At 56.1% G+C, this 135854-nt stretch overlaps 11 protein-coding genes across 16 annotated transcripts; 6 read left to right on the top strand and 5 right to left on the bottom strand.

The window, feature by feature from the left end:
- Positions 1-24065: 24065 nt before the first annotated feature.
- HRH2 (histamine receptor H2) lies at positions 24066-31394 on the top strand. The gene is made up of 3 exons (XM_065644231.1): positions 24066-25198; positions 28615-28776; positions 30675-31394. The coding sequence occupies exons 1-2, from the start codon at positions 24096-24098 to the stop codon at positions 28631-28633; spliced, it is 1122 nt and encodes a 373-aa protein (XP_065500303.1). The 5' UTR covers positions 24066-24095; the 3' UTR covers positions 28634-28776; positions 30675-31394.
- Positions 31395-62208: 30814 nt separating this feature from the next.
- CPLX2 (complexin 2) lies at positions 62209-63353 on the top strand. Its single transcript, XM_065644361.1, has 3 exons — positions 62209-62239; positions 62719-62894; positions 63022-63353. The coding sequence occupies exons 1-3, from the start codon at positions 62209-62211 to the stop codon at positions 63217-63219; spliced, it is 405 nt and encodes a 134-aa protein (XP_065500433.1). The 3' UTR covers positions 63220-63353.
- A 2321-nt stretch (positions 63354-65674) lies between these two features.
- Positions 65675-69509, bottom strand: THOC3 (THO complex subunit 3). Its single transcript, XM_065643958.1, has 6 exons — positions 69296-69509; positions 68689-68845; positions 67414-67618; positions 66911-67072; positions 66720-66820; positions 65675-66390 (listed from the first exon to the last, which is right to left on the bottom strand). Exons 1-6 carry the CDS (start codon positions 69476-69478, stop codon positions 66227-66229), a joined length of 972 nt encoding a protein of 323 aa, XP_065500030.1. The 5' UTR covers positions 69479-69509; the 3' UTR covers positions 65675-66226.
- A 6-nt stretch (positions 69510-69515) lies between these two features.
- SIMC1 (SUMO interacting motifs containing 1) lies at positions 69516-77629 on the top strand. Of its 3 annotated transcripts, none has more exons than XM_065643956.1 (10): positions 69516-69724; positions 71359-72111; positions 72308-72528; positions 73132-73201; positions 73646-73791; positions 74234-74413; positions 74829-74957; positions 75907-76063; positions 76145-76229; positions 77175-77629. In XM_065643956.1, the coding sequence occupies exons 1-10, from the start codon at positions 69629-69631 to the stop codon at positions 77393-77395; spliced, it is 2058 nt and encodes a 685-aa protein (XP_065500028.1). In that variant the 5' UTR covers positions 69516-69628; the 3' UTR covers positions 77396-77629. The 3 variants fall into 3 exon arrangements, with proteins under 3 accessions (XP_065500028.1, XP_065500027.1, XP_065500029.1); XM_065643955.1 differs by having other exon boundaries at positions 73132-73258; XM_065643957.1 differs by lacking the exon at positions 74234-74413 and having other exon boundaries at positions 73132-73258.
- A 1140-nt stretch (positions 77630-78769) lies between these two features.
- KIAA1191 (KIAA1191 ortholog) lies at positions 78770-86642 on the bottom strand. 2 transcript variants are annotated; one of them, XM_065644009.1, is made up of 7 exons: positions 86449-86642; positions 86180-86370; positions 84752-84878; positions 83270-83394; positions 81524-81630; positions 81071-81207; positions 78770-80623 (listed from the first exon to the last, which is right to left on the bottom strand). In XM_065644009.1, exons 1-7 carry the CDS (start codon positions 86474-86476, stop codon positions 80415-80417), a joined length of 924 nt encoding a protein of 307 aa, XP_065500081.1. In that variant the 5' UTR covers positions 86477-86642; the 3' UTR covers positions 78770-80414. The 2 variants fall into 2 exon arrangements, with proteins under 2 accessions (XP_065500081.1, XP_065500082.1); XM_065644010.1 differs by lacking the exon at positions 86180-86370.
- Positions 86643-87432: 790 nt separating this feature from the next.
- On the top strand, positions 87433-90194 carry ARL10 (ADP ribosylation factor like GTPase 10). Of its 2 annotated transcripts, XM_065644270.1 has the most exons (4): positions 87433-87642; positions 88218-88380; positions 88595-88770; positions 89182-89441. In XM_065644270.1, exons 1-4 carry the CDS (start codon positions 87460-87462, stop codon positions 89356-89358), a joined length of 699 nt encoding a protein of 232 aa, XP_065500342.1. In that variant the 5' UTR covers positions 87433-87459; the 3' UTR covers positions 89359-89441. The 2 variants fall into 2 exon arrangements, with proteins under 2 accessions (XP_065500342.1, XP_065500341.1); XM_065644269.1 differs by having other exon boundaries at positions 88218-88770; positions 89182-90194.
- Positions 90195-90499: 305 nt separating this feature from the next.
- NOP16 (NOP16 nucleolar protein) lies at positions 90500-93282 on the bottom strand. Its single transcript, XM_065644206.1, has 5 exons — positions 93131-93282; positions 92833-92947; positions 92090-92159; positions 91199-91305; positions 90500-90934 (listed from the first exon to the last, which is right to left on the bottom strand). Exons 1-5 carry the CDS (start codon positions 93235-93237, stop codon positions 90791-90793), a joined length of 543 nt encoding a protein of 180 aa, XP_065500278.1. The 5' UTR covers positions 93238-93282; the 3' UTR covers positions 90500-90790.
- Positions 93283-93359: 77 nt separating this feature from the next.
- HIGD2A (HIG1 hypoxia inducible domain family member 2A) lies at positions 93360-94068 on the top strand. The gene is made up of 2 exons (XM_065644260.1): positions 93360-93561; positions 93729-94068. The coding sequence occupies exons 1-2, from the start codon at positions 93360-93362 to the stop codon at positions 93893-93895; spliced, it is 369 nt and encodes a 122-aa protein (XP_065500332.1). The 3' UTR covers positions 93896-94068.
- A 755-nt stretch (positions 94069-94823) lies between these two features.
- CLTB (clathrin light chain B) lies at positions 94824-102879 on the bottom strand. Of its 2 annotated transcripts, XM_065644066.1 has the most exons (6): positions 102580-102879; positions 100884-100930; positions 99237-99354; positions 98853-98964; positions 98374-98427; positions 94824-97898 (listed from the first exon to the last, which is right to left on the bottom strand). In XM_065644066.1, the coding sequence occupies exons 1-6, from the start codon at positions 102761-102763 to the stop codon at positions 97727-97729; spliced, it is 687 nt and encodes a 228-aa protein (XP_065500138.1). In that variant the 5' UTR covers positions 102764-102879; the 3' UTR covers positions 94824-97726. The 2 variants fall into 2 exon arrangements, with proteins under 2 accessions (XP_065500138.1, XP_065500139.1); XM_065644067.1 differs by lacking the exon at positions 98374-98427 and having other exon boundaries at positions 102580-102876.
- A 136-nt stretch (positions 102880-103015) lies between these two features.
- FAF2 (Fas associated factor family member 2) lies at positions 103016-119545 on the top strand. Its single transcript, XM_065644423.1, has 11 exons — positions 103016-103680; positions 110949-111017; positions 111453-111587; positions 112298-112374; positions 113527-113665; positions 115030-115115; positions 115194-115285; positions 116688-116865; positions 117781-117952; positions 118161-118304; positions 118774-119545. Exons 1-11 carry the CDS (start codon positions 103618-103620, stop codon positions 118954-118956), a joined length of 1338 nt encoding a protein of 445 aa, XP_065500495.1. The 5' UTR covers positions 103016-103617; the 3' UTR covers positions 118957-119545.
- A 2473-nt stretch (positions 119546-122018) lies between these two features.
- Positions 122019-129715, bottom strand: RNF44 (ring finger protein 44). Its single transcript, XM_065643910.1, is given in 12 exon segments — positions 122019-123450; positions 123701-123800; positions 123911-124032; positions 124160-124247; positions 124405-124529; positions 124621-124782; positions 124986-125162; positions 125332-125499; positions 126014-126230; positions 126620-126800; positions 129291-129528; positions 129530-129715. Coding segments are annotated over 12 exon segments (1827 nt in total). The 3' UTR covers positions 122019-123387.
- Positions 129716-135854: the final 6139 nt, after the last annotated feature.

Here is a 135854-nt window from a genome sequence, read left to right as displayed (position 1 = left end):
GTTTTTCCAGACTAGTACAGGACAAACTACCTTCTCGGTTTCACGGCAGGCACGGCATGAAGTCAGGGCATTTTAGACCTCTCCACGCTCCTGGGGACAAGAACCAAATGTCACAAAGTCCTCCTGCTTGCCAAATTCAGGCAGAGGCTGCCAGAAAGAAGCTGCTTAAACATCTTAGCCAGAACCTGCACACTTATTTCCCCAGCACAGGCAGGGTTTGGGATGTAGAGGATTAGCAGTGAGCTCTGCACCTCCTCGAGCAGCCGGGAGCCGCAGCCCTCAGCACAGGATGGTGACGGCACGGCTTACAAGAAGCTTTCCGAATAGATCCCGCCTCTTCCAGGCACTGATGCACAGTGTTTGATGAGCTCCGTGTTACCAAAAAACACCACTGTCCAAGAGTGGTTGGGAAGGGATATCAGGAATAACGAGCGCTCATTCCATTACATTCAGTAGTGTCACCACCAGCACACAATGTGCCAGGAGTTCGGTCATTTTCAAGGAATGTTTTTGCTTCGAGTCCCAAAGGAGGAATTCAGTTTTCCTGAAGTAACCCCCAATGCTCCCAGCCCTGCTGCTGCAGAGAAAGGCTTATCCCATGTTAGTCCTAGATATGATTGAATCCCTGCCCAAAAGGACTGTCCTCCTGGATGGACAGCCATCTTCCTTCTCTTTGCAAATATCCTTCAGACCTTCAGAAACGCACACGCCATTCGAAATCACTCGCACCCCAGGGAGGTGTTGAAACTGAAATAACAGTGTGCGCTCACAGCCAGCCCAGTTCAGTCCCGCACCAAGCCATCGCCCCCTGCGCTGCTCCGTACACACAGGGCTGGGCGAGCTCAGCCCCGGGGTTATTCTGCCTCCAGCACAGACCAGTAGCATTGCTTAGATAAAGAGAATGAAAGCAGGTTCCCCAGCCCACCTTCCTCACCTCTAATATCCAGCAATATCACGACTGCGGCTCACCAGCCTCACACCTACATCGCACTGCAGTTTATTACCACCGAGGCCTCCAGGTGCTCGTCTCACCCTCCTCTACTCCCCCCACCCTCAGCACACGCCTGCAAACACTGCAGCAAACACCGTGGCCCATGCTCGAGAGCTTGTTTTGTATGTGCATTGCACTGTTTCCCTCCCCCAGACATTATCTGGAGGGAGACTGCACCCCTCAGCTCAACGTACACAGAACAAATCCCGGCTTGGCAGTCACTGTCCAGGGCTGCGGGAAGGACAGTTTGTTTTACTTTTCCCAGCTGTAGATACTTGTTTTATTTCCATAACAGGTTTCGATAAGGACATCTCTTAAAAAGCTCTCTCTCCCACAAAAATCCAGCCTGCTCCTTGCTTTTATCTCTGTAAAAAGGAAACAAGATCTACTAACACAATCACTGTGCTTACTTGCTTTTAAGTCAACAAAATAAGGGGTCATATGCCTGCACACAACGCCAGGGCTATGCAAGAGCCTTTTCCAAGTCATCTGCTCGGATGCTTTGTTCCAAAGTATGTTCAGTTTGATTTTTTTTTTTTGTGGGGGCTTAGAGTAAAGATGTTTTCAAAATATCCCCGTAAATCTCTGTGAAAGAAGGTTGCACAGCAGGTTGTTCAGATGCGTTACAGGAAATGTAATCGAAGGTGTAGGAGAAAAGAGCCAGAATTAGGATCCTCAAGCCAAGAAGCAGCGGAGCCCCGCAGTATCTCTGCCTCAGCCCCTACAAAGGCTTTACAACCCACCTTGCTCGATGATGCGGTGAACGGTGTTTTCCATGACACTGCTGTAGGAGCCCGGGTAATTCTGCTGCTCAGACCAGCTCACGTACATAAGAAACTCAGCATCTGTAAACAGAGGATCGTGATGAGAAATACAGCACACAGTGCTTCAGGGCAAGGGCTGGAGCATCACGGCATGTTTCTGCTGATGTGACCCCCAGACGTGGACTGGGGGGACCGTTTGGTTCCTGTGCCCAGGCCCCGCAGTGGCAGATAGCTGAGGAATAGATATTGAACAGTGATGGGCCCCTGAGCTCCTGCCCTGTGCCTTCATGGTCAGGATCTTTAACCAATTAAAAAAAAAAGGCAGCTTAAAAACCTCATGTGCCACAAGACAGTTAAGTCTTGACATGCAAGTGTTTCCTGCTATAGGAAGTACTCAAGGTTTAAAAAAAATTTTAAAAACCCCACCAACCCACAAAGCAAACTACAGCAAAGCTTTCTTTTTTTTTTTTAACATGGATTCCTTCAAACCCTTTCATGACAGTTTCTTTTGCCCATATATTTGAGGAAACAACTTGCTGAATCTCTCACAGACAGGAGAGGTCCCAGTAGCAAGGGCAAATAGCTCTTCAGAGCTGCATTTTCATTCTACCTCTGGTCTATCAAACTCCCAAATTAGGGCTCATTCCCAGCAACGCACCAGCAAAGACAAATGCACTTCAACCCAGCCAAGGCAGAAGCAGACGGCTGCCCTGAGAAATCTCTGCCATACCCATGGCAAAAAAAGCCAAGAGGAAAATGTGATTTTGCAGCTGGGACTCTTGACTGTGTCCCAAAGTAGCATTAATCCACCTCACCTTCCTCAACATCACCAGGAAATAGCTGCAAAGAAGGGGTGGAGGAGGAAAGAGAACCACTTATGAAGCATCAGCTGCAGTCTAATTAGAGCTATTAGCAAGCTCTTAGTGGTGTTTATTAGCCTTTACCCAACATCGCTGAATGAAGCAATCCTGACATCAGCCTTCTGGCTTGGAAAGCTGTGCTCCAACCCCAGCTAGAGGAAGAGAAGTGTTTAGAAAGGTCAATCTAGTTATAATCACAGCTGCAGCTCTCCTAGCCAGCTCTGAGCTTGGTTTGAGCTCATAGAAACCAAAGACCTGGATAAGGGGACCCACCCTGCACGACAGAGGAATAAGATCTTGGAATCAGAGGAAGTCCATCATGGTATTTCTTTGAGCTAGAGCCCTCCTGCTTTGAGTTATAGCTATTGAATCATTTTGAGTTGATGGCATCATGCTGCCTTTTCTCTCTTCTGAGAACCGTGAATTGCCAACCGTCTGCCCCAGCGATGCGGCAAGAGGCACTTGGATGACAAGGCAACAAGCCCTGAGCCTGGCTCAGGACAAGCTGGCCATGGGTTGAGCGGGATTAAAATAAGATTTACATCTTCTGATGCACAAAACATTCATCACTGGCTGCTCTTGGATGTCTTCAGCCTGCGAACAGTTTGTCTAACATGAGGTGTTTCTTAAACATGTCATGCCTTCCAAAGGACATGCAGCCGAAAGCCGCCTGCCTCAAGCAGGGCTAATCTCCCTGGAGTCACTTACAGTGACATATTTCAAGGGTGTTTATCATACAGAAAGGACGTTTAAAAATATACAAATGTATGTTATAAATCACAGCTTCTGCTGGGAAAGAGCAGGAGGAAGAAACCTGTATGATTTAACAAACTCTTAGAAATAACTCAATGTGGAGAAAATTTACAGGGAAGGAATCTTAGCTATGGATTTTCCACAGCTAGTCATGGTTAGTACAGCAGGACCAAAACCCACACAAGCAGGATACCACAATAAATTAAAGCACTTGGCAAAATCACAACAACTTTAACCAAAGGAAACACTTAACTCCTGTGTATCTTTCTCAAGCACATACATTGTCCCGCAAGATCTTCCCTGTCTCTGTGCTGGACGCTCTGCCTTGCTTTTGTGGTCTAGCTACCACCGTCCACAATCTGCACAACAATTTCCTTTTCAGATAAGCATAAGTAGGTGTCTGCCATCTCAATGGTCTGCCTGAGGAAACCCCACAGAAAGTCTTGACTCCAAGGGCTGAGTGCCAGATCAGTACCTGAAAATCTGATCAGTCCTCTGAGCTCTGACTCACCCCCAGAATGTGCAACAACTGACTGCTGCAGTCACAAGGTTTTGAAAGACAACTATATATCTTTCAAAGTTCGTGGTTATGAAGAATTGCAATTGCTTCATTGCAGGAAGGTGTTGGTGGAAGCCACCTTTGGGACCTGGCTGATGTGACCACCAACTCTGCAGGCTGTTGGCTGAATCATGCCTTAGCTGCCAAAATCAGCAGAACTTGCGACGTTCGCAGCGCATTCTCCCCTCTTGAGGAGCAAAGGCTGTACTCCATGAAGGTGTTGCTGCAATCACAGCCACCTACAAGCAGCAGCAGCAGCAGCTCTTTTGGAAAACAAAATGTGGTGAAAAGAAACTTTAATTTCATCCTGGTTACAGCACAGACACATGGCTTCCAAAAAACAGTCATGTTCAAAAGAGAAAGCCTGCATCCAAGCTTTGCTCTCACCATCAGCATTTTCTTGCACATCCTTCAGCCTCCCAGGTGCTGTTTGTTACATGTCAGGCCACAGCGGTGGAAGGTGGATCCAGCTTGGTGGCTTATGCTTGCCAAGCAGCCCTGTCATTCAGCACAGAGCCTGTGGGAGGGAGAAGCTGCTACCACACCCGCGACCCATGGCCCTTCTGCTGATCCATCCCAAACATCTTGAAGGGGAGACGATGCCACATTTCCCCTCTCCAGGACTGAACATCCCAGAGATGCCAGGGTGTGTGAGCCACCGGGAAGGAGGGTGAGTTGTCCACAATGAAATCGTGTCCCCCCACACCCTGGGTACCACCGCGGAGGGGTCAGACCACCTCATCCTGCCCAGCCCTGGGCACAGCAGCTCCCTTCCCACCACCGCTGCAGCCCTGTGCGAACCACCCTGCCCTGCAAGGAAACGCTGCTTGGTCTCCGGGATGCCTGCAGGTGATGATGTGAAATGTGAATAAAGAAAGCAGTTTGTGCAGAAAAGTAATGATCCCTTTGGGATCTTCCCAGTTTATATGAAATTACACCAAGCAGCTACAAAGGAGGAGTGCTCAGCAGAGAAGGGAGGCGGATAATCTGCTGGTGTAAAGCCCCGCAGCTCCCAGAAGCAGTAAACGACGTAAAGCAGAGTTGGCATTTGAGGATGCATATGATCTCCTAGTTTGTGTATGTCAGGACATCTGCTACTACAACCTCATAGAGCTAAAACTACCTCTGTCTTCACCTGTGGTTGCTGACAAGTGTAGTGTAGAGTAACGCACTGAGCTGAACCTCACGCAGGGGATTCCACTCCTTCATGCCAATTTATAGCCAATTCAGGATTTCAGCAACTGTTATTTATCACCAGGGCTCCCTGCTAACCGTTACCACATCAGTGAGGAGTTATTCAAAATGAGTTTCCAAATTAGTGACTCTGCATTCATTTCTTTTATGTTCATTTCAGTTTATGAGGAATGTCGGCAAATCACAGGATCCCACTCAGGGTAAATTACCTGGGGATTTTACGCATGACCGCTCTGCTGAGCTGCAAAGGCAGCATGGCAGCAAGCTCGTCATGCTGCTCGCAGTGCCTAAGGCACCAGGGAGAAGGAGCCCAACCACTTCCAGAGGATGATCAAGTTGGAAAGATGCTTAAAACTTCCTGTAAGCATGGATGAGGCTTCCATGTGCAAAGTAGAGCATGCCCAGACTGTGCACCCAACTCCTGCAGGTAATTCCCTTCTCCCCAAATTTATTGTTACTGAATGAGAGAGGAAACAAGAGTCTCCTCTCTTTCTGCCTGATTTTATTCTCTGAGGCAAGAGCTTTTCTCCCTGGCAGAAAGCAAACTAGGGCTTGTTCTGTTTAGAAGCGAAGAAACAGCAGGTCTTGACTCCATGGATTTCTGGCAACAGTTATGCCTTGGAAAAACAGTTGTGTTGGCAGCAAAGTGAAAGATTCCTGCTTGCTGGAGCAGCCTTTGGCCCCTGTGGATGTTTCTCCTGATCCCAGGCAGACGAAGCACATCTCCTACCCCGTGGTGCTCCAGCGATCTCTGCTCCAGGATCACTGTGCCAAGTCAGACCAGCCTCGGCAATGGGGTGAGAGTCAAAGCCACCGGTTCCCACAAGGAGGGAACAGGAGTTTGTGCAGGCGGCAGAGTCAAAGATGCCAAGGGATGTCACTTCTCTTTGCAGAGGTGGAGAAACAGGAGGGCCAGGGGGGTGACGCTGAGGACCGGCTGCTCCGTCACATCACAGTAGCACCGGTCACAGGTTTCTCGGGGTGCAGCTTGGCAGTGGTGGTCCCATGCAACAGTGCGGGGGTATTTTTAAGCTGAGGTCTGAAGGATAAAGGCTGCCTGGTGAAATAAAGCAGAGGCACAAGGCAGAAAGACCAGAACTAGAAGGTTGCTCTGGGTCACTGTCCACAGTTCAACCCTAGCAAGCAATTAAGAACCACAATACCCACTGGCTCAGTCCTCCGTATCCCCCCACCCAGGTAGGGGAGAGAAGTGAAAGGGAAGGGAGAAGCTCCTGGGCTGAGATAAAAACAGCTTACTAAGGCAATAAAATAATAATATAATACTACTAATAAGATAATAACATATATAAAATAAATCATACTCAGTGTAATCCCTCAGGAAACTCCAGTCACACTGAACAGCCAGTCCTGGGAAGGAAAGCACCCTGGTCCCGAACAGCCGATCCCGGTGAGAGAACAGAAAGGCAAAAGGCAGAAGGGCCCCAAACCAACTGCAAAATGTCAGAACAGCAAAAGGCCAAACTAACCAAAGTAACCCAACTAACGGAATGGAACTCCTGAATGGAACTGTCCAATTATATACAAAGCATGACACTAATGGTATGGAATATTTTTATTGATCAACATAGACGTCAGTCAATGCCTGTCCCATCTATGCCCCCCTTCCTAGCTGCCTTGCATCTGCAGATAGAAAGCCCAGAAAGACCTTGGTTTCCCTAACAACCACTAAGATATCAGTAAGTTCTTACATTCTTTACATGCCGATTCAAAAGCAGAGCTAGCCACTGGAAGAAAAATGTTAACTTTGTCCCAGACAAAAGCAATATTATCTCATTATTTTTATACCAAATACAAAACAAAGACCGTGCTAGCTAAGAAGAAGAAAAGTTTGTAACTGTGTGGAAAATTAAATCAATTTCAGTTAAACCATCACAGTGATATAGGCCAAAATAAAACCATCCCTGGCCAGGCCTGAAGCTGTAGAAGAGCCGCAGGCATGGGACATGAGAGTGAAGAAGCAGCTGTTTGCTTTTCTTCCAAAGTTGTCTTCTGGCTGGCGTCTGGGATCCAGTTTATCCCATGCAGATCCCTCCATTGCAGTAAGGATGGGTTTATCCCCCAGTACAGGAATGACAAGTGTCTCACCCTTCACGAGCCACCAGCCAGGAGCTAGCGAGCAGCTGGTCCAAGCACTGCACAGCAGGGAACGAGCAGCCGCCCTGTGACAGCTGTCGTGACAGCTGGTGGGACAGCTCTGGCTGCAGGACAGTGCGGCTGGAGGAGATCTGCAGCCCTGGTCCTTCCCAGGGCATCAGGGCCAGGAGAGACAACAGTGAACTGAGTAGGGCACAACTCCAAATGTCAGGGCTGGCATTCCCAAACCTGTGGTGGCGTTTGGACAAAAGCTTTGGCTTTTCTCTTCTCTTCTCCTCTTCTTCTGTCTCTTCTTTTTTTTTTCCTTTCCTTTTTTAGACATACGGCCAAATAAAACAGTGCTGTCCCACTGCCTTCAGCCTTGCATTACCCTTCCTCCCCTAATGAATCTTCCGTGACCCATAAGCCCCGAATCCTGCACAAGTCTCATGCTCTCTTGCTGCCTTACAAGACAGCCACAGCTGATTTCCATGGTAAATTTCCCAGCTTGGAAACAAAGCAGCACAAGGAAGGGCAGGTGATGTTTCTTTCTGTTCAGCTATTCAGTTAACAGCAGGGATAAGCTTGTGGAGGGACAGGACGAGAACAGCCACCAAGCCACAGCTCCGAACATCACTCAGTACATGGTGGTGCCCCAGAAACAGGAGAGCAACTAGATAAAAATAAACTGCTGGGACTATTTCTCATCTTGATCCCAGGGAGCGAGGAAATTTCTCCCTTGTGGTCCTTCTTGCACCCCCCTGCTGCTGCTTACCTCCCCGCAACCCCATCCCACCACCAGCCCTCCTGATGAACTCTGCCACGTACCTGTCCCTAAGCATAAAACCAGCTGGGCAGTGAGTCTGGGGACTTGTACACAGAGATGGCTGCAAGTTTCCTATAGCGTTCTTGCACCTTTGATCTCTAGAACACGTATTTCAAGCCCAGAATGGGCTTTTGAGCTGGCCAAGGAAATAACTACATAAAAGGACAGAGATAGCTGATAAAGAATGGGGTAAAAGGATTGTGCTGCAAAGGAAAAAGGCAGCCTACCCCTATGTCTTGAAACGCCCAAGACATAAAGGGAGAACTGGCAAAGGTCAGGCTGAATTGGCTCTTGCAGAAGATGGCAAGAAAATAACAAGGGGAGTTTTAGCTGTAGCATTAGAGGAAAGGAAGGAAAGAAGAAATGGAGCTGCTGTACAGAGAGGATGGGGTATAGATTAAAGTTAGTCTGTGTGTGATCCAAAACTAATGCCTCCTCTTTCTAATGTCCTATCAGTGTGCAGAGGGCACGGGGATAACAGGAACAAGGAGATGGATGTGGAAATGTCACATCCCTCCAGATCACAAGTCAGAGAGCAGTGAGCTCAGGTCACGGGCACGGCTGGTTTCTATCCCCCAGCACTGTACACCCAACATTGAAACCAGCCCATGGAAATGTTCACCAAGCACAGGGAAAGGAGAACAGAAAACACAGCACCTTGACCTAAGAGGGCAAAAAATGCCATTCCACCAACTGCAAACCATTCAAGTTGTCCCATGCTACACGCCAGGCACAGAGCAAAGTCCAAGGGAAGGGGGACTCAGAGCTTCGGAGTCTATCAGCCTGTTTTCCACTCCCCCAAGGGTGCCAGACAGCCTGAAACCACTTGCAGATAAGATATTGCCTCTGTAAATGGGAGGAATTGAGATCTAATCTACCTCAAGTGCATTAAAGTGTTTGCTGGAGCACCATGCCACTAAGTCCCCAGTAGCCCAGGGGGACAGGGACCAGCTCAGCACCAGCGCTGGGCTTCTGGGCTGGCAGGGCTATGGCAGGGGCTGGGCCAGGCAGGGACAGGCTTTTATGGATTATCTCAGCACCAAAACAGGACTGGGCTCACAGCATTCACGAGTCTGAAATGTCCCAGGTAAATGGCGATCCACAAGCAAGAGTCTTCAGGCATCGCTGTGGAAGTATCCCAGCATCATGACTCGGGACCAGTTTTCGTGCCAGCCAAAAATAAATCTCATTCCCTTCAGTTCCTGCCCGCCTGCAGCATACATGTGAGTGCTAATTCTCCTTCCCATAACTGAAAGGCTCAACTTGCAATCTGATTTCTAGACATTTCGAGGAAAACCCCCCAGCTCTGCTAGCAGAAAGTCGAGACTGCGACATGCCTAATCAGCTATGCTAATCTAATGCTGCCACGCAGAGCCACTGCACGCAGCTTCCATCACTAACAGGCTCTGGCTGCACAGCCCAGCAGCAGCCTCGGTTTGTTTATTTGGAGTGATTTACCTCTGAATTTCTCACCCTCCTTCCAAGAAGCCGGCACCCCCAAAACTCAAATCACCGCATTGCACCTACCAGTGCCTCTCCAGGCTTCGCTGACCGGGAAGCAGGCTGGGTCCGGGGGGGCTCGGCTTGTAGAGGGCCACAGGCGAGTACTGGAACAACCACAGCACTAATTCAATTTCTACCCATTTTCCCTTTTGCCTTCACTTCATTATAGATTATTATTTTTTAAACTGAAGCAAACAGAGTCGATCCTGCTTCCAACTGAATTGCCCATGGGCTGGCTCCTCTTCTCCAGCCAGCAGACACGAACTCTACAGCAAGCTCCTTTTCAACGGACCTGCACTCTCCAGGAAGCAACGCTTTGTTTGGGGATGGTCCCTCGTCTTTTATGGAAAGCAGCATTTAATTTCCAGTTAGTGGCTATTTCATGCAGCTTTTCAACTAGAGGAGAAATGGCATCCATGTATAGACTTAAAAGAGAGTCATTCCCAGCTTGAATTGGGGAAAAAGTTGAGATGTCAACATATTTTGCAAGTGAGGCATCCAGAGCAATGACAGAAAGGGTCATTTCACTTCCATTTCCAGCCTTTTCTACAGCCCAATCTACTTGTTATGCTGCAGATGAGCACAAATTTCTAAATAAGTTGTTTCGAAGCAAAAACCAAACCATTCTTCTTTGAAAAGTGTCAATGCGAGACTTCACAAAGATTTCTAAATATAGATACTTCAAAAGAACAAGTGCAATAAGGAGACTGGTCAAAACGTATCCTTCTCTCTGCATGCTGGCAGCTTTGAAGAACCAGTGTTTTCTGATAAAAAGATGCTAAACTGAAATGTTCCTTGGGCAGGTCCTTGAGCTGCAGCACGGCGGCTCATCCCGGTGCAGGGGGCTGTGCCGGTCCCGTTCCAGCACCGAGCAGAGGAGCCACTGGGTGCAGGATGACAACCGGACAACCTTCCCAAGGACCACCATGGCTCTCTTCCACTTTCTTCACCAACTGCCTCATAGTTTGGGGTCCCGCTGTGGGGTGCACGTAGCTGGAGACAAGAGGATGCAGATGCTGGGCTGGGCTGCAGGACCCCTCACATCTCCACAGCAATTGCCCCATCCCTTGTATAACATAAACTCAGTGGGGCTTTCCAAAAGACAGCAAATCAAAGATCTGATCCCATCGCCTCTTGCATGGCTGAAAAGGTCACTTTGGGCCCCCCCAAGCCCCTGCCTCCCCTCGGATGCCCCGCGCTGCGCCGGTGAGAGCCCTGCAAGCAGGGGATCAGCGCCCGGGCAGCAATCGGCAACGGGGACAGTCCTGCCTTTCCTGAGCAAGCCCAGTTGAATTTCGCTAAAAGATTTTCAATCATTTTTGTAATGATTTGAGCTGTTCTGGAGCACTCTCTGCAGACTTGAGCCGGGTTTCGGGGGGAGCATGCCCTTCTGAGAGAACGGTTTCCTATTTTTGTCGGCACATTGAACATAGCCTCTAAATTAAAATCTTCTGTTTCAAGTCTATTTTGATCAACTCCACTTCCTTCGGTTTAAAAGATACAATAAGAATAGATGAGCTCTTACAAATTAAAAGCCTCTCTTGCTTAACAAATTGTCTCTTTGCAATAATTAATTGTCTGGAGAGAGATTCAAGCCCTATGTTTTTGGCCTTATTCCAGGCTCTGTAATGGGGGGGGGGGGGCCGGAAAGAAGTATATTTGGGAATTTGTTGCCTCACCACACTGGCTCTCACACTTCCCGTACAAGGCAGGACAGGTCTGATGAGTCCACCTAGGGCGAGCCGGTCCTTGGAGCAGCAGCATCTGCTCTCCTCCACCAGCTCGGCTGTCATCAAGTGCCTGTCACAAGTCTCAGCGTTGTGTTTAGCAGGGGGAGGCTCCGGGCACATTTCACCACCTGCTATCATTTTTTTTTCATAGTTGATTATTATTAGACAGCAGGTCTTTCATTTCAAGCCACTATGGCCGTTCCCACGCTGATGGTTCCCAGAATCACACAGAATCACAGAATGTTAGGGATTAGAAGGGACCTCAAAAGATCATCTAGTCCAATCCCCCTACCACAACAGGAACACCCAGATGAGGTTACACGGGAAGGCGTCCAGGTGGGTTTTGAATGTCTCCAGAGAAGGAGAATCCACAACCTCCCTGGGCAGCCTGTTCCAGTGTTCCGTCAGCCTCACCGAGAAGAAGTTTCTTCTCAAATTTAAGTGGAACCTCTTGTGTTCCAGCTTGAACCCATTATTACCCCTTGTCTTACTGTTGGTTGTCACCAAGAAGAGCCTGGCTCCATCCTCATGACACTCACCCTTTATATATTTATAAACATTAATGAGGTCACCCCTCAGTCTCTTCCAAGCTAAAGAGACCCAGCTCCCTCAGCCTTTCAAGCTCATGGTATATGGAAGATGTGAAAGCAACGCACAGGTGCTGGGGCGGCTGCTGCTAGTGATGCCTCTTGCCAGGTGCTCCAACTCTGTGCTGACTTTGGGACTTTGTCCAAGCTAAACTTTCTTAAGAAATTCCTTCCAGTGCGTGACTAGCCTTAGGATAAGTAAGTCAGAATTAATTTTAGTTTTCGCAGTCTAAGCCCTTGGCCGCTACTTCTCCTCTCAGGGGTAGGGAGTTCCTATTCTCCTTCCCTGTGGCAAAACTGGAAATATATGCAGGTTATGATATCTGCTCCTTAAAAATACCATTGGTCTTCTCTCAGAGGACATACCCTTCAGGCCTCTGTTTTGTGTGCTTCTCAGCCTTGGAGCTTTTCAGCCAGGAAAGTCTCCATAAAGAGGAAAGTCATAGCTGGCTTTGCCTGCCCTGGTAGATGCTCCAGGTCCTCCTGCACACAGGAGACAAATGGGGAGGCTGGTGTGAGCCAGGATCAAGCCTGGGACTGTGAGAAGCCCCACCTGCAGCAGAGGACACTCACATTGTGGGTCAGGGCAGAAAGATCTCCTACTTCTTTACCCCCTCCCACATGCAGCTGCAGCACCATTGCAAGCCAGGGAGCAGCATCCCAGAGCTGCAGCCCTCATTCCTACAAAGACATCTGCGGTGGGATGTGAGATGAAGGTCGCAGCAGTTTGGCACAGAGGAACAGCACGTTGTAGAGAGGGTGTCACAGCCTCTGTCCTGTCTGAGCTTGCCCACACTTGCTGCAAGGAGCCATCGGAGAAGTGATGCTGCTCCATCCCCGGGTGGCCCTCACCGTCAGGGTCTGCGTGCAGAGACCTGCTGGTGCATCCACACCAGTGACCAGTTCCTCACCTCATGCTGGGAGCAGCTCAGCACCACATTGGCTTCACGCTCCCCCTGCATCCCTTGGTCCTTGCACGGCGTCCCCGTGCCCCGTCTGCCCGTGCAGGCAGGGCGTCGCGGGTCCCAGCGCGGGGCCAAGCAGGGTGTGAGCTGGCAGCAGCAGCCGGCAGCCTGCCTGGGCAATGCCTGCGGCCAGGTCCGTGCACCAAGTTCCGTGCTCTTTGCCAGCCCCACGGCGGTCCCGCTGCAGGGGAGCATTTTGCTAATCCTCTCATTCCTGTCCCATGCCCAGCAGCACAACCTCCTGCCAGCTTTGCAGGGCAATGCTTCGGAAGCACCTGGGACTCGAGCAGGCAATCCTGTCCTGCAAAGTGACAGGGAAGGAGATTTCTTCCAGCCCTGAGAGGTCCTAAACCACCCAAACAGCCTCAGAGCGGGCACTTGCATACACAGACCAGACTTCACTGGCCCCAAGCTGAAACCAGGCAGCTCATTCCCACGGGAGTTGGCTGATCTTCCTGACAGAGGGCCCAAAAATGCTGGGAGGGGTCTGAGTGGGGCTGCAGCCCAGAGCATCCCATCCTCCCACACCGATCCTGGACCAAGAGCAACCTGCAGCTCAGCCTCCTCCACCCCCAGAGAGGGCAACGGCTTTGCACAGCCCCAAATTAACCTGCTGCCACAAGATATCACCCAGGCCATGATCTCAGCACTGTTCGGAAGAGGATTAAATATTTATCTGGAAAACAAGGACATGCACAATTGCATTTGGCAGGATTAGTGCTAAAGCCTATAAAAGACCCACTCATCAGAGCCGGAGCAGGTCGCTGCCTTCGTGGGGATGCCTCATGCATGCCGGCGGGTGGGTGCACCCTGTGCCAACGCTTCTGCTCCCCCCACAGCCTTGTGGTCTGTCGGGGAATGACTGTCACCTCCTCCATGGACTTCAGCCTTTCCTTTTTCTCTATACAGAAGAAAAACCCTGTGCTGGAGTCATACAAACTGCTCCCTCCTCAGCACAGTTTAATTTATGAGCAGTTGTATTCACGTGAATTGCAGACCTTCCTTGGCCTTTGGACACCCTGAAATACACGTGAGCCTTCGGCTGCCTGAAGGATGCTTCACAGCAGCACGAAGCCAGCCAGCATCCTCCAGTCCTCGACAGAGCTTGGAGAGCTTTGTATAACACAAACAGACCAGCAACCTGGAAATAAACCTCTAACATCCTCTCTCTTCACTAAGAGAAGCTTAAGAAATATATTACAGACTGTTTCTATAGTCTGACACTATATCACAGCAGATGGGATCCTGCTAAGCCTCCTTGAGATCAGCATTGCAGCAACCAAGGGGGTGGAAAAGGCCCGAGCATCCTTTTGTTCTCCAGTACATGTATCCCAGTACAGGAAAGGTACCTTTGGACAGAGATATTCTTGGCATAGCCAGGTTTTTTTGGCATGCCAAAAACATATACGCAAGCAGGATGTTGCTCTGGAGCTCAGGCACAGCCCAGCAAGTGTCCGGCACCCTGGGGAGCTGCCCGCTCTGAGGCAGGAGCAGTTCCCTGAACAGCCGTCCGGCCCCACAGCAGACTCACCGTGACGGTTTCACGTGTCCTTTCCTTGTAATACTTATTTCCCACAAGTATGCTCTTGCTTACATAGGTGCTGGCAGGGAATATCAGAGATTTCTGTCATAACTTACCATTTTGTCCAGGACAGGCTTTAACTGGAAAGTATTTGTTTTAAAAAGAAAACAATCAAGGAGGCCTCTGTCTGTAATTTCCACTATGTATGTAATTCACTGGAAATCAGTGTTTGGATAATTTAAGCAAGCTACTGGCCTCTCCCATCTAGCTAAGAGCAGCAGTCTGTGACAGATCAGGACCTTTGTATGCCTCTTTAGTTTTGATTTTTCCAGAGTAAACAACTCAGCACAAGTCCCATTTCGCTAACCCAGGATCTTCTGCCAGAGTTCACATAAATGTCTCTGAAACCCAGCAGGACACCCCGCCGGCTCCTCTCAGCCTGCACTGCCCAAGGAGCTGCTCCGCACCCAGATGCTTTGTTTTCTAGGTATTTTCTACTCCTCTTCCCACTCCTCCTTTGGCTTTTCCCAACGCAGCCCAGGCTGGGGAGAGCAGCTCAGAGCTGCATCTCTCAGCCCTTCTCAGAGCTGAGCTGCCATATGTGGTCTCCCAGGTTGGCTGCCACCTTCCAGGCACAACCCCACCATCTGAGGCTTTTCAGGAGCTCCCGTGTTTGCCAAATCTCACATCCCTGTTCCTGGAGTCCCAGACTTTCCCTAGCTTCTCTTGTACTTTCCCAACTCCCAGCATTGCTGTAGCCTTTAATAACTGGTGCTTTCCACTCACACACAGAGGATGCTGGAAGACCTCTCCTGGCCATTTTCTGCCCCATTACTCACTCTGCAGCTCAGCACAGCCCACCTGGAGAACATCCCAGTTTCTGAGTGTCTCTGGTAGCTGCCTGCTCCATGCAGCCTGGCCAAGGTGGCCACAATGCCCCAGCGCACATGGTGGGTCAGTTGTCAGGTCTGATGTGTCTCAAGTGCCTCCTTCCTTTTCAGAGTTTGCCGCTACTGATGTTTTCCATCCACAGCCTCTGCAGGTATTACAGCTGCCAATGCCCACATTGCTTCTGCAGATGCATAGTGCACAGCAGCCCATGCCAGCAGGAATGTCCCTTCACAGCTCCTTTCAGCTCTAGGTTCGGCTACTTCCCTGCACCTCAGCACATGATCCACACAGATTGTACTTCTCACATCTCCAGTGCCATGTTCTCCAATCAACTCAGATCTAGCACACCAGCCCATACAGCCCCTCAGAAGCCTCATTGTCACCCAGCCATTGCACAAGGTTGGATTTCGAGGATCTCCTGTGCTCAGGGGGTTGCAGAAATGGTGGGTTTCTCCATGACCCAGACGCCCCTGCAAGCCCGAGGCAGCTCCATCACTGCACCCCAGCACCCTGCACGCAGTGTCCTTCTGCAGAGCTGGGACTGAGGGATCCAGCACAGCAGCCCAATCCCAGCCACCAGCTGGTCTCTGGCTGCTGAGGCGGGGCTGGGGGTAAGGATGCTGGTCCCAGCTGCTGGGGGAGGCAGCGTAGAGGCAACAGTGCAGTCATTCCTCTCTGCTCGCTGCCTGCGGGGGCTGATGAAGCCAGGTGAGAGTTTGGAACCTCAAAGCTCCCCAGAGGCACTGGAACGATGGAGCACACTGAACCCAGATCCTGTGCCATGGGGCTCCCCTGCCCCCCAGGCAGCAGGGACCTTTTATTGGGAGGGATTAAGGCAAGGGGGCTGGAGAGGGGATTCTGCCCCAATAACCAGAGCCCTTTATCCATACATGGCGCTTCCCACCCTGAGCCTTCCAGACAAAAGATTCCTCCTAGAGCAGAGCCAAGTGAGGGGCCCTGGAATAAATCAATGCTCCAGCGACTTTAGCTGACGCAAACATTCTTGAGCAGATTTAAATCTTGTTTTGCAGGAGGGATCCCTCCGCGGCCACACGCTGCACACACCAGCCACTTGAGAAGCTCCCAGCAGCCAGCCCATGGCTCTGCTACCCAGATACATCACAGGGAAAACTCCACAGCTCCAGCAGATCATAAGCTTATTAAAGACAGATGTGTGCTTTGGTCTGTAGAGATAAACACATCAAAGGCATTTTGGTCTGTGTGTCTGTGCTGTCAGTATCCCCATTTGGCAGAGATGGAGGCTGGGATGTGCTCTCCACTCCCAGTGCAGGGCACTGGGGGAGCTCAGCCTGGCTGGGGGAGCGGCAGGATCCATCCCCTTCCAGCCTGGGGAGCCCAGGGCCACATCCAGACTGTAATGAGCCAGTCCCTGTCTGTTTGCTCGGGGGGCTCCGAAGTGGCTGGTGGCAACTGAAGCACCTCACTCGCAGTGCATTGCTGCCAGTGCTCCCTCCCTGGGCCATGGCGGGTGGCCAAGCTTCACTGGAGCTCTGCTGACAAACTGGGACCTGCTCAGCTCAAGAGGGATAGATAAAAAGGGAAACGGGTCCTTGTACAGCTGGCCCGACAGTCGCTATTTGCACAGTGCTTTGAAACCCACAGACAAAACATTTGAGAGACACGAAAGGCTGTCACTGCCTGTTTGTCATTCACTGCGGTTCCTCCCTGCCATCACAAATACAGGGGACAATTTTCAGTAGTGGCGAGTGCGGCCTTGCGGGAAAAACGCCCAGCCCAGAGCATCCCTTCCACCGACCCAGAGAACACTGACCCTCTCCCCACCACGGCACAGAAGCCCCAGCATGTTGCCATGGGCTGCCTTGAGTTGCACAAGGAGCAAATTTGCATCCCAGCATTGACTGGGCTCCGGTTTCCTCCTCCTGCTTTCCAGCTACACCCCCTTTTTCCTTCTCTCTCTCCAACACAACACAAGAGCCTCTATCCTCCCTGTGGCCTCTGAGCCACCTCAGTGGCCCAGCTCCATGCTCAGCTGTGTTTGCTCTCGGGAGCCGGACACAGATGGCAGAGCCAGGTTTGTGCTGGGCACAAATGATGGCATCAGGCCTCCCATCAGCGGGCAAGTGTGTGCCTGCAGCAGAGAGCCACTCGGGAAGGAGGCTTTGCACATGGGAAGCAAGGAGCAAGGGCCCTGAAACCTTGACATTAAAGAAAGGTGATGGCAGGACGCAAGGAAGCGGCAGTGGGACGCAGCCAGCATCCCACACCTCTCTCTGTGCCTGGCACGGCTCGGCAGAGCCCGACACACTGCGTGCCTGGAGTACGGCTCACTTTCAGCATTTCAAATTTGCCGGATGATAACCTCAGTGTCTGAGTTCACAGGTCTGATCCCACCCACTTGTGGTCTGACTCATGTTGCAGTCACCGCACTGCCTGGATATTGGTACACGGAGAGGGAGGGAGGGAGGAGAGCAGAGGAGGCAGCCGCCGCTCGCAGCACACACTTCTGCCTTCACAAACTGAGCCGCGCGCACCGGGGAAAAGTTGGAGGCAGCGCAGCCACCGAGGGCTCCCACCTGCTCAGGGGCTCTGAGAAAGCAGCACCTTTCCCAGGTAAAGCTTTTGCCTTACTTTTTCCTTGGTTGTTACACTGGTAAACCACTTTCTAGGGGAGATCTCAGAGGGGATGGTGGGTCCTCACTGAGATTGGGGTGTGCTAAGCACCCTGCAACAGGCCACCCATGTCAGAGCAAAAGGGTACCTCTCATTGGACTCTTGTGTCACCATCATCATCCTGCTGTGCCTGGAGCAGAAGCCAGTTTGGTGACTTTTGCTGGTGGGGACCATGGGAGCCAAGAACATCGGGGCAGAGGGTGGAGTGTGCCCAGGGCACAGACAGAGCCCTGCCCTGCCCAAGCATCTGCAGGGCTGAAGTGTCTCTGCCCAACCAGCCTCCCCACAAGGTTTGCTGCTAAGCAAGCTTCTTGCACTGAGCTGCCCGAGCCTTTTCTCTGAGCACCCCAACCCTCCACCCAACACCCCAGCAGTTGGTGGCACCTGCCGAGCAGGGGTTGCCCCATCCAGGGGCACGGTTGGCTCTGTGGGGCAGGGTTCCCCCTGGGCTGGGTACCCCCAAGCTGGGCTGTAGCACTGTCACAGGAGGGGTGGGGAGTCCCCAGGGGTACGCAGTGCCCACTGACCCCCAGCTGGAACAGGCTTCAGCAGGAGCCTGAGCACTGGGACTTCTGCTGGGAACTTGTGCAGCTCCAAGCGCGCCCCTGAGCCCAGCAACTCTGTTTTCACTTTTGCCTTTCCCGGACACCTTCTGCAAAGCAAACTTTCAAAATACTGACTGCTCTGATGGTTTCCACTTACCTCTTCAGATTTTCTGCTTCAGGGGTCCCAAATTCCCTCTTACCCACAGAGCCCTTCTCCTTCCAGGGAGCAGGATAAAGGGCTGGTGGCCGTGATGGGAATTGTGTCCTGCCTGCCCCAGCCCCTCTGCTCATGCCGGAGCTGTAATTGCTGCCGTGTATCAATCAGCGTCCAGGCTGGGATAGGACACAGAGGGCACCAGGCTTCAGAGGAGACCAAGGAACAGGGACAAAAGCATCTGGCGATGCAGCCAGGCAGGACCACAGTGTCCTCCCACAGCCCCAGGGAAGTTGCAAAGGAGCTCTGCGAAAGTGAGACTGCAGCTGTGTGCGCCTGTGAGATGAGCTGTGTCTACCCACCAGAATGAGGGCACGGGGCACCTTGGGTGGGTGAGCACCCACAACAGCCCCACTCCTGGGAGCAGAGGGGAGATGAGCGAGTGCAAGGAAGAAATGGAAACAAGGGAGCAAGAGCTCCAGCCATGGGGCTCACCAGGCGCAGGGGCAGAGGCGTGCTGGGGGATGCTATGGGGTGCAGCACCGCGTGGGGAGGAGCACAGCCCTGCCAGATAGGCTGCTCATAAACTAGAAACAAACCCACAACCTCACCAAAGCCCTCCACCGACAACAGGGCAGGCTGGCTTCCGCACCACTCTCACATTTGTCCCCTCTCACGTTGTCTTCAAGCCCCAGCTCTGGCCAATTTGTTCTTGTCCCGCTGTGAGGCAGGCTTATGGCTCTGGCAGAGGATCAAAACAGCCCTTTGCCAGGGTCCCTGCAGCTCCCGGCCCTGCCCATTGCCCACCATCAAACCTCAAACATCCTCTTTCAGACCAGAAGAAATCCCCACCTTCCTGCCCATCTCACAGCCAAGGCTGAAGTACCTCTCACAGCGTGCCCAGATGTTTAATCTCTGGAAGCACTTGAACATAATTTCAGAAGAAGCCGTGACGCTCTGCTGTAAGCTCTGCAGGGCCAGGGAATTTGCTTTGCTCCTAAGTGACTTCTGCCAGCACTTTGCTCGGAAACAAGCTAACACAGGAGAAAGTGACATTTCAGGTCTGCCTGAAAGCGGAGCTGCCCTGTGCCCAGGATGGAGCTAAAATGCTTTATGCAGAGCTTCTCCTGAGCCCCCAGCCATCCCTGTTGATGCCCCTTTGGGTAGCGGGAAATTTTTCCCAAGACAGGCTGCCACGTTCAGGTGCTCACTAAGTGCTCCTTTCTGCCCATGTACCCATTCGTGGTGCAGCGTACCAAGGCTTTTAACAGATTTTAAACAAACAAATTGTGCCAGAAGTAGGAGGACATAAATGAAGAGCAGCAAATGTATTACCTACGCTGCCGGAGCAGGTGCTGCATCCCATTAGTCTTCCTGCAAAAGTGCACAAAGTGCTAGAATTAACGATGCTGAAGGAAAGGATGCTGAAAGATGGGGAGGAGGAATAAAAGGGTAAAATGCAACAAAAATTTCCTATGGATAAACCACAGCCCCCTCCCCAGAGGAGATAATTGCCATTTCAAATGAGAACACAGTGGATCAAATGTAACGTGTACTGCAACAGAGCAAAAAATATCTATTCAGGCAGGAATTAGTAGGAGAATTGTAAGGAGGCTAACCGGGAGGCAATAGTACATTACAGTGGAAGGATTCCTTAATGCTCCAGAGAAGGCTATTAATAGAATTCCTTAACGATCAGCCTAGAGATAAATTTTATTTAATGGTTTTCATTAGTGATCTTGGCTCAGAAAACGGGAGTTTCTCTAAGAAAAATGTAGTAGTGAGAAACTTGGGAGCTGTTTTGAACTGGACAATAGTCTAAGTACTACAGGAGAAGAACCAGAGGATCCAAAGATCAACAGAAACACAATAGGCTGGCACAAGTTCATACACTTAGGAACTAACAGCAAAAATTGCTACTCTAAGCAGCTGAAAGCACCATAGGAAAAATATCCAGCTTTCAGGGAACCCTGGAACGACTACAACAAACAAACGTGACCTGACAAGTCTTCACAGCAGAGATAGTGTCCACCAGAGCATCAGGGCTGCTGGAAAAGGCACTAGAAAGATGACCCTGAAGCGATGCTCTACTCCGGTCCCTCACTGTCAGGAGGGTGATTTTGAAGCAGGAACAGGTCCAGGCTGTGATAATGAGGATAATCAGGTAAACGTAAAAGCTGCCAGGTGAGACACGGCTGGAAGGGTATCATTTATACAGGCTATTGCTAGAAAGGCTGCCATGGGAAACAGCTGCTCCACTCGTACATAAAGGAGGAAAGGAACTCGCTCTGCCAAAGCACAACAGGAACAGAGGACACAGGACCTGGTATTAAATGTGGCTTTGAGCGACCTGGGCAGAAAACCAGGGACAATGCTCCAGGAGAGAGCTCAGCGCATCGCCCCAGGGACCGCACTCTGACAGCAGCGGGCTGACCCCACAGCCCCTCATCTACACCAGCCCTCCAGCTCGCTTTTCCTGCAAAGCCATGGCTGGAGGCTGTGACCACCCAGGGGAATGTTTCCATGAGATAATTTGACTGAAGGATAGGGGAAACTCTCTCACACCCCCACCACAGTTACTGTCGCAACATCCTGCATCTGAGCTGCCGGGCAGCAGGTCCTGCCCCATCCCACGAACAAAATCCCAAGGGTCTGCAAGCAACCAAGCCCTGCAGCCCACATGTGCAGGGAGAGTGCCAGTGCCCTGGCTTTGGGAGCTGCCAAGAGCCCAGCTCTACCTGGGCTCCTCTGCAGGGATGGGGACACCTCTGGCCCCTTTGTTTGGGAGTCCCTGCTCCTTCCTTCCACAGCTCAGCCCAGTGGCTTCATATCTCACTTGGAAATACTTTCTATTCCCTGCCTGAGGACAAAAAAAAAAAAGTCCACTTCTTGCCCACTTCTTGCTTTGAGATAATTAGAAAAAGCAGCGAGAAACAAAACTAAGTTAGGCCAGGTCTGCACAGGAGTCTGCCCCACGGCTCTGCCTGCACCACGGCAGATGCTGAGGGCATCGGTGTGCCCAGAGCTGGGACCAAACCGGAGTTGGGACCAACAGCTGAGCCCGAGCTGAGCCCCGGCAGAGCCCACGTGAGCTGCAGGTTGCCGATGTGTGATGAAGCAGCCACGTAGGAGGCTGCAATCCACCCACGGCGTTTTCTAAGTGTGCTACTCCCCCTATAATTTATCCTCCCAGTTCCACATTTTGGGAGCAATGAAAAAACATCCCTTTCACTTGGAAATACCCTTCTGTGAGAACAAGGTGTTCCCGTCATTGCCGTCAGTGGGCATGCAGCGCTCGGCTTGTTCCACGCTCCTTTTGTGCACGAACAAAGAGCTTTCCATGGCAAGAATCTGCACTGCAGCAGGAGGTGAGAAACCACTTGACATGCTGCCGCCACAGCTGAAAGCATTGCATCCCTCTCCCAACAGCCTTAACCCCAGCACCCAAATTCAGAGGACCCCCTATATGGCAATAAGTTTGCTAAGCTCAGCAGAAGGTTGATGAACAGCAGAAGTAATGAACAAGCCAGTTCATCAGTTGTCGTTCACTTCCAAATCCTTCAGAAGCAGCAGGGCTGCAGGTATCATCTCTAATCTCACCGGTCCAATCCCCATCTCTCCATACAGCTCCTGGCAATCAGTGGTTATTTACTCATGCAGTCACCTTGGTATACTGCCTCCCTTAGCCCCCATGCCTTTAACCTTGAATCAAAGACATCAGTCATCTGGAGAGTATTTCAGCGTGCTCCGCATCATCATCTTATTCTTGCAGTGCAAGTTCAACTTTCAGATCTCACCTCTGCCCTCTGCCAAGGCTGGACCTTTTCCTTTCCTGGAGTTTATTCTGTTTGCTCCATCTCTGCAGCGAGTTGCACCCTGAGGACAATCAGCTCTACCTTCTCACACAAGCCTGTGCACCACCAGGGAGGGTTTCACTGCTGCTCCAAGGGCTGCGAGAGCCTGCAGAGCTGGGTCCTGCATCACCTGTGGGGACTAGCACAGCTGTCCCCCAGCAGCACATCTGGGAGGACGGGGAAACCCATCACCTCACTTGGGAAACGCATGGGGGACACCAGAGCTGCAGCACAGGCAACTCCATAGGGGTCCCAGCACAAGCCATTGGGCTCCTCAGCCTGGTCCCAGCCCCCTCTCCCTCTTGCCTCTGCAGTGCCTCAGTTTCCCTTTAGGTGCCTTCCCAACACAGCCATTGCTTGCAATCACACAGGAACCAAGGCCTCTTTGAATCTAGTATCAGCATGGTCCTGGAGATCACCATAATCAGCAGCTAAAAGTTCTTTGGGAGGTTACGCAGGTTTGCTGTCTTGTTTCTGCCCTTGCAAAATACAGCTTTTTGCTATTTACATCCAGACAGAAAATAGTCATAAAATCTAAGCCTACAAGGGATGTTCTCCACTCTGTGTTCCTGTCCCACAGCAGGAGCAGCTCCATCCAAACCCTCCCTGAAAATCAAACCTCCATGCTGCCCTTCAGCTGCTAGGAACCAAACTGATGAAACTGCCAGAGCCCTTTCCAGCCACCTCCTCCCCAGGACACGGCACCACCGACAAACAGGTTGCTCGTTCCTCCCAGGGACCTGAGCAGAACGAGGATTTCCTCTCCAGGCTGCAGGAGCCAGCACGGTTGCTGGCAGCAGGGACCAACACAAGCACGGGCCGCTGCAAAGTGCAGATACAAAGGCAAAGTTTAATGAGAATTACGGCTACAGCGGAACTTCAGAAATTCTGTAGTGGTGACTAGTTTTGCTAGATTACGTGAGAAAGCAGCATGCTTTTGTTAGGAAAACTCCTCCCAGTCCTCATTTCTATTGAGCCTGCAGGAACTCGCTGCCTCCAAAAATCCCTGCCCTTCTCTCAACATCCCTATGTGGTCACCCCTGGGACTGGAGGAGGCTGGCTGGCAGGCACACGTGTGTCTGGCTGCCAAGAGACTTTCTAATTCAGGTTTAAGTGGGCTGGAGCATCCAGGGAGGTGCAGATGTCCCATTTCTAGAGGGCTTTGAGAGGCAGCTCAGAGGACCTTTGCCCGCTGCAGCTCTGAATTGGTGCTTTCTTCACAGGTTGTCCTCAGGAGGTGGCAAAACTCCGTCCCTGCTGAAGCACTGCTGACTGCCGTCATCAACCAAACACATAGAGCACATGGGACCCCCTGGGACCTGACCCCATGGTCACTCAGAGGAAAGAAGACAAGAGAGGAAAAGGGAGCAGTTGAGACCCATCAGCAGCTGCCGTGGGGGAATCAGCTCCAGCACCAAATGCCCGGATGGGGCCAACGGGCACAAGCAAGTCACAGGGCCACATCTCTCCCTAGACCACGTCATTCCCAGCATACAAGGCTGAACACATGAAGTGACTCTGCAGTGTTCTCCAAGGTCACTGTACGCCCAAGGTAGCTTTGGAAAGGGCTCTAGGGCTGCCTGGTAGAGGCTCACTCCGAGTAGCTTTGAAGCTGGTGAGAGCAGGACTTCTCCATCCATGCGACTGCATTATGGATCCGTGTTACAACCATACAGCCTCTCAAGAAAGGATGGACTTCCCGTTGCAGCTGCTGGTCGGGTCCTGCCTCGCCATCCTCATCGTGATCACTCTCTGCGGTAACATCATCGTCTGCCTGGCCGTCACCCTTGACCGCCGGCTCCGCAGCTTGACAAACTGCATCATCGTCTCCTTGGCCATCACCGACCTGCTGCTGGGCCTCCTGGTGCTGCCATTCTCCGCCTTCTATGAACTCGCCAAAGAGTGGCCCTTTGGCAGCACTTTGTGCAACATCTACACCAGCCTGGACGTCATGCTGTGCACGGCTTCCATCCTCAACCTCTTCATGATCAGCCTGGATCGCTACTTTGCTGTAACCACTCCGCTCCGCTACAGCCAGCTGGTCACTTCCTCCCGGGTGGCTGTGGGTCTGGTTGTTATTTGGACTGTTTCACTGATGGTCTCCTTCCTACCCATCCACCTGGGCTGGAACACCAACGGGACAGCAGTGCAAAACACAGCCCCCAACTGCAACAAGGAGTGCACGCTGGAGGTGAACCCTGTGTACGGGCTAGTGGACGCCTTGCTCACCTTCTACATCCCTTTGGTCATCATGTGCATCACCTACTACCAGATACTCAAGATAGCGAGGGAGCAAGCCAAAAGGATAAACCACACATGGTGCAGCAGCAGCAACGCTCCCATGCCACCCATGGTGAAGGAGCACAAAGCCACCATGACGCTGGCGGTGGTGTTGGGAGCATTCATTGTGTGCTGGTTCCCCTATTTCACAGTGTTCACATACCGGGGGATGTGGGGGGACAGCAGGGTGAAAGGCACACCCATGTCCATTGTCCTCTGGCTGGGCTATGCCAACTCAGCCCTGAACCCCATCCTCTACGGGACACTCAACAGGGATTTTCGGGAGGCGTACCAGCACTTGCTGCGCTGCTGGAGGACTGGGGGTCCCAGGAGCTCCTGCCTCCCTCCCCTCCAGAAGGCCCAGTCCAGGGGCAGGAGCTGCAGACAGGGCCAGGGCAGGCAGGAGGGTAAACCCCTGAAACTGGAAATGAGGAACGGGAAGGAGACCTTGCTGATCGACGGAGCCCTCAAGAGGTAAGAGTCTTCTTACATGTGGGGCTTTGATGGTAGGTGCATCCCCAGAAAGAAAGGCAGAGGTGGGGACCCTACATTGTCCATGAACTTCTAAGCAACAAGCCAATGCCCCAGCAGATCCTTGCCCAGACAACTCCTACTCTTAGCAGCCGCTCAGAAATTCATCAGCACCAGCAAAGACCCAGGTCATGTCCCTCCACGCTGGCACCACAGGTCCAGCTACTTCAGCTTCACATAGGGCTGGTCACCCCAGCAATCGCCACCTGATCCACAGGGAGCACAAAACCCCCCTGGCTTTGCTAGGTAAGGGTAATGGGGACAGTTTCGCCAGCAGAATTTGCTGTACGGCATGGGGGCTGCTCCCAAAAACCAGCCGTGTCCCACTCTCCGGTGGCAGGCAGCCAGCAAAGCCTGGGCACACAGCAGAGCTGCACGGGGCTTGGGGAAGGTGACCGCCCACCACGGGGGGGCAACAGGGTGTTAGCACTGGGGCACAGAGTGGGGACACCCGCAGTCAGGCTGCGAGTCCATGCAGGAGCCAAGATCTGGGTCCGCAACTCCTTGCAGAGCAGCTCAGCAGTTTCCCTTCCTGGCCAAGCCACACACCCTCAGCATTTCGGCTGTCAGTCTGCATCAGCCACCAAAAAGTTCCTTTCCCATCTCTGGAATGGAGCAGGAATAGCCAAAATTAGGTCAGCCAATGTTTTCAAAACCACGAATATCCATTTAAAGTTAGAGCCAAAAATTCCTTCAGCATTACCCAAGCATGTCACAGGGATCAGGCCCCTCGAGAGGGTGCGGGTGCAGCCAGGGAGCAGGACGGGTGCCAGGCGGGCGAGTTCTGTGCCAGGCTGTGGTACCAGTTCCCTCCCTGGCCATCCATGTCCCCACAGGGCTGGGCCACCCACACCCCACCTCACTCAGGGGCATTCACCCGCCTGAGCAGAAGGAGAACGGAGAAGCATGCTGCCTGCCACAGCGCACATTGCTGCTCCCAAGACTTTAACCCAACTTCTCGGCAGCGCCTGATAAGCAGCCCAGAAACTTTCCATCCGTAGATAAGGAGTGCTTTGATTGCCCGTTCCCAGCGTGCCAGCAAAGGAGCCGCGCTCGTGCTCTCCTGTGGCACGTGCCCTTGATCCTGTCCCAGAAACAGTCTCAAGCCACCAAAAGGAGAACGTTGAGAGGTGAACCAGAGGGCAGAACCATCCAAAAGGCTCAGCCAGCATCAGGCCTCCCCTGGGGCTCACATGTGGCTTTACCCAAGGCAGAGGGACAGCTTGGGGTGGGGGAGTCTGCCCCAGGAGATACAGAGGGATGAAAGAGTGCAAATACAAGACCGCAGCTTCCGAGGAACTAACAGAGTGCAAAGGTATAACATCTGGTAAACGTAGTTGCAGGTGTATATAAAAATATATTAAGAGCATGGGTCCGGTGTGGTTGACATACTTCTGCAGATATACAGACTAAGAGCGAGCTGTGCTGTTTACTCACGCGAAAGTGCAGCTCCTGGGCAAACTGGGAGCTCACACACCAGGGCTCTGCAGCTGGCTGGGGAGAGCTGGCGGTGGGGAACGGGCTGGCAGGACTTCCTTGTGCAACTGAAAGGGAGAAGAGAGAGAAAAAAAAAAAAAAAAAAATTTCTCCAAGTGCTGCCTTACCATAAGGGAAGAAAAATGGGTTTCTGTTCCCCAGGCAGAGGACAAGGTCACTGATTTCATGGATTTCCTGGTTTTCCCAGAGGGCCTGATCCTGCTACACAAGTTGCACTCAAAGCCTACACCAGGGTCAGTGGCACCCAGGGGACCTCTGTCCCCAAACTCTCAGCACATGGGTGCCTGGTGCCAGCAGGACTTGACAAAAGTCCCAGCACAGGGAGCCAGCACGTGGCTCCAGACTGTCCTCAGCCCTGCGGGGTGAAGCTCCTCCACAGATAAAATGAGTCTCCCAGCTGGATTTGCTCCCAAACATGCAGGAGGTTGAAGGGAAGAGGGCAAGTGGCAGCCACTGCTAAACAGTGCAGATCCACATCGGACACAGGAACTGTGGGGAAGCAAGAGAAGAAAACTCAAGCACTGGAAAAATCTTGACCTTTCTAAATACATATCTCCTTCCCACCCTACATAGCACCACCACTCTGGTTTCTGCTCACAATCAGATAAAAGTTGCTCAAGCACCAAATGATCGGTTACTACTTTTACTTTTTCTGCTTCTCATCTTATCTTGCTGACTTGCACAAAAATGATGCACCAAGGATCACGCAGGGGCACTTCCAGCCCTTTTTTCTATAGTCAGACATAGAAACATCTGCTGTTGGCAGACGATCTGGATCAACTAACAGCACACAAGGCAGGTGGGCAGAGGATTTACCTGAACACCAAAAGCCTGGCAGGCAATTTCACCCCAAGCATGAACAGAGCTCTTTCTTCTCCCCCCACCTCCCTTCTGCAGTCATCCCAGTTGTCTGTCCGGGACAGAACAGGAAAAGACCAACAGGAATCACTCCGCAAAATCATAACTCCAAAAATAAGAAGGATGACAGCGCAGAAGAGTTCTGCTCAGAGCAGCTCCGTGGGGTTATACAGGGGAAAGCACAACTGGCAGTGTTTTGAACCGCTGCCCTTAATAACAATGTTCTTTCCTGTTATGAGGCATAGACAAAAGACCAGCAAACAAGAGTGGGAACACTGGAGAACTGCAGCCGGTCTCAGGGGTGCAAGGAGAAGGAAGAGCAGGTCAGAGTCATCGCTGCTTTGGAAATCAAAAGGCCATGGTAGCACTGCAGCCATTAGAGGGCTGGAGGCATTTCCATGGGTGAGGACCAGGTAGGATGGAGTGCACAGGGTCAAGCAGGGATGCAAGGGAAGACAGCTGCTTCTTTTTCCCCCACCAGGCACCAAAGAAATTCACTTCACACAAAATCAGTAAAGGAAAACACTACTTGTACACACAACACCTGATGGACCTCAGGAACCTGCCTCACTGCAGTGGGACAGGACTCTGAAGCGGAGATGCTGAGCACTAGGGACGACTGCAGGTTGTGAGACCAGTGCCTGAGCTCCAGGGAGATTAAAAGCCCGAGAAAAGGAGCATCCAATACTAACGGGGAGCTGTCAGGCAGAAAACGCTGGGGCTGAACGAGTGGCTCTGGATCACCCTATCGCACACATCAGCTGCACTGAAGGCAGCTTGGGGCACAAGATAGAGGCAGAGAGAAGCCATTTCCCACAGGAAAGGATCACTGTCCCCATCACCACGTGCCTGCCCCGGCTGCCGGCCTCAAGGGGCAGATGCCAAGCAAGCAGTACCTTGTGCTCCACAAAGCAAAGCCCGGCCCAACCAGGCTGGCACTAGCCAACTGATCTCTTCTTTTTCCTCTCTTTTCTTCCTGTTATGTTAAATTTAACCCTTTCCAGCACTGGAGCTTTCCCATGACTCCCAGCCAGCCGACTGCCCGATGACCCACATCTCCCAGCCTTCAACTCCTGGCTGCCCTCTTCCAAAATCCTGTGAGGTTGAAAGGACAACACTCAATTTTCCTCAGGGAGAACCTCAACGGCAGAGGCGAGGGCTGCAGGGTGAGTATGGGGCTGAGGTCGCCGCGTGCAAATGAGAGGAGGAGGCAGCTCTCACTCCTGCTGCACCCATTGCGTTTTCCCTGGTCTGGCTGTGCCATCCCAATGCTACTTGGTGCAGAGGGCAATACCATCAGAGGTGCATCCTCACTTCTCTCTCCAGCACCATTTTCTGTCCAAACCCAGCCCCAAGCGCAGGGGAGGTGCACAAAGCTGTGCACCCCCCGGCTGCCCTGGAGATGTGGGCTTACACAACTGCCCTGCGATGCCCTGGAAGGTGCCTGCATCCTGCCTGTCCCTCCACATGCTGCAGAGATAGCTGCATTCAGATTGTGGATTTCCAGCACACTTCATTTTCATGCAAGCCTACATCAGCTCCGCATAAATTGCAAACAGCTTTTGTGGGGATGCTGACAGGGCTCTTGGGGTGAGAGGCTGATGCTGCACCAGGCATTGCCACTCTCTCTCGCAGTGGTGCTGGGCTGGAGGACATGGCTGCCATGCAAGGGGATGCCTCTCAGCTCCAGAGAGCCGCTTTGTGCAGCCCTTCCCAAAAAGAGCCAGGCAAGGTCACCCTGACCTCCACATGCTTTCCCTCCAACGCTGCATGCTGATAACCCAGGCTCTCCCATATTGACTGTGCCCTGGGAGGGGAAATATGGTCACCCTTGTGCTGGAAGCTAGGTACACTCGTCCCTGCTGCACACTGAGCACTGCTAACCTTAGCCAAGGTCATGGTGATGGTGAGAGCCAGTGCTGCCTGCACACGCAGCTGGGGGGGGGCTGGGGCTGCTGCAGGAGAGCACAGGGCTCCCCAACCTGGGGCACAGCATCTGCACCTCTCAGAGAGGCTCCCCGTGAATCACTCTGGAAACACCATCGCCTGTTAACAGAAGGAGAACCAGAGGCTTGGAGAGCATGGTGGCAAGAGCAGGCTAGGGTGGTCCCTGTGACCTGGGCTGCAAGCCCCTCGATGTCACCTACCAAGGCACAAGCGTCACTCAGCAAGAGGTCGCGGTGCAGGGGCTGCTCCCTGGAGTAGCATTGCCACAGTCCCCGTGCTGCCCTGTGGGAGGGAGCAGCGTGAAACCCCGAGCCTGGCAGGCACAACAGCTCACAGAGAACCTCCCTGGGGCAGACATGGTGCTCACCCCAGGCAGAGTCACCTCTGCTGCTGTCATTGCCCGACAGCAGGGGCAGAGAGGGGACACCAATTCCAGCTCTTTTGTTTCGTGCTTTCCCTCTCTGTGCTGCACGTATCTTCTGAAACACAATTAGTTTCTGTGAGGTAAAGGCAAAATACCAGCCATCCCCTCAGAGCCTGCTAATCTAATCAGCAGAATGAAGCAAAATCACTCTGGGGGAGAGGTTTGCAGATCTGAGGTCCTGGTGCAGCCACAGATTTCCTCCCTGTGCCATGGGGGTGGCGACAGGAAATGTCACCTCACGCAAGGCACCTCCTGAAAGAGTCCCGGACCCCATGCAGTGGCAGGGAGAGGGGCCATGGGAGAACCAGCACCCAGAAGCAGATCACCGCTGACCCCAGGACATCTACTTTTATCAAGTGATCTGCAGAGGTGAAAACCCTACCACTGCTGGCTGGTGCAAGCAGATGGGAAGAGTAAACATAGAAAGCCACAAAGCAAAGTGATATTACTCAGACGGATGTTGCATGATGGGTCCTGGAGCGATGTGAGCCTGCTCAGCTCTGCCCAAATGTCAGTACTCAGCATACAGCCACAATCTGCTGAGATCATCCTCACAGCATCACACCACAGTCCTGCCCGGGCACAGCAGGTGCTTAATGCAGCATCCCTTATGCTAGAGAGCAGGAAAGGGGGGGAAGATGGACCCACCTGCACCCTGCAAAGCCACTGAACCTCATCTCTGTTCCCCTGCAGGATTCCTGCTCTGGCACGTGGCATTTGCTCCATCCCTAAACACTGTTGGACAGGCCTTTGCCTGCCCAGGTTTCTTCCCAGGAGGGTGGTATGTTTGAAGAGCCCTCAGAAGAGCTGCAGAAGAGCCTCCCCGCTGCCCCATTGGGGCTGTGACACCTCCAGCATCGAGCCTTGCACTGGCACGCTGTGGTGCCTGAGGAGCTGGGTCAAGAACCAGCATGTGGCCCCAGCAGCAGGGCTGGGATGGGGGGGCCCTCCCCAGGTCCTGGGCGGCAGGTCAGGCTGAGAAGACATGAGGTGGGAGGAAAAGGGGCTGCAGTCAAGGTCTTGGGGCCACACAGACAAGTCTAGGATGGAGAAGGGGAGCATAGGCGCTACCCTCCCTGGTGCCTTGTCCAAGGGACATGTCCATCCCTGAGAGGGGCCAGGGGTCCTGGCAGAGGGCTGGGTGATGCAGCAGGAGCCTCAGCACAGCAGATGTCAGCAGCACTGAGCGCTGGATGGCCATGCACAGGACGTTCAGTCCTGCAGCATCCACACCAGGGCAAGACTGCCTCCCACACTGGGGAGGTTTTGGTGTCATCAGGGCTGTCCCTGTTTCACACCCCCTGTCCCAGCCCCGCTGCAAGGAAAGGCCTGGAGCCTACTGGGCCATGAGGAGATACTGAGCAGCCAGGGTTTGTCCCTAGGCTCTACCCTCCCCAGCAGCTCAACACTGAGATGGCCAAACCAGGATGTTTCTGCACTAAGCCAGTGCGCAAGTCATCAACAGTATAAAAATCTATTTAACACAGAGGGAAAAACGAGATGATTGATTTATTTGGGTGTGCTCTGTCCTGGGAAGAGCCTCTCTGTCCCGTCCCAATCCCTCCACTGGTACAGACCCTGAACACGCACAGCACAAGCCCCTTGGACATGGGTTGTAACCACCACGGGCAGGGTTGGCACCACCCCACAGAGCCCTTGCCTTGTGAGACCAGCTAGACAATCCCCCTCTGATCCCTGCGCTGGTGGGAAGAATGGGGCAGCAGACAGTGACAACCAGGTAGGACAGGAACCAACAAGGATCCCTTGTCGTGCTGCGGTGCAAGCATTTTCCTCCTGGAGTAAGTATGAGCCACATCACCCCTGGGCACAGCGGGGCACAGCCAAACCCCTGTTTGCAGGATCCTCCTGCAAAGAGAGGGTGCTGAGCCCCCAGACCAGATGGTTTCGGGTATACAAGGGCTCTGTCCTGGCAGGGGGAATGGGTGAGGGCAGAGCTCAGCCTCAGGTGTCCCTCCAGCTGCTCTGGAACACTCCTACCCCGAACTTCGGGGGTCTCCCGGCAGCTGGGGGTGCCTGGAAGGGGCTCCCTGCACGGGGCCAGGCCGGGCTGACTGACACCCATTCGGGGAGTGTCAGGACCCAGAGGAGCAGGGGACACTCGGGGGAGCCCGGGACGGTGCTCCCGCTCTGCCGGGCCCCGCGCCCCCCAGCTCGGGTCCCCCGGGGCGCAGGGGCCGGCGCGGCGGCAGCGCAGACCCGGAGCTCCCCCTGCTTGCTGCCGGGGACAGACCTGCCCGCCCGGCCCCCCCCACTCCACGGCGCTTCCCCCACCATCACAGCGGGCTCGGTGCCACAAACACCCGGGGCTCGGGCGGGGCTCCCATCCGAGCCGGCACACCGGACCCCGCTGGGCTCTGCAGTGTCCCCCCCGCCACCCCCAGAGCCACCACGGCATTCGTTTGAGCAGCCACCACTTACATCTCTCTGGATTTTGCCCTTCCACGAGTGGTTGCAAAGAGCAAATGGCTTCTAGGGAGCACAGAGGGCTGAGGTGGGGGGCGGTTGGGCTGCAGCCCCAGAACCCTCCCAGCCCCCGGTGCTACCCAGTCCACCCCAGCCCGGGCAGCACTGAGCCCCACCAAAGCACCAGCGAGCAGGGAGAGACCTGCAGCAAAGTGATACCCTCGCAGGCAATGTCCCTTCCCCAGTCCTCCCTCACGTGGCTTGGGGATAGGGAGCTACAAGACCCCCAGGCTGAGCACCCCAAAGTAAAACGGGAAATTACCTCATCAGCACCTTCCTTTGCAAAGAGGCAGGAAATGAGTCCACGCAGCTGAGCACACAGAGCATTCTTCTTCTCCAAACAAACCAGAGAGAAGCAGGCCTTGATCGCCTGTAGCATCCACACTTCATTCCAGCTCAGGGAGGAAGAACTGGCAAACATGCACCCAAACCCCTGCCACCTATGATAACAATTAGAGACTTATCTAATTGCAAAAATAATTGCAATTGAAGTGTTTAATTACCATACTAAGCAGGAAGAGCCGCTTCCGACTGTTCCAGTAGCACTCCCAATCTATCAAACAAGGTTTGGGGCTTGTTTGGGTGCTGGTTTTTTTTTTTTTATTATTACATTGCAGCCCCAGGGGATGAAGAGATTTGCTAATTAGGGTCTTGGAGAACAGCTACCAATTCACAAACACTTGCTTTTAATTTCAATACTAACAAGGCTGGAAGGGGGAGAAGTCCAAAATGCAGAACATCTGTGGCAGTTACTGTCTGCAGTGCTGCTGCCCCCAGCCCCTTGCCGGGCTGGCAGAGATCTGACACTGCTCGGTGCATGGACCATGGGGAGGGGTTGGCTCAGTGCAAGCACAGGCAGGGTGAAGCTGCTGCTCCGGGTCACTGCTGTCACCGCAGCTGCCATACAAGCTAATCTCAGCATCGATCACCTACCTAATCCCCCTGGGGACCTTCGACCACAGTGGCTTTCTTATTGATGGGCTAATCTGGGTCCTGCGGCAGCAGCGCCAGCTCCAGGGGTGCAGCAGCAGGAGCTTCTCCAGGTGACATTTGGTTTTGTTCTCCCCTAAACTGACGACAAAAGAGAATTTAATTCTCTCTCCAAGCAGTAATTCTGGGAGGCAAGAGAAACTGCTTAGGAAGCTCCTAACCAACATCTGCTCTCTCAGATAGGAAATATCTCCCTGTGAGTGGTAGGAGTACAGACAGGGACGGCTGCCAAGTGCACGGGGACACCCCCCTCCCCCTGTCCCTGAGGTGGGACACAGGAGCCCACACTTCCCTGATACATGGGACCCCATCCTCACCCTGCTCCAGCAGCTGGGATCCGCAGTGCTTGCCTGGGCTTCTCCCACCAAACCACCTCCCCTGTCCTTGCGCAGCTCTGGGTAGGGTCCAAAAACACGCAGAGAGGAGACATGGGGAAAAGGAGTCACACGCGGGAGGCAGAAGCAGCCGCAGGGCATCCAGGCGTCCCCTCCTGGAGGAGCACAGCTGAGAAGCGGTGGCTGCCATGGGCCGAAGGCAAAGGAGCGTTTTATTTCTTTTAGATAAAAGAGAAACATCAGTAGAATGGGGGAAAAAAAGAGTGTTTGGTCTTTTTTAAGGCTGTCATGTGATTAAACACAGAGGAGATAGAAAGGTAGCAAACAGCCCCAAGCAGTCAAAAAATGAGAAACTTTGTATTAGAAATCTCAAGATTTGATTTTCTGGAATAAAATGCATTTTGAGGTCATATACCCAACAGTTTTGGCTGGGTATTCAAGCCTCTGGAAAGGTTTGGGGATCCATTGCCTCTCCCCAGACCTAAAATTGACATTTCCATGCCAAACCATCTTGAAAACAAGGAGAAGCACTTCCAGCCTGAAGGAGACGACCATGGGGACAGCATCATGCGGCGCCGAGGTGCCCTCCTGGCCTGACCCAAGCCCTTCTCACCCAGCTTTTCCCCGCCAGCCGTGAATACCAAGGCCGGCGGTGCGGGAAGCACCAGGCCAGGCTGACCCCGGCCAACGCCGGATGGTGGCCATGGGACCAGAGAGAGGACAAAGCCACTAGAGGGCACAAGTATGACAGAAACATGTCCCCACATCGAGGGACCTCTGAGTCCCCCAGGGCAACAGTCCAAGAGGTCCCCAAAGCCCCCCATCACCCCTCATCTCCAGAAAGTCCACCCTTAGCTAAGGTCCTGCGGGCCCCAGGGATTCACTGTCCCCCAGGCACTGGGGTGTTACTGCTGCATCTGCAGCTGCCTGTGCTGCATAACATAGACGTGTCCTTCTGTCCAGCCACGGACACCCAGTGTCCTGGCCTTGCTGGGAGAGCATCATCCCGGACAGCCCAAGACCCGCAGCCGGGGTGGTGGCTGCCCGTGTTGCACCTCCAGCTTGCTGCCCTCCAGCTCAGGGGCTGCACAGCCCCACAACACCCACCCAGCACCAGCCTGACCCTGCACACCAGCCAGCATTTTCTCATACCCAGAAAATGGGCTGAAAGGGACTCCCAGACTCTCTCTCCCACCAACAATGCACTTTCTCCCGGTGACCTGAGACCCCACCACACAGGGTTTGCTGCGGAGAGCCAGGCGCCTCCGGCCAGGCGGCGAGATGCAGGTCCTGCCAGGGAGCCATCTGGCCGTCGCCAAGGGCAGCATCCAGTGTCCTTTTGTTCTTTTCTTCTCCTTTCTCCCCCAGAGCATCCTTCAGGCAGGCGCTCCCCTCCCCGTGCCTGCAGCCAGCACCAGTTTCATTAAGGCTCTATCCCCAAACCGAACAGCATTTATCAGAGAGATCGATGCCAGAGGCAACTTGGCTGGACCAGATGCCCCCATGCCCCCCTGAGAAAACAGATGTTGCAACAGCCATAGTCCCAGTGTGCCACACACCCTCACACACACGTGTACACGCTGCCCGTGTGGGTTTGCTGTCCTCAATGCAGGATGAGGTGCTGGGTCACAGGCTACCATCTCCTGGGCAGTATTCCTGCTCCCAGCCTGATGGGCACCCTGAGGACTAACACCCCGCAGGCGTCTGAGCCGCTCTCAGCACCGGGGCTGCCCTGTGACAGCCCAGCCACCCGCCCGGGCAGGGCTGGCAGGGCGCTGCACCCCGCTGGTGTTTGCACAGCTGCCGGATCTGTTCTCCCTGCTTCCAGCTCCTGCTCCAGTGACAGCAGCACATCTCGTCCGCGCCAGCAGGAACTCAGAGGCACCGGAGGCAGAGGCAGCAATGCCTTCCGACCCCAGGCACGCAGGGAGCTGATGCTGATTAAATGCAGCGCCAGCACTGATAATTAATTTCTCAGAGGAGAATTACTCAGGAAAGCTCCAGAGCGAATGTTCTTCCTTCCACACAACCATCGTGTCTACTTGGGCTTTTAAAAAAAGTAACAGCAAAGGGGGAGGAAAGAGCATCCCCTGATGAACACCCACAGCCATGCTCTGTCTGGGCTCGGGGTCCTGCCGGGGTCGGGATCTCTGTGAGGGTCTGTTCCCTGGGGCCATGCAGATGCAGGCAGGGTGAGAGGACACGCTGGCACTGCCCATGTCCCAGGGGTCAGGAGACCCTCAGTGCTGACCATGGGCTTTGACCGAACTCCTTCCAGGGGCTCCTTGTGCCCCTAATGTCAGGGGGACCCCATTCTCCTCTGAGACCTGCTGGGAGCTCCCAGGGATCTGCAGGGAGGGCATCCTCCTGCCCTCTCCCTGGGCACTGCCCACTGTCCATGGGGTGGGTGACAGATGCGGCTGCCCCCACCCCATATCTGTGGGGCTTGGACCCCGTCCCCTCCAGCCCCTATCTCCCGCAGCAGCACGCAGTGTGTCTCGCCATAGCATGGCTCCCTCCCACCACTGGCATAAGGCCACGCTGGATGCAAATTCAGAGCAAGAAGCCCCTGCAGACAGCACTATTACGCAGGGCTCTCCATCTCTTTTGCTTAATGGGAGGCATTTTTCTGTTTCATTTCCCTTACCCTTGGAGCTGAAACCGCCTTTCTGCAGCAAAACGCGCCAAGCCTAAGAAATCCTTCTCCCTTTCCAGCTCACAAACTCCCCTCCCTCCTCTGCCAGCAGAAATGCCCAGCCCACAGCCCTCTCCTTCCCCAGGGTATGTCGTGTTGCTGGAGGGACAAATGGTCCTCATCCCGTTGTCCTCCTGCTGGCACCACATCCCCAGCCTTCACCCACTCTGGGCTGCATTTGAGTCGTTCCCCCTCATTCCCCGGGCTGAGATGCGCAGGCATCCCACAGGAGAGCCGGACACCCCGTGTCCCCCGAGCCCTGGTTTTGTTCTCTCCATATATAGATCTCGCAGATATTTGCAAGTATCACAGAAAGCAAAGCATGCCCTCAGCTCACCTCCCCCATCCCTCCCCAAGGGCCCTTTGCTCGCTTGGCCTGCTTCAAGGTTGAGCTAAGTCCACCATTCGTTATTGGGTAATTAAGCTCTTAATTAAGAGGCTGGTTTCCCCTCAGAACCCTGCCAGCATCTCTTGGTCCCTTCAGCAGCTGCTCAAGGATGGGGGGATGCTGTGGGTGTGGGGGAGCGTTCCCCACCCCGGGATGGCTCCGAGGTGCTTCTCCCACCTCCTCTGCGCTCTGTCCCTGCCAGCCCGGCTCCGAGGCACCGTGACCCAGCCTGCAGGCTGGAGCCTGCTCCAAAAAGTTGCCTGGGGCACAAGTGAGGCTAACATTTATCTGGGCTCAGCGTGATACTCGAAGAGTCAGAGGCAAACAGGGGTGAGACATTCCCACCATGAGTGATGCTTAAGCCTAAAAACTCCAAGAGTAGAAAACATCTCAGCTTCTGAGTCTGGAAAAAAAATCAATATTCAAGAAAATCCTGCCTAAATAAAAAAAATCTCCGAGCAACTTTCACTGCCAGCAGGCCCCCTCTGCCCCCTTCTCCCCATTTTGGGACTGAGCAGGGAAAGGAGGCAGCAGTGCCATGCCCTGAGCTGGCTGGACCATGGGGGACAATATGGGGACCCTGCCCCAGGCTCCCCACCAGCCTCCAAACCACAGAGAACCGCAAGAAACCAGCCGTGATGTGATGAGCCGCTGTCCTCGGCACGATGGCAGGGGCTGCCCTGCAGCGCTCCGGCTTTTGTGCATTCATCACATGTCGGTTCCCCTTAACTGTGAAGAGAGGGTTTTCCTCCCCCCATGGCAGAGCCGCCGTCCCGCTCCCAGCGGGCTGGGGACACGGGGGGTTGGCACCAAACGGTCCCCATCCCGCTGCCGGACTGGGGTGGCTGGGTGGGGAGAGAAGAGAGTTTGGCTAATCCAAGTGGAAGCCAATTGTGTTTCATTGAGGTTTTATCTCTGCAACTGGCAACACTCTCCTCCAGGAGATTTAGTGGGAATTTGTCTGGTCCCTGCCAAGAAGGCTGGTTTTTTAGAGAAAGCACATTTTGCATCAAAGTTGAAATTCGAATCCCTTTTCCTCCATTCCCAGAGTATACTTATGAGGCTCCAGATATTCCTCGGTGCATTGTGGTTTGCGGGAAGCCCCCAGCCTGCCCCCCGACACCATGGCAGGAGCAGGGACCAGGTCAAAGAGCCAGCTGAACTTTTCCTTATTATTTTCCCCTTTGGTTAAACTGTTGCTGGTGGGTGGGGGGCCAGGGCCAGGCAGGTCAGCTTCAGGCAGGGAAGGAGCTGCTGCGCGTACATGGCTCCAGGGCTGGTGAGCCCCCTCCCAGAGCTTTCCCAACCGGGGACTGCTCCCCTCCATCCCAGCCCTGCTGCAGTTTATGCACACCCTGGCCACCCCCGAGCCCCTCCATCCCCTAAACCAGCTGCACTCTGGTGTCTGCAGGCACATCCTGAATGGGGTTGGCAGCAAATTGAACGTGTTTGGGTTTTTTTTTTTTTTCCTAAAGATGCTCTGGTTCTCCCTCCCTTAGCAAGGTTTCAGCAGGTTGCAAGCACAGCCGTGCCAGGAGGTGAACCAGCCCAGCCTGGAGCCTGCACCCCTGGGCAGAGGTGGGCAAGGGGGGGGGCACAAGGTGGTGGCACCTACAGGAGTGGGGAGGGGGCAACACAGGACGCAGCCTTCTCTCAGCCCAACCCTCTGGGATGTAAACCCCCCCGGTTTGCTACAGGCAAGCCAGGAGCAGGGAGCAGGTGGGGAGCTCCTTCCTCCCCCTCAACAGCCCATCTCAATGCGTCAGGACAGGCCCAGCATCTGCAGTCACTGGAAAATCACGCTCCATTTCCAAAAGGGAAAGCAAAGTGTAAATCTCTCTCTCAGACACACATTTGTTCCTCTGCAGCAAGAAAAGTGGTGAAAGCTTTAATTTCTGAGCTGGAAGGGAGAGACAATGATACATCAGCAGCACCCCAGGCACAGAGGAAGAAAACATCAATTCTGGGATTACACTAGTGGCCATCAAGATTTCTCCCTCCCTGGCTGTAACCCAGAAATACTGCAGGTTTCCTTGCCGGCCGCGCAGCTCTTACCTCTCTGCTGTGTTTAGGGAAAATTCGGATGCCTTCATGGTGATGAGAACGGTTATCGCGCGAGTGTTTGCCCAGAAGTGCTTGGATGAGGGGGAGGCAGTGATTCCCCCCTCCAGCTGGATTTTGCATTCAGAGCTGACCAGCCACAGCACTCGGCTCTCCCTAGAGGTTCCCTTCATAAGAGGGAGCAAATTCCACTTATCTATTGAGGGGAGATTTGCATTTTAAATATCCCAACTCTAAATGTCACCTAGTTTGATCCCCTAAGCTGAACAAATGCACCAGAGCTGGGAGGGGACTGGGGGCGGCTCGCCAGTGCAGACCGCTGGGAAGAAAGGAAAAACCCAAGGTTAGGAGCGTGCACAGCTGTTTAATCTGGGCTGAGGTTGAGAGTGGGGGCAAACTCAGCAGTGACCTTCCCCCTGTTCCAACCTCTGTCAGGCAGGACACGAGGGAACAGGTATTGGATGCTTCAGCCATTAAGAATTAGGGATTTCGTGTTTGAGATTTTGTTTACACAATAAGACTTAAATGATTGCTGCATGGAGTGTAGGTGGATTCTCCCCGATGCCTGCAGAGGGATTAGTGCCTATAAGGCAGCCAGAATGAGCTAAAAATTGGAGAGATCAAAGTGCAGAAAGAGGAATCCCACGTTCTCAGTGATGGGAGGGGAGGAGAAAAAGAGGCCGGTGGTCAAGACTGAGGTTATTGTGGCTGCCGAACCCGAAGAGCCCAGGGAAAGGCACAGGCTGTTCCTCACCCTGCAGCTGCAGGGATGCCAGGAGGCATCTCGGGAAGCACCAGACCCTGGGTGTTTTCTATCCTCTCCTGGGGCTGCAAAACCTCCTTGCCCAGTCCCCAGGAGAGGGATGACCCCAGTCCTTCCTGAGCTCCCCGCTGCCATGGGCTGTCTCTGGAAAGCACGGCAGAAGAGGGGTGTCCAGCGCAGACCCCTCGCTGCAGCGCTGGGGCAAGGGGGAATCTCAGCACCATGCCCTGCAGGGAGGGGGCCCTGATCCCGTTGCACCTACTGAGTCCCCCATGACTGAAGTGACACTGCCCTGTGTCAGCCCATGCCACACAAGAAGGGGACACACTCGCCTGAGCTCAGGGGGGCTCTGCAGAATCCCCAGCCCCACCACACCCAGCTGAGCAAATGAGCCTTCTCCTCTTCATCCTATTAAACCATGAGCTGATTCAATTAGAACAGGGCACTGACCCTCTTCTCCAGAAGGCAAATGGGATGAATGTTTAAGGCATGAGGTTTTTTATCCCCTGTGAGCCTCGTTAACCACTCCAGCTCCCCTGCACACAGGGCGCTGCCTCCTGCCAGCTCCCTCCCTGCCACACATGGCAGCTGACTGCACCTGGGGCAGGTAAATTTACCCAGGGTGGGAACATGATGCATCTGCCAGCCCAGTACTGCTGCACTGGGGCCCCAGGGCCCAAGAGCCCAGGGGGGCCACGAACATGGGAAAACCAGCCCAAGCAGGGCAGGCTCAGAGCTGCCTCCAGTGCAGGCAGCTTGTGGGAGTCTTTGGTTGCAGCAGTCCATGGCCGCAGGGCTCACATATCTGCAGGCAGCCCCCTTTCTTCTTTGGCAGCTGCAGTTTGCTCCACCACTCAGTTTTTTGAGAGGCAGAGGGTGCGCACACCCACCCGCGCAGCCGCCCCGCATCCCCGAGCCTCGTCTGCACCCAGGCATGGGACACAAGTTTTATCCTCACCCCCGTCTCGAAACCCGCAGTCAGGCAGGCACTCCTTCACCACAAATGAGTCTGAAATGGTTCAGAGGACTAATTCCCTCCCTCTTTAGTGCATGGAAGCTTCTTACGCTAAATCTATACAGGCACAATTAGCATTATTCATATTCCATATGCTCCGGTCCCTTGTGATGAATATTAATCTGTTCCCCGCTCCCCAGGCATTAGCGATAACGGCGCCGCACCGTGTCGTGCTGCGGTGGCAGAGACGGTCTGAAGGAACGATGCTGCAGGTGGAGGCAGTTTCGCTCCCACGTTGGAAAGGGGAGACTTTGCATCCTGGGGGGGGCCGGGTTTACAGCTGGAGGGCTGGGCTGAAGCAGGCCATCCTTTCTGCTCAGCTCCTGCCTGAAGTGATGTCCCCCACTCTGTCAGCAGCCCCGGACAGCCTCTCTGCAGCGCCCAGCCATGACCCTGAGGACCACACGGCCCAGAGGCTGCAGCACCAGGGTCCCCATCACAGCCCTGCTCCCCGCTTTCTGCACACCCACCAATGCTGCAAAAGGAGCACAAGAGGGGAGCAGAGCAAATGATGCAGGGAATGCAGCTCCTCTACGCGGCTGCCACTGCCTTGCAGGGACACGGGGGAGGGAATTACAACTCGAAGAGCTTTTACAAACCAGCGGCCATCCCGCATGCAGGAACAGCTGCGCGGACCATCCCCAGCCCTGTGTCCATCTGTCCATCTGTCTTTGCCCTCCACGTGTGGCTCCAGGCCAGGCCGGGGGTGCTGCAAGCAGGGGGCCTGGGGGCTGCAAATTGAAATGCCATACGCATGGTGGGGGTGGAAAGGATGCAGGCCAAGAGGCACCACGTCTCTATACATCCATTTGCATGCTTAATCCACTGCTGGGGAGTAGAGCGTCAGGTCCCCCATCTGCTCCACATCTCGCATCATTAGCTGGCTGGTTTCCGAGGCGGCTCTGAGCAGAGGTGGGAGTCGAGCAGAGAGGGGAGAAGGGAGGCTGGTCCCAGCCCCACGCACCATCACGTGTCGGCAGCCTGGGGAGCTCGGGGGGATCCTGCCCCTTGCCAGAGCTGGTGGGCAGCACGTGGCGGGCTGGGGAGGGGTGTAGGTGGAGGGAGAGTCAGTCCGTATGGATCCCCAGGGTGATGCTGTGCTCTGAGCTGCCTGCAAGCTGTGGGTCCCCCAGCGGCAGGTCCCCCGTGGGCAGTGCAAGGGGGACAGACCATCTCCTCGCCTCTCACAGGTGCTGCCCACACTCCAGCTCTACCCGGAGGGTACCTGGGGCAGCAATCGTCCCCATAGTTGGTCCATCTCTGCAGGCAAATGGGGATATACCCAGAGCTGCCAGCACACACATGAAGGAGAGCTCAGCTCCACCGCACTGACCCAGCCACATCAACCATCACCACTAACCTGGGCCAATGGCACCAGGACACAGCCCCTCTAAATCCCTGCACTCGCAGACCAGGCTGGGACACTGTGAAGGGAAAAATAAGGCAAAGAAATGATTTTCTTCTCGCCGGCAAGCCTGGAGAGCTGCCCGTTCCTCAGCAGCGTGCTGCCAGCCCTCCCACGCACCGCGCAGTGGAGGACTGCAGAGGCCAGCGTGGGCTGGGGGATGCTGGAGGGGCCAGGGCACAGCAGGACCCCCCATGCCGGACACCCCTGCTCACTGGGGTGTCACGGGTGTGACAGGACCCACGCAGCCCCTCTCGTTCTGGGGTGCACGGCACATCCCTCCCCTCCATTACCTGCCCTATCTGCCCTATTCTCCGGGGCTGTTCCCTGTCTCCAAGTTCTAAAAGGGCTCAGACTCATCCAAAATCCCTGCTGAACTCCCCAAGCTGAGGCCACAAACTGGGGTTTCTCAGCAAGCAGTGATGAAGAGGGGGTCAGAGGGATGGAGGGGCTGGGGAGGGGAATCCCTGCACCCCTCCAAGGTTACTCTCCCCCTCTGCTTTCACACTTGGCTGGGTTCCTTCATTACTTACCCAAGCTGTAAATTGTCTAATTTGGAGCACACTATTTATCCCTGATGTGCACTTGAGCAGCCAGATTTTGTTTTCAGGTGTGTAATTAATTTTTTCAACCTGAATCCTCTCCTAGGAGACTGCAAACAAACAGTTCTGGCTTTCGGGGCTGGGTGGTTCAGGCAAGTGATGGGCAGGGAACAGGTGGGTGAGGAGCCGATGCCGGATCCTGGAGGACATGAGAAGCTGGAGTTTTGCAGAAGCTCCCCATGCTCCTGCTTTCTATCCAGAGCCACATCCTTTGGCACAGCCCTCCGCCTCCTCCAACACCGCCACACTCCCTGTGGGCACTGGCAAGGGCTTGCGAGGAGAAGCAACAACCACTCTCCCTGTTCCCAACTCAATCTGCTGGGAATTATCATTTTTATTAAGACGTAACATGTCCTTGGCTGCTGGGAATGTGATTTGCTCCTGGAATGAGATTACAGCAGCTCCCAAGGAGCCCGTATTGGCCTCTGTCTCACCGTGATGATGCTCCTGTCCCCGATTCGAGGAGCTTCCACCGTTGGATGCTCCTGGGCATCTCTGCTGCGGGGAGAGGCTGCACTTGGGCACAGTACAGGGGGGAACCCTGCAGATGCACCACCCTGACCTCTTTCCCCTCAGCTGGGATGTTTGCTCATCAACAACGATGCTGCAATATTTTTGCACTGCACATCACCTCTCGCAGCACAGACACAAGGGAGAATGGAGGAGAAGCAGTGCCTGACGGTGGGGAACTTCTGCCCTCGCTGCACATCCCTGTGCCCAGCTGGGTGAGGAGGACTGTGGTGCCTGAGCGCTGCTCTGCATCCTGAGCTGGAGTGATCCTCCGACAAGCAGCGCGGAGAGTCACCTGCTGTGAATGTGCAAGCACATCTCTTCACCTCTCCTGCTGCCAGGGAAGTTGTCATACGATTTTTGCCAGTGGTTTTCCAGATGAAAGGAGGTGAAAATCACCTCTGTTAGCTGGCAGAGGCAGGCAGGAGGATCTATGGAGAGCATGCTACAGGGCTGACTCTGTGCATGGGGTGGCAGTTTTGGGGTGTGTGAGATGCTAATGTCCTACCCCCATGTGGGGACTTGGGCTGGGGCCAACACTGCAGGAGTTTGGGGGTGGATGGTGCTCCATGGCTCCTCACCATCCGCCCCCAGACTCCTGCAGCATCGGCCCCAAGGATGCTCTGCTCTGTGCACGTTCAGCCAACAGCAAGGCTGGAGGGACTACAGCTGTTGACACCCCCGGGACAGGTCCCCTGCACTTCTCTGCTTGCTGTCCCACCAGTGCAGCGAGTCTCACTGGCAGCTGCCTGCAAGGTAAAGCCACTGCTGCTGCCCCTCCAAAATGATCCTCCAGGAGTGGGTCTGGCAGCGCTGCCTCCCCAAGCAGCAGATGCCACCACGGCCACCACGAAACAGGCAATGACCTTCCAAGGGGGATGCCACCACCTGGACTGCCAGGACCACGGGCCAGACTCCTTGGGGATTATTTTCCTTCATATTTAATTCTCTGTTGTGGGTTTTGGGAAGGGACAGCGTGGTCCCCAGAGACTGTGGGAGGGGACTGGGCACTCTGGTCCCACATCCTGCTGCCTTTTGTGCTTTGAAACTGCCTTCTAAGGAGCTGCTTAGCATGCGGAGCAGATGCCTGTGCTGTTTCAGGGCAAAAACTCTCGTTTGCCTTCAAAAACACATCGATCTTCTGCAGTCTGCCATGAAGGGCAATGCCTGCCCTCCAGAACGGGACAGCGGTCACAAGGGGGCCTGGCTTGGCTTTCCAAATGCAAACGGGATTAAGGGACCCCAGTCCACGCTGCATCCCGCAGCAGCACCCCACCATCGCACCAGAGCCCCTCGCCCATCACCGCCCGACTCTACAAGCCCCTGGTTTCAAAGGGAAAAGGATCAAAGCCCTGATTTCTTTGATTTTTCTTTGTTCTTTTTTTTCCCCCTCCTCCCCTAGAGCAGTTCAGCTCCCAGGTACTGCCTGTGCAGGAGCAGAAATGAAAATCCCTGGGAATTGCTGCTGTCCCTCGGAAGTTCCTGGTGGGGCTCTTGGCTACTGAGGTGATGCTGGTCACTTGCTGCCCCACATTTGGCCACTGCGAGGCTGTGGGCAGGCTCCATCCTGGCTGCCCTCAGCGCCACCTTCTCACCAGGAACTGGCACCTTTTCCCGCAAGGTTTGGTGCCACGTGAATGTTATAAGCTCATCTGCCTAATGGGAATGGCTGATTTATCTGCCTTCCTTCCCCTGATAAGGGCCTGGCTGCAGGCACGCCAGGCAGAGGAGGTAATACTTAAATAGCTCCTTATACTTCATATGGGGATTATTGTGCCTGTCTTGAGTCCCCACCTCTGCTGCCAGCGTGGGAAGAATCTCTGCTGTGGCACTGTCAGCAGCACGGCCACCAGGCAGGACGGGAGCGTGTCCCCTGGCACCACAGGTTTCCCTCTCCCACCCGTGCACAGCAGGTACGTCCTCCCGGGCACCTGCCGGTGGCACCAGCAGAGTCGTGGAGCTGGGTATCTTCTCCTGCCTCTCAAACACACCAACACAGCCACTGCCAGCTGCCACAAAGGGTGAAACCTGTCACCACAGGGAGCAAATTTCCTGCACGCCACAAGCCCAGGGACCTTTGGTCCGAAGTGTTTGCTTATGACTAATCGCAGCAACCCCAGTGCCAGCATCCCCAGCCAGGGACTAGTGTCAGCTGTCCCTGTGGCATCAGCAGAGCCACCAGCTCTCTGAAGCCCAGTTGCAAAGCTCCAGGCTGCAGTACAAACCGTGACTTTTGGAGACTGTAATCCTGAGAATGCAAAGGAGAAGCGGGTCCCATTCCAGCCCACCTGTGGCCAGCTTCTCCCGGCCACTCCAGAGAAATGACAGGGCTGGTGGCTCCCATTAGCAGCGTGAAGGCTAGGGAGAAAAACTACTATTGATCACCCCTGCGAGTTCAGCAGCGAGGCACTCACAGCCCACAGCTGCAATCAATAGTGCCAGGGAAACACTTGCTCTTGCTGTCGCCACAATTTGTGTGTTTGTCCAGGGCTCTGGGAGGAAGACTGTGCCACACCACCATCCAGCACAGCTCCTGCAGAGGTGCATCCTCCACCAAGTTCTCCAAGCTGATATTTCCATCCATAGGAGGCAGGAGAGCAGGGATACTCATTCGTGCATGGCAGGGGTGAGCAGGCAAAGCAGCCATCCCATGGCTGGTGCCTCTCCATCCCCTTGGCTCCCACGCTGGAGGCACGGAGACAGCCCCAGGGACCCGCTGCAGAAGCACGGGGTGGCAGGCAGGGCCTCCTCGGTGTCAGAGCCCTGTGGGCTCCCTTCTCATCCAGGGATGCCCCGTGCACACAGGCTCCCATCAGAGTCACCCTCCTGGCCCCCTCCCCATCCCCAGGGCCGGCTGCCCTGGTGCTCCCTGGGACACCCAGCGTTGGCGCAATCGGAGGAATGGAGTGAAAATCAGAGATTTCCATCCCTCCAGAAGAGGCTGTTGGCAGGAAAGGCAGAACTACACTTCCCAGAGTGCCCCTGGCCCTGCCCGCCGCGGGGGGAAGGCTGAGCGACCCAGCTCCTCCCTGCTCCTAAATTATTCTGCTTATTATTTATTTGTGGTTTTTCTGCACTTAACTGCCTGCCTCGTCCACTTAATTGGGGGATTATTACCACTACCTGCCTGTCCACCAGAGCCCAACTCATTACTGGGGCTTATTTATTAGCAGCGAGGCAGCAGAGATGCGCCCTGCAGCTCCCTCTCCTCCGGCGCAGGCAGATGGAGATGATGGAGGAAAACGAGTGGAGGCCAGGACGGGGCCAGTGACAGCAGGCACAGCTGCGGTTTGGCCAGAGTCAGATCAAAACCAGCCTCTGCCAGGCACGGAGGCATCACAGCAGCCTCCTCCAGTGTCTGGTGTCAGCCTCGGACACTGCTGCTCTTGGCAAAGCATGGAAGGAGCAGCGAGGACCTGGCTACTCCTTAAAAGTGCTCCCCAGGCTTGGGAAAGGTCAGTCACACAGCGCTGTCCTTCTGCTCACAGCAAGGGACCCCGTCTCCTTGGCACAGTGGCAGCTGAGTGACAGCTGCATGGCAAGGCAATGCCAATGGCTCGCAGGAGCCCACCACAGGGAGCTGGTACTCCCCCAAGCCCAGGAGGAGCCAGCAGCACCCCACGGCCCCTCTCCGAACTGCTGCTCCCATTACCAGTCGGGAGAATCGGGGAAGAATGTGGGACAGCAGGAGCGAGCCTGCACATTGAGCGCTTTGATAAATAAAACATGGCGAGAAGGCAATCGGAGCTGCCCACTTGGCTGCAGCAGCTCTGTCTGCAGCAGCTGCATGGGGGGAATTCACAAGTGGTGCCACCCCGGCCGTCAGGCCGCCAGCCCTGGCGCTGCTCCTCTGCTCACATCCAAGTTTTGCTGCCTCAGCACCAAGGGGGATTGATTTATTCATCAGCAACTCCATCCTGCAGCAGCCCTGCAAGAAGGAGGGGTGCAGTGAGCCGCTGTGTGATGTGATGAGCAGCACGGCAGGGAGCAGGGGGGCTGACCCTGGAGGAGGCTCCCAGCTGACCTGCATCCCACCTGCCATGATCCCTGACGAAAGAGGGACTCCCCAGGGTGAGAAATGTGAGCAGCAAACTCTGCTGGGGCCACACTGCTGAGCCCTCCTGCACCTCCTTTTCAGAACAGAGAGGCAGGATCCTGTTTTTCGGAGGGCAATCAGAGATCCAAATGGCCAAACCAATTGCAAAGGCAAGTTGCAAAGCGAGGAGCCAACCGCATGAAGTCAAACCTAGACCAACCCCAGGGCTGGGCAGGAGCTGTTCTGTGCCCCCACAAACCCAAAGCAAAACCCGGGGAAAGGAATGCCCTGCCTGTCTGCCAGGGAAGCAAGGGCAGCAGCTGGGCATGGGGAGGATGAGTCCCGCCCCGCCAGGCCAGGATGGATCTCAGGAATCCTCTGGGCCATGCTCAGCTCTCCTCATCCCCCAGCCTTGGGACACCCCATAAGAGACCCTGGGCAAGGGCTTTGTCAACTGCAACAGGGGTCTTTCATTTGAGGGACACCCAGGGATGTCCTGTCTAGAGATAGAGGTGCCCCCTCTGACAGACTAGAGAGTGCCCCCACCTCTGGAGGGGCTGGCAGTGCCATGGGAGGGCAGTCACTGACTCAGGGAAGAAAAATGCTGAGCCCTGAGGGGAAGATGAATATTGGAGGGAATTGCTGATGGGGTGGACTGGCAGATAGGACGGTCACGTACCGGAGTGAATTGCTGGGTAGTGGGGAAACAGGGTTGGCCAAGAAATGGGGAGTACTGGAAGGCATCGTCAGATGCTGGTTGGGGGTGGCTGTTATGGGTGCTGGAGGTGCAACTGCTGGGGCCCAGGCGAACGGTCAGGTACTGGGAGGGATGCCTGGGTACAGAGGGGGCAATTGCTGGGGGCATAGCTGGGTACCGGGGGGACGAGGGGGTGGCTGGATAACAGGGGGGCAACTGCGGAGTACCAAGGGAGGCAGGTAGATACCCGGGGGGCAATTACCAGGAACCGAGGGGACCTGCCGGGCACCGGGGCCAATTGCTGGGTACCGGAGGGGAATTGTCGGCTGCAGAGCAGGGAGGCCGGGGCTGGGGGCTGCCGCCGGGGGCGCGGGGCGGGCCGGAGGCGGGCACGGAGCCGGCTCCGCCCGGGAGGCCGTGCGGCGGAGGGGGAGCCACCACCGGGCCCCCCCCGTACCGCCACGGCTCCCGCCTCCCTTCCGGCGGCGGCTCCTTCCCTGCGCCGGGGGCGGACGGGACGGACCGGAGCCGCACCGAGCCCAGCCAGGTGGGTGCGGGGCCGGGCCGGGGGCGGGCCCGCCGTGCCGCAGAGCCCGGGTGGGGGGCGGGCACGGGCACCGACCCGCCGAGCCTCCCGGGGCCGCCGGCTTATGTAACGGGGCGGCGGCCGTGGGGATGCGGGATGCGGCATGCGGGGAAGGATGCGCGGAAGGATGCCGGGCGAGATGCAGGTGCGGGATGTGGGTGCAGGATGCAGGGCTGAGCGGCGCGGCCCCCGACTGCCCCCCACCCAGGACTGGGGAGGTGGGGACGCCGATGCGGAGGGATGGCATGAGAAGGGCTGTCACCTCCCGGACGGTGGTTTGCAACCCTCCGCCCCTCCAGCCCCTCCGTGCCTGGCCATCCCTGCGGGGACGCTCTGCAGAGCGGGGCTGTGGGCAGGGACAGGAGGCGACCTGCTCCCCCCACCACCCTCCTACCTGCACCCGGGGAGGCTCCACGCAGCCTTCTGCTGTGGGGAGCTCCTTATACCCCACCGGGCTCTTCCCGTGCCTCCCCATTACATCTCCCTTCTCCATCCTGCTCTCTGTGCCTGAGTCCAACCACTCTTGGAGCACCCCAGCTGCATGGTACCCTCCGTGGTACTCTGGTCCCTGGGCTCCAGCCCCTCTCCCCACCATGCTCCCAGGGCTGTGGCTGCAGCACACGGGACAGGTGGCTGCTGTGATCCAGGCCTGGCAGCACATGGTGGCACTGCCACCCACATGGCACGAGTGTGACCGGGCAGCCACTGCCCGAGGCAGGCAGTGCGGTGAGTCAGACCAGCAAAGCAGGGCTGGCACCTTCGCTTAGGACAGGGCTGACAGCTCAAGGCTTCTCCATGCAACCAGCTGGGCTCTGCAGTCAGTGGCAGCCACTGGATGAGGTTGGTGAAAGAGTCAGAGTGATGCAAGTCAAGCAAAGGTGCCAGGTTTGGCAAAGAGAGGATGAGGAATGATGGGCTGGGCTCAGGGTGCAGGGAGGTGTCCTCCCTGCCAAACCTGCCTTCATTCCGCTGAGGCTGCAGGACCCCAAGGGTCCCAGGATGGGCTCCAGTATGGCCAGGGGAAACAGGGAGCTCAGCCCCCGGCTGGCAGCACTTCTCCAGGTGTCCTGAGAAAACTGAGACAGCTCAGCTGAAACAAACCAGCACAGAAAAATGTCTCAAAGTCTCCCTCAGCTGTGGGCTGAATGTTTGTTTCTTCGATTGCCTTGCGTGATAACATTAGTATTGAAATGACCCCAGCCAGGCAGAGCTATTAACACCTTGCAGAGCTGGAGGATGATTGCGGTTCACACCTTGGCTCTTCCCCGGGTTTCTGCAGAGGCTGCTGCCAGGCACAGCCCGTCAAGCCCGGTGCTGCTTGTCGGGAGCCATGTCGGGAGCTGAGGGGAGCTGTGTTGAGTTGCCCAGCGTGGTTTAACCATGGGAGCTGAGAGGTCCCAGCAGACATCTGGTACTGCAAAGAAACTCTCTGGGGAAGAGAGGGTGACCACTGGCAGCATGGCACAGCTCTGTTCCCACCACTGGGCAGCAAGGTGTCCCCTTGGCACAGGCCTCAAGAGGTCTGGTTGGGCAGGTGGGCATGGTCGCTGCAGCCCAGGCTGCCACCTTTCCCACCAGCACTGAGCCCAAGCTCTCGGGCATCAAGCGCTGCCTGAAGAGCCAGGGCCGGACCCCCCTGCCCAGTGCAGGACCCTCCTGGCAGCCGGAGGATCCTTGCTCTCGCCTGCAGCCTCCACGTGTTCCTGGCCAGACCTCCCCATTTGTTCTTATGCCAGCATCATCCTTGAGTTTAAACGATCCTTCTCCCTCCCCGGTGTTTACTCGCCGGGTGTATTTATAGAGAGCAATCAGGCCTGCTCAGCCAGGGTAAACAAGCTGCGCTCCTGCGGGCTGCTCTCGCGTGAGCACTCTCTGCTCACTCATCCCAGGAGCTTTCCCCTCTGCCTTTCCCAGCTCCGTGGAGCCTTTTTGGCCATGGACACCTGGCCTGTCTGTGTTGTCCAGCTGTGGACTCTCTGGGCTGTGCCTGCAGGCTCCAGTGTCTTGCTAGGTCACTCAGTGCCTCGCCAGGAGCCACTGTCACCTTTTCTGTGTCGTTCTGCACCACAATGCCTGCTCCTCCTGTAAGCAGCCAGGCCAGCAAGCCCATCCCTCCCTGGCTGGTGCCACTGGCTCCTGCTATAACACTCACCAGAGGCTCAGAAACATCCCTCATCTCAGCCAGATCCCAGAGTCCTGTGATGGTGTGACCCAGACCTGCCCTGGCCCATGGGAAGGTGAAGTCTGCAAGAGATATTGAGATTTTTGAGGCTGGGAATCTGCTTTTTGAAAGCAAGGCAGGTTGACTCAGGTACGGGACCCCAAATGGGAAATGCCTCTGGGGTCTGCCCAATGCAACGTGGCACTCCGAGCCTTTTGCATCCCTGTGTGCGAGCCAGGACAGTGCACTGCCAGCACTGAGTCCGGTTTGCAGATAGTTTCCCCAAGTTTCCCCAAGCATTGTGGTTCTGAGCCTTCCTTCTCACCCCATGCCTGGACATGGAGTTGATGCCGGCCTCGGGGCAGGTCATGAGAGCATCTCCCTTAGGCAGGAGAAGCACTTTGAGATGTGGCACAGAGTGTTCCAGACTGCACACCCCACTGCTTCCCTTCCTCAGCCCGCCCTCCTCTGCAAACATTTGGACAAGCTCAGCTGTAAACACAGGGTGCTGAGAGCCAGAGGTGCCAAAGCAGAAGAGCTATGGACTTGCTAATGGTCTCATCTCAAGCATTAAGTTTTCCCTGGATACTGAGTGTTGTGTCCAGAGCCTCAGCTGGATAAAAGCAGCTCTGCCAGTGGCTGGGGACACTGCAGTCCCCAGAACTGGGGTTGTCCTGGCACTGTCACCCTACTCTGCTCATCCTTGTCCTCTACTTTTGGCTGCAGTTGGTGTCTGGTTGCCTAAACAAACAGACAGACTGAGCTAGTGCAGCTGTCCAGGTGAGATGCATCTTCATGATGCTGGCAGGCTCTGTCCGTTGAAAAGGCAGGGGGAAAAAAAACCAAACCCTTTGGACTGGCCCAGAAAAAAAAATACCCTGCAGGGATCAGAGCAGCACACCCCAGGACCCTCTGCCTGTTCTCAGGTACCTGAGCAGGGGATCATTGCTCTTTGCACCCCCTGGGGTTTCAGCAAAGAATGGCTGATTTGCACCCTGACAAAGCAGGGGACTGATCCCGTCCCAGCCCAGCTGTCTCCTTGGCACTGAGCTGTCTGGGAAGCAGCCGCCCCCAAGCACACATCCCCGCAACACTCTGCAGCCCGTCTTACCCCACTCCGGAGTCTTCCCACGTCCCAAAGGAGGCAGCCGTTGTCCCCAGCAAAGGTCACCTTCACGCTGCTGCTGAGCCCTTTCCAGGCTGAGCTTTCAGTGCTGCATTTCCCAGGGAAGCAGTTGCTGTTGTGGGGTCTCCTCGGGGATCTCACTGAGGATCCTCTGCCCCGTTCCCTCAGCTCGCAGAGCTCAGGGTCCCCAGAGTGAGCCTGCACCCTCCCCAAACCCAGCGCTGTGCCCGCAGGCTAGCAGTGTCTCCTGCCCCTGGGGCTGGGATAAGGCATCCCTGCTCCGTAATGCTTTTAAAAATGCAGGCTCCATCCATCCCAGCCCCTACTCCTCCAGCGTCGCTGTTTGCCTGTGTTTCCCCCGGCTCCCCTGGGTCATTCATTTATCTCCAATTTGCCAAAGCCTCCCTCCTTCCCCAGGGTGGAGGAAAAGCCTTTGCTCAAAGTCAGGATGAATTTGTAACTTCCCCAGGAACCTGCTGCCCCAGTCGCAGAGCACAAGTCACACTTGTGGCACATGTCGAGGTGACACCAGCCACACCGTGGGGACAGGCCACCCCAGAAACTGCCAGTGCAGCACACAGCACCCATCTGCCCAGGTCTCTGCACAGCCCCTGCCCAGGCCAGCGTCCCCTGGAAGCACCCCCTGCATCTCCCTGAGCATCACAGGGGGATTTCAAGGACAGTCAAGGAAGGGACAAGATCCCTGGGCAGAAGCTTCCTGGGGTCCGGCAGAAAGTGGGCAACATCAGAGGGGGTTGCCAAGGCTTTCTCAAATTACAAAGTCTGAGCAAAGTCTTTTGTTTGCCGGCTTGTTTTAACTTGCCATTATGTTCACCAAAGAAGAAAGTCATCATTTGCAAGCTGAGGAAGGCAGAGTTGATGTGAAATTTTAAAACACTTGAGGAGCTGAGAGCCCTCTAAATATTTAATGAAGGCATCCAAACTGCTGGGTGTCTGCAGAGATGGCCAGGAGCCCTCTTCCAGCAGCAGAGGTGGTGTCCTTGATGCAGGAGAAGATCAAAGACCCCGACGGGCTGCCACCTCCTGCAGCCTGTCACCCTCTGCATGCCCCGTTGCGCTCCCACCTGTGGAGAGATGATGGCTCTTGGCAGCAGATTGCTCCCATCCTTGGAGGTTTGGATACAGGGGGGGTACACAGACCCATCGAGTGTCCCCTGAGTAGGGGTAGAAGGCAGCAGCAGTGGTGTGCTCCATCCATCACCCATCAAGTGATTCCACTTTATCCACCCCATCTGGTCCTGGAGCCCCACCCATGGAGCTGATCCTCTCGCTGTCGGTGTCTCCTGCAGGCCCTGCTCTCCCTGCGATGCCCAGCCGCCCACACGAGCTCCTCATCCCCCTGCGTTAGGTGCCAAAGCCTGCGGACACCCGGCGCTGCACGCACCAAGGTAGGTAGCGCTGCCCCGGCTCTGCGCACTGCGGCTCCTGGGGGGCACCTCGCTCCCCACGGCACAGGGGGCACAGTGCAGCCACGGGATGGACGGGGGGTGCAGAGGTACCAGCTGGGGCTACCTCACGAGGATGGGGGAGTCCATCGTGGGCATCATGGTGAGATCCCAGTGCAGGGCGAGAGGCATCCGAACCAGCTCAGGACCAGGCTGAGGACGTGGGAGTGGGGAACAGCTCGGGCTCTGTGGTGCGTGCTGAGCACGGTCCTGCCTGGGGACCATGGCAGGTGACCGTGACTGCGGAGCTGGCACAGAGCCAGGGGCTTTTTTCTTTCTTTCTTTTTTTTTTTTTTTTTGCCTTTGAAAGCCCCCAGATGGGAAAGGTACGCGCCAAACCCCACTGAAAGCAGCCAAGAATGGATTTTCTGGCCAGAGCCCCAGCAGCTCTTGGAGCAGCGCCGTGCCCGTCCGGCGTCACACCGCAGCGGAAACCCCAAGCGTGGGCAGGCTGGGGGAGGTCTCAGCTGGGGTGGGCAGAGAGCCCCGCACCCATCCCAGCTGCCTCCCAGTGCAGGGATCTCACTCGTCCCAGCACCCTGAGCCAGGGCAGCACAGGCTCATCCCATTCCCACCACGCTGTAGATGGCTGGAGCCCAGACACCCAGATTTTCCCCCCCACGCTGCCACGGAGCTCCCCACCATGCAGCCATCTGCTGCTGTTGGAGGACAGGGTGTCCCCAGCATTGTGGCCCTTGGCCAGCTCAGTTACCCAGGGCACGGGGCATCTGAGCTCCCAAACCTCCCCTCTCCTGGGATGCAATGGGCCCATCTCTCCTGGGAAGAGCTGGACCGTGAGTTTGGTAGAGCGGGACCAGCCACAACGGCATCCCCGCTCCTCAGCAGTGCAGGGAGGGCGGTAAAGCACCCCAGGCTCTTTGCCCTGATCTCAGGAGCCCCAAAGAGCTTGCAGAATCTTTGCAAAACCAACATCTGTATCAGCGCAAGGCTGAACTTCAGGGGAGCAGCACCCAGGGTCTCATTTTTGAGGATGCTTTGGCTGGAGGGGGGATGGATAGGGACTGCCGCTGCTCTGCTGTGCTCTGAGCTTGAGCTTGAGCTGTCCTCTGTGCTCTGAGTCTTGAGCTAATTGTGTCCTTGCCCTTCATGCTTTTCCCCCGCTGGTGAAATGAGGGTGGGTATAACCCCTCCAAGGCTTTCTGCGGGGAGGGGGTGCCCAAATCCCATCCTGACATGGAGCCAGAAGGGGACCCTTGGGCATCCCCTCCCTGCACCATCCCAATCGCCTCCACCATCGGCACCTGCACAGGCCTTGCATGTGCCTGCCAGGGTGGCGAGGATGGAAATAAGTATGTGCACAGCCTGGCTCCTTTCCCAAAGGCACTGGCTGGGGCAATGGGGCTGGATGGGGAGGCAGTGTGCGGGCTCGAGGGGGCTTTTGTCTGCTCCCCGGGCAGTGCCCGGTGTGCTGCACCCAGCTCCACTCCGGCCCCTGCAGAGCTGTGCGGGTGTGCGTGCCTGCCATCAATATTGATGGGGTGGACTCAGCGCAAGTGTGCCTTTATATACAGCGATTGGGATGTATATGCTATAAGTACCTGCTGTGTGGGCAGGAGAAAGCAGTGTAGGTGATAGCACCGAGGCTGAATGCACAGTGGCTTTTTTACAGGGAGGTGGGATATGTCCTGCGTGGGGTGGGGAGGTGGGAAGCGGCCAAGTGAGGAACCTCAGGGGTCATAAAACTGTTTGGGGAACTGGCCAGACCCACAGCTAGCCTAAATCTTCCAGCTGAGACTGCAGTGAGCTACCGCAGCTCCCACAGCCCGCTCCCTGCACAGCCACACCAGGATAAACAGTGAGGGGCTGCAGTGCCTCTGTTTAATAATGCATGGCACAGAGGCACCGGACGCTCACCGGGAGCCAGAAGCTGCGGGGACAAGAAGTCACCACTGCAGCACTCGATCAGTGGGGTCCATCCCGGCATCGCCCAGTGCTCACAGGATGTGGACACCTCAGGGCTCTGGGTAGCCCTGAGACTGGGGCTGGGTAAGCAGAGCTTCCCACCACAGGGCACAGCGGTGGCAAAGCCAAGGCACACCGTCACGCAGCAGCTGTCATCCTGGCCGTGCTGGATGCTTCTTAGCTGGAGCCTGGAGCTGGGTCCCTGTCCCCTTGGCCACTCTTGCTGGGAAATTTAGCCCCTGTCACTCTTTCTCACAGAGATGTAGGCATAGATGGTATTTTTGGGGAGCTCTGAAGGGCTGAGGAGCACTGGGAGCACCCCTCCTTCTCTGGCATCCTCCTGGGACACCACCATGCTGGGAACAGCTGGAAGCCATGGGCTTGGTCCCCTCCTCACCTCATCCCTCCTCCAGCCACAACCACCCCGGCTCACATGTTGGCTGCCAGGCCCAGGACAAGCAGGTGTGTGCTGGGTCTTGCAGGCACCAGTTCACAACAAGCTCCTGCAAATCCCCCCCCGGGGGATGCACGCATCCCTTATTACATGCAGTGCCATGATCCAGCCCCACCGACCATCTGCTGCAGCAGCTCCCCGCCACCCACTCCCCAGCCCACGCTGTGCCCCACAGCACGGAGCTGTGCAGGGATGGGCAGGGGGTGCCCTGCGTGCCCCCCGCAGCCCACAGGCAGGAGGGGACAGACAGGTCTGCAGGAGTGATGCCGATGGGGCTGTGGTAGCGATGCAGATGGGTCTGCGATAGTGATGGCAACAGGGCCATGGTATTAACACAGGCAGACCTGTGGTAGTGATGCAGGAAAAGCTGCAGCGTCAGCCCGGAGCCCCTCTGCCTGCAGGAGTGCTTTGCTGTGCCCATGCAGAGCAGGGCATGGGGAGGGCAGCGGGCAGGAGCATCCCCTGTCCAGCCAGCAAAGCCCGGACCCGGGGAGACCGGCCTCCTGCTGCAGTGCTGGTCCCGTATTGGGCAGAGCATCGCAGCAGAGCCGGGGTCAGGCCATGGCATGAGCCCTCCTCCCTCCCCACCGGCCTCCGGGCTCGTGGCTCGCTCCCACACCAGCCCTGTGGTGAGACCCTCATTCACAGCCTGTGCCTGGCATGGGGGGGTCGTGGGAGAGTGGTTGTTGGGGGAACACCCACGTGTGCTGGGGGGTTATGACTTGCTGCAGGGGCAGAGCAGTAGCCCACATGTCCCCAGGGACTGGACATGGTGGGCTCTGAGCACCGCACGCTCGCCCTGAGCATGGCGCAATGGAGTGACCCCGGGTCCCCGTCACCTCACTCAGTGTCACCAGCAGGAGGGACAGCAGGGGTGGCAGGGGCTGTCCCTGCAGTCTGTGCTCAGCCACTGTGCTGGAGGGTCCAGCTCCAGCCTGACGCTACAGCCCGCTGATGCCGGTCACCGTCCCTGTCCCTGCCGGGTGCCAGCCCCAAGGGGCCAAAGCTGTTCTTCAGAGGCTGCAGCTGCTGCATGTTTTGTGCTGCCTCTTCCCCTTCTTGCCGCTGCTGTTTTTGTTTTGTTTAAAAGGCTGGGTTACGAATTTTAAACAGGCTCCTGAAAAACCCAATTACCTCCAGAAGACAACCTGATAAAAGCTGCCTAAGTGGCACTGTGGAAATCGCCTTGTGCAGCAGCCGAGGGAAAACCAACATAACAAAGCCTTTAAAAATGGAGTTAACCACTTTTAATCCCTCGGTGCAATGAGAAGGACCAATAATTATTTTCTGTAGAGGTGGCGGGTGGGGGGCAATAAGTGAAATAACTGCCCTGTGCTATTGGGTGGCAGCAGGCTGGGCTCGTGGTGCTGCAGGGATGGGTGCAGTTTTTCAGGCAACCACTTCACTCTGCCTGGGAGCTTTGCAAGGGCCCATGGAGGCTGTGACCTTGCAGGGTCCCTGTGTCACTGCGGGGCTTGGGGATGGTGCCAGCAACGGGGCAGGCAGGTGCCGCTCGGGGCTTTGCTGGCAGCAGACGTGGCGGGTGATGCAGCAGCGGCAGCAGCCGCCAGCCCCGTGCCCTTTCCCTGGGTGCTGGCGGGGAGCGGAGTGAGGCGCTGCCAGGGCTCTGGCACCCGCACCGGTTCCGTCCCTGCCTCGCTGCCCCTGCAAGCCAGCACGGAGGTGACTTGCAGGACTTGGCAGCGCTGAGAGCTTCCTGCTCCATCTGGCCATGGTGCTGCCACCCTGTCCCTCCTATTGCTCCCCATCCCTTTCCTTCCTGCCTCCCCCAGCAGCTCCAGGCAGCCACCTGGCAGGTGACACTGCCCAGAACGATGCCAGGGGACAGCTGTGCCTAAGGAGTGCCCATGCCAGGCACGAGCAGTCCTCCCAGCACTGGGAGCATCCTCCAAACATCTGCCAGAGCCAGCTGGGCTCTGGGACTGCAGGGGTCCCCTGGGCTCACCCCCATCCTGAGAGCAGGGGTGTCCGCAGGCTGTGTGGGACAAGGGGATGGAGGTGATGTCCAGGACTGGTGATGAGCCCCCGGCTGCCCGTCCCAGGGGAGCCCAACCGCCAGGGCAGGGCTGGGTGCTCACCAGCCCATCGGCTGCGGTTGCGCTGCCGGCACCGACAGCTGGAGTGCCGGGGCGTTTGGCCACAGCTAATAGGAGCCTCGTGCTTCCTGCAGCAGCAGGGACGGGGGCTGCTTCGCCCACCTCCCCCTGACTACCCTGCACCCCATGTGGGGTCCCGCACTTGGAGACAGCACTCCAGGCTGCCAAGTCCCAAGGAGGGCAAGCCTGGCTTAGGCGTTTGGTGCTGGCACAAAGGACAGCCCTCCCAGCTTGGCCACAGCTCATACTGGGAGCAGTCCCCAGGCACACTGGGAGCTACTGGGGGAGGATGCGCTTAATGAGCCGAGGCATCTCCAAAGATTGAAAGACTCAAGGACCCATCCCAGGAACAAAAGGAGGCGTTTTGTCAAGCGTTGAGAGACGGGCTCGTTAATTCCTCCTGGCTGTCACACTTATCTGTAATGAATTTGTGCTCTGCTGTATTATTTTTAATACAATAGGAGCGGTGCCGCCCGCCCACCGCCCGGCTGCCGGGAGCGCTGACGTCAGCGCCCGGAGCAGGGCTGCCGCAGGATGGACAGACGGACGAACGGGCCAAGTGCAGGCCTGTCTTGCCACCCACGCGCCCATCCCACCGGCTGCTGGTGGGCAGAGCAAGGCTGGGTGCAAGGGCAGGAGGCAATTTTTCCATAGAGGTGGAAAAAGCAGTTGTTGGCTGATGCCACTGTGGAAAGGGGCTGAGGGCTTGGGGCTGGCAGAGATGGGGTGCGCTGGGGGGGTGTTTTGGGGAGTGGTGAGAGAGGGTGAACAAGAGGGCCGTGTCCTTGATGTATTGTCCCTGCACTGAGATCTTCCCCTGGCAGCAGCCGTGCATCGGGACAGGAGCCAGCAGTGGGTGCACACACGCAGATCTGTCAGTACCACATCCCAGTGGAGGTGCTGGGCGGGTACTTGTGTGCTGGCTTCGCCCCCCCTCAGCTGCAGGATGGCTCCTTACTGCTGCCCCACATCCTCCATCACCCCATCCTCCCCGCAGCAGCCCCGGCTGCGCCCAGCAACACCGGCAGCACCTCCACAGGCTGCACCACTGGGTTTGTGGGGGCAGCTGCAGCCTGTCCTGGCTCCCCACAGCCTCCCACATGTAGAAGACAGGGGTCCCTGAAACGACCCTGCATCTAGACCCTCTCCAGCACTTTTCTGGGATGTAGCCATGAGGTTTCCTGCAGGGCTGCTCCTCCAGAGCCTCACCATTAAACAGCAGCTATCCCCAAAGCCTGGCTCAGAGCACCACTAATCAGATTTGCAAAGCGCTCCTCTTGTTTCTAATAACCCAGGGCTGGATTAATTAGGAGGCGCCGGCTGCCCCTCTGTGGGGTGGCAGGGCTGGCGATGGGGTACGCACCTGTCCCCAGTGCCTCTCTGTGCACTGGGACAGGGATGGGAGGCCTGGGGGTGCCCTGTCCTGCAGCTGGTGAGGGGGGCCGAGGGGGCTGCAGGAGCCCATTTGCCTTTAGGCAGGTGCAGGAGGGCCAGGCAGGGTGGTACCCCCCAGTCTTGCCTGGGGTCCCCACGCTGAATTGGATCCTGAGCCCTGTGGGCATCATGCCCTCGATGCCACAGCATAGGCCCTCCCAGCATCCCCTGCCCGAGCACCCCCCATCCGCCGTGGGACCCCCACGGGGGGAGGCAACACCAAAAATCCAAAGCTGGGGCCTCCGAGCTGCAGCTGCTGGTGCTGGGTCCGAGTTGATACATCAGAGACTTTAATTAAACTGCTGCAGCTGCCCTGCACCACTGCGGAGGGGAACGGGGTGCTGCGGCTCGGGGTGCCGAGTGAGAGAGTGGGGGGTGCGGGATTTGGGGGCGGTGTGCAGCTCCTCGGTGGCTCCGGCTGATTAATGCCTCGTCTCGCCCATCAATTGCCGCGGAGGTGAATCATTAACCCCGCGCCGGACGCGCTCTCCCCATAATCCCTCCCGCTAAAGAAGCGCGGTGCAGGGGGGGGGGTCCGGAGGGTCCCCGTCCGCATCCTCGGGAGCGGTGCGGGGCTCCCCGTGGGCCGCACACCGGGACGTTTCCCCGGGGGTCGTGCGGCGTTTCCTTGGGGGGGTCTCCCGCATCCCTCCCCGTTTGGGGCCGGGCTGCGCGGTGCCAGGGCAGGGGGTGTCGCCCCGGGCGGGCCCACGCGTGCCGCCGGGGGCGGGCGGGGGCCGGGCCGCGGCGGGGCGGGGCGGGGCGGGAGGGCGGAGCGGCGGCAGCGGAGAGCGGCGGCGGAGCCGGTGAGTGCCGCGCCGCGCCGGTGCTGAAGGGACAGCGCCGCCGCTGCGGCACCGGGCGGCCCCGGGCGGCGGGCGGGGCCCCGAGCCGCATCCTCCGGGCGGGGGGCGGCGGGTCCCCGCGGTACCGCGTCCCCTGCGCGACCCCCCCCCACCACCACCACCGCGGCTCCCGCCCTCCCCGTGTCCCTGCGCCCCCCCACCGCGGCTCCTGTGTCCCCTGCGCGCCCGGTGCGTGTCCCCTGTCCTGGGTGTCTCCTGCATCCTCCGTGTGCTTGCACTCCCACCGTGGGGCGTCCCCCGGGTTCCGCACCCCGCTGCGGTCCCGGTGTCCCCCGCATGCCGAGTCTCCCCTACGTCCCGTGTCCCCGCTGTCCCTCGCCCTTCCGGCGCCCCCTTCCGTGTCCCCTGCGTCTCTGCAGACCGTGCGGCCCCGGTGTCCCGGCGCCTGCCGGTGTCCCCCCCGTCAGCGGTGTCCCCCCACGTCGCCCGTGTCCCTGCACTCCCCAGTGTCCCCCCCACGTTGCCCGTGTCCCTGCACTCCCCGGCGTCCCCCCACGTACCCCGATGTCGCTGCGCCCCCCCTGCTCCCGCGACCCCGGTGTTCCGGTTCTCCCATGTCCCAACGGCGCCGGGTGTCCCCCGCACCCTCCCTGCGGCCCCGGAGTCTCGACGTCCCCCGCTGTCCCCATGTCCCCGGTGTCCTCCGAACCCCCCACTGCGGCGCTGGGGCTCAGCGCAGTACCGCCTGGAGGAACCCCCCAGTGCCGCGGGGTGCCCGGGGCTGGGAGCAACAAACTTCCCCGGGTCCCGGTTCGCGGAGCCCCCCCCGCAGCCCACCATGGGGTCCCCGGGAGATGGGGTGGGGGGGACCCGCGAGGCTGCAGCACCCACTGGTCACACGCACACACACACACACACGCTGCAAACTGCACAGCCAGGCTCTGAGCAGAGCCTGCAGCCCACCCGCACACACACAGGGCATGCGGGGGGCACAGCTATCCCACACACGCCCCCCCGCTTGCAGTCCCCCAGATACACACACAGCGAATGCAAACAGCCTGCAACACCCCCACACGTACACACACGTGGCACAGCCTGCAAATTTGTGTGCACACCCCACCCCATACAGCCTGCAAACCCACGGACCTGCACATGCAGCCCCCCCCCAACACAGCCTGCAACCCCCACACACAGCGTGCAAACACACACAGTGCACACACTCACCCATGCAAGCCATTACACGCGCATCCGCAGAGCTTGCAAACCCCGAAACTCAGGCACGCACACACTCAAAGCTTGCAAACAGGCTGCAGACCTGCACCGTGTGGGTACACACAGCTTGCAGCCCCACAAACTGGTATACACACACGTGCGTGCACACCCCCATGCAAAAAACAGCCTGCAGCCACCTGCAAACACACCTCTTGACCAAAGACAGCCTGCACATACAGCTCACACACACAGGAGCGCACACAAACACGGGGTGCGCATACACACTCTGTCCTGCACACACAGTGTCCCTGCACAGTGTCACCCGTCCTCAGCACCTGCAGGGATCACACACACAGTCACAGGCTGCTGCCTGCAACCCCTGCAGCCCCCAAACCCTGTCACAACCTGACAACAGCCTCTTCTCCATCAGTCTGCAGAGCACATGCATTGCGATAGATGCACACACAGCACCCTGCGTCCAGCTGCGCTGCACTGGCCCCTCAAGGCAGGGTCTGTCCTCACTCCCTCAAGGCATAGACATGCAGTGGGTGGTGGTGTGGTGGGGCCCCATCCCACCAACCCCCAGGCAGCACCCTGGGGCTCCTGCTGGGGGTGGAAAGTCCATCTCCGGTCCCTGCCTTGGTGCCTCCACAGGTCTTCAAAGCCAGTGAGGATGTGGGGAGGGTGCCAAGGGGAACAGGCAAATCTGCCCATCCTCTGTCCGCAGACCCCAAAAGCTCCCTCTGCCCATCCTGGAAGGCATTTGGGGCTGGAGACACAGAGGGGGCATCCTGCAGTGCCAGGGACTGTCCCTTCCCTTGTGCCTGGGCAGTGGGGAACCCTAGGCACGGCATCGCCAACCACATCCCTCTCTGCCTGCGCAGGTGGCCCTGGTCAGCAAGCCCGGACAGCAGTGGATGCACGCTGGGCGCTGGCCTAGCCACACACACACACCGGCACCATGGACTTCGTCATGAAGCAAGCGCTGGGCGGTGAGTAGGTGCTGTACACCCCCAGGGTCCCAGCTCCGGGAGCGATGCTGGCCCAGGGAACGCAGCGGGAGGGACACAGCGGGGGTACAGAGCCACGGAGAGAGGTGCTGGCAGTGGGGAGCTGCTGCCGGAGCGCTCCAGGGCTTCTGTTCCCAGCGCCGGCAGTGCCTGGCTGGGGAATCCCGGCTCTCCTGCCGCTAAGTGGGATTCCCTGGCGGGTCCCCTGGGTGCCAGCGCCGAAGGAGCTGCTGGCGTCTCCCCCGGCTGATGCTGAACTAGGACAGCACAGCCAGCCCGCAGCACTCCCCATCCCCACAGCCTCCAGAGCCTGTCTGCAGCCAGCACGGGTGGCCATGGGGACATCCCAGGTCATCCTTAGCGGGGGGCTCCATGCCCTCCCTGCCTCTGCAGGGGCTTCAGCACCCAGCGCTGTGGCTGCAGCACCCATGGGGACTGTCTGATGGTCTTGTGCTGTGCAGGGGCCACCAAGGACATGGGGAAGATGCTGGGGGGTGAGGAGGAGAAGGACCCCGATGCACAGAAGAAGGAGGAGGAGAGGCAGGAGGCCCTGCGCCAGCAGGAGGAGGAGCGGAAAGCCAAGCACGCCCGCATGGAAGCCGAGCGGGAGAAAGTCCGACAGCAGATCCGTGACAAGGTGGGCACACACCTCCCCTGTGCCCACCCCTGCTCACAGCACCCAGGATGGGGCTGGGACAAGGAGCCAGCATGGCCGGGGAGGAGGGTGGCCTGAGGGTGCGTGCTGAGAGCCTGTGTCCTCACAGTACGGGCTGAAGAAGAAGGAGGAGAAGGAAGCGGAGGAGAAAGCTGCGCTGGAGCAGCCGTGTGAGGGCAGCCTGACGCGCCCCAAGAAGGCGATCCCGGCGGGCTGTGGGGACGAGGAGGAGGAGGAGGAGGAGAGCATCCTGGACACCGTCCTCAAGTACCTGCCCGGCCCGCTCCAGGATATGTTCAAGAAGTAACAGCACCGCCAACCCTGCCATGGGGTGCTGGGGCACAGGCGCCCTCTCCCCTCCGACCCCTCCATCAAATTCCCTTGGCCCCAACGGGGGTCCCCACACCCCCTCCCCATCCCCTTCTGCCCATTCCCCTGACCAGACTGAAAACTCGCCCCGTCCTGTCCAGGCAGGGCCCCCCCGCCACGCTGTGCCAAAAGGGAGCAGCCCTGGCCGGACAGAGCGAACCGGGACCAAATGCACTGATGCAACCTCGCGGCAGGCTGGGGGCACTCCATGCCCTGCCAGCCCCCCTGGGGTGGCTCCCCGTGCCCCTTGCCCCTCCTGCCTCTCCCAGGGGACCCCAGCAGGCCTCCTCTCGCCTGCTGTCGTCCCCAGCACTGCCATCCCCCTGCCCCATCCCGCCCTGGGCTAAGCCCAAAGCACAAAGCCAGGCGCCCTGCCCACAGCTCCCCCATCCCCAGTCCCTGGGCACGGGGGTCCCCCAGGGCTGCCCGGTGTGCTCCAGCATCGGGGGGTTGGAGGGGACCCCCCCTCCCCGCATCTCTGGCCCCATAGTTAAAGCCATATCAGTTAGACTGCAATACTTCAGCACCGGGAGGAGCGGGCGCCGCGCTCCACCGACCGTGTACAAAGGCGCGTGCGGGGCAGGGACCCCCCTGCCTCGTCCCCACCGCTTGCTCGTCTGTGTCTCGGCCCCGCCGGCCCCTGTTCTCGCATTAGTGTCTCTGTGCCAGGGTGCGCGCCGTCGCTCCATGCGTCCTTGTGTCCGCTGCTCACGCTCCCAGCCCCGAGCCCCTGCTATCCCCGGGGCTGCCTGCAGCGCTGAGCCGAGAACCCCTCCGCCGCGCTGCCGGGGGCCCCCGCTCTGCCCCCTGCAATAAAGCCAGCACGGGGCCGAGGGCTGTCAGGCCAGCCCTAGACTGGGAATGCCCAGCTGTCCCCTCACCCGACACTGGGCACACGGGTCCCCTGGGCCTGGGAAGGGATCCCTGGGCAAGCACCATGGGCATGTCCCAGGAGCCGCTGCTTGCACCCCAATGAGGGGACACAGGGGCGCAACCTCACCCCAGCCTGTCCCTTGCTGCACCATGCTCCCCCCTCCCCGTGCTTCCTCCGCCACAGCCCCCAGCTGCTCACCAGGGCCCTCCCCGGGAGGCAGCGGGCGACTTGGGGCCCCGCAGACATGCTGTGACCATCCTGCTCGAACTAGTCTTTGATGAACTAATAAAATTAAGGGATTTGTACATTGCTCCAGCCTCTTCTCAGCCATTGCTTCCCTTGGGCCCCATGCCAGCTCCCTTACTCCTCCATCCCCTCAGGGCTGAGACCTTGCAGTTCATCACACTCGGGGAGGCCACAGGGCCCATCCTGTGCAGCACCCAAGCCAGGGCACAGGTGAAGGGAGAGGCCACATGTGGCTCCCAGAGCCCTGCTCAGTCCAGCTGCCTCCCCACCCACCCATGGCCACCCTGCAGGTGCCCACTCCAGGGCTGGGGACAAGGTAAAGGGGATGGGTGCTGGTGGGCCCCCATCCGACAGACATGGCAGGGCAGCTTCTGCCTCTTCCCCGTGACTCTGGGACTCCCCTCACAGAACAACTGGGGATACCCCTGGGGTAAAAGGGCTGTTTCTGGTGGGTTACAGCCTTTTGCTACCCCCAAGAGCAGGGGCTACATGGCTATGGGCAGGCCCTGGGCAATGGGGCACCTCATGCCCCGCAGTGAGGCAGGGTCCCTGGCAGTGCCCAGGCTTGGCACAGCGCTGGAGGCTTCTGTCCAGAGCCAGCCTCAGCTTCGACTGATTTGCCATCATTTACCAGCAAAGAGCTCAGTTGTTACCCAGGCGGCATCAGCAGAGCAGTCACCTGGAAAAGCTTCTGTCAGAAAAAAATATTAGGGTAGGAAATGATAGAGATCTCTCAGACAAGGTCTCCATCGCAGGCAGGCTGCGCCCACACCTCCTCTGCAGTGACCATCTGTCTCCCGTGCGACCCAGCACGCCGGCTCTGGGAAGAAAGCCCCACGGCTGTCCCTGGGGTGTGGGGACAGGGGAGGCACTACTTATCACCTCTGGCAGGGGGACATGGAAGAGCTCTGCATGGCAGAGACAGCATCTTCTGCTGGGGCCATGGCCCTGCTCCATCCAAGCAGGGTGCTGCCAGGCAGGAGCAGCGTTACGGGACGGGGACAGGTCCCCACGGCTGTCCCCATCCTCGGTGCGGTGTCCCTGGGGCCGCTCATCCCCAGTGTGTGGGCGCAGCGCCCCCTGGTGGGGTGACAGTGCAGGACAGGTGACAGGGACAGCAGGGACAAGGGGTCAGCCCATCACCACAGACCCTCAGCCAGGGTCTTGCCGTGGCCAAGGGGAAGGGAGAGGAGCTCACAGGAGAGCAGCTCAGGATCCCCACCTTCTTCCCCCACAGCAGCCACAGGAACCTTCATTATGGAAGAGGATTTATCAAAATTAGAAAAAACAACCCCACATACAAAAAGAAAACCGAACCAGCTGGGGAAACATCCCCCAGCTCGCATCCCTCCACCCTTCCCTTGCTGCCCTGGTGCAGGGAAGGGACACAGGGTGCCTGGGAGGGGAAGGGGCAGGCTGTGCTCCCAGGGTTGCCCTCGCCATCAGGCCGCTGGGGACAAGGGGATGGTCACATAGCCCATGACTGTTGGGGACTCTGGATAGAGCTGAGCTCCTCCCACAAAAGGTTCCTCAGCAGTCACTTGCCACCTTCAGTGACAGGCTTCCTTTGGCCACTCACCTTTGGAACAAGTCCCCCACATCCCAGAGAGGAGGTGGCAGCCCTCGGATGGCAAGGGGGGCTCCGATAGTGTGTCCCCCCTTTTCTCCCCAGTACACAAGCTGCTTTTTACAAATGCTCCCGAGAGCAGCATGGACAGAGCCAACAGTCACAGCACTGCCCATCAGGCAAGGAGCGGAGCCATCTCCTTACCCCGCCCTACACCAAACATTCTCCCGTCCCCGGGAGCAGGGACGTGTCGCTTCGTTAAGAGTCATTGGGGAGCCCGAAGAGCTTGACGGTGCCTGCTTCCCGGCTGCTGTCGTATTTGCCATCTTTGTCGTCACAGGCGAAGGCCAGCAGCGGCCTCTTTGGGTGCCAGGCCACCGTGAAGGTGGGGGACTCGCACTGCACCTCCCAGAGCTTCTCTCCTGCATGGAAAAGGCGTCACGTCAGCTTGGAGAGGCTCCAGCCCCCACTGCACCCTGCCCCGGAGCGCACACCAGAGCCAAGCACCCGCTTTTTCTCTCCCACACAGGAACAAACGCTGCTTCAGCGCCTTGTAATCACCTGGTGACAAGGCACAGACATGACACGCATGTCTGCTGCAGACTAACAAGGCAGAGGCTCCCCCTCCTGGTGCTCTGCTCTGCGCAGCCAAGTTCTTCCTTAGCGGACTGATTCTCTCAGTGCCCTCCCAGCTCCACCAACACTTCTCCATCCAACTCTCTCCCTGCTGTTCCCCAAAAGGAAACGTTACCTGTCTCCACCTCTGCAATGTCAATGAAGTGATCTTCTGACGCCGATGCCAGCATCTTCCCATCGTGGCTAAAGCTCAGCGTTCGCACAGGCCAGTCAAGCCTGCAGCAACAGAGCAAATGGAACAGTGAGCCATCTTCTGCACGGTCACCGGAGAGGGGAGGCAAACGGCTTCGGGACAGCACATCCTACCTTGAGAAGCACCTCACACACACCAGTTCATCCACGTCCCAGAGGCTGACTAATGCATCAGCACTGCCTGTGGCGAAGTACTTCCCCATGGGATCGAACTTGATGCAGATGCAGTTTGAAGGATGGGCATTGATGGACTGAATGGGCTTCAGCTCCGGGTAGCTGCGGAGATGAAGGGAGAGGGCAGGAAGCAGTGAGAGGAGCGTGGGGCTCGTCTACAAGCAGGGAAAACACCAGACAGGCTGGGACTGTGAGCAAACCAAACTAGTGCAGGGACACGCTCTTGAAAGCCTTGAGTGCCGAGTGAACGATGCAAAGCATCAGGGTCGCTCTCGGGGAAACCAACCCAAAACAGGGGCAACCTCAGCTCCAGGTAAGTTTGTTCCCACCAGAAGGCTGGGAATAGCTGGGGTGTGGGACTCAAGTTCCCCCAAAGCAACAAAAGGGCTTGTTGCAGATTCATGTCTGCTGCCACCTGCCCACCTGCCTCCACAGGCACCTACCTGAGGATGTTGATGCAGCCGTTCCCATTAGTGAGAAAGAACATGTTGTTATCGTTGTTCCAGGAGATCTCATTCACTTCAAACTTGAACTGTTCCTCAGCTTTGGAGCGATGCGTCTTGGCATCAATGAAGGTGACCACGTCATCCTTGTTCCCCACTGCAATGGTCTGCCCGTCAGGGCTCCAACAGATATTGATGTTCTCTCCTGGAGAGACAGAAAGCCAGCAGGTCCCATTTCCACCCAGCCATCCACAGCAACCACGAGTTAAGTGGACAGGCAGCTTTTATTCCCCATCCAAGGCCACAATCTGCTCCACTAACTCCAAACCACTCCCAAATGGGAAAGACTGCCAGGTCTTGCGTCTAACAGACAAACCCTATACAGCAGCTGTTCAGAAAATATATACAGTTATTAAAAATTAAACTTAACAGGAGGCTGACCACGCGGATGCCAAAACAAAAAATCTCCTTGTAGTCCTCAGATCTCCTTGGCCTTCACTGTTCTTTGGATTTTAATTTTAAGCATTTTCCAAGTTGTGAGGGGCATTGTAGGACCTGTATCTTTCCCTGTGTGGGACATCGGTCTGCTTATAGCAGTTTTTTAAAGCAGTGTTTTTTCTTTGAAGAAAACAGTATTACACAAAAATACACTGCGGCTTCAAGCCAACATGATTACATCACTGCCCTTCACTTTGCAGTCAAGATGGGACCGCAGCAACCACCAAACAAGGTCAACTCAAAGATCCTCTGAAGCCAGCGTTCTTCCAGCTCCAAAAAATGCAGAAGCCAACAATAAATACCTATGAATAGGGGCAAGAACAAGGCAAGTTGCAGTGATGCCATCTTACCATGCCAATTCCAGCCCAAACAACTCAAAATTGGAGATTTCCAAGGGCAGAGATGGTATCTGAGTTAAGCAACACATGAATTCAAATATTTGTTTTCTGAATCCATGCAAACTTTTACTTCCACCATGGCTCCCTGCAAACATGCCTTTCCCCAGTCTCCAGCCTTGCAGCCCACAGACTCCAGAGATGAGTACGCAGGACACTGTAACAGCTAGCATCATATTTCAATAGTTTCTCCGGAACTGACAGCCCTCGCTTTCACTGTTGCTCCTTACAGATGAGTGCAACACAAAGATAACAGCACTCAGCAAAGATGCCTCCAATACCCACAAGAAGCATCCAAAGCACTGGTGCCGCTGCAGACGGGTCCCTCGCAGCTGGGGTCCTGCCGCGACCCGAGAGCCCTCCCAGGAAGGCAGGTACTCACCTTTGGTATTGACAGTGGCAATGCACTTGGTGGTGCGGACGTCCCAGATGCGGATGGTTTTGTCCCCGGATGCCGTGACGAAGAGGTCAGGGTTGCTGGGGTGCCAGCAGAGCTGATCCACGCTGTCCCCATGGCCCCGGTAGTTGTTTTCCTTCACCTGGAGGGAAAGGACAGCCATGGACGGGGGGGATGAGCCTGGCACTGTCCCCCTTCTGGTCTCAGATCCCAGTAATGCTGCACCCCGCTCTGCTGCCGGTTACCGGGTGGGATGGGGGCCCTGCCCAAAGTCCCCCCCTTCCCGCCACTTCAGTCACGCTCCCCAGCCACAACCAGCCAGACACCGGCTCCATCCCGGCTCCCCGGCCTGTGGGGTTCTTGTCGATGCTCCTCTCCCGGTACAAACCCGAGTTCCCGCTGCCAGGCCCGGTACCGACCACTCCCCGTTCGGGCCGAGCACCCGGGCCCGGGGGGGGTGGCGGCCCCTGGTACCGACCTGGCACCAGCCCGAGCCCGAGGGCGGCCCCGGTACCGCCCCGAGTGGCCGCTCCAGACGTCCCGCAGTGCCCGGTACCGAACGGCCGCCCCTCTCCCGCCAGGCGCCGCTCACCAGCCGGTCCTTCTCCAGCAGGAAGACGCTGGCGGTCTTGTCGAAGGAGCCGGACGCGAGGCGGCGGCCGCAGCAGCTCCAGGCCACCGAGTGCACCTTGGCGCCGTGCGCCGGGAACTCGCGGCTCCGCGTGTTGGCGCGGAACAGCTCCTGCATGGCCTGCACGTACGGGGACAGCGCCATGGCGGCGGCGCCGCGACCAGGGCCGCCACGGCCCCGCCCCGCCGCGACTGACGCGGCTTCCGCCGCCGCCCCCCTCGGCTCGGCCCGGCCCGCGGCCCGAGCGCTGCCGCCGCCGGCCCGTGGGGGGCGGAGCTGCCACCCGCCGCGAAGATGGCCGACAGCGTCATCCTCATAAGCGACTCGGACGCTGAAGGCAGCCGCTCGCCGCCGCCCGGGCTCCCGCGCCGCTGCCCGCCGCTTCCCGCGGTGAGTCGGTGGCCCCCGGGGCGGGGCCTCCCGCTGGGCGCGGCGCTGCCTGCCCCTCTCAAAGATGGCGGCGCTTCCGCCGCGGCGGAGGCGCGGGCGGGGACGGCAGCCGCGCGGGGACAGAAAGCCCACAGCGCGTGTCCCAGGCCGGGCAGGAGCGGCGGCCCCGCAGCCCCGGCCGCGTGTTCCCGGAGAGCCCGGTACCCTCGGCCGCATCCCTCACAGGCCCGTCCTGGCCCCAGCCACATGCCCCAAGGACCCCCCAGCCTCCCCCAGGAGGGCTCGCGTCCCCCCGGCCACCTCCTGCCAGCAGAGGCCCGGTCCCCAAGTGTGTCCCCCCGGGGGTCCCTCCCTGGCCGCATCCCCCCGGAGCCCCCCAGCCACGAGTGTCCGCATCCCCTCGGCTGCACCTCGAAGAGGGTTCCAGCCCCCCAGGGCTCAGTCGCCCGGGCGCCCTGCTGGGCACAGCCCCTGGCCGGGGTCCAGCCCCGGGCCATGGTGGGGCGGCCACCGTCCCGCTCACCTGGGCCACCCCGCGGGCAGGGGGCCGACGGGCGGGTGTGGCGGTGGCCCGGGGCACGAAGCTGCCGGGGAAGCGCAGCCCTGGGTGGGGGGTAACGGTCCGTTGGCCCCGGTTCTGATGCAGCGTTCAAACGGCGGCAGTTGGGCGGTGTCCGGTACAGCGGGGCCGGCTGGAGCCGGGGCAACCTGCAGCCTCCTGGGCTGCTCTGGCTTCCCGGCGAGGGCTGCTGGGTTTTGCCACCTCCTCGGGCCACATGCGGCTCCTCCTTTGGAAAGGCAGCAGGTCTGAGTCAGGGGAAAAACACTGATTTAAATTGCCCGCAAAACATGTTCCTGCTTTGAGGCGCTGAGGGTTTTGTTTTTTTTTTTTTTTTTCCAAAGAGCAAACAAGCTCTGACCCTTCCCGGGCATGTTGAGATGCTGAGAGGTGCCGCGTCCTACCTGCGGTGGTGCGGACACGGCTGCCTTCCCCTGCCCGCTCCTGCTGCCCCTCGGACAGGCGCGTCCTGGAAGCACCAGGTGCTGCAGCACGCAGCGAGTCCTGGATGGGAGTCCCCAAAGTCCTGGGGCTGCAGTAGCTCTGGCTTGGTGCCACAGATGTGAAGGCAGCTCTGTTCCTCACCGGTGGTGTCCACGTAGCGGGTGAGGTCGTGCCACAGCAGGGGTGCTGAGGTTTGGATCCTGCGCTGCTCCTGCCAGCACCGGGCAGGAGCCCCTGGGGACAAGAGCACTGGCACTACCCTTGCGCTCCCCGGCCACCCCAGCAGGGCTGGGTCTGCTCTGGGCCAAGCTGAGAGGTGGCTGGAGCAGAGGACACAGCTGCCAGCCACAAGAAGCCCCAAGGGGAGCAGTGGGATTGTCTCTGCCAGAAGCAGGGAAGAAGAGCCCAGGCTGGGCTCGGGCTCAGCCATGCACTCAGGGCAGGCTGACACTACAGCCTGGGGCTGCTGCCACATCCCCTCAGCCAGGTAGTGGCATCTTTGCACCGTGTTTCTCTTCCTGGGCTGGTGCCAGTGTGCCCCTTTTCCCCCTTGCGCTAGGGCGATGGTGCCACCATAGCAGAGGACTGAAGCATCCAGGTGCCACCACTGCTGACCATGCTGATCCCTCAGTCCCCACAGGAGATCATTGACCTGACCTGCGAGGACATGAGCACAGAGCCAGCACCATGGAGCAGCCTCACCATCATCGACCTGACGGAGGACACATGCAGCCCCCCCCACACCATCAGCTGGGCTGACCAGGACCCTGGGCAGCCACCTGCTACTCTGGCAGCAGACACATCCCATCCACAGCTCTGCTCCCCCACAACACAAGAAATGGGGGCAACGGCAGGGCTGAGCCTCGCAGCAACCTGGCACAGTACTCCCGTGGAGCCCAGTGCCACCACGGACACAGCAGAAACCACAGAGAACTGGAGCTGCTTCTCTTCCGCCTCCAGCCACCGCAGCTCCTCCAGCAGCCCAGAGCAGAACTGCAGCACGACCACTTTCAACAGTGACTTGGGCTCCCTGGCCAGCATGCAGCTGGACTCAGACCTGCTGTCCCCATCCCCCTCCAGCCCAGACAGCAGCAGCAGCTGGAGATCTGGTGGCCCAGAGAAGAAGACTCCTCACCTCCGCCAGCAAAGGGAGCTCCCTCCAAGGCTGAGCCCTGCCCCAGCCATCCCCGCAAGGCCAGGGGAGGTCCAAGGGCCATTGCTGGCAGCAAGTGACTTATCACCACATGGAACAATCCAGCAAGTGACCGCAGCAAGGACCAAGGCTGACAGCAAGGCCTGGCTGAACAAACTGCACTATTTCAGGAGAAGCGGAGTACAGCACCTCTTCCTCCAAGGCGTAGCACCCAACTGGGAAACAGAGCAGGTAAACAAGGTTCAGAGCAGCCACTGTGGTAGAGGATGGAGCAGGAGCAGCCCCTGCTCCACTTCCCCTTTTGGGGGAAGCTTTGCTGTGCAGTTAAGATCTCTGGTACTGCAGTTCCCTCCACAGTGGGTCCCACACCAGGTTCCTCTGTATCAGGAGGAGCTGCATTTCACCTATTGCCTTGTCTTGCACACAGCGGAAACCTGAGCTTATCCCCAGCGGGAAGCTGAGCATGGTGCACACCACCATGGAGGAGAACTTCCTGGAGGGCACCGTGCATTTCCTGAGCGAGTTCGTCTCCTGCCAGCACTGTCCCCCAAAAGAAATAATCTCCCACCTGATCAGAGAGATCCTCCTGAACCCCCACCACGGGGAGATCCTGAAGGACACCTACATGCTGCTGATGAAGATCCAAATGTATGTGTTCCCTTTGCCATGGTGCCCTGGGGCTGGCTAGGTGCTCCAGGGGGCCTGCCCAGCATAAAGATTATTCTCTGTGGTCCTTGGCCACAGAACAGGGAGGGATTTCCTCCTGCCCCTGCCTTCTGTTATTAGCACAGGCATACCCTGGGCCTGTCTGAGGGTGGGTCAGGGACAGCCTGTGACACCAAGGAGCCCCCTAGGACAGAGGAGTGCATTTGCCTTGCTCCTGAAGCGTAGATCTCATTCTTCACCGCTGTGACATGACAGAAACACCTTCCCTGGGCTGCAGCAGGAGCCGTGGGCTGGAGGTGGTTGCAGCAGTTCCCCTGCTGCCCTCAGGGTCCCCACAGAGGGGCACAATGTTTTGTGAGGCCACAGGACAAAGAATCCTGAGCCTCCCCATGGAGTATAGCCCCAGTTGGGTGCTTCCGAAAAATGAATGTGAACAGGGGAGGAGAAAGGGAGAGGGTGAAGCTGGAGAGGAGAAGCCAGGGCAGGCCTCTAAGCAAATGGGGGCTGGGGAAGGGCCAGGGGCTGCTGTGCCTGCAGGCAGATAGTCAGGCAGTTCAGCACAAATGGACAGTGCTGTCCTTGCAGGCTCCATCCAGCCAACGCCACCACAGTGGGATGGGACTGGGCGCTGCTGAAATACACCATGGAGGACCAGGTACTTGGCACCATGTGTAACATCGGGCAGGGATCATCCAGCACGCAGTGCCCGAGGGTAAGCGTTGCCCCACAGCCTCATGGCCATGCTCTGCTGCAGAACAGGCCAGTCCAACACGGGGCATTATTGCAGCCACTGAGGGCAGCAAACATCAGTTGAGTCTCCTGCTTTTATCTGTGGTGCTCCCAAAGCTGCTGCACAACTGCAGGCAGGTTGTCTCATCCAAAGAAGACACAGCAACAGACAGAGCCTCTGTGGGCCACAGCCCTAGTGCAATGGCAGAACAGGTCCAGCCAAGCTCCCAGGGCATTGCCTGAGCCAGGCAGCACCTCCTGGAGCTGCTCCTCAGTCATGTACATCAGCCCATTCCCAACACAGCTAAATTCCCTGGTGTTACTTGCCCTGTGTCTCCACCAGGCTCACACTGTGTCCATCTGCCCTCAGGAGAAGCCCCCGGGTCGGCTCCTCTTCCTGCAGTACGTGGTACAGACCCTGGAGGATGACTTTCAGCAGAACCTGAGGTTGCGCCTGCTGCAGAAGTCAATTGCCAAGAAAGTACTTTCGTGTGACATGTGCTTCAACAATGTCAAGTAAGGGATTCCTCCTCCTCCCTGTTCGCTAACCAGATGCTGAGGGGCAGGGGCTCAGGGAATACTTGTCAAGACTGCAGGTCAGACTTTCACACTTTCCAGGAAACAAGCTTAGGAAACAGAGGGAAGTGTAGGACCCAAGTATAAAGAAAAGGAGCAGGTTTACAAAAGCAAACCAGCAGAGATGATGCAAGGCATTTCCAGCCACAGTCTAGTGGACTTTTCCCAGGAACAAGGTCAGATTTGCATTGCTCAGGACAGGGTTGGGAAGGAGGCAGTCCTGTTGACCATAAAATCTGCTGCTCAAAGCTACTCCCTACCCTGTCCGAGCAGGTGGGATGTATTCATCCTCAGGGTCTTTCCTTGAGCTCCAAAGGGATCTGGAGGCTGGAATTAAGCAAAACCAGGCCTGTCCCTGCTAACTTTCCTGTTTCTACCCCAGGGAGGTGGTTGGATGGTTGGTTGCAGCAGTTACAGGAATTGGGTTTGCCCAGCCACAGGAGCAGCCACAAGAGACTGCATCCTCTTCAAAAGAAGCAAGGGCTGAACGCAGCTCATCCACAGCACAGCCGGCCAGCGCCAACCAGGCAAAGGTGGCTCCACCAGCTTTCTTTGCCCAGAAGTAAGTCCCAGAAGCCCTGACTCCTGCTGGCAGTATCACATGCCCCAGGTCAGGGAGAAGCCAGAGTCTTTCCCTGTTGGGTCAGGGAAGCCAGGCCATACCTGAAGTTCTTCCTTTTGGGTAGACATACACTTGGTGAGCAAAAGACTTCCTCACCTGGTAGGAAACTGGCTCAGTGAGCATCTTCCTCTTACATGTAGCGTAAGGCTGGAGCTCCCAAGGGCCCATCTGGGGATTAACTCTGCTTCCAAGAGTAGCAGATTGAAAAGCCACCAAGAGATACCAAATCCAGCCCTCTACGTTCTGCTCCATCCCTCACTGGAAGGCATGAGGCTGAACTAGGCACCATTCCCACTGCTTTACTTTGCAAACTGAGGGGTGGGGTCTACTGGTGTTGACTGTCTCTCTAACCTAGGGTGATGCTCTTGCTCCAGCGGATGTTGTCCATCGCAGTGGAAGTGGACAAATCTCCCAACTGCAGCTCCTGTAAGATTGCAGATGTGATATTCCCATTTATACTGAATATTCCCCTGAGAAGCCAAAGGTGAGACAAACACATACAAGGCAGCATCTACCTGTATGACCAAAGGTCTTATTCCTGATTTGCATCCCAGTCTAGATGCATAAAGTACCATGGGGTATAGAAAGACGCATTTATGACCCAGCCAGCAAATACATGGCTGTTGGACTGACAGATCCCATGGGGACAGAACATCACCAGGGAGAGGCAACTCCCCAGCTCATGTACTGCTGAGAAAAGTTAATTGTCCCACTTGTTAAAGTTGCAGGACCTTAAAACTGTAAAGAGGGTCTGAAAACCAGCATTCTACATCAGCATGGTCAAGTACTAGCAAACACATCACTGATTCCCAAGGACAACTGAGAAACTCATCAGAAATATGATGCAGTTCCTGCAGCTTTGCCTTGACATGCTTTTGTTTGCTTCTCTGAGAAATGCAATATCTGAAGCCAAAGCACAAGGGCCTGACTGGCTCTAGTGTAGACACGAGACCACTAGACCCACAGGTATTTCAAACCCATGTTCACCAGCCTAGCAAGCAGCCCTTTCAGCAGAACTCTCTCTGAGCACACACTGGGTCTAGTTAAGCCATCGCTCCTCCCAGGACAGATGTCCTACATGCAGCTGGCCCTGACCCCACTTCACACTCTTGGTTTTGCTCTCTGCAGTCAGCAGAAATGGGTAACTTTGACACAGGCTGCTGGACAGGGTGAAGTGAAGCAGCTAAACCTGCTTCACAGACTGTACTGACCTTGAGTCGCCACAGGTCAGGCCTAAGGACATAAACAAGTTACGCAGCTTGGCCATGAACAAAGGTCTCCATCACATCTAGTGGTTTTCCTTCCACTGCACTGCTGGGCAGCCCCTGCAGTCACCCACATCTGCACCAGCAGCACACCAGTAACATGCTGGAGCAGTTGCCCCTGGTCAGGCTGTGTTGTCTCCCCCAAAGTAAATCCCTATTGTCTTCCAGGGAAGCTTTCTTAAACACGATGGAGAGCCAGCTCCTGCGCTGCAAACTGCTAGAGCTGTGGTTCCAGCATAGCTGCGATGTGCCCACAACCTTGCCCTTGTCTCTGGCCAAGATCCTGTATTTCCTGAGTCACTCCTCTGTGCTGCTGCAGTACCAGGTGCCCAGGCCAACCTCCCGTTTGCCTTGCTTTCTCCTGAGAAAACTTCTTCTAATAACCAAATACTGTCTCCCATCATAGGAGGAAATGGCAACGTGGCAAAGATGGGATGAGATGCTGCAGTACTTAAGTTTGCTGCTGCTGAGCTACCAAAATGTAATACTGGGTAAGCTGCTTGTTCTGGCCTTAATAAATACGATCTCTTCCAGAGGCTGCAGTAGAACAGCCAAAGTGCCCTTCCTGCTCTCTTCTCATCACTCTTGAACTCACAGCCACTCAGTCTTCGAAAGATAACGTGCCTCCGTCCCTGCTCGTGACTGTCCCCAGCAGTCAGGGCAAAGAAGTGATGTTGCGTCAAGCAGAGCACCTAACTTGCTTTGCCAAATTTAGCCCCTAAGAAATAGGGTGTTTCCCAAAGGATCAGTGCCAGCACTGGGAAGTACAAAAGGAGGGAGCTCTGTACCCACTATTGTCTAAATTGCACACACAATAATTGGAAGAATACGGTGGTTTAGGAGGAAAAAAAAAAATAGGCAAAGAGTAAAGCCAGGACACACTGAGCACTTAATAGACTGGGCAGGGAGCACCACCCACAGTAGCTGTGGAAGAAGCAGCATTTTTGACCACAGGAGAGCAGAGTCACAAATACTCCCTAAAATTCTCTAAAGTTATTTTACCAGACAATTCCTAAAGTCTCTTCCCAGCTGCTTTAGCCCAGGGTTAAAGCCGTCATGAAGAAATGCAGAGGAACCCACCAACACACATGCAGAGTCTTTTCCCTGAAGCCATAGATGATCACTGTCATTAAGGTCTTTGGAGACTCCCCTTTGCAGCTGGACAGCTGTCCAGTCTGCCACAGGAGAAAAGGATGCTAAAAACCCTGTTCCATCCCCATTTCTTGGGCTCTCTCCACTTGGAGATTGAGCTCCAGGAGGGCACAGAACCTTCTTCCACCAGGCTGGTCTTGTGCAGTAGCATCAGGGATAACCATGATAGGATGAGCAGGTTCCCAACAGCTCCTCCCTGCAGTGCCACCTGCTGCCATCTGTCCCTGAACGGGTCAGGCAGCCCCTTATGCGGTGCCTCGCCCCACCAGCGTTTCTTCTTGCAGAGCACTTACGGACCTCCCTTAATGAGCGGATGGACTTGATCATTCAGAAAGTCAAGCCCAGGCTCCAGGACAGCGATGACATCAGCCACCTGGACATTCAGCTGAAGATAGAGGACTTCATCAGCCGAATGCAGCAGGTCCTGGGGCAGCCTTTTCCCCTGCAGATCATGGAGAAGTTGTACATGCTTCAGGAGCTGTTCCTTATTGTCACTGCTACCTGATGGTGACAACCACTGCAGCAGGGGGTACGAAACACTTCACATTTCCTCTATAAAACCCCATCAGAACCACCACTTTATGCTGCAGTCTCAAGAGTCATATGTCAGTTTGCTTATATACTACTTTGGAAAAATACCTGGTTTACATGGTCTCAGAATCTCCTTTCAAACTTGCCTCATCCTACAGTTTTACAAGGCACTTTGTACACTTTAAAAAAATAAATTATTTTCATATTTGCTGAGACTCTTCCATCCTGGTGCCAGCCCTGCCCAAAGGAAGGGCAGGGCTGTCAGCTGTACCTTGGGATAGCATTAAACTAACACAGCCACAAACTGACAATAGTTTGCACAGCAAGCAAAATGCCAAAATACGTGTTCAATATTTAGGAAGAGATGTTAACATTTAAGAAAAAAAGCTGGTGAGGGCATTCACAGCACAGAGATCCTCCAGCCACTCTGGTCAGTCCTCTAGAGAGGAACATTTCTGTTCCAAATCAAATAGATCTACAGTACTGTACCCAAGGTCATTAGCAGATGTAGAACAAACCACTCACCTGCATGACACTGCCCTTCTAATCCAGAGATAAGCCATCCAGAGAGGAGTGAAGAAGTTTGTGTTGGGAGTAGCAACCAGAAGCATCTCCAACAGTGCAAACTCCAAGTGCTGCCCACTCCAGAAAGCTGCTCATCATGCATGGTGTGCTCATTCAGGTATATTTTCTAGTTAGGTCCTTTTGACTGGATTAGACTTTATCATTAGACTGGAAAAGAAGCCACATTCTAGCAAAAGGCCCATAGTTATGGATGTTATTTTCTCATATGTTGGTCACATTCCTGAGAACGATGGTGGAGTAAAATACAGAAAACAGAATGAGAACACACTTTAACCCCAGCCTTTCCAAACTAAACTATGAGATTAGCCTGTGTAACCAAGACCTGCAGCAGCCAGTAGACAAGTACCCAAACCAGAACTTTTCAGAGGAAGGCAAAGCAGAGATGGCCACACCACAGGGAGCTGGGCACCTCTAAGTGAACACCAGCCTGGCCCTCAGCCCTGTGCCCACCTCCACAGTCCAGGTGCTAACACAGCACACGAGCTGCAAGACAAGCAATCTCAGGAACATGAAAAAAAAAAAAATCACTACTTAAATAGCTCAAGAAAACACAAAGATTTCATGTTTTGTTTCATCTGCACAAGCCCCAAGGACTAAATCTGGCTTTAAACCTAGTCTCTCTGTCAAAAGGGAGTTATATAGAGCAAATATTTTACCCTAGTGCTGCCACAGCCTTATAGGCAGAACCTTGACCCCACACTCACTGGACAGCCCCACGTTTCTTCCACAGATGCTTTGCCAGCACTAACACACACCAAGGACCTTCATTCACAAGGATTTTATTTTCTCGTAACAAACAAAAAAATCATACACACTAGAGACATGAATACAGACAGCAAATAAATTAATGTCAAATGCGAGACTGATTGCCAAGGTGCAAATGAACAGCAACAGTGAAAACTGCTTCATTAGGTGGGAGACTTTCAACACGACACATCATTGGCAGTGCTGTTGAAACTCTAGAGGAAGCAGTGCCACAAAACATGCTTCTCCAGAGGGCACAGCAGCTAGCCAAGTGAGCCAACCCTGCTTCACCCTCCAGGATGTTTGGTTTGAGAAAGCAAAAAAAACCAGAGGTAAACAGTTACCAGCTGTTGAGTAACCTCTGTATAATGTCCTGGCAACAGAGAAGCTTCCAGTACCAGACGCAAGGCACCTGCTGCCACCTCACCACTACAGAAGGGCCAAGGGAGCTCCACAACACAAGATCAAGAGGAGACCTCTCTGTGGTGTTTGTCACAGGAGAGGTGAGGATGACAGAGCAACACTGCCAATAATGCTTAAGGGACTAGATGGCAGCCAGGAGTTCTTCCACTTCTCATGAAAGCAAATGTTAGCTGTTCCCAGTAATTGGTTCTAACCAGGCCAAAAAGTTACAGAGCTGTGTCATAGCAGGGAGAAATGTTTAGCCTTGATCTACCCTCAGTCCTTCCCCAGGCCTGGAAAATGCATTTAATGCTGATGAAACAAAACCACCCTATTTGAGAAGTGCCCCTGGTGTCCAGTACACTTCTATGTAACTCATACAAGATGCTAGAGAGAAAAACAAAACAAATAATAATCAAGCAGCACCCAGAGTGCCAGAACATCTGAGTCTGCTGTCTAGCAGAAGGTAGGACAGTGCTGTTTCGAAGAAAGAAGAGAGGAAGATTACTTGGGTCAAGCCACACCAACTCCGGTTATTTCTACCTTTTTGGAGGCACATGAAGAGTTGGAAAAGAAGCAATTCTTCCTCATTACTGCCAAGCCCCATTAGATTCTGCTCCCTGCCTTTCCATTAAGAGCATCTTAGAATGGTCACTGCTCCACTTTTACTCTAGAAAAAATAAATATCCAAGGGCAAAAGCAGTTCTAGGTGTTGAAGTGGATCACAAGGCAGTGCCACATTTAAAACCAACACACCACATTCTCAGAGCAACTTTTCTGGCAGTTAATGGCCCAGTTTTTAGTCCCGTCTTGTTTTCATCATATTCCGCTGGTGTTCTGTACCTGCCAGACAAAACCATGGTGCTCCTGAGGGTACTTCAGCACTGAGCAGGACGAGACAATCAGAACACAGACAAGGCAGCCTGCTCACACACCACATGCAGGTCTGTCCCACAAAACATGGTTCAAGGTTCTACTGCAGTGCAGGGTACTGGGAAGCACATCTGGTGCAACCCAGCACACCAAACTGGTGCAATATGACAGAGGATGATTTACATTGGTTTAGTACTAGTGCAGGAGCTTTTCCAAGACTGGCTTTACGAGGACAGTCACAATTCTTTCCTTTTCTGAGATGAAGAGCTAGAAGGGAGACTTCCCTATTTTACTGCAGCACAACAGGACAGGAAAGCAGAGCCTAAGACACCCTCTGGCCTGCTGAGGGTTAGCTGGGGGGTCTAGCTAAGACCCCAAAAACATTTTTCCTAGAACCCAGTGGGAGTGAGCACGTTCAGATCCCGAGGTTTGATATTGTGGGAACGTGGAGACTGTTTCCTCCCTTCTGTGACTGGAATGTCCATTTTGGGTGGTTTGAAGGTGACTGGATCCTCTGGCATCCTAGTAGCCTGAGCACGCATCAGCTCCATTGGGGATGGCTTTTGGGCACCCTTATAGGATTGGATGGTAAAACCTCCTGATGAAAAAAAATAATCATGTCAAGCAAGAGCCAGGAAAACTAGCCAAGTCCTTTTTCCACTGCTGCCAGGAGCATGCAGCACCACTGATGCCCGACACTGCAAAAAGCAAGATACCGCAGCTTTGTGCATCTAAAGCCTATTCCACATCAATGCTGACTCTTCCAGTTCTGGTTCCACCAGACAGCAGAGTAAAAAGCTGTCACCCCACACCCTGCCCCTCCACTGCAGCTCAGTGCAAGTTATTTCTGCTTTCATACCCTCAGCATAGGTTTACCCAAATGCTTTATATTTAGGCACAGAAATTATACAAATAGCACACATTCACAAGGTGGTCCTAGAAAGTAACAAGGCATACAAGATAAGGCTCCAGAAACAGCTACTAAGTTTGTTGTGTGACAGTTCTCCCCCAGCTTTTGCAGAGCAGGAGATTTTAGATGACATACCTGGATCATTTGTGGATTTCTGGATGGCCTTGGGTCCAAAAAAGCTCCATCTTTCAGATGGCAATTTGTCCCCACTGCCTTCCATGGCAAAGTCTGGGCTCGTGATAGAAGCAGAGGATCCCTGACTAAACCAACCCCTAGAGAAAAATCATTGAGATGTATAAAATAGGACAATAAACACTTCAAGTGACCCCACTGTGCCAGGAACTTTATGTGTAGTTATCAGGGGCAATTTAAATTATATTAATAGGTTTGTTACCACCCAGGATGAAGATACATACACTCAAGTTCCACAAACTTTCAATATTTGGATCTATCCAACACAAAGCCACAGCAGGCTCTGAATTTCACCCCTTAGACACTCCCTCACTGGATAAGGTTATTTGTAGCAGCTCCCACCTCAGCAGCCTGTAGGAAACCAAATGCGGCAGCAGTCTGCCAGGAACAGAGTACCTGGTTTTATGCTTGGGAGAGGAGCAGGGAGTGCTGCTTGGAGTGGACTGAGCAGAAGAAGTCTGTGTGTCATCTTTTGTCATCTCTCCACTCTGCATTTTTAGCTTCTGTTAGGAGAAGCAAGAGAAACACGGAAGCAACAGAGCTTAAATATGAGACATAAGGAACAAACAGCCACTTTTCTTGTCGAAGCTGGACAATTGTTATCACAGGTGATAAAGGATTTAAGTGTCACTTCACCTAAAGCTAAACCCAATATTACGATACTTGCATACACCCCTTAAGCTTCTTTCCACATCAGATATAAGCATTTTGGAAGTCCACCATGCTCAAGATACATCCTCCAGGTTAAAAGGAAGTAAAATAACACCTGCAGCTCACTCTGCAGTTCACAGTCACTGCCCAACAGTAATGAACTTCAAACCCAGCAGCCATAGGGAGGTAGCAGATATTGCAGAGCAAGCTCACACATCAGTTTGGCTCCCTGGCAACCAGTAGAAATGCCACAGCAAACGTTTGCAGCACTTTTCAGAGCAAAGCTTTCAGTCCCACAAGCTCTCTAACAAAGGTGAGACCAGACCTCATACAGAGGGTGGAAGGTCTAAGAGTACTAGACCATGAGAAGTAACTCACAACAGGATGGAAATACTGCTCTAGAACAGAGACAAACTGCATTTGAAGAGTTCACCTGGTCCTAAGGAAAACAGGAACTGGGTGTACATGAACCGGGTTATTATAAGTGCGACAGTACATACTGAACCTTGAAGAAGTCACCTGAAGGGCAGTTATAGTTCAAACACCAACACACAGGCACGCTCTTGGAAGGTTTCCTGGGGCAATCCAAGCTCCACTGACGCTATTCACCAACACTGTTCCTGAAACTTTGACCTTGTGGGAGTACAGTTGAGGAGCTCACTATTAAACTCCAGCTGCAAGATCACTGTGGGCAACTGAGCTCATCAGAAAGGTGTCAATTCAAGACCTTTATTTCCAGTAATAAACAAGCCCAATTTCATCTGCTAACTTCCAGATCAGAAATGCAGGGTTTACAAATACTCTTGGGACAAACAGTTACAACAAGTCAACTGCAGGGCACCATTCAAAGGTACAAGAAGAAACTAGATTCTTGTAGTGATCCCGGAGAAACCGTTACATCTGAGAAGTCCGCTCAGCAAATCAATGAGATGCACCAAAAACTGCAACACCTGCAGCCCACACTGGTCAACAAAAGGGGCCTAGTTCTTCTCCACAACAACGACCAACCGCACATCACACAACCAACACTTCAAAACTGGAACAAATTGGGCTACAGAGTTTTGCCTCATCTGCCGTATTCACCTGACCTCTTGCCAACCAACTCCCACTTCTTCAATCATCTCAACAACTTTTTGCAGGGAAAACGCTTCCACAACCAGCAGGATGCAGAAAATGCTTTTGAAGAGTTCATCGAATCCCAAAGCACAGATTTTTATGCTACGGGAATAAACAAACTTATTTCTGATTGATAAAAATGTGTTGACTATTGTGTTCCTATTTTGATTAATAAAGATGTGTTTGAGCCCAGTTACAATGATGTAAAATTCACGGTCCAAAAACACAATTACTTTTGCGCCAACCTAACAAAAGCCTCCAGAGTAAGCGGTTTAAGGAGAGTCCAAGCAACATGCTCCCAGAGTTATATGACCAGACTGGTGTTAAGCTAGTACAAAATCTACACAAAGAAAGCCAACACAAAACAAGCCTTACATGGACTGCCTCAGCCACGCGGTGGTACTTGGTCTCCTCAGTAGTGAGGCCTTTGTGGGGAGTGTAGCCAGCCTCTCTCAGCCCTGCCTGCTGCTCAAAGCGCTGGATGCTCTCCTGAGTCTGCTCTGGAATAGACAAGAACACACATTCACACAGAAATGCCACCACAAACAGTTCTAGCAAACAAAGGCAACTTAAGCAACTGAATGCAAGACCCTTTTTTCATGATTCATACCTATGTGTTGTGATGAGTAGATAAAGGCAGCAAAATGAAAGATTCCAAATTCAGTACACTAAGCCAAATTTTTCAGCCAATATTTCAGCCAAATACAGAGCCAGCATCTAACACACTGATATCAACTTCACTTCTGAAAAATGAGCACTTTTCTGCCCCCCACTACCAGCATAAGATCCCTAGTGGAACTCAGAAAAAAGTCAAAGAGTCAGAGCACAAAAATATTACTGGAAAAGTCCATTGTCTTATTTAAAAGAGATAACACTTCCCATGTTAAAGTTATATACACTGCAGTATCCCTGCAAATACAAGAAATCTAGCGGACCTTTGCTTATTTCCAACTTGTGACCAAATGTTTTTTCTAGGGGGTATAGGTTGGAGCTCCTGACTTCTTACTGCACAAGAACACTTCTGGCCATCATGGTTTTGATTACATTAGGATTTTATCATTAGACTGGAACAGGAGCTGCTTTGCAGCAGGAATAGATATATATATACACACACTCCTGGATATTATTTCTGATGTGTTGTCTATTTTTGAGCCAAGACAGAAATAAATGCAAATATAAAGCTGCTCCAAAATGCTGGTCTGAAAATCTAGAAGTCTTTGCAAGCAATGCTTGGAGGAAAGTAAAGCTCAGCTCTCAGCTGCTAAAAGAGGCGGCAGCAGGGACAGATTAACATATGAATAATTCCTCTTGCTGTAAACAGGCACGGCCTCAATGCAAATATTACTGACCCAATTTGATTTTAAAGTATCATGATCTATGAGGTTTGGTTTTTTTAAAGTGTTACTGTTAGCAAGACAGTTGCTGCTATTAACATAAATGCCAGCAAGTGCTCCACTAACACCGTATGTCAGCTCTCCACACCACTCTGGTTAATTTTAGAGCTTTACTTGTCATTCAGAAATAGCAAGTTAATAAGCAGAGTAGCAGCAGCAGCAGCCACCTCCGCAATCCAGCGATAAGGTGGCCTGGGCTGCAGTGTCCCATCAGCAGATAATGCACCCTGCATGCCCCCTCATCACCCACCTCCAGCACCTGCAAATAGAGGCAGGACATGTGGCATGTTCCCCAGTTCCTCACTTCCCTCCAGGAGCGTCCTCCAAAAAACACACATCTAGTTCAAGAGCACAGTCAGTCTGAACCCGCAAGCTATTCCAAAACTCTGGTAGTTACCTGGAGGCATTACCGAGCCAGAGTACACCCATGTGCCCACACCCCATTAGAGCCAAGAGTTCTTACTTGTAATGAGAGAGTTCATGATGATATGAGTGGCCTTGGCCTTCACCACAGGTACCTTGTTCACACTTTCGGTGGACGATGAAGGAGTCATTACAGGTGCATTCATGCCAGCATCCCCTTCCTCAATCTGTGGGGAAGAAGCAAGGTACAGTTTAACATGAGAAAGTATCTCAGCACCTTGCTAGGGCATATCTCTAACAACTCAAGCACTAGCAGCTCGCCTTCCTCTCAGGGAAGAAACACATCTGCTGTTCTCACTACAGCCCAGGAATGCTTAGAGCTTGAACCTTATAATTCTCAGCAATGAACAAGCAATGTTCATCCAACATTTGAAAACACACCGAGCTCAGAGCCAACAAGTTATTAGTCTAAGTACAAAAAGGTCAACAGGAAAGAAAACAGATCATATCTGCAAATTGGACAACAACCGCAAACTGGACTTCAAGGTCAATCTAGCAGGAGCATCCTTCCATAGATAGGTCAGATATTCACAGAGCAGCAGTCACACAGATTGGTAGCTGGTGTTTAGATACTGTTTTCCCACACATCCCTTATATTTTCAGTTTCTTGCTCAGTGTATCTAATGCTCGTAGCTCTGCCGTTGATCACAAGGCGCTAGTAACACAGAAGAGCCAATGAATGCTAGAAACCAAGAAATCCTGTGAAATACAGGCCTCTTGATAACACAAGAGATACTGCTCCCTAACTGGAGAGAGTGCTTTTTGTGCCAAAACACAACTTTAGGTCTTCTGCCACAAGAACAATTTTAAAAGAGAATGAGGTGAAAAGTAGCGGTTAAGCTCTAAGTGATGCACAGTTATTTACTTCCATTCAACGATATTTAACTTCACTTCAAACTTAGAAAACAGCCTTTAAATATAAAAGAGCTGACCCCGCACTCAAAGCATCCCCCCCATAGTCATTTCACAGAACAGTTTGTGTTGGAAGGGACCTTCAAAGGCCATCTAGTCCAGGCTGCCTGATGCAGGCAGGGACAGCTTCCACTAGATCGGGTTGCTCAAAGCCTTGTCCTACCTGACTTTGAACACTTGCAGGGATGGGACATCCATAGCTTCTCTGGACAGCCTGTTCCAGTGTCTCACCACCCTCATTGTAAACAATCTACAGTCAAACTAAACCCCTCCTTTTGCCCTGGCTTCAGCTTACACCTTTTAACTCATAAATGCCTCCCACAAGTGAGGAGACTCCCAGAACACACCTATCTCAACCATAACTCAGTGTTCCCATGACAGAACCAGGTAGCAAAGCTGGTCCCTTGTCCCAGCACCTCTCGAGGGTTCTCAGGGCCCGGGGGGTCGGTCTCTGCTGGGCCACTCGCCCAGCGCGGTGCACCAGCCAGGCAGGAGGGCTGGCACACAGCAGACACTCCTGTGCCCGGGCCAGCGCAGCCACCATCCGGCCCGTTACCTTCGAGAGCTCCTGGTACTTGCGCTCGGGGATGACTGGCTGCTTCCAGAGGACGCTGGCACACAGGTCGGCGGGCGGCGGCGTCATGGGCGCCGTGTCCTCCAGGCCCTCGTCGTAGCTGAAGGCCCGCCGCGGCACGCCGAGGGGCAGCGACATCTTGCCGGGACGGGCCCCGCCGCCCTGCTCCAGAGCTGCCAACAGACAGGGCCGCGCTCAGCGCCGCGGCCTACCCGGGCCGGTGGGGAGAGCGGGGGCGGGTGAGGCCTTACCGGGAGCGTCCGGCTGCCGCGAGCTCATGGCGGCGGCGGAGCGGCTCGGCTGAGGCTAGTGGTGCTCGGTGAGAGGCGGCGGGCTGGGTACCGGCGGGCCGGGCGGCGCCATGGCGGAGCCTCCGGGACACCGACCGGCGGAGCCCCCGGGGTGACAAACGTCGCCACCGGAAGGTAAGCGCCAAGGCAGCCGCTCCCTCGGGAAAGCTTTTATAGGCAAGCAGATCTCGCGAGAGCTGGCGGCTGCGCGCGGGGCACGCTGGGAGGTGTAGTTCTGGCCACGCGGGGCGGGGATAAGCGGATTGGCGCTGTTTGATGGTAGGGGCGTGGTTTCCTGGAGGGGGCGTGGTTTCCTGGAGGGGGCGTGGTCCCATTGAGGGGGCGCGTCCGAGCGAGTCCCTGGCAGGTGGGGAGCAGAGGGCGGGGCCGGGGCTCCGGGCGGCGGGTTCGGGACGGAGCCGGTCCCTTCCAGACCGCACCGGCGTGGGGCGCTCCTGCCATGGGGGTGCTGCCTGCCTCTGCCTGCCCCGGCACACCCACCGCCTGCCCCTGCCCGACCGTGCACCAGCTCTGCCAGAAAAACGTGTTGACCTCCCGGAGCGGCGCCCAGCCCACCCGCGGGCACAGGCACTCCAGGGAGCCTGGCGCAGGGCAGGGACGCTTTGCGCCACCCGGGAGGGATTGCCAGGACAAACCAGACCCGTGGGCGGCAGGCGCAACCCGCGGGCGCCCGCTGTGCCGGGTGCCTGGTGGGTGTGGGGCCTGGGCGAGGCTCACGTGTCAGCGCCCTGGCCGGGGAGGCCCCGCTACCGCCCTCCCTCTCGCCATCGTCCCGTCTTCTCCGCACCATTTCTCCATCTCTCTCTTCATTCCTCCGTCCCTCCCCCGCGCGGTCGGAGCGGCCCCTTTAAGCGCGGCGGTGACGTCAGGGGCGGGCACAGCTGGTGCTGGCGCGGCGCCCGCGGGCACAGCTGGCGGCGGGGACACCCCCGCGGCCGCTGCCGCTGCCGCATGGCTCTGGCCGGCGCCCTCCGGGACCTGACGCTGGCCCTGGGGGCCGCCGTGGCCGCCCTCGGCTCCCTCCTCTTCATCGCCTGGAAGATCTACTTCCGCACCGGCACCGGCACCGACTGGAGCGGCTGGTGGGAGCGGGAGCTGCGGGAGCTGCGGGACCGAGCCCCCGCCGGCGACGCGGTAAGGGCGGAACCGCCGCTGAGACCATCGCGGGGTGGGAAGGGCACAGGGTCGGGATCTCCTCGGCATCCCCTATACCAGGATCCCCTTACTGGGATCTCCCAGAGACCAACCGGGCACCGACGGGATCCCTCCGGGTTCCTCGCACGCCAGAGACCGTCAAGCTGGCGGAGGGGTTGGGGGGGGAATCACCCCCGCGATCACCGGGCTGGAGAAAGCTCTGGATCACCAGCAGGATCCCTGTGAGCACGTGGGGCTGGAGAAAGCGGGGGGGGGGGGTCTGGGTCCCCCCGGGATCCCTCACCAGGATCCCCCGGAGCAGGTCAGATTGGATTCCCCAGGATATTCCACGGGATGACAGCCCTTGGGGACCCTCCTGCAGCCCATCCTGCTGGGGAAAGGATCTCCAATCTAAACCACCTCTGGAACCCACCAGGCTGGAGACGGGGGCTGGGGGGGCTGGCAGGACCCTTTGCTCCGGGCTTGTCCCTCAAACTCAACCAGCTGCCTGAGCAAGGGGCTGCAGGTCCTGGGACCGGCCCCCACCCACCCTGCACCCCCCTGTGCCCCCACAGCTGGACTGGCGGCAGGTGCTGGTTCTGGGGCTGGATGGGGCGGGGAAGAGCAGCGTCCTGCACTACATCTGCAGCCAGACGGCCAGGGAGCGCATCGCACCCACCCACGGCTTCAACTCTGCCCAGATATATGTCGGGGGGCTGGAGATGGACCTGCTGGAGGGTAAGGCTGGCCTGGCCCCAACGTGTCCCCCAGAGCTGAGCCTGCATGGCCTGGAGGGTGTCCCGTCCCCCCCAGCACTGGGCTGGGGGTGCAGAGCAACCTGGGCAGCAGGAGCATCCTGGGCAGTGGGAGCTCTGGTTCCTCGGGGTGCTACAGGGAGATGGCAGCCCCGCTCACCCCCACGCCGATGCCTGATCCTGCCCCTCTCCTGCAGTGGGGGGCAGCCAGAACCTGCGAGCGTACTGGCCCCACTATCTGAGCCAGGCCCACGTGCTGGTGTTTGTGGTAGACTCGGTGGACAGGTCACGCCTGCTGACGGTGCGCCAGGAGCTGCATGCACTGCTGGCTGCAGAGCCCCAGCTGCCCCTGGTCGTGCTGGCCAACAAGCAGGTGGGTGTCTGTCTGTCCGTCCGTGCAGCTGTCCCCAGGGCTGTTTGCAGCAAAACTGTCCCTCCCCTGGGTCCTGAGGGGAAATCCTCATACCCCAAATCCACCGGCTGTTGCAAAATCTGATTTCTGGGGTCCTGTCTCCTCCACTCTTCATCAGGAGGCACAGCTGCCTTTTCCAGTGCCCTGGCTAACAAGTTTTATGACAGCACCCAGGCAGCAGCCTGCAAAATCCGCCAGGGGAAATACATTCCCCATGCAGACAGGCAAGCACACGCCTGGTGCTGTTTCCCATTAGCTTGTGCCAAAGCAACTCCCTGGCAGGACCGCACGGGCAGGACTGGGCTCCTGCCAGCCAGCAGCATGGCTCCCAGCGCTGCTCCCGTCCTGAGCAGCTGCTTCTCTCCCTCGCAGGACAAGAGCAATGCCCTGAGCACGGCAGAGCTGTGGGAGGAGCTAGCCCTGCACACACTCAGCGGGCAGCGGGAGCTCTTCCTCCTGCCCACCAGCGCGACCTGGGCCAGCCTGAGCTCTGCCACCAGCGTCCTCCACGTGAAGAGCCTGCTGGTCACCCTGCTCTCCCAGCCCTGAGACCATATGGGGGGCGGACAGGCTCCCACCCCCAGCACAGTTCTTCTTTGGGGTCCACAGCGCTGGGATGGAGGTGGCCGAGCAGGAGACCTGGAGCTCAGACTCGCTGGTAGCAGGCTGCTGGCTCTGGGGTGCTCACTGCACCCTGCGAGGTTTGGGGCTGAGCTGCAGCATGGCTGCCCTCAGGGAACATGAGCAGCAGGCTCTGCTCTCTGCCATAGGGAGAGAGCAGCTGCCTCCCCCAGTTCAGGGACAAAATATCTCTTGGGATGGAGGCACAAGCACGGCTTTGACCTCCTGGTGAGCACGAAAACGCAGCACAGGGCAGGGCCCCACACCTTCACTGCAGCCCTGCAGGATATGAAATGAATGGGGCTGAACAAGTGAGGTGGCCCTTTCACCCACCAGCATGGACAGGTCATCCCAGGAGAGGGGCTCTCCCTCCTGAAAAACACGAGGAGTTCCTGCTGGTGCAGCACACACCAGTGGGAATTACCCGCTCAGGCCGTTCCTCACCAGGGCTGAGCACAGCTCCCAATTCTCCCAATTCTGTATTTAAAGCCCTTTTTAGGAAAGATGAAGGCAGGTATCAGGCAGCCCTGCACTGCCCTTTCATCCTGAGCAGGGGTGAAGCCAGGCTGTTTGGGAGGAGCTGCGCTCAGCAGACACGTCCCCCTGCCTGTCTCACTCCCTCTCAGCTGCCCTGGGGAGAAGGGAAGGAGCCAGGCCCTAGAAAACCAATCATGGAACCTGGAGAGCACATCAGGGAAACGAGTATGCACCGGCCCGTCTCTGCTGTGAAACCTTTTGTACAGTTGCTCTTTCCTTTTTCCAATAAAAGAGGCCGATCACTGCGCTGTCCTCCAGCTCCTTGGCAGAGAAGGGCTGCCAGCCCGGGCTCCCAAGCTGCAGGCGGGAACGTCGCTCATGGGGGAGGGAAGGAGCCCGTGGCCCTGCTCCAACGTCCGCTTACGGGGAAATCGGCAAAGGCCCAAGTGCTGCCGCGCCCCGTGAGCCCCCAGCACCACTGCTGCTGGGGGTGACAGGCGCCCAGTGCCCGTGTCCCGGGGTTCGGCACCAGGAGCTCTCCGAAGCAGGACTGCGCCATGCAAGAGACAATGAGTAAAACATTCACACCAGCTTGAAAGAGTAATTTATTTTAACAAGGCAAAAGAAGTGCTGGCTGCCGCACAGAAAGGGAGCCGCACGGCACATTCAGTCCCAACACCACAAGCCACAGCCAAGAGTCTTTCATGCCTGGTTATAACTGTCTCTGCCTAATGAAGGTCTTTCCTCCACTACCAGAAGCTTTGTGTAGCTCAACGTGCTGGCGTTGATGCTGGGACTGTCACCTGTCTGTCAGTCCCCGCTCAGTTCAGGAAATGGTCATGTCAAGCCTGTACTTGCAGGTAAACTTGAGGAAAAAGGGCAGTCACTGCACGTCCATCTTCTCCTGCTTGAGTGACGCAATGAAATCCTTGTACTCGTCGGGATAGAAATTCTTGTACACGTTGATCTTTCTCTTAATCTGCTTGGGAGTATCCTGGTAGTAGTTCTTCTCATCTCGAGCCATTTCCTGTGACCAAGGAGAGGTAAGTCAGAGGAGCGTCCCCAAAAGCAAACACCAAACCAGCCCAGCCACACTCCAAAGGCCCACCCAGGCCGGCTCTGATCCCTCCCTGACTCAGACAGGGATCCATCCAAGGTTCAAAGTGCTGCTTCCCTGTAAGCATCAGCTGACTGCAACACAGGACAGTGAGGACTAGCGATTCCCGTCCTGCAGAAGAGCCCAGAGTGAATCACTCCGTGTGCCCCTCACTCTGGGACAGCCAGTCCTTACCTTGTAGTTCTCCCCATGGTTCTGTATCATGTACCGCACATAGTCAATGAGGTCTCGTGAGAGCGTGTTTGACTTCTTCTCGGGGAGACTGGCCTCATATTCCATCTCTAGGCAGAGGACAGAGACACCATGAAGCAGGGGAGGGAAGCAAAGCAGCACCTCCGAGGTCCCCAGACTCTTCCCGAGATGGAGCCCCACCAGCACTGCAGACAGGAGGTGGTTCCTGCAGCACAAGCTCAGCTGCCCGCACACACAGCGCTGCTTCCCAGCACAATCGTGCAAGAAAACAAAGAAGTCAACAGCTTTCCATGCAGGCTGCAAGTATCCAGGCCTGCACTGTGGCCACTCTCCAGCTCACACCACACAGAGCGGAGCCTTTCTGCCCAGGCTGCAGAGCACGACTGTTCAGAGCTGCCCAGCCCACTGCTAAAACATGCAGGGTACTGCAGCCACGGCTTCTTGTCACCCTGGTGCCACACACCAGCACATTTCAGAGTGACAAGAGCCCTCTTGGGGGCTGCAGGTAGAAATGCTGCAAAAAAAGCAGCACGGGAGGGAAAAGGAAATTCATGAGACAGAGGATACAGGGGAATGGCAGAGCTGCTGTCCTGGCACCCGGTTCAGCTCTGGCCAGGCTGGGAACCCCCAGCTGACTCCTGCCGGAGAGGTAACTTCTCTACAAGCCCACAAGCCTGGACAAGAATTAACAGCCTTCCCTGGCACAGTGCAGCAGCTAAGGACAGTCCAGCAGCACAAAGATGAGAGACAAAATAACCCACAGAGCCTCGGGAGAACCCCAAAAATGCAATGGCAGTGGTTTGGCTTGGCAGGAAACCCGCCAGGGCTGGGGGTGCTGAAGGGCTCCCTGGGGAGGACAGCAGCGGCACTGACCGTTCACCACATAGGGCTTCCGCACTATTTTCTTTCCTTGCTCCCATCCGTTGCTTTCCAATTCCATCCCCTGTGTTAAATGAGAGAGAAGGCAAGTCAAGAAACACCCACTGAGAAGAGAGCTGTGTCCCCATACATTGCTTGCAAAACTCCAAACTGCTTATACAGCACCTGCAAGGACCAGGAAATCTCAGCTGGCTTAAGCAGAGCCTTATTTGTGCCATTAAGCCAGCCTGCAGGCAAGCCTGTCACCCAGCAATACGGTGTGAAAGGAGACAAGTGGCAAACAAGGTCACTCCTGTTTTTCTTCATGAGTGTGATGTTTCTTGGGGCCACCTTTCACCTGGAAGCATCATCCACTGACGCTGCCGTACACAAAGAGGCTTTCTTTGTCACCAGGAGCAACTCAGCTGCAGCATTCCCAACCCCTCTCTCTCTGGCAAGTCCCAGGAGATGTTGACTGATGTTATCTATACCTGTTCTAAAGTCCATTATTTCACTGTGCCACCGTAGCTTGTTCCCTGGCCAGGATCCCGGTGAGAAAAGCATATCAATAAAGATAAGAAACCCGTCCATCCACAGAGACTGATCCAGAGCCGCCTGGCCCATGCTCCAAGGCCGGCCGCTCTCCTCGCTGCTATTCCCTGGCCTGGCTGCGTGTCCTGGGAGAGACCCGACCTTCCACCCGCCCACAAAGGAGCAGCCCCAGCCGAGCCCCCCCGGCCGGGCACGGCCACACTCACCAGCAGCTTCTTCTTGGGGATGGGGACGGCCTTGTTGGGATCCTCGGCCAGGCCCATCTCGGCCAGGTTCTGCGCCACCGACTTGGTGGGGTCCCAGGCATGGCGGATGTGCGAGCTGCGGGGCGGGGGGAGCGGGCACCGGCGTCACGGGCCGCGCTCACCCTCCCCGCGGACAACCGACCCCGAGCACCCGCCGGGACGCGCAGCGGGTCCCCCCGGGGCGGGGGTCTCACGGCCGCCCCGCCCACAGCCCACGCGCGGCCCCGCGCCCCCCGTGCGCGCGGCCCCGCGGGCTCACCAGGCGATGCGCGGGGCCGCGCGGCGGCGGGCGCTGCGGTAGAGCCGCTTGCGGTTGAGGTTGTAGGAGTATTTCTGCCGCCGGCCCTTCCCCTTCGCTTTCGGCATGGCGGCCCCACGCTGCTGCTGCCGCCGAGCGCCCGGCCGCGCCGCGGGGCACCACGGGAAGTGTAGTCCTGCGCCTGCAGCGCCGCCTACTGCTTGTGCCCGTACGGACTACAACCCCCGGCATGCCCTGCGCCGGGAGTGCGCGGCTCTTCCTGGCTACGGCAGCCGAGGAGGGCTGCGAGTTGTCACCTTCTCTGCGCGCCGCAGCCATGGCGACCGGGCCTCCCCCGCCGCTGGAGCCCGTCCCGCTGCCGGTGTTCGCCGAGGAGGGTTTCGGGGACAAGTTCCTGCGCAAGACCCGCGAGAACCCCTTGGTGCCCCTCGGTGAGGGCGAACGGCCGGGGGATGACGGGGAATAGGCGCGGGCGGTGGGGCTGGTGACGGCCGGGGGCAGTTGTCGAAGGAGGCGGCAGCGCTCAGGGGCGGGAGGAGGCGTGAGCTGGCCCCGCAGCCCCCGCCGCACCGACCCGTCCCTCTGTCCTTCTCCCCAGGCTGCCTCTGCACCCTCGGCGTCCTGACCTACGGACTGATCAGCTTCAAGAGAGGCAACACCCGCCGGTCGCAGCTGATGATGCGGGCGCGTATCCTGGCCCAGGGCTTCACCTTCGCGGCGCTCCTGGGAGGCATGGTGGTGACAGCCATGAAATCCAGACAGTGAAGCCAGGCAAGAGAGGAGTGGGGGGCACGTACCCGCCTGGCAGGGTGGATTCTGGCTGCGGATGGAGTTTTCTGAGAGACGGTTGTGATGTCTTGGTGGAGCCGGCATCAGAGAGGCTCTGTGCTGCAGGGTGCTGGAAATGTGGCTAATACACCTCTGTGATTAACGTGAAATTTGGGCTGTGGCATTTTTTGATTCTCTGAGAGCTAAACCTCCTGCAGTACCGGAGGCTGCGCCTCACTAAGGCTCTCCACCTCCGTCAAACCTCTTGTCCCTGCTTGGTGCTGTCACAGTCTGTTAAAATTGTGTCCTGTGGGTCGTGGTCTGCACCAAGGTGTGCCTTTAGTCAGGCGATGCACCGACATTTGAGAAATGAGCTGCCTGGGTAGGAAGGATCAGCTCTCTTTATGGCTTGATCCTGGCAGGACAGATTTCATAAGCAGCAAGTGGGTGGTTTGGGGAGAATGTCTAATCTGTTGAGTTGCAACCGGTGAGTAATAAAATGAGATTCTGACTGATGCTGGATTGCAGAGCATTAAAGCCAGAAGAATAAACAGTGTAGGAAGGAAAGGGAGCAGGCAGGGCTGCCTCGAAGTTGTGGTGATGCAAGCAGGACGCGAGAGATGTAATTCCCCATGAAAACAAGTTGGGAACTTGCATTTCCAAAACAAGGCCTGGCTGCATTCTCTGGGACACGCTGCTGCTTCGGCTGCTTTTGCTGGGGTTGGTTCCTGCACCGCTCGCTGCTTTGTGTGAGCTGGAACTGGCTGCTGAGCAAGTGACCTGTTCCCAGAGGGAGCTGTGCTGCCTGTGATGTGACTGTTGCAGTTCCACCCCAGCTGGCAGTGAAAACCACGACAGCTGCTCGCTCACTCACCCCACCCCCAAGTAGGGGAGAGAATCAAAAGGGAAGGGAGAAACTCATGGATTGAGCTAAGAACAGTTTAATAAAATAACAAAATACTGTTAATAATAATATATATAAAATAAGTGATACTCAGTGCAATTCCTCATGAAATCCATCCGCACCAAGCAGCCAGTCCCAGAGAGAGCATCCTGGTCCCCAACAGCTGATCCCGGGGAAGGAGAGGGAAAACCAAAAAGGTAGAAATGTCCAGAGGCCACTGCAGAACAGCAGAACAGCAAAAGGCCGAACTAAAGGAAACCTAGAACTGAATTCCACCAAAACAGAGCAGAACCAGAACAGGTCTCCCAAGCTGGAAAACCTAGCTCCCATTAAATATCAAGCATGACGCTAATGGCACAGAATATTTGCATTGATCAGCCTGGATGTCAGTCAAGGTCTGTCCTGTCCATGTCCCCCTTCCCGGCTGTCCCACACCTGCAGATACAGAGCCCAGAAAGACCTTGGTCTCCCACACAACAGCTAAGATAACAGTTAGTTCTTACATTCTTTTCATTCCAACTCAAAAATGCTGGAAAGTTACTTCGAGACAAACATTAATTATGTCCCAGGGTGCTATCTTGTTATTCTCAGACTAAATCCAAACAATAACCGTGCTAGCTACCAAAAAAAAAAGTTCCTAACTGCATGAAGAAAATTAATTTCAGTCAGACCAGCACAGTGACAAACATTGTCACAGGCGGCTGCAAGTCCCACTGTAGGCGTTGGATGATTTGGATCATACTGGAGGTGTTTGGTGAGCAGTGACGCTTTGCTCTCCTATGTCAGGGCCACAGAGCGGGAGGATGTGGAGCTGCAGGCTCTGCTCATTCTGCCAAGCGCAAACCCTCTGGCCCTTCCCTCGCTCCTGTTTTTTTCTGCAGGATGTGGTTTTCGTCCAGCACCATCCTTTTCACAGATGGCTTCGTAGCTGTGGGTTCTCCTATAGACACCCATCTGTGTTGCCAAAGCAGAAAGATGACAGTGGCCTATGGGGCTGGAGATGTCGATTTATTGTAACAGGTAATTTGAACAGTCACAGATACCAAAGCCGAGGGGATGTAGAACAGCTGTGGGCATGGCTCCCCGGGAGCTTGCTGTCCCTGCCTGACACGGGGTGCATGGCAGCTGGGGGACCTAGGGGCCTGGCTGCCTGCGGGGGCTGGAGGGACAGAGCACAGGGGGGTCCCTGACCCCCAGAAGCAGCCAGAGGCACTTCCCACTGCTCCGCAATGAAAGGCAGAGGCAGGCAGCCAGGTCCCGAGGGATCCTGCATCAGGGTCCATCCCGCACCGCAGCACAGCTGCCTACGCGTGCTGGAGCGCAGTGGGACGTGGTAGGAGTGATCAGCCCTATGGACCAGGAGGCACAATCCCAGCACGCAGCAACCAGTGACTCCCTGCACACCCATTTCTCTTTCCAGCCCCCTGCTGAGCCTGTGCCCAGAGCTGGGGTGTCCGGTCACCCCACAAGGGCTGCAGCAGCAGCGCAGGTGACCTTCCTGACTCACAGAGCCATAGCTGCAGGGGAGGAGAGCGCTGCCTACTTTTTGGCTGAGCAGGGCTCTGCAGCAAGGCTCAAGCAAATGTTCTGTGGGTTCTGCTCCATGTCCGGCCGCTGCAAGCCCTTCCCAAGCCTCCGGTGGGCCAGAGCCAGGGCACAAGCTCCAGGCCACTGTTCTCCTGCTGGTCGGGAGTTGTGCAGGTTTCCTGGGCTGAGCCTCCAAGTTGGAGGGGCTGGTGTCAGCCCCACCAAGCAGAGGAAAGATGGTGTTTGGACTGGAAAGCGTGTGCCTTGCAGGGTGGGGAGCAGGACTGAGGCATCTCACTATGCTGCCTTAGGTGTGCAAATCCAGCATGGACCAGAGAGAAGCCACAGAGCAGCTGCAGACAGATGTGCAGGTTGTTCTCCAAGGACAGGAGGAGCCCCAGCACCAGAACTTTGCCCAGTTCTGCTCTAGGCCCCTGGGTTAGGGAGCTGGAGACTTCAAATCTGCCCTACAAGCAGCTGGACCTTCCTACATCCATCCTTGCAACCACACAGCCTCAATCTCCCACTCTAGTAGCAGGGGAAGAAGCAGAGCAGAGACAAGGGCCCCCAAAGCATGATACCCCACATTGCAAACCACTGGTGGCCTTGGGGGAGGGACAGAAAACATCCTGCATGCTCACACCATGGCCCCTTCCCAGCACCCTGCACCACTGTGCTGCCCGGTACCTGCAGCCCCACAGGACGGGTGGGACATGGACACTGCAACTGCTGCCTGGAGCCTCGCCAGCTTTTTGGGGTGCACAGCCAGGCTGAGGAGAGTTCTACTGGGCTTGGGGCAACAACTGGCAGTCCTGGCCCTGCCCAGGTGCCCGCACTCACACTCCTCAGTCCCCGCTAGCCCAGCAGCATCACGCTGCAGCTGTGCTCCCTGCAGGACCTTGTGGCGCAGAGCTGGGTCAGGGCTGTTTCTCCACCCTCCCAGCCCCACACCAGCTCTAAACCCCGCATGGAAAGCAGATAACAGCCTGGGCTCCCACTGGGATCGCTGCCTCGGGGCTGGGACCCAGACTAGACACAGGGCTGCCAGGACAGCCGCGGGCAGGTTTATTCCCAGCACAGGGGTGAGGTGAGGAACAGCGGGTGAGATGTTCCCCCTCTCACTGAGCCAGGCCCCTGGGCACAAGCCCCCACTAACTCAGCTCTGCCACCCAGTGTCGCTTCCCGGGGAGATGCCACAGTAATAAATAAGTGTAAAAAGAGACCGATGCACCTTTTAAGCAAAGGAAAACCGTGGGGAGAGTTACAACCAGTGACCCGAGCCCAGCCGAGGCGCAGAGCACGGAGCAGGGGACAGGCAGGGGAGGCCCCTCCTGGGCTGGCCCCGCGAAGCTGCCTGGCGGGGTGAGCCTGACCGTGCTCTGCTGTGCTCACGGCAGCTAGCGGGACAGGGGTGTCTGTTTGAGGGAGATGAGCACCGAGCGCATCCGTGAGACATCCTTGCTCTGCTTGCTACTCTTGGGGTTGAAATCACAGAGCTGGGCCACCTTTTCCCACTCGGAGCCTGGGGTTTCCTCCTTGGACTCCTTCAGGAATGCTTCCTCCGAGGCCCTGCAGAGAAGTTGAGAGTTGTCACTGGCAGAACTCTTTCCAACGAAACCTTCCCCTCTGTCTGGGAACCCCTCGTGTCCCCACCTCCTGTCCCCTTGCTCTAGCTGATGAGCTCAGTGTCCTCCAGATGCTCAGGGCTGCTGTTGGCTGCACTCATGCAAGACATCCTTCATTGAGAGGCATGGGGGTGTCTACCTGCTCCCAAGACTTCTCCACCCCCAGAGCTGTCCCCGAAAAGGCACAAGATCCCAAAGCTTTGCCTCTTCAACCAGCCCTCACAGGGGAATTTCCAGAAGCTCCACTTGCCTCCTAACACTCCACCATTTGGAAATGCTCAGCTGCAGCATCCTCCCTCCGGGACCTCACCAGGGCCCAGTACCTCCCAGCACCCCCCTTCCCTTGGCTGGGCAGCCCGTGCTGAGGCCGGGACCCCCAGGCCCTGTGGGGCAGGATACGGTCTGTAAGAGGCACATACACGTAGCCAATCACATCGGCGTCCGGCTGCTGGTAAAAGGCTTTGTCAGCGATCCTAGCCCCCAGGCACAGACAGAGAGAGAGCGCAGAGTGGACAGGCAGGCAGAGGGTTAGAAAGAGAGAAACAGAGAGGGGGTTAGCGTCCTCCCACGGAGCGTGACCCGCTCCTTACAGCATACACGGCACCAAGAAAACCTGCTGATGACGGCAAGGCTGCACAGACGCTGCCCCAACCCTGCCCCGACGCCAGGCCCATGCGAGATCCCACTGCGATCCCAGTGTGGTCCCAGCCAGGGCAGCTCTGCGCAGCCACTGGAGCCGCTCAAAGCCCTGGGGCCCTCCCCTCGCCTGGCAAAGCTCTGTCCCCACAGGTCTGGGCCCCACTGTGAGGACAGAGGCTCCCAGACATCCCAGGAAGGTAGGTCTGGCTGCACAGCAACTCCTGTCACAGCCCTTGCAGCCATGCTGACCCCGACATACCTGTTGTTTGCCCGGTTCTTCTCCATTTGCTCATTCTGACGCAGGTTCCACTCCTCCAGGTCCTTCTTGGCCTTCTCACGCCATTCCTGCTCAGTCACCTTTGATGCTGCATCTAAGGCCAGCGTGAGACAGACCCCATCAGCCACACTGGCGCCCACTGGGTCCGCTGAGCAGCCCCTCAGGCCTGTCCCCAGTCCCCACCAGAGCACTGTCTGAAAGATGCCACTGCCCCAAGGACAGCAGATCTTTGGCAGGGACCCCTGCATGGCATGAGACACCTCTCTGGGATGCAGCAGGATCACTGCCAGGTGAGGGACCCGAAGGGCCCCAACTGCCACATCGCGAGGTGCCACAAGCGTGGGCACACATGGTCTTGGGTCTCACCCAGCTCCTCCAGGCGCTTCTTCTGCTCCTCCCTCCACTTGCGGATGCTCTCAGGTTCCTGGGTCAGCCGGTCAGCCTTGGCTATGGCTGCGTAGGCATCCGTGGGGCCGTTGGACTCCTGCAAGACATAAGCACCATCAGCACCAGCTCTCCCCACAGCCCAGCCACCTTGGAGGACTGGCAGCAGGGCAGGACTCCACACTCCCAGCACTCAAACAAACCAAGATAGGAGGCAGAGAGGGTGACAGCCTGGGACATCTGGGACAGTGTCCTCAAAGTGCTGCTCACGCTGCTGTCCCAGCTTCAGGCCCCAGAGTCTCCCTCCTTGATTTGCTGCTGGCTAACAACACAGCTCCCGTGTCCCGTGGGCAGCCCCACAGCAGAGGACAGCCACCAGCTTTGGGACGTGCTCCCCACCAGCACTGGGCTTTGCTGGCCCTGACTTAGGGTGAGGCAGCCCCAGGACTGACCATCGTTACGGGCTCAGCTGTGACAGCCGGGGAGCGCCCAGGTGAGAGACAGGGCCTGAGGGTCTGTTCAGCCTGGAGAGGAGAAGCTGAGAGGGGATCTCATCAATGTTTATAAATATCTTCAGGGTGGGTGTCAAGAGGATGGGACCAGACTCCTTTCAGTGGTGCCCAACGACAGGATGAGGGGCAACGGGCACAGACTGAAGCAGAGGAGGTTCCATCTGAATATGAGAAACTTTTTTACTTTGACGTGCCAGAGCCATGGAACAGGCTGCCCAGAGAGGTTGTGGAGTCTCCTTCTCTGGAGACATTCAAACCCACCTGGACACATTCCTGTGCAACCTGCTCTGGTGAACCTGCTTTAGCAGGTGAGTTGGACTGGGTGATCTCCAGAGGTCCCTTCCAACCCCAACCATTCTGTGATTCTGTGGCTCAGCACCTCTCCTAACACCCTCCACTGGTCGGGACACCTGGCTCAACACCGAGCTCAGCAATGGAATTATGGCTCTCCTCCCAGATCCTCAATCTAATTAAGTCTGCCTCATCCCTAATGTGATTATCATCCTATAAACTAGGCACTGGCAATGCACGTGCCACTGTGCTGGGTGCTGAGTAGGGCAAAGGGCTTTGTCAGATGCTGGCACAGCTCCTCCTGTAGCCAGCAGAGCTGGGCTTTGGGCTCACACAGACTCAGGCAGGTGGGCCCCACAAAACACCCTGGGCCATGGGGCAAGGAGGTTTAATGGGAGGTGCTGCCAGGACTCGGCAGCAAGGCCACACAGCAGAGTGAGTGTCCTGTGGCAGCCCTGTCCTGGCTCTGGCCTGTGCCCAGAGATGCTCCTGACTGCCTCCGCGAGCTAATCACGCTGGAGAGATGGAACTTTTGTGGGGAATGGAAGATCTGTCATCTGCTCTTAGGGCCCAGACACTCCCTCAGGGCACAGGTCACCTGCAAACAGATTTGCGGCAGGTCATGGCAGGCAGGACCCATCTTCTCTTCAAAGAGGGGTGAGATGGAGCAGCCAGGATTGCCTGCCTGAGACCCAGACCTTTCCAGGAGCACCACAGCTGTTCTGGGGCTGGATGGCAAATTCCAGTCAATGCTGGGGGCAGAGCCACAGTCTGCTGGCCCCATACCCACCCAATCCTGCTTGGTACCCCTGGGCCGAGCTCTCACCTGAAAGACATCTCCATTGACAGTGGCTCCTCCATTCTGGAAACCAGCTAGAGAAAAAAGAAGAGAGAAAGAGAAACACCACTATGGCAGCTGCGGGTGATCCCAGAGGGGTTGGTGTTGATGGAAAATAAAGCAAGCCAGTTCCTGGGGGATGTAGCTGTGCAGTTTCCAGTCCAGCACACCCACCCACAGCAGCTCCGCACAAGTGGGCCAGGCCCCGTGATCTCCTGTCCTTGATGGGATTCAGCCAGCATCTCTCTCCCTCTCTCTCCCAGGCAACCTCTCTGGGCATTTATGTATTTATGGCATTTTCACTGCTGTTTTATCTTATCTGAGGATTAGAAAAACTGTTCCAGGCATGAGGCTGGACACAGGCAAGTGCTCTGACTGTAGAGAGACAACCTGACCAACCCCAACCCACAAGTGGCCAGGCAGAGGCTGCCGATGGACACAGACAGGTGACCCAGAACCTGTGGGCCGAGTGCCCAGCAGCGGCGGGCTGTGACAGGAAAGCAACCCCGCCAGGGACAGAGCCCCCAGGAACACTGCAGTGTGCTCCAAAAGATGAGGGGGGCAGGCATGCACGCTGTGCTCCTTGAGAGGCCACCTGGGGGGTGCCCCTGGGCTGAGCTGCAAGGTTAGGGCTGGGAATGAGGCACCATTGATACCTGCGGCTGGGGTACAGCCCCATTTGCCCCCCAGCCCCAGAGAATGAGGAGAGCTGCACACCAGGGCCACACACGGGGCTCTCTGCTGCTGGGAGAGAAAAGGCTTTGAAGGAGCAGGCTCCAGGCTCTGAGCTCTCCCCAGTGACGACCATGGGGCTTCCACAGCGCAGCTCAGGCAAGCACCGTCCCCGCGGTGCTCACCCCCGCGGTGCAGCTCTGACTACACGCAGCTCCAGCCTGTCTGGCTGCATTTATCACCGTGGCTGCCAACACCTCCCTGGGCCCAGCTCTGCCTCCGCAGCCCTGTGTGTAGGGGTGAAACTGCCACTCCGCAGCCAGCACGAGGAGGCCCCATGGGCCTGAGTTGGGGGCAGGAGGCAGAGTGCTGTGGCAGCAGCATCCCTGTGTCCCTGCAGAGGGCAGGCCCCGAGCCCCTGCTGCCTACCAATGCCCCCGAAACTGGAGGCAAGAGATCACGATCAGCACCTTCTACCTGCAGGGCCTGGGACCACGATGTCCAAAATGGAAATGCCTTCCATTCTGCACCCTGAAGGGCTCTCTTGTCTGTGGGGACAGTGACACAGTTGTCATTGCTCCTCTGGTCTGCGCAGATGCCTCTCGTGCTGCCCTAGGCTGGGGCACCGAGCCATGGAGATGGGGCTCCATCCAGCCCAGGGAACCCAGCCTGAGCTCATGGCGGAGGAATCGCCCCATAGCTGGCAAGTCCCAGCTCAGGATTCACCCCCCATCCTGAGGGTGAGACATCAAGTCCTTTGAGACCAAGCACAGGCCCTGGACAGTCCTTGATGGGCTGCAGGTGGGTCCACAGGGGAACCACGTCACCTGCCCATTGCGGCGCAGCACGGCCCCCATCACCCGCTGGGGATACCGTGCATCCCACGGGGAACCCAGATCACGCGGGGGGTGCAGCCTGGCGGGCCCTCCCCGCCCTGGGGGCCAGAGGGGGCACGGTCCGCACACACAGCTCCGCCGCGGCCCCGGCCGCGCCCGCCCCGCGCGGCGCTCACCCGGTTCCGGCGGGGCCGCCTGCCCGGCCGGGGCGGCGGCCGATTCACCATCGGTCGGCCCGAAGCCCTCATCGTTCTCGATGCCTGCGATCTCGCTCTCCTGCTGGGCCAGGAAGGCGGCGGCCGGGTCCTCCTCGGCGCCGGCCCCCTCGGACGAGGAAAAGAAGCCGAAATCGTCGGCCATGGCCGGCCCGCCCGCCCCGCTCCCGCTCCGGCTGCGCGGCTCGGCTGGGCTGGGCTGGGCTTGGCTGGGCCGGGCTGGACTGGGCCCGGGCGGAGCTGTCACTGCGGCGGCGGCAGCGGGCGGGGCGGCCGCGCTGACATCAGCGGCGGGGCGGCCCCGCTGCCCGCCCCCGCGGCGCTCCGCCAGCGCGGGCCGAGCCGCAGCGTGTTCCCCGCACCGGTGCGCGGGAGGCGGGCCGGGCGCGGCCCCACCGCGGGCATGTGGGACCGGGGCTGCCCCGCCGCCTCACTCCGGGCTCGCAGGCCCGTGGCCCCGGGGCACCGTCCCCGCGCGTAGCTCCGGGGCGGGAGCGGGCGGCCCCCCCACAGCCACCATCTTGGCTGGCGCCCGCTGCCGCCGCCATCTTGGGCGGAGCCGCCGCTGGTGGCCGGGCGAGCCGGCGGGACGGGAGGTGGCCGGGCGGGACCCAGCCGGTGGCGGACAAGCCTCCCGGGCACACGCAGCCCAACCGGCTCCCGAGCGCCTCCATGGCTGCCCTCCCGCTCTCACAGCCAAAGGCAGCCCCCTCCCCTGGCCAGCTCCGGAAACGCCCGAGCGACTTTCGGCACACTTCGGAGCTCCTCGTGCGCCCATCGGGAACACCCGAGAGCGACGCGAGCCGTTAATGAGATTCAGGCATTTCCGGAGAGGCCGAGGACACTTCGGCTTTCTCCGGAACGTGGTCGAGCATTTCCGGTCGCGGCCAATAAACGGCTGTTGGCTTCGTTGAGGCGCCGCGGAGCCGGGGCGGAAGTGCGGGCGGGAGACGTCAGTTCCGGAGAGTGACGGAGCGGCGGGTCAGAGGCGGCAGCAAAATGGCGGCGCCTGAGGAGCGGGAGCTGACGGCGGAGCAGACCGAGAAGCTGCTGCAGTTCCAGGTGCCGCGTCGAGGAGGCCCGTGCCGGCCGGCGGGAGCGGTGGAGGCGGCGCGCGGGCACGGAACGGGCTGGGCTGGCCCGTCGCGCCGGCGCTGGGGCCCTGCCGGCCTGCGCCGGGCCGGGGAGCGCGGGGCTCCCTGAGAGCCGGGACAGGCCTCGCCGGCAGCGGGCTCGGCGGGGAGGGGGTGTCGGGCCGGGCCTGAGTAGGGGGTGAGAAGAGAGAGGCCCGTGCTCCTGGCTCTGGTGGGGGAGAGGGAAGCTCCTGTGCGAGGCTGGGGCCTCGCTGAGGGGCCGGTCCCTGCTGTGTGTGCCCCGAGCGCTCCATTAGGAATGGTGCCTGTCATCGCTAATTGGGGAGGCAGGAAGTGACTGCTGAATAAACCTCATTACCTCTGTACGGGGTAAAAACTCTTCGGTAAGTCCCGGCCATTTTAATTAGATAGCCTGAAAAAAAATCCCTTTTTTTGTCGTTAGTGGTGAATGGGAGATCCTTTCCTGGTGTCCTGGGAGGGTTAACCAGTGGGTTTCTATGGAATGTGGTTTTTCAGAAAATTGTTTCTAACCCTCACTGTTTAGTAATGCCTGCTGGGGGGAGGCCACTGGGGACTGTAGTGATCTAATCTCTCTGCAGTGTAACATGGGCTGGGTCGCTTAACCTTTGGTTTGCCAGGGCCTTGGGGCTGTGCAGTAACTGAATAACTTAAAAAAAACCCCCACCAAACTGTAGATGTGGTTTATTGGGGAGAAAACAGTGCTGTGGAGTTGAAATACTTAGGGCTGCTCAGTGAGAAGTAATTAAATGTGCTGGCTGATGAAAATTGTCTTCAGGTGTCTTGGGTTTGTTTCTGAATTGTAGGGCATCATGTGGTGGTCCTTGGATTGCAGAGTTCTTTTACAAATACAATATTACTTTTGAGAGTGATTTGTCTGATTTTGTTGCTTCGTATTCATCTCTGTAAGATTGTGCTTTGCATTTTTTTGGTGTGATATAACTGTATAATGATAAGGCTTAAAGGGACTTTAGAGGCATCCAGCACCGCCTTCTACAGCTGAGATAATGGCAGGTGTTCCTCATTGTTCCAGACAGATGCTTGCCAAGCCTTCATCTCTGAGCCAGGAGGATTCAACAATCCCCTGAAGTAATTAATGTCCTGCAGTGTTTCTCCATGACTGTAACTATGAGGAAACTTTTTTTACAGGTATCACCTCTAAATCTTTACTGCAAATTAGGCTGGTTGGCCAATCTTAACTTACAGACAAAGGAGGCAGAGCAATGTTAACAGTTTTTTTTCCCAGTGCTACCATTTCCATTGTAAGTATGTGAGGTTTAAGCCATTGCCTTGTGCTGCACATACATATGTGCACAAGCTGTCCTCTGGCTCCCGTTCTCCCATTGTAGTACTTATTAATCTACAGAATCTGGACAGATAGGACCAGCTGCACTCATCAGTGTCCCTGTTGCTATTTTCAAAACCCTGTGGGCAGCTGTGAAACTAAAGAATTGTGTTTCCTAGTGCTACCTGGTGTTGCTATGGGCAGCAGGCCGGGGGCTGGAGGGGTCAGAAGTTCAGGGATTCAGGTTTTAGTCCAGCTGCCTGTTGAGCCCTCGTTTGAAGTAGAGGGAAATGCTCCTTAGACTATAAAGAAGAGAAAATTTTCGATTAGAAAACAGTTACTGTCCAGAGCTCAATGTGAGATCTGTAGTCCAGAAGGCTTTGATACCAGGATCCTCTCATTCTTCTGTCCCCTGAAGTGTATGGGATTAGCTGTTCACCAGGGCTGGGCTGCTGACACACCTCACGGGTGAGTCCTTTGGTGCCTTGCACCTGGCTGAAAGAAGCTCAGGTGTGCAGTCCTGGTTGTTCCTTTGAAATGAGAGTTAATCTGTCTAAATCAGTCCACCTGGAAAACATTTTGTTTTGTTTCCTTTAGCTCAGGGTTGTCAAACTCATTTTCACTGGGGGCCACATCAGCTTTGTGGTTGCCTTCAAAGGGCCGAATGTAATTTTAGGACTGTATAAATGTAACTACTCCTTTGAAGGCAACCATAAGGCTGATGTGGGCCCCAGTGAAAATGAGTTTGACACCCCTGCTTTAGCTGGCCTCTGTTAAATAGCATTTGCTGTTTGGAAAGGATGGCTAAATCTCATTCAAATCATTTGTACATTGCTGTTGTTGCAAAACACTGCTCCAGTTAGCTTGTAAATGTTTCAGGGATTCCTGTTGGCTTTGCAGAGAATGCTTAAATGTTTTCAAATGTAACTTTACACTTTTGTTGTGAAGCACCATCATAAGTGATTTGTACAGTACTCTGTGGTGCAGGGCATTGTACTTCCACAGAAGGTGCCACTGCAGTGTGAATGAGGCAGGAGAGTGGGCTGGGAAAGAAGGGAATGGGGATGACAAAGATGAGGTGAACAGGAGCAGAAGGGCCCTGGTAGTGTCGCAGTGAACAGGAGAGCCAGAAGGAAAGCACTGAGCTGTAGAGTGCCATTCACCCAGCAAACAGCTTCTCTGGGTGAAGACGCTGTTACCCTTCACTGTTTATTCTATTTTTACTGGAAATTGCTCCTTCCAAGGTAGAGAGGTGGGTGCCTGCAGTGCTGTTTGTGGCCCAGCTGTCGGGGTTACAGTTTTAATACATGCTTTCCATTAATTCCACTGCTGTTTGCTTGATGTGTTTTGGTAGCACTCATAAAAACAGCTCTGCTGGCAGAATGGTGGAAGTTGCAGCTCTCTTTCTACTGACAGCTGGAACAAGAGAGTTGTCTGCAACCCTGCTGTGGCAGGTTAATAGAAGAAAATACTAGTACCAATATGGAGAGGTAATTGAGCTAAACTTGAAATAAAAGCAACAAAGCACTCTTGCGTGCTTTCAGCCTCCCATTTGCTGCTGAAGCATTGGCTAATGTAAATGAATAAAAGCATCTAAATTTTTCATCTGTCAAGACTTTGCTGTCTTGACATCTGTAGAGAGAAACTTGATGTGAGCAGCTTAAGAAAGCTGTGGCGATACCATTCCATTTGGGAGATGGAAGAAACAGCAAAGCAGCTTTTGTAGGATCTTGTTATTGATCTGTGCCCATTACACTTGAGCCGATGTCTAACGTAGTTATAATATGCTGATGTGGAGTAATGGAGTGTTATTTGCCAAGGAAGAAGTTAGCACTCATGATACCATTTTGAACTTCAACTGGGGAAAACAAAGTGCCCAGGACTGAAAACATCTCTCATTTAAAGAGGATGGAGGAGACAAGAAACCCCAGGTACCCTTCCTTGCTCAGTGTATTGTGTATTGATCAAAACCCTCCTGAAGGCATTTGCTGTAATATGCAAAGAGAAGCGCTCGGTGAAGACTTTTGCTGCCTGAAGTCAGATGTTATTTATCCTTGGAAACATAATTCTCTGGAATTTGGTGGTGGGTCGGGAATAAGAGCAGTGCCAGTTACAGTCCTGTGGATTTGCATCTCTTACACTGCATTTCAACATATGAGTGTATCTGCAGAGGGACCAATTCATAAATCCAGTTTACAGCCGTTGTCTACTCTGGGCTTTTCTTTCTGCCTTTGAAGTGTGGAATTGCACTTTTTGCTACTTGAGTATTGAGAAGATTTTAGCATCCTGAGCAGTCTCAAAGGTGAGAGATGCAAATAATTCTATCCAACAGTAGTTTTGGTGTGCTTTAGCACTGTGCTCTGCTTTGAGTGGTGCTTTAGAAGGCAATGTTGAATTTTCTTGGCTTTTGTAGCACTGAATATTTTGTTTTCTAAATATTATCCACTGTCTTGAGCATGGGTCTACATTCATGTGAAGGTTTGAGGGTGCTAATTTAATGGGATTAATTTTTTTTTGACCGAAGCTTATCTATTATTATGTTTGTGTAAGATGTATGCTCTCTGAGGCAGTCTGAGAGACTGCAGTCAGTAGGAAACTAGTATTAATAGTCAGTGACTGGTTTGAAGATGGTGTTTGTTCTCTTAGCCTTAATGATACCAGGAACGTGTTTATTTGTCTGGTGTGTGAATAACCCAGTTTGCAGAATAGTTGCGAGATTCACCAGAAATACTACAGCTGGTGCAGTAGAATGATGTGATGTTTCAGGTTTCTCATCTGTTTTGGTGACTAAGGTGAGGCAGTAGCTGTAGAAGGTGCTGAAATAACAGTAGAAATGGTCATTGGGAGTGATAATGAACGGTTTTGGTGTTTAGCAGCAAATCTTGTCTGAACTGACAGCTGAGCTGCCTTCCTGTGGTTCTCACACCGAGCGAAGTTGTTCTGAACCCCTACGTGGCTTCCTGACCATCCTGGAACTGCAGTGTGTCTGCCTTGGAGCAGGTCAAAGTAACATTCAGAAAGGTGTCCAGTTTTAAAAGCTGCCTTTACACAGGCAATTTATTTTTCCTGCCATGTTTAATTCTGCAGCTTCATTGATCAGAAGAGTGGTATGAGCGCTCAGCACGGTGCTGCTGGGGTGGTTTTGTCACTTCTGTTCCGTGTTGGGAGTAACTGTATTAAGATGCTAAGAAAAAAGTAGATTCACCTCCATGGAGAAGCGCTGTCATAGAAGACTCGGAGATGTGACCAGCAGCATGGCTGTTGCTGGAACAGCAGTCAGGAAGGGGGATGTTGACCAGCCCGTGGTCTGTCTCTGTGGGGCTGGGTAGGTCTCGCAAATGCTGCAGTGATTCAGTGCTCATTAAATGCTTGTCGATAGTTCTGCATGCCTGTTTGGTGCTGCTTTCTGACCTAAAACTGCTCAAGCATTTTGCATAATTCAAAAAGGAGAGAATGTTCAGTCTCAAAGCACTGTTATTAGTGCTGAGCCATAATCCAGACATTTAGAGACAAAGATGTGAATGAGTTTGAGTCTTGTAAATTTTGCAAACACCAGCAGAATTTCCAGGGTGTTAAGGAATGATGATCAGAAGACTTTCAAAGCTTTGGAATACACAAAATGTAACTCCATTGTAAAATCAAATAATTGAGTAAATTGCAGGTGCCTTTTAAGATGTTCTTCTAAAAGGACAATGAAGGGCCTTCTGTTGGAGTAAAAAAAGTCAGAATACAAAACTAAATTTTACTCAGTGAAGCACATCTTTAAAGAAAGATAGTTAAATTAAAACACAATGGTGAAGCTGAGTGATGAACAAAGGTGTTCTGGCAGCAACAGCCAAGTTCACTGAGCTTCATGTCTCCTATAAAATTCACTTCTGTAGTGCTATCTTGCAAGGCTTGCTGCAGACTTACTTTTTAATAGATATTTATATGCCACCAGGCAGTGACTTGAAGTGCTTTTTTTTTCTGAGCAACTGTAATCACATAGTTAATGTCAGCAATGCTTTGAACAGTCTGGTTCTGTACAGTGGAGTGAAGATGGGGAGAAGGCAGCAATCTGTGGAGACATCATGAAAAAGAAGCCAAGAAATGCTCAAAACTTTGAACTGAGCCCAGAGATTGAATGGGGTGTTTGTCCACAGTGTGACTTGGGTGGAAATAGCATGTGGAATGTATGAATGGGGGTGGGGAACGGCATAGACACACCGTCCTTCTCCAGTAAAAAAAAAAAATTCAGTGCATTCCTAAATGGTTACCTTGTCAGGATGGCCTCAGGGGCTTTTAAATGAAGTGGGAAATGGGGGAGATGAGCAGCAGAATGAAAAAGGATTGGTAGCAATGGATTGGATCGCAAGGTGTAATGGAAACCATGCGCAGGGATTTGTGTCAAGTTACTGCTCTGTTTGCAATCATCATCAGCTGCAACCTGCGGAAGAGCTGCACTCTGTAGGACAGACACAGGGAGCAGGAGTTCCCTGCCCTTGGCCAAACTCCTTTGTGGCCGAGATCTCCCCAGGTGCCAGGAGAAGCGTGTGTGGAAGCAGCAGGTAGGGGACAAGGCTCTTGTGTGGTTCAGCTCACAGAACCTCAGCGGGTCAGCAGGTTCCTCCTGTCACTGTGTGTAGCAGCAGGTGGGAAGGATCCCTGTGTCCCTTCTGGGCTGAGGAGGTGTTGAGAGAAATCCACCAGGTGAGAGCAGGAAGCATTAAGAATCTGTGGAGTTCTCTTGTCAAGAATGATCTTGGTGGAGAAATTGTCGTATTTCAAGAGTCTCCTTATCACTAGCACATTTTATGTTGAATTTGTTACACTGCTTGTGACAGTTATTGTCATTGCTTCTGCCATCTTGTATCCAAGCTAAATAATTGTTTCTGAAGGTATAACTGGGGTTTTTTGGCTTTCTGTCACACAGTTATTAAAAAAAAAACACCACAAACTTTTTACTCCTTTTAATTAAAAAAAAAAGTCATTTCCTTCAAAATCACCAGAATTGTTAATGGTGTCACCTGGATGATATTTCACTGGCTGATTCAAAGGATGGTTGTTAAAAGGGTCACAGCAGCATGTTTGTGGCTTTATGCTTTAGTGTGAAAGTGTGTGCTTTGTCTCTGAGGTGTGATACGCGTGATACTCAGCCCCAAAATATCTGTTCAAACACCTGACAGTAAGTGGCGTGGGGAAAGATGTTTGTGGTGCAGTGACAGGGAAGTTCAGCAAAGATTTGTCTCCATTCAAGAGGTGCTGACGTGGCTTCCAATAATAACAAATACTGTTTGATCTCTTGTGGAGAAGTTCTGATTGGCGTGGGGTTAAAATACACCTGCCCAAATGTTGACTTGAGCTCAGTGGCTGTGAAGTCTGCCAGTGTGTTTGGACTGTGTTTTCTGTTTCAGGTCCTGTCTGAGTAGGACTGGATTTTTTTTTTTTTACTACAGAATCCCCTGTGACGCTGGCAAAGGCTACCTTCGTTAGTGCGTGATCATTTTGGTTTTAGTCTCTGTTTATGCTTGCACTGGGTGAAGTAATGGTCATCTTGGGTTTTCAGAAGTGCATCACCTGTCCTTTAAGGAGATGCTTTGAGGTGACACTTGAGGGCATCTTCCTAGCATGTCCTTCTAGAGTGTAACTTGTGGGCAATATTATGTTAGGTTCTTGTCTAGGCTTGGTGCAGTTGTAGTGATAGCCCTTGGGTGCTGCTGAGAGTTGACTGATGCTGGAAGGGTGCAAAGGCCTGTTTGAGGCCTCCTGTGTGTTTGTGAATTTGAGTTGATTCAGGTTGCTCCACTCTTAAACTGAGAGCAGAGCACTTTTTAAAAAAAAAAAGTGGTGTGGTAACATGTTGTACTAACTCCTGACTGTGCTCATGTGTTGCAGAGAACAGTAAAAACACAGCGCTTCCCTGGCACTCATCTGCTTTTATCCTCCTTCTTTAGGACTTGACTGGCATAGAGTCCATGGACCAATGTCGTCACACGCTGGAGCAGCACAACTGGAACATAGAGGTACCCCTGCAAATAAGATCCATAGCAGTTTCCAAGTACCTGGATTAAACAGAGTAACTCTGTGGGGAGTGGTGGGGCTACCAGTGAGAATTTGTCAACCCCAGAATTTACCACTAGTAGTAGCTCTTTATAACAGTGTCTTGATCCATCTGGAGAGCTGGTTTCAGGAGTACGCAGCAGAGTTGTTACGGCTGTGAACAATCACTTGAGGAGCACATTGCGTAACTTCCCATAGTGTGTGCGCATAGGCTGCCAGGAGAAGGCTTTCCATACAGCCAAGAGTATTGGGGGTTATGGGCTGTAATGAGTTGTTTCCCCAGTGCTCTGGGGGCTGTGGGGAAATAATACCTACTGTTAGTGTCCAAAGTATAAAAAATATATTTTCTGCCATCCTTATATGTTTGAAACCTCCCTTTGTTCGTTCTTGTTTCTAAGGCAGCTGTACAGGACCGACTGAATGAGCAAGAGGGTGTCCCAAGTGTCTTTAATCCTCCTCCATTGCGGCCATTGCAGGTCAATACAGCTGACCACAGGATCTACAGCTACGTTGTCTCAAGGCCACAGCCAAGGGCAAGTTATCTTACAGTGAATTTTGTCCTGCTTCTTGGTGACTCTTTGTGAAAAACAACTTGCAAGCAGGGAAAGGAATTGTTTTCTTTGTATGTTGTTATCTCCTTTCTAAATATTTTATCTTCTGAAAACAAAATGTAGAGCTATTCCTTCAGCCTCCATGACTGCTGTGGATATATTTTTCTCCATGGGATAATTCACAGTGTGAGACAATCTTATTTGTATCATAGAATGTGTTGCTGAGGAATAGTGAAGTTTTTTTGTAAGTTCGGTTGGAACAAAGGACTGTCCCCTCCTTATGGCAGAGTGATATTTTTTCTTTTTAGACCACCCCCCCCCTCCAAAAAAAGGATGTTAACTTGAATACAGTGTCAATTACTTGCATTAATATTTCACAAACAAATTTGCATGAGCACCTGTAAGACTCAGTGCTGTTAATCCTTTTGTACAGTTAAGAAAATTAGGACAGAGCAAAAGCATTGCTCCTTGAATAGTCACTGCCGGTTTTCAGACACATCACATTGAATTCTGAACGAACCATGTCAGTCACTTAAACTTGATGCGTTGTGTCCAAAGCCATGAAATATTGCTGAGCTCTTTTGCCGTGGTTAGAGCACCAATATTCCCGTATGTGTGTGGTGCTGGTGAACACATTGCTTCAGCAGGCCTGTTCTGTGGGCAGAGTCTGTTCTAATTCTTTGTAATTGCAGGGCCTACTAGGATGGGGTTACTACTTCATAATGCTTCCATTCCGATTTACCTATTACACATTACTTGATATATTTAGGTAAGTACTTTTTTGTGCTGACTCGTGTATTGACTGCATCAGGGCATGCTCTAGCTTAGATTTGGCTGGACCTCTGCTGCTTGGATCTTTAGCTCTAATGGTGGATTTTCCATTTATTTGCTCAACTGGCTTTACCCTGTAGCCTTGTAAAATTCCTCCACTGTTTAGTAAGAAATAAGTCTTATTTCACAGAAAACTAGCATCTTGCAGCTCTGTAAGTGAAATATTTAGTTGGAATTCTTATTCCACGCAGCTTTACAGTTTAAGCGCCACACAAAGTGGGCACAACGTTGTCCAAGTGTCCAGTATTCTTGGACAAACAACTTGATCAGAGTCATGGCCTGTTGGGCTGGACTGCAGGTTAACCTGCCCTAATCCCTGTAAGTTACCTGGCAAAACCCAAACTGTTTGGGTTTTGCTTTTTGCCCTTTAGTGTCTCTTGCCTCTTCTCCTTTTACTGCTCCGAAGGGCTTGTTCTTCTTGCCTCCTTACAGCATTAATAGTGAGAAAAGTGAATGTCGAAAGGTAGTAAATATGCAGCAGTCCTGCCATCCGCATTGTTTTGGAAGTTCCCCCTGTTGTATTACTTTTTTTTCCCTTTAAGGCTTTTCCAAAGTTCAGTTTAACTTCTACACATCAATAGAACTTAAACAATATTGGTATCTGCCTTGCAGCTAAGCTTTTTTCAGCCTCTGAGGAATGGCTCTTTCTTCATTGGACTCCTAGTATAATGTTCTTTCTGCAGCTCTTTGCATTCTGGAGTTGTTAGTCTTGGAATAACAGAAATGCGGTTTTCAAAGTTATCTGGACAAAACTGTGTGGCTTTTAACGTTCTGACTTTGACCAAATTCCTCAAACCTCCTACTGTTGGTGTGGCTTATGCCTGATACTCCAGAGGATGTTGAAACTGTTAATCACACAGAATTCAGATACTTGCTGATGCCTGGAATGAGATATTTGACTGGTCGGTTTCTGTCGCAGTGCTATCTGTTTGGGGCAGGTGGCAGTTTAGGCTGCGATTATAAATGTTCAAGGGTCTCAGCTGTGACTTTTTTCCTCCTTCTGAATGCCAGGGACTTTTTGTGGATAAGAAAACCTGTTCTTCAGAAAGTCAGTAAACTGAATTTCCAGTGTCCTTTGCTTCCTTCCTAGGTTTGCTCTGCGTTTTATACGCCCTGATCCTCGTAGTCGGGTCACTGACCCAGTGGGTGACATTATTTCGTTTATTCATGTGTTTGAGGAAAAATATGGGAGGATACACCCTGTCTTCTACCAGGGAACTTACAGCCAGGTCAGTGTCACATGTTGGTGATCCTGGGGTGATGGAGAGTTGGAATTTTGCCAGATGGTATCAGGGCCTACATGGCAAAACCACCTTTCATCTCAAAGCCCAGCATATGTCCCCAAACTCTGTAAGAGGGTAATGGAGAGCTAGTGAACAAGTGTATTCGAAAACCGATGTCTGCCAGGCTTGATGACATGCCAAGCCTGCAAAGTTGGAAAGCAAAGCTGCTCTGACTGTTCCTCGACCGTCTGTATGGCTCTGTAGCCAACAGTGATTCTTTGTAATCCCGCCTTTGTTTTTATAAACTGGTGTGGCATGCCAGAGTCTGTCCTTCTGCTCAGCAAATTGGGATTGACTGCCTGGGCTTGTTTTATAATGCAACTCCAGAACTTGGTGTGGGACCTCAAAATTGAGAGAGGGAGCCCCTGAAGAAATTATGGGAGATGGGAGTTCCATATGTTAGATCTGGGCTGGTGGTGCTCTGTAAAAGAGGGACCTTCCGATGGCTACTGCTGCTTCTGCAGCTTCTGTCAGCCTAGCCAAGGGCAGGGCCTCCTGCAGCACGTCTCAGCAGAGAGTTGGATCAGCGCTGCTGCCTGAGTGCCAGAGAAGAATGTGCAGTCTGTATCTGCTCCGCAGCGATGGAGCTCACCGCCTCCACAGCTCTTCCAGGGCTCTGTCTTGCCTGGAATCCAAACTTAAATAACCACGGAATGGTTGGGCTACTGGTGCCAGTAAAACAGGGAGCCTATTGTGCACTTATTCTGCGGTCTTGTTAAGAAATGTTCTTGGGTGGGTGGAATCCAGAGACTCTAGATGCAAGGAGTTGTTTCGTTGTTGACTTTTGGGGATTTTCTGTTGATTTGGTTTTTTTGTGTGTGTTTCTTTGGGGGAGGGTGGGTTGTAGTTGGGAAGGGGAGGGTGGCAGCATTATTGAGTTATCTTTTTGTAGTGTTTTCATTTGATGTAGTCTGAAGATTGTGTCCTGTAGAGGCTGGAGTGGAAAGCTCAGCCCTGGCTGCTGTGGGTCTGAGGGATGAAGGAGGGTTCTCCGCTACCAGCCGGGTCTGCTGGGCGGTGGGGGTGTCGATCCACACAGTTGCCTGCCTGGTCTCACGTGGGGTTCACTGTTCTCCGAAGCAACATCCTGAAAAGAGTGTTGAACAAACACCACTGTAGTCCCTTAAATGAGGATTTAGTCAGAAAATCTGACAGGTTTATCCTCCAGTGCTGCTTCACTAAAACGATGCTAGGAGCAGAGTAGTGGCCCTGGGTAAATGTTGCTGAGCTGCCTCATAGGAGTCTTGTGCGTGGTGCTTTCCCCTTGCCGAGAGACCCTGTAACTTTACCTCCTCTGCTTTTATGCCAAGGCACTGAACGATGCCAAGCGGGAGCTGCGCTTCCTGTTGGTTTATCTTCATGGAGATGACCACCAAGACACAGATGAATTCTGCCGGTAGGTAGGAGAGTTTTCCAAACGGTACCTGTGCTTTAAATGCAGCTTCATTCACATGATCTTTTCTCTGTCCCCTAGAAATACACTGTGTGTACCTGAGGTAATCACCCTCATAAACACTAGAATGCTCTTCTGGGCTTGTTCAACCAATAAACCAGAGGGATACAGAGGTGAGTGTGTCCCTCCCAGCCTTTAGTTTTTCCCTTCTGTCTCTGGAACAAACAAAATGCTTTTTGACAAATTTGTGTTTGAAACATGCTGGTGGTTTTTGTGCAAGCAGATAAGATTTCAGGATTGCATTGGGAAATTACATGCTTATTTCCATGTGATATCTCAGAGGGCCTGTTTGGATGCTGGGGAAATACCTTCTGTTCTTAACTTGCACTGTTCCATATGTGTCTGGGAAGTCCTAGTTTAGGTGTCTTTGCTGTGGGCATTCAAGCTGCTTTCAGTGCCTTGTTTGCAGGAGTTGGGGAGTGTGTGCTGGGAACTAAACTGAGTGCAGAAACAGGTATCTAGCTGTGCCCTTAACACTAGTTTGTATTATGCCTGAGGCTGGGAGTGACTTATGTGCATTCTTTCCCTTTCTGAGACAGTCATCTTCTTTCCACACCCAGTCTCTCCTTCTCCTCGAAAGTCCACATTGAGATCCTTTTAAGTACTGTCTTTCCAGAGCTGTTGATACCTGGCCTGCCAGCATTTTGTAGGGTTTTGCTGCAAATGGAGGCTTTTCTCAAAAGTTCTGTTCATGCCTCCTGTGTCTCTTCTGAGCTTGCTTGTTTCATGGCAGGAGAGGTGAGGAGTTCCAGTACTAAATCTGGATCGTTCCTGGCTTCATAGTTCAGCTGTTAGCTATCAACACCCTGAAAGAATGGCTTTCTAAGGAGATGCTATTTTACTTATTACTGTTTCATTGCTGCAATACTTAGGAGTCACAGCCTAGAAAGCAGAGCTGGGAAGGGATTGTGGCCTTTCATTTAATCCACAGGGTGCTCTGATTTAGTGTGGAAGGCTCCATTGGTAATGATGGCCCCAAGTTGTGTGGCATGGAGGTGGTCAGCAGTCGTAGTTGAATAGTAATTTAAAAGCCCCTAGTCTGCTCCATTCCCTGCCTCTGGTACAAACAACCTCATTTTGTCCTGAAATGTCCAGGATAACACTCTGCCATCTTCCCTATAACAACATCTTCCGAAGTCTGGCCATCCTTAATATTAGCAAGTGTTTCCCTGTGCTTAACCTGTGCTTCTCTTCCTATAGTTTAAACCTGGGGCTTTTTGTCCCATTCTGAATGGACATTTAGAGCAATTTACTTCCTGCTTGAATTCAAGAACCTTTCTGGTTACTTGAAAGCTTTTTTTCCCCCTCAGTCTCTATGCTCCAAACCACCTCATTCCTTTGTTAATTTATAGGGTTTAGTTTGACAAAATGGAGCCTGAGGCCTTTTCTGCCTTGGAAGAGACAGTGGCTGTGGAAGGTTCTTTCCTAGGCCCTTGGTGATGGAAAGTGTTTGCGCAGTCCTCCTTGCTGACCTTTCTGGATGAGGCAGTTGTGATGTTTGTGCCTGTTTCCCAGTCTCCCAGGCTCTGCGAGAAAACACGTACCCATTCCTGGCTGTGATTATGCTGAAGGATCGCAGAATGACAGTAGTTGGCCGGCTAGAAGGCCTCATCCAGGCTGATGACCTCATTAATCAACTGATGTTCATCATGGATGCTAACCAGACATACCTGGTGTCTGAACGCCTGGAAAGGTATGAATAGAGCTGAGCTGCAGTAATGCAGACCTTGTGGAGGCAGGTTCTGCTCTGCCCGCTTCCTTCCTCCAGACACCCTGTGTAGGCAGGGGGGTCAGCATCTCCCCTTCTGTAGCACAGCCCACGGGCTTCTCTTCCCAGCGGGATCACCAGTCCACAAATTCAGGCTGCTGTCTGGTCAGGGAGCTGGATGGGTTGCCCATACAGGCCCACTACTAAAAGGTGGGTGTGAGCACTCTACGGTTTTCCGCAGTTGCACGCCTGTAGTGTACTGGAGCTTGGCAGGTAAAGCTTGGACAACAGCCAGTGGGAGCCAAGTGGGAGCAAAGGTGTTGCAGGCAGAGCTGCCATCTGCAGCCAGTCGGTAGGTGAGTGGTGCTGCCTGGGCTGGCTGTCCTGAATTCTGATGGCGTTGCTGTTAGTGCCTCAAGAGCACGAGCTCCAGTCCCTGGTAGCTCTGTAGGGACTCGCAGGCTGTGTCCAAAGTAGAATGCCAACTTCTGGTCTTCTGCTTACCACTCCTCTGCCCCACAGTCTCTGTGGGGGACCCAGTAAAACATTTTGCTGCTGGTTTCTGAAATGTGCAAGGAATTACCTGAAGGAGATGAGCGGTGCCCACTTGAGACTCTTCAGTTTCATGTGCTGTCTGTCCACCCTGTCAAGCTGCAGTGGGTGACAAATCTTTTGTGTTCAGTTCATTTCCACTCAACCTAGGGAAACAGTTTGTGTCCTGGGGATTGTGAAGACATGGCTTGCCTTTTAGGAGCTTGTGGTACTCTAAATGAGGTGTTACCTGATGCATGTGCTCCTGTGAGTTTGAGGCTGTACCTGCACCCTCAGGTCTGCTGTCAGCCTCCTGTGCCTTCACTTTAGGGCCTGCTAGTCCTGACCGCTCCCTGCTCATGTTTGCAGGGAAGAGAGGAACCAAACCCAAGTCCTGAGGCAGCAGCAGGACGAGGCATATCTGGCATCCTTGCGTGCAGACCAGGAAAAGGAGCGCAAGAAGAAGGAGGAACGGGAGAGGAAGAAGAAGAAGGAGGAGGAAGTGGAGCAGCAAAAACTAGCAGAGGAGAGGCGGCGACAGGTGAGAGCAAACTGCTGGAGAGGCTGCTGTACCCTGTTGGATGTAGGAGCGGTGCCTGCAGTAGGATTGTCTTGTCAGGTTGGAACTGCTTGTATTGTTCAGGACTTGAGTGTCCTCCAAGCCTCCTGGAGCAGCTGTGCTGCAAGGGACAAGCATAAAGGTCGGTTCAGTGCCTGCTCATTGCTCCTGCTCCCTCCTTGCTTTGCAGACGCTGCAGGAGGAGAAGGAGCGAAAATCCGAATGCCTTCCTCCCGAACCACATCCCGATGACCCAGAGAGCGTTAAGATAATTTTCAAGCTGCCTAACGATTCCAGAGTGGAGCGGCGATTCCACTTCACACAGTCATTGACGGTGAGCTTGGAGCAGAGCTGATGGGCTTCCCAGTGTGAAGGAGGGTCAAAGATTCTCCAGGTGGCTCAGTAAAGTTTTGGTTCCATTTGACTTTGCCAAATGGTGACCTTGCCGAGATCCTTAGTAAGCAGCGCTGTTCCTGGGTAAGGAGAGTGTGTCTTGGGACCTGGTCCCACCAGCTTAGAAAAGGGAAATTAGAGAAAAAAATGAAAAAAAAACTTTTTTCTTTTCCTGAGAAGCTGAGACTCTTGTTGCTGCCTATTAAATAATGGTGTAGGAAGAGCCAGAAACAGTGTTTGGACTCCCAAGGTGACAAGTCCTGTTTCATGCATGCTAAGAAAACATCTCGTGTCTATAGTGCAGCAATGGTGTGAATTTGGTAAACTTCTACCCTGTGAGATGCCAGGGGTGCGATCTGGCTGTGTCATTGCTCCCCCAGCTGGCAGTTATTTCTGTACTTCTTTCCCAGGTGATCCATGACTTCTTGTTCTCCTTGAAAGAAAGCCCTGAGAAGTTCCAGATTGAGGCCAACTTCCCCCGCCGCGTCCTGCCCTGCCTCCCTACAGAGGAGTGGCCCAACCCCCCCACGCTGCAGGAGGCCGGACTCAGCCACACGGAAGTCCTCTTTGTGCAGGACCTCACGGACGATTGACACTTTTCCAGAAGATACAAAATGGAAAGAGAAGTTCATATTATTATTATAATACAATATTTTTTTTAAAAAGACTGCATACAAACGAGGGATCAGAGACCACATCGCCTGTGCCAGCTGTGCTGCGTGTGTGCACTGGCGAGAGGAAGTGTGTGCACGTCCTTGCACCCCCGTGTACACGGCCATCCCCTACACTGGGATGGCAGAGAGGGAGGGGACCTGGTGTTGCCCCCTCCGCCCTCCTGGGAGAGGAGCAGGAATGGCAGCTCTTGGTAATTATTGCTTTTATTGACAACAATAACAATAAAACCCCAACAACCTGACAACTGGTGAAGATTTGATACTCTGCTGCTCCTGACAGCCAGAAGACCTGAATGTGCTGGGAATGGGGTGGGGGGGAAGGGCTGGACAGAATCTTTTCAGCTTCCCTCTGTGTATAAATACCTTTCTTTTAATATTTCTCTTGCTTTGTAATGACCAAAGGAGAATGGGGTTGACTATAGTATTAACTTTTTGATAAAGAGCTGGTTCAATTCTTACCTGTGTGGGGTCTTGCCCAGGGTTCTTAGCCTGCGTAGTGTAATAAACTCTGCCTCTAGCATGTCTGTGCCAATGCTTTCTGCCTCTACCCTGGCTGAGCTGTGGCTCCACAGTAAGTCACTGCTCACAGCACTGTGGGTACAATTAACTCTTGGTAATTTGGGGTGAGACAGACTGTGTACTGTGGTGGGAGGCAGTGCTGGGTTGGTGCTGTGCTGCCTGCCTGGGGCAGAGACTGTGGGAGGTGGTGGGGGGGGAATCACCCTTTGGTTAAAGGGCTGAATCAATCCTCCCTCAGCAAGGAAAAAAACCTACCATGCAAGGTGCAGTGTGGAGGAGGGTGGGTGTGAGCTCCTCTTCCCCCAGGGCCTTGGGCATGGTTGTGGGGTGGTGCTGTCACTTTCTGCCTAAAGTAAAGCAGCAGGAGCCTGGTCCTGCCCTACCTGTTAGTTGCTTATTTTGGACACACAACCATCCACACTTGCCTGCACAAAGCTCCTTCCATCCCCACCATTCCTCTAGCCCACCCACAAGCTTACCAAGCCACCTCATTTCCTGGTGGCTCCAGGGCCTGGCATGGCTTGTCCAACAGGCAGAAGGAATCCTTTGTTTTCCTCCCAGGGAAGAGCTATTCCCTTTCTGGAGGAGCATGGGCTGGGGAGCAGCAGCCCTGCCCTCTGCCAAGTGTAGAATATGATCAGTCCAAAGTGCCCAACCTGGGACTGCTGAGGTTCTTGGGGACAGGAAGGCTGTGCTGGTGTCCTCCACGGCCAGGGGGGTTCAGGGATTGCCCCTCCCCTGGTTGGGCATAGGCAGCCTGGAGGGTTGGGCTGTAGAAATGAAAGGTTCTCCCTTGGTGTTGCTGGAGCCACTGTGGAACACAAGCACTGTGTGGCCTGTGGTGCTGCTGAACTGCACCCTTCGGGGCAGAGGACTCAGCAGCTCCTGCACCCACCCCCTGGTCTCCCCCTGAGTCCCCCCTTTCTGTGGGGACCCCCCCCTCGACCTCGGTGACAGCCTGGGGACCCCCAGTGCGGTCACCTGGACCCCCTGGAGCCTCCGCCTGCCCGCCCAAGACAAGAGCCGTGGCACAGCGCGTTGGTATACATCATACATTTATTAGTGAATATCCCTCTCAAAATCAGCCACAACATTAAAAAAAATAATGATTGCACTACTTGGTCAAGCAGAACTAGCAACTTTCATTTTAAAAAAAGTACAAATCTGTTAAAAATTTCAATCAGTATAATACACATATATATAATACAACATACTAGTTATGTTAAATGCTACAAAACCAATATGATTCCAATGGAATGGAAAAAAAAAAAACCAAACACTTTTAGAGCTTTAAGAACCTTTTTTTTTTCTATATATTAGCCTTTTTTCAAATACATACATGGGAAAAATGAGGTAACTGTAAAATGTGCAAGTAACAGAGCAAAAAAAATTATATATATATATTTATATATATATATATATATATATAAAAACTTTCTAACACAGAACACACGTCCTAGCACCTTCCGGGGGCCGCGGGGGTCCCACTGGAGGGCCCGGGGACTGGTATAATAGAACAGTAAACAGTCCACTATCCCACCACAGGAAATCATTGGTAAACAGTGGTATCTACAGCGCAGTCAGCAATCACAAACACCCTAAATAATTGTTTTTTAGTATTTTTTTTGTAATTTTTTTTTTGTAATTTTTTTTTTTAAATGATACTTTTAGCTGCTCATTGGAATAAATTCTGCAGCACACGAGCTGTGAGCTTTCGAGTCGCCGTCAAAGGACCGTAAGGCTTTCCTGGCTCCCTGGGCACCGCGAGGGCGGGAGGGGACGAGGGGGGCGTCTCCGGAGGCGCGAGGCCGCCGCGCGGCACGGGGACTCCTTTGGTTATCTGTCACTGAGCGAGGGACGGGGCCGGGGTCCTGCCCGAGGGGCACCGAGCCCAGCGGTGCCGGCGCCCGCGGCGGAGCTGGTGGCACCAGGTCGGGAAAGGGCGGCAAGGGGGAGCCAGCCAATGGCAACACGCCGCGTGCTGCCTCCCCCGCAGCTGACTGGCTGGGCAGGGAGCGGGGCCCGCCCACCGGGCGAGGCCCGCTGAGTGGCAGGGGCAGTGCGCGGCCCCCTGCCAATCGGCAGCGGGCCCACCTTCAGCGGCCCGGTGATTGGCACCGCGCCCCAGGCCTATGGCGTGGCGGCGCGGGGAGCGCTGTCCCGCCCACCCTAACCCTGCCCTCACACCCAGCCCCGGAGGCGGCCGCGGCCCCGCGGGGCCCAGCCCCGCCGCCCGCCCCCCGCCCCGCGGGGAGCAGCCCTCCCCCTCCCACCCGGCCCCTTGCACACGCCGCCGCCGCGGGTGCCCCCGGCCGCCGCCTCCCACCCGGAGGGGCGCAGGCCCCGGCGGGGAACGGCCCTGAAAGTCTCACGGTCCTGCTGTGGCGTTGCGGACATGTGCAGTACAGTGCATGGCAGTATCAGCTGAGCACAAAAACCCCTCTCCCCACCCCCCTCACCCCACAGCCGGCTACACGTAGCCAAGACCACGTTCCAAGCTGGTCAGACATGCATGCATATTTGTGAACATTTACATAGGGCTGGCACCGTCCGCTCGGAGGCTGCCAGGCGTCAGCAACGCGCCGCGCGGGGAGGGCTGTCCTACCCCCGCGCCGCCTCCCGTCACCCTCCTCACTAATTAATCATGCAAAACAACTTCAGCCACGCGGGATTGTTGGAGTCGGGCGGCGGCGGCTTCTCTCCCTGGCCCTCGGTGGGCAGGGGGCTGCACGGCGGCCGGGGGGGCTGCTCACAGCTCCCCCCGCACCGGCCGCGGCACAGAAAACACACCACGAGGTTATAGATAAACCCCCCGCTGCGGGGACCGGGGGGCACCCGCCGCAGCCCCCCGGCTGGAGCCCCCCCTGCCGCGCCATCCAGCCAGCAGGACAGGGGCACGGGGCTATTTCGATTTATGGCGGCGCGACAGAGAAACAACAGCGGGAGCTGGGGCGGCACATCGGGGCCACTGCACGGCCATGGGGCTGGGGTCCCCCTTGGGCCTGGCTGCCTTCCAGCCCCAGGACCTGTGCCGGCTGAGCGCAGGGGAACGAACGGGGAGAGGGGCCGGGGCCGCACCAGCATCATCCTCCCACCGGGGAAACACCCCGAGCAGCCATAGCTCTCCGGGGCTCCTGAGGGCAGCCGAGGCAGGAGAGGGGCTGCGTGCCGGAGCGGGCACAGAGCCGTTCCTGCCCCAGCCACGCCGCGGGGTTGCTGGTGTCCCACCTTGGCCGCACCCCGCCGGCCGCCTCCTCCGGCTGCCCCCGGGGCTGGCCCGGCGCTCTGCCTCGGGGTGCCGCCGGCATCAAACCCGTGTTGCTCCCTCCTCTCTCCTCCCCGCGTCCTCTGCGAGCAACGCCAAGGGGAGGAGCTGCCTGCGCGCCGCTAGGTCAAACGGCCACAAAACCAAAAACGCGACGGAAAAGGAAACAGGGGAAAAAAAAAAAAATCCCAAACTCTACCATGAAAAAAAAAAAGAAGTGACAAAGGGAAAAGACACTATTTCCCTAGTGGAGTACAAAGACCTGGAAAGTGATGGGAGCAACAACAGCGTCTTTGGAGCACGGAGGGCACGGCCACGCGCCTCCAGCACAACACGATTCGGGGCCCCAGGAGCGCAGCGGGCAGGCGTCCGGCCGAGTCCATGCCCCGGCGGGGAGGAGGGGGCTGGCCAGGAGCCCGGACTGCTCAATGCTCACCACATCTGAGGAGAGGCTTTGGGGAGTGGGGGTAAGCGCAGGGTCAGGCCCTGGCAGCGGGCAGCGGCCCCCGCCCCTGGCCCGGCGTCCTCGTCCTCTAGCGAATTGTGCGGCACAGCACCCGCCAGCCTCAGTCCGCCTCCCGCTGCACCTCCGACGCGTCCGCCCGGCAGATGGGGCATGTGCGGTTCGCCTGCAGGCAATGGGAGATGGAGTGAGTGAGTGGACACCCGCGCACCCCGTCCCTTTACCGCGGGGGCTGGCAGCACCCTGTAACGTGCCTCTCCCCGGGATTACCCCATCCCACCCAGCGCAGTGCTCGGCCTCTGCTCCCAGCGCACCCTCTGTTGCACGGCGAGGCCACCCAAAAGGCAGTGCCCTGTGCCTGCTGCACCCCAAGAAGCTGCCTCCCTCCCCACAGTGGATGCAGGCACAGTAAGTACCTTTAACCATTTGTCGACACACTTGGCGTGGAACTCGTGGTTGCAGGGCAGGACGCGGAGAAGCTGCCGCGCCTCGAAGTCGCTGAAGCACACGACACACCTGGGGGAGGCAGCCATCAGCACGGCCTCACTGCACGCCTGTAGTCCCCCACCAGACACCATCCTGTCCTCCCACCAGGCACTCCCATGTCCCCCACCCTGGGCACTTACAGGGTCTGCTCAGACTGGTGGCTTTCGGGGTTGAAGCGGTAGGACGGGAGGTGCTCGATGTCTGCTTTGGTGAGTCCCCGTGGCTTGGCCTCCCCGAGCCGCTCGGCCAGGTTCAGCAGCGCCTGCGGGGAGATGCAGAAGCCGGCTCAGCTCAGCTCACACCCCAGCTCAGCACCCCTCCAGGCTCCCCGCACAGTGATCCCAAAATCACCCGTCCCATCACCCCGTGGGGAAGCAGAGCCAGCACACCTCATAATTCTCCATCTCCACATCATCCACGTCCAGGTCTAGGCTGATCGTCGGCCCCACGGCCGTCGGCGACACAGGAAGCATAGATCTGGGGGGGAAGGATGGGGCGGTCAGCGTGGGGCTGAAAACCTCAACCTCTGCCCTGGCACCCCCAGGGGGCAGAGCTGCCTGTGCCAATGCTGTGCCGCCCATCCGCGGTGCCACCCCTGCCCCAAATGTCCCACTGTATCCCCCCCGGTACTCACAGGAAATAGGGCAGGAAGCTCGGGTAATACGGGGGGGGCGGCGGAGGAGGTGGCGGGGGGGGCAGCGCCTGCTGCAGCCGGTACCGCTGGGTGTTCAGCCGCCGGGGCATCATGTGGGGGTATGGCTGCAGGGAGAGACGGGGAGCTCAGAGCCTGGCCAGCGCCACGGCATCCCCCCACGGCATCCCCCCGCCCCTCCGCGAGACGGGGACTCACCACGCCGAATGGCAGTTCTTGGTGCAGCGGGTCGTGGGGGAGGTAATGCAGCGGCACGGAGGGGGACAGTGTGGGAGTGTGGTGGGATGGGGGGTAAGTGAAGCCCGCAATGGGGTGCTGCTCCCCTCGCAGGTCCACATCATTGTCTATCCTCTGCAGAGGCTGTGGGGGAAACAGTTAGGCTGGGAAGGGTGGTCCGAAATTACACCACCCCAGCGCTAGCAGGACAGAGGCACCCTGGACGTCCCACCTACCACCCTCAGCTCACACCCACGGGGGCTGCAGAAGGACAAGACCCCAAGGTGGTCTTTGTTGGGGCCTCAGAGTGCATCGTATCCCCAGCCTGTGCCCCTGCCCTGACTCACCATGCGCGGGTGCTGGGCTTGGAGAGGTAGGAACTGCCCCAGAGGGGCCATGTGGGGCGGCTGGTGGGGGGGCACTGGCGGTGGGGGCGGGTGCAGGATGTAATGGTCGCTGGAGATTATGGGGGGGAACGTCTGGTAGGAGACGGGGAGCTGTTGCATGGCGCATGCCTGGATCAGCTGTGGGGGAGAGAGAAAAACAGGGGTCAGACACCCACCATGGGCATGGGTGCACACCTGCTCCCTCTCCGGGGCCTCTAACAGCCCCCGTGCCCCCAGAAACTTGCACTCCCAGTGTGCTTGGGTACCCACAGCCCAGGCTGTCCCCAGGTGTCCCCCCGTGACTCACCGGGGGCGGGAGGCAGCAGAGCGGGTAGTGCTGTCCACTGAACATCACTGAGCATGCTGGGAGCTGCTGGGTGCTGCACCCAGGGATGTGCTGGCCGGCGTGGATGGGGAAGCCTTGCGTTGTGACAGTGGTAACCGTGTAGGAGAGAGGGACGGCTCCCTGGTGCACCTGAGGACGAGGACCCAAGGGCACAGTCAGGGTACAGCCCCAGCTGAGCTGTCCCCCTCCTGGCAGGGAGGCAGCAGGTCACTGAGCACCCAATGCTGGGACACAACCACCCAGCACCTCCATCCCACCGGTGTGGCCGGAGGATTGGGGCTGAGTGCAGGCTTGGGGTTGAGGCGGGGTTTGGAGCCCTCTTTGCTCCCCGCACACAGGCTGGCACAGCCAGCAACCCAGCACTGCCACCGCAGACGATGCCTGGCAGCTGTGACATGAATAACCCTATGAGGGGACTGTTCCCAGCCCCTGGGAGCAGGAACCATCCAAGCTGGCAGCAGGACCCCAGGATTTAAGTGCTCAGAGGACAAGAGCACCAGTAGGCTCAGGGCTGTCTGCTCTCAGCAGCAACCGACCAGCCAGAGAGGACCCAGGGACACATCTTGGGACCACTTCCCTGGACACCAGCCCAGGACCACCAGAGTCAACCCCTAGGACTGGGGTGGGGGGCTGCAGCACCTACCTGGTCATGCAGATCCACCATGAATGGGTTCTGGTGGGGCGGGTGAGCGGCTGGGTGAAGCATTCGTGGCGGCGTGCTGGGGAGAGCGTAGACGCGGGGCTCATCTACAGGAATGTGCGGCTGCTGGGGGAAGGCAGGGTGCAGCTGGGGCTCATCCTGGCCCAGGGGGGTTGCCAGAGGTCGGTCGTGTCGTCCCCACTGACGCCTGGCAGGGGGGCTGCAGGGCCACCGCGGGAGAGAAACAGAGCAGGAGTGACCCCCCAGGCCAGGGGCACCGCAGCCCTGAGCAGGGTGGCTGCAGGTGGGACAAGGCCAGCCCGGCTCCCAAGGTGAGATGCTCAGGGCATCGTGCCAGGCCAGGCTCCTTGTCTGGCTGGGCAGCTCCAGAACCAGCTCCTCTGCTCATCCTGCACGTCCCCCCCAGCACAAAAGGGGCCCCTGCTCCCCAGAGACCCATCGGCCGGGCCAGGCGGACGCGCTTCCCTGCTGCAATCTCCCCCCGAGCCTCCTGGGAGCCGGCACCTTGCCCCAGCAGGACCATGGAGCTGGCCCCGTGTTCCCACACGCCATGGGTGACAGGGCTCCGCACCGCCCTGCGCCCCGTACCTTCGCCGGAGGTGGTCGGGGCTGCTGCAGGGTCCCCCCGAGAAACGGCGCTGGTTAAAAGGGGCAGAGGGTGGCCGCCTATTCACTGCCAGTTCCCATGGTCGCATTGGTGACGTCGGGAGGCAGATGGGCGCACGGGACCTCAGGCTCCAGGCAGGGTGAGACACCAGCACCTTGGATCCTGCGAGAAGGACAGTGGGTCACAGCACCCCAACCCCAGAGGGGCACAGGGCTGCAGGAGCCCCAAATCCTCCCTATGCCCCAGGTCTGGGCAGCACCACCCCAGCCCGCTCTCCTGCCGCTTGGCTTGGGAGAAGGACTGGAGGAGATGCAGGGACTGAGCCCAGGGCAGCCACTGTGCCCATAAACGTGCTGGGGGGGTTGCAGCCCGCCTGGCTCCTGCCCATGTCCCCTCCTTGCTGGGAGCCAGGCCACCCTTCCCATGCCTGGCCCCGCCGCCTGCACCGCACCAGCAACTCTGACCACTCAGTGCCACTGTCCCCACACGGCTCAGCCGCCTGCTCACTCCCTGCAGGGATGGTAACGCCAATGGCTGGAGCTCTTGCTGTTTCAGGACCTAGGCCTGTGACCACCCCATCTCCTGGGGCTGGATACAGCACTGAAGGGGCCAAGGAAGAGCCTGTCCCCCCCCAGTTACTGTCCCTCCGCTGCACTGACAGAACCACCTCCCCATGCAAGACACGGACACTGAATGAGAGTTGCACTTGTTTTTGGCACAGCGAAAAGCAAGTGGCGAAGGGCCCTGTGGCTGCAGTAGTGTCCCAGGCTGATGGGGAGCTGGGACTGTGGCGGGGGGGGTTTCCTGCGCATCCTTGGCCAAGGCAGGCTCCAGCGCGGCTCTACAGGCTGCCTGCTCTTGCTGGGCTTCTACATGTACTCTGGACTGATGCTGCTGCCCCAGTGACAGGCACAGGGGACTGATGGGGGACAGCAGGGCGCACGGTCCTGCGCTGGCTCAGTCTGTGCACGTCAACTCCCTGCTGCGCAGGGGGCACAACCGCACGCCCACGTGGAGAGGGGACAGACATGGGCTGTGCCTGAAGCCAGGCAGGCAGCTCTGCTCCAGGGCTGCAATGTCACACCTGGGTGACAGGCATCACGAACCATGGTGGGAAGTCACCGGGACAAGCCCTGTGCCACACACAGGTCTCTTAAGCTCACCCTCATCTACTGTACCATTTTGGAAGCTGAAGGGAAATTTCTCCGTGCTGGGGGTAAAAGGAAAAAAACAAAAGCCGCAGGCTGAGCCCTGCCAGGAGCCTGTCTGTGGTTACACGCAGGAAAGGGGCTGCGCTCAAGGACACGGTTTTGCCCCACGGGTGTTTTATTCTGCCCCCAAGACTCTGCCCATGGTGCCAGGTGGGTGCCCTGCCAGTGGGCTAGTGGCTGACGTGCAGCGGCAGCCCAGGTTTAACCCTGCTCCCCCAGCAGCCTTCCCGAGGTGTTACTGGTTCCAGTTCCACATTCCCACTCAAGGCGTACGTGGTACAAAGGTCCTGCGTGACCCAGCCGGCACCGTCCAGCCCAGACACCGCAGCGATGGGCTGGGGGCTGGGCAGCGCCATCGCAGAGGGACACTGAGGCCACACAGGGCTCACTCGTCCAGGACCCCCGGAGCACCCCAGGACAGCACCTTGAGCACACGCCTCCCGCAGGCGGGACGCCCTTGACCTGCCCAGAGGGTGGTGGCCGAGGGGCACAGGGTGACCCTGTCCCAGGGGTGCCCAGCCCCATCCTGCCCCAGTCATCACCCCTTAAGGCACCCACGCTCCCATCCCACGCGGGCACACCCAGCTCCCTCCCTCGCACCCACAGCTGGGAGCCGGCAGCCACCCCAGGCAGGGTCACCATGACCCCGCGGAAGCCACCGCAGCGCCGGAGCAAAGGGGACACCCCGGGCCCCGCAACCCCTCGGTGGGGCGTGGGGGGGCGGCGGCTCCCGGGCCCGCCGAGAACAAAGTTAGCAGCGCGCCAGCGCTCACGCCCGGTGCCATCTGCTCGAGCAGAGCCGGGCTCCGGGGCTGCCGGGGGAGCCGCCCGCCCCGCCATCGCCTCCCCGGGGGTCTTGCCACCCCGGCGCCACCCGCCGCAGCGTCCGTCCCGGCACCCCGGGCTCCCCCATCCCCATATCCCCCGGCTGCCCCGTCCCGGCCGTTCCCACGCGAGCGCCGCCAGCTCTCCCGGGAGCGCGGTCACCGCTGGCCTCGCCGCACCGGCGCTCCGTTCAGACGGCCGCCCCGCCGACCCTGACCCCAAACCCGAGCGCAGCCCCTGGGGTCTCCGGTACGGCGGCATAGGGCGGGCGAGCGGCACATCGCGGAGCACCCCGACGGGCGCAAAACCCCGACGGGTCACCCTAGCTTGCGGCACCTCAGCGGGGCACCCCAGCCTGCAGCCCCCACCGCGGGTGCACGGCCCGGCCGGGAGCCCTGGCCCCCCGCACTGCGGCGGCAGCAGCGGCAGAGCCCCCCGGTGCCGGGCCGGGCGCGGAGCTGTGACTTTAAGAGCGGCCGCTCCGGGGCCATGTGCTCGGCGCCAAACAAAAGCAATAACAAAGGCGGCCGCCGGGCCCCGCCGCCGCCGCCCGGGGCAGGTGCCGCCGGGGGTCCGGGAGGCGGTCCCGCCCCCGCCTCCCCCCGCCCGCACCTACCTGCACCGATGGCCTGGGCCGCCGCTCCGGTGCTGCTGCGGCGCCCCCGCCCCCTCCCGCCGCTCTTTGTTCGCCGACGCCGGGCCCGGGCCTGCCCCCCCCCACCCGCCCGCCGCCGGCCCTCCCTCCCTCCCGCCTCCCGCCCCCCGCCGGGCCGGCCCCCTCCCCGCCGCCGCTGTTTCCGGTGCCTCTTTGTTTTCCGCGGCGCGGGGCGGCGAGGCCGCCGCGGCAAGCCGGGGCAGCTGCCGCCGGGCCGGGGGCGCGGGGTGGGGGGGGGGCGTGCTCTGCCCCTTTAAGAACCGGCGGCGGGACGCACCGGACCGAGCCACAACGCTCAGCGGCCCCGGGGGCGCGCGCGGCGGGCGGGGGGGCGGCGCGGCGCGCAGCCGACCCACGTGACCAGGCGTGTCACGCTCCGCAGCCATCTTGCAGGCGCGCGGCCGGGCCGGCACGGGGGCAGCAGCGGGACCCGGGCGGGGACCCAGCGACGGGGCCGGGAGCACCGGGCACCGCCCGCCCTGCACGGGCCCGCTCCCAGCCGCGCCGCCTCTCCCCGCCGGGACTGGCTCCGCGGGGCCCGGCCGAGGCGGCTCCGCCGGCGTCACCCGCTCCCGCCTGGCAGCGCCGTGAGCCCGGTGGTGTGTGGGGACAGCAGCGCCGTGTGCCCGGTGCCCGCGGCAGCCCTGCTCCCCTGCCCGGGCACGGCAGCTCGGCTCCCCGGGCCCTCCCGCGCCGGGACGGGCGGACGGAGAAGCCGCTTCTCCCGCCCAGCGCGGCCTGACCGCACCGACCCCCGGCGGGAGCAGCAGCTCGCCCGGGGCTTCTGCACCCACATCGCATTTGCGGGCGCCAGAAAAGCCCCTTTTGCTCCAGAAAAGCCGCCTGCTCTCTCCCCTCGGTTAAACGAGGGCTCCTCGGAGCGTCTCCGGGAGGCACAAGGGGCTCGGCTGGCGGGCAGCGCCGGGTCCGGAGCGTGTGCCACCGGTCCCCGGTTCAGCATCAGCCAAACCCTGCGCTCGGGAGAGCACATCGCAGGGGCTTCGCTGAAAACCAGGTGCTGCATCCGTCCAAACCTCCCCGGCTTACAACGAACGCACACTTAGAAATTCCCAGGTAGGCGAGCCAGCCGGCAGCCCTGATGTAATGCCTGTAAACCAGCCCTCCCCGACAGCTGGGCTTTAAAGTGCCAACAACCGAAAGGGAGCTAATTAATTTGTAACATCACTCCTTTTAAAGTAAACCTCGGGTCAGTGGCAGCAGTTTAATTCCGTAGGTTCATCATCACGATGAGCAGCTGGATTCAGTTTTTTCCCCTCACAGGTCCCTCCAGGCCCCTCAAGGCCAGCTCACTGGCTCTCACCTCACCCTGAATCCAGGCGCACAGGAGGCACCACGCGAGCCTCGAGGATACCCCGGGACATGGAGCATCCCGGGAGAAGCTCCCTCTGCCATGACTGTCAACAGCACCACAGACAACTGCTTCCGTCCCTATGGCAGGGGACACATGGGGCAAGAAAGCAGCATGGCAGGGCAAGGGGCAGACCCATGATGGGGTCAGACCCATATGCTCAGACAGGCACCCCAAGAAGGGACAGCCAAAGCACTAAATCCTCAGCCTGGACCTGAAAGCTCACCCTCAAGGTCTGCTCCACTGCAGCCTCTTTGCTTCAAGTGCTGGGGACTAGAGGGAAGAGGAGGAAAACAGTGCTCTGCACTTTGACCTTGCCACTGTTGGCAGGCAGAGGCAAAACCTTTACAAGGCTGCCCGGACACGGCCTGATCCTGGGCAGGGCAGCAGCAGCAGGCAGGGGTCACAGATGGTGAATATCTGTGCAGACACCCCCCTCAGCCTGCTCCAGCGTCACCAGCTCCCCCGCAGCTACCGATGGCCTCAGGATGGTGTTGGGAGAAGCCCCCGATGGAGCACGGCTTGCCGGTGAGGCGCTGCTCATGCTCCCAGCCGAGCAGAGCAGGGTCTGGCCACGCTGCGAGTGGCTGTGCTGAGCCTGCCCAGCCACCTCCTGCCAGGACCGGGCACCGCGCGTCCAGCCGCAGGGTGAGAGCAGCACCAAGCGGCTCATCCTGCCCCACGCCGTCTCAGGAGCACAGCCACGTGCACGGCCACCAACATCACGCTGCCCCAGGTGCAAGAGCTCTGAGTACAAGTGCCAGGCGAGGAGCCCGAGCAATGCCTCTCCGAGCTACCGCACAGCCAGCCATGCACGGCAGCACTGGCCAGTGCCTGTAGGCCAGGACACGGGGTCCCCAGTCCAGCCACCAAGACCTGTGACACCCCAGGTGAGCGGCACCCCCTGTGCCAAGCAGCAGCCTTAGAAAGCTCTCAGCCTGTGGGGGCTGCCCAGGCTGAACCCAGCCACTCCGCAGCCAGCGGGCAGGCCATCCTCTCCCTCAGGAGAGCCAGGAGCAGCAGAACCAAAGCCTCGCCAAGCCCAGGCTCTTTAAGACACCATCTGCTGCCGCAGACGCGCTGCCTCCCTTGCCCCATATATAGGTCAGGTCTGTCACAGGATTAGCCGGGGCTATTCGAGCGGTGTGAGCACATCTCCCACTGGAGGTATGCTCTGGCCCGTCCTCTCCCCAACACCCAGCGTGCCACCGGCTCATCCCCATGCTCACTCTAGCCTCTCCCCCAGGTCCAGAGAGAAGAAGAGGCCCCAGATCCTTCTCTCCCCTCACCCTGGAAAACAAGTGGGAAGAAACACACACCAAGCACCCAGAAGCTCCTAGACTGCAGAGGGAACAGCAAGAGTGTCCCCACCCTACCCAAGGCCTGACACAAGCACCAGGGGACATGGGACACCCCAATATCAGCAGCTACCACAGGGTGAAGCACTTCGCTGCTGGGGAGACAGGGGGGTGAGGAGCCCCCTCCCCGCACACCCCGGTGGAGCCGAGTTCCCTGGCAGCAGAGGCAGGACGCCTCTGCCGTGATCACACGCCGCCCACTCACGCCCCCAGACTGACAGCACTCCCGTCAAACGCCTCCAGCCACACACACGTGGAGGATGCTGACATGAGGAGCGAGTAGCTGCACAGGCAGCGGAACTGATAACGCCCGGTTTCCTGTCGATCTCTCCCACGTGGATTCTCTGATGTCTAATAGCAAGGCTGAGCTGCACTGCAGAGGGAGAACTAGCAGCATCTTCTTCCCCACGAGCCAGAGCCTGTAGCAAGCCAAGATCTTTGAGACAACTACCACACCTGACACCTACCACAACTGACATTATCCAGCAAGCTCTAAGTGGAGAGAAGACTCACAAACAAACAGTAAGCTTCACAAGCGGTTCATTTCCTCAGGACAGGGTAAATAATCTGCAGAGTTATCTCCACCTTCCTTCATTTTCCCTAGAAACACCCGCACAAGCCAAAAAGCACAACAAGAGGGCTGCTGGTGCAGCAGTCAGGTCCAGCTGGGGCACGTCTGTAGTGCAGCAGCATCAAGCAATGGGTTGCGTCCTCTGCTCTCCTGGGCAGACTCCTCTCCCCCAAACAGAAGCACGTTGAGCTACGCTCACCTCTGTCTGGCCTGGCATCCTGCAGCAGCCAGTTCCGCAGCTCAGTTGCACATGGGTGGAAGGGAGAAGAGGGAACACTGCCACATCTCTCCCCAACCTGCTGCCTGGGCAGCCTCCCTGGTCCTCCCCTTCCTTCCTACCATGAGACACTGCGGTTCAGGACTCTGTTCTCCTCTGCCCTTCACATTTTAGTTCTCCTTTCAGACAGCTCTTTCCTAAAACAGACCCAACCTCTGCTTGGGCAGAGCCAGCCTCGGGTGCAGGGATTCAGCCCTCATCCCCACACAGCGTCCCTGGGAGTCCCCAGCTCACCTGCCACCTCTCCATGAGCATCCTTCCAAGTCCGGCCTGCTCTCTACATGCCGTGGGCAGCGCTAATAGCGTCTGCCAAGCAAGCGGCCGAGGGCAGGCAGGGCTGGGCTCCAGACACCTTCCCCGCTGCTCTGCCGGCTGGGCTCAGGCTGGACCCCTCCGCCCCCTCTCCGCTGCCCTTCTGCCGCACCGGAGCGGCAGCGTCTGGTGTCGCGGCTCCAGCGAAGGGATATGGGCAGAGCCAGAAGCCGGTGGACGGTGAAGAACAATTTCGTTACCGCTCAGCAAAACGAAGTGTCTCTTCAAAGTGCTAGTGACAGTCAGGAAGTTGGGTTGGGTGTTTCGTTTTGCATTTTAAGAAGCCTGCAGGGACACTGACAACCTGCAACGATCGTTTTCAGAAAGGAGCTCAAAGAAATTCATTATTTTCAACAAACATTTACCCTCTTTTGTCTTTGATTTAAAATTTGCCAAGAGGCTGCTTACAAGATGCATCAAAACAGGCAGTGACCACTGCCTTAAGCGCAAAGGAGGTTTGCTGCAATACCTCCTCAGTACATTGCTCAGAGAACCCCACGCCAGTGCCTGGGGATGGTTTTAAGAGCAAAAACATGACTTCCAAGCTGACAGCCCCTGAGCACAAAGCGCGACTGTGCGGTGACAACAGAGCAGCCCGGGGCACAGGAGCTGGCTGACCTCTGCTACAGCTCTCGCCGGCAGATTTTTATTGTTCACCACTTTGCCAACGCGCAAGCACAGAGAGAAAAGCAACTCTGACACTCAGCTCAAAATGCAAACACAGCCAGGGAACCACACCAGTACAGCAGAGAAAAGAGAACCTGCCGGAGGAGACTGTGGTGCGGCCAGACATGGGGGAGGAAGGACCAGAGCACGGGCCTTCTCTTCCCGGGGGCAACAGCGAGAGGTGCTGGAACCGTCGGTCACCACCACGCAGGCTCACCCGAGATGAGGCAGCTCCTAGCACACAGCATCGCAGGCACAGTCAAGCTGAAATCCCTTGTCTTGCTTTCCAGGGTAGCCAAGGAAAGCCCACAGCTATCGGTCCGCAGCCAGTGAGGCCAGGTCTCCAGAGACTGGGCTGCAGCTGGAAAATAATTATTCCCAAGGCCTGGCACAAGCGCTGCTTGCTGGGACACTGCTCACCTCACCTACTGCCACGCATGCAGCGGAACAGGGAGCCCTCCCAAACCACCCCGCTCCAGAAACCTCAGACACCCCACATTGGACATGGGCCCCCCTCATGGGCTGCTCAGGCCCTCCACGATGTGGCTCCTGCTCTGAAAGGCTGAGGACTTGCAGGTGCAAGGGCAAAGGAAAGGAGCAGCACCCTGGGGTGGCTCTGCTTCCCAGAGTTGCCAGCCTGGCTTCTCCCAGCACCCTTGCAAGCCGACAGCACGGATCCACACTGCTCCCCACCAGAACTGACCGGCCCAGGGAGCCACACGACATCCTCATGCAGCTCCGTGACTGCAGGGCGCAGGACCTGGCTCTCCTGAACTCCTGCCAGGTTGATGTTAAACGGCCTCTGGGAGGGCTCCCCAGCACCAGCGGCTTCCTCAGATATTTCACCAGCCTCTGACACATCGGACTGGCACCCTGTGAGCCGCGCCTGCCTGGTTGGTACGCAAATCCCTTGGCCAACCATTCACCTGCACCGGGCAGGTTTCTCCAGCTCGCCCTGAGCAGGGAGCCAAGGTGTGGTGCGAAAATGCCGTGCACCTGCTCCTCGATTCAGAGAGGAAAACCAAAAGCATCCCAAAATCTCCATGCTTTTCTGCCAAAACCCAGCACCGTGCTACTCGCCGCTGGCTGCCCAGCCACCCTGTGGCCGGCCTCACGTGACGGTGAAGTGGATGCACACAGTAGGAGTGGCTGTAGTGACAGCATTACAGCTTGTGTCCGACACACAGCTAAGCCCAGCAAATCCCAGCGCTCTGCAGCTCTCATTTACAAACCCCACACGCTCTGCACAGGTACGCGGGCTTCAAGCGAGAGCTTGGCGCCCACGGCCCTGGGGAAACAACACCTGGGGGGAGACAGCTCAGCGATCATAGGGGTCCCAAACTCTCAGATGTCCCCCAGCATGAGGACAGGCCCACACCAAGTCGCCGAGAGAGCTCTTCTTACACCAGCCCTGATTTGGGCTGGGAGCCCACCTCCCCAGGGCCAGCACTTCTGACACCCTCAAGGGGGAGCAGGGACTCCTGGCAGGACAAGCAGGGCTTCATCCCACCCTGCTCCGCTCTGAGTGACTTCGCTTCACTCCCTGCCGCTGCCCTGGGGTGGCAGGACTTGGCCGGCTCTGCACACACCTGGAAGAAGTGTTGCGACACAAATCCCAGGCCCTACCTGCTGGCTGTTATTTCATTCCTCTAACAGGTCCATAAAATGGGGATAATTAAATCTCCCCTAAACTCTCTTCCATTTAAAATAAAAATCTATAGTCCCTATTTCATTAGCTGGCTCTGGGTTTTACAGCTTGATCAATTCCCCTCGCACAGCCCTGGTCCCAGGCAGGCAGACACAAACACACAGCAGGCAGCTTCCCTGGTGCCAATCAATGGGGATTCGCAAAGTCTCCTCTCTCCGTTCTTTGTTCCTCGCTTACCAAAGGGAAGCCACATGGCGCAGCAGGTAGGGACAGCGTGCATGGCTTCAGAGGTCAGATTTAGCCCCTGGCAAGAGCAGAGGCAGC

The sequence above is a fragment of the Caloenas nicobarica genome, chromosome 13, assembly GCF_036013445.1.
Source record: "Caloenas nicobarica isolate bCalNic1 chromosome 13, bCalNic1.hap1, whole genome shotgun sequence".
NCBI lineage: Eukaryota > Metazoa > Chordata > Aves > Columbiformes > Columbidae > Caloenas > Caloenas nicobarica.
This window is presented reverse-complemented; position numbering and strand designations above follow the sequence as displayed.

Bases quoted from the DNA above. Each gene is read 5' to 3' on its own strand.
- SIMC1 (XM_065643955.1), top strand. From the start codon at position 69,629: ATGGCCGACAGCGTCATCCTCATAAGCGACTCGGACGCTGAAGGCAGC. The intron at 74,958-75,906 runs GTGAGACAAACA...ATTGTCTTCCAG, and splicing joins ATTCCCCTGAGAAGCCAAAG to GGAAGCTTTCTTAAACACGA. The intron at 76,064-76,144 runs GTGCCCAGGCCA...CTCCCATCATAG, and splicing joins CTGTGCTGCTGCAGTACCAG to GAGGAAATGGCAACGTGGCA.
- CPLX2 (XM_065644361.1), top strand. From the start codon at position 62,209: ATGGACTTCGTCATGAAGCAAGCGCTGGGCG. The intron at 62,240-62,718 runs GTGAGTAGGTGC...TGTGCTGTGCAG, and splicing joins CATGAAGCAAGCGCTGGGCG to GGGCCACCAAGGACATGGGG. The intron at 62,895-63,021 runs GTGGGCACACAC...GTGTCCTCACAG, and splicing joins GACAGCAGATCCGTGACAAG to TACGGGCTGAAGAAGAAGGA.
- NOP16 (XM_065644206.1), bottom strand. From the start codon at position 93,237: ATGCCGAAAGCGAAGGGGAAGGGCCGGCGGCAGAAATACTCCTACAAC. The intron at 92,948-93,130 runs GTGAGCCCGCGG...CCCGCCCCGCAG, and splicing joins GCGGCCCCGCGCATCGCCTG to CTCGCACATCCGCCATGCCT. The intron at 90,935-91,198 runs GTAAGGACTGGC...CCTTGGTCACAG, and splicing joins ACCATGGGGAGAACTACAAG to GAAATGGCTCGAGATGAGAA.
- CLTB (XM_065644066.1), bottom strand. From the start codon at position 102,763: ATGGCCGACGATTTCGGCTTCTTTTCCTCGTCCGAGGGGGCCGGCGCC. The intron at 98,965-99,236 runs GTGAGACCCAAG...CGCTGGCCTTAG, and splicing joins GAAGCGCCTGGAGGAGCTGG to ATGCAGCATCAAAGGTGACT. The intron at 97,899-98,373 runs GTATGTGCCTCT...ACTTCTCTGCAG, and splicing joins GCCGATGTGATTGGCTACGT to GGCCTCGGAGGAAGCATTCC.
- KIAA1191 (XM_065644009.1), bottom strand. From the start codon at position 86,476: ATGAGCTCGCGGCAGCCGGACGCTCCCG. The intron at 86,371-86,448 runs GTAAGGCCTCAC...GTCTGTTGGCAG, and splicing joins GCGGCAGCCGGACGCTCCCG to CTCTGGAGCAGGGCGGCGGG. The intron at 83,395-84,751 runs GTAAGAACTCTT...TGTCTATTCCAG, and splicing joins CATGAACTCTCTCATTACAA to AGCAGACTCAGGAGAGCATC.
- FAF2 (XM_065644423.1), top strand. From the start codon at position 103,618: ATGGCGGCGCCTGAGGAGCGGGAGCTGACGGCGGAGCAGACCGAGAAG. The intron at 111,018-111,452 runs GTACCCCTGCAA...CTTGTTTCTAAG, and splicing joins AGCACAACTGGAACATAGAG to GCAGCTGTACAGGACCGACT. The intron at 113,666-115,029 runs GTCAGTGTCACA...TTTTATGCCAAG, and splicing joins ACCAGGGAACTTACAGCCAG to GCACTGAACGATGCCAAGCG.
- HRH2 (XM_065644231.1), top strand. From the start codon at position 24,096: ATGGATCCGTGTTACAACCATACAGCCTCTCAAGAAAGGATGGACTTC.
- HIGD2A (XM_065644260.1), top strand. From the start codon at position 93,360: ATGCCCTGCGCCGGGAGTGCGCGGCTCTTCCTGGCTACGGCAGCCGAG. The intron at 93,562-93,728 runs GTGAGGGCGAAC...CCTTCTCCCCAG, and splicing joins GAACCCCTTGGTGCCCCTCG to GCTGCCTCTGCACCCTCGGC.
- ARL10 (XM_065644269.1), top strand. From the start codon at position 87,460: ATGGCTCTGGCCGGCGCCCTCCGGGACCTGACGCTGGCCCTGGGGGCC. The intron at 87,643-88,217 runs GTAAGGGCGGAA...GTGCCCCCACAG, and splicing joins GAGCCCCCGCCGGCGACGCG to CTGGACTGGCGGCAGGTGCT. The intron at 88,771-89,181 runs GTGGGTGTCTGT...TCTCCCTCGCAG, and splicing joins TCGTGCTGGCCAACAAGCAG to GACAAGAGCAATGCCCTGAG.
- THOC3 (XM_065643958.1), bottom strand. From the start codon at position 69,478: ATGGCGCTGTCCCCGTACGTGCAGGCCATGCAGGAGCTGTTCCGCGCC. The intron at 68,846-69,295 runs GTGAGCGGCGCC...CTTTCCCTCCAG, and splicing joins TGCTGGAGAAGGACCGGCTG to GTGAAGGAAAACAACTACCG. The intron at 66,821-66,910 runs GTAGGATGTGCT...CTGTTGCTGCAG, and splicing joins TGTGTGAGGTGCTTCTCAAG to GCTTGACTGGCCTGTGCGAA.